The sequence below is a fragment of the Mchenga conophoros genome, linkage group LG2 (genome assembly GCF_057382185.1).
Source record: "Mchenga conophoros isolate Kocher_MC1m ecotype Shallow Benthic linkage group LG2, M_conophoros_male_GT1.1, whole genome shotgun sequence".
Taxonomy (NCBI): Eukaryota; Metazoa; Chordata; class Actinopteri; order Cichliformes; family Cichlidae; genus Mchenga; species Mchenga conophoros.
Genome location: NC_140527.1, coordinates 35,622,855 through 35,764,702, shown reverse-complemented (window position 1 = coordinate 35,764,702; position 141,848 = coordinate 35,622,855). Strand labels below are relative to the sequence as shown.

The following is a 141,848-nucleotide window of genomic DNA, read 5'->3' as shown; positions in this document are numbered from 1 at the left end:
AGCTGGTGAAGACTGCCAGGTATGGTTGATTCCTACGACTCAAATTGTTATGTAACGTAGTAAATGTGATGATGAATTGGTATTTAGCGTTTTCTATATCAGTCTCCTAATCTTACCTACTCATGCTAGTTGGACAGCCCTCTCCTAGGCCTCGGCTATTGCCTGGAACAGGAGCGTAGGCAAATATTCTGGCGCATTGTTAATTGTTTTTTTTTTTATTTGCGCTGACTGCTAGTGCCAACTAAATAAAATTCTTTCTGACTGGAATTACTGTTTTTACCAGTCTAGCATGAGACTTAGCACAATCGGGCTGGTTCAATTACTGAATGATAACCTGACGATGTCCAGTTGCGATGAAATAAAAGCCGTTATACACCTGAATTACAGGAAGTACCTGAACGTTTGACCCTCTTAGTCAGAGGGGGCTGGTGGCTCTGTTATGCATTTACAGGCATTTTACAAGCGCAATTTCGGGCAACTAGTGTGTTAAGGAAGGGTGAGTGTAAATCAATACATACATGTACATAGAACGCCTTCAACTTGTAGTTTTGTTAGAATAACAGTGCCAATATCCATAGGGATTACAAGGCTTCGGGTATTACTGAATGGAAAAACTTTATAGAAGATTGACGTCCTCCAGTAGAGTCCAGATTCTTTTACAATCAATAATAAGTGGCTTTTAACCTGTTCTGACACCCAGTATTGGTCCAACACATTACATTAAGACAGTTTTTTTTCCTCCCACAAATGCTTTGTCATGTACCACAAATTGGTACATATTTATTAAAAACCATGCATGTATTAACTGCCTAACTATTCAGCACTCATAACAAGGACTTTGGTTGTTTTTTGCTCACAAATTGGCTTGTAAGGCAGCTTTGTTAAATTTAAATAAAGAAAAGGAATTAAAGAAGGGTGGCTATGGATTCCCCAGCTCCTCTACTCTGCATATCAGAGTATCCTTGGTCTAGAAACTGGACTCTGAGTTCTCCTCGATGCATCAGTTGGTGTGTGTGGCATAGGCATAGATTAAGTGCGTATGGTGCATGTGTATGATTGGATAAATGAGACTTGTTATAGAAAGCGCTTTGAGTGCTCAAATTCAGTAGAAAGGTGCTATAGAATTACCAATCCACAAGTGTTTCTTTCTTTTTTTTAACAGACAGATATTCAGCTGTTTGTCAATCGCCTAGACTCAGTGGAATCAGTTCTGCCTTATGAGTATGACGTGTAAGTAGCATTTAATGTTTTTTTTTCTCTTAATTGCATTTGACTGGCCTTTTTTGTCTCATTGTGATCCTTTCTATGTGTGTGACAATCTGAAACTTCGTTAAAGGTTTGACTTTTGCAAAGATGTCAAAGAATTAAGGCCTTCTGAGAACCTTGGACAGGTACTGTTTGGTGAACGAATTGAGTCTTCACCATACAAGGTGGGTGTTATCAGGAACAGTGTGAATTAACTCTTGTTTGTTTACTATATCCTGTTGATGTAACATGACCCTGATCTTCTTTTTTTTCTCCCCAGTTTAAATTTAATCAAGGTTTTAAATGCAAGCTGGTGTGCTCCACAAAAACCTACAAGCAAGGAAATAAGGATGATATAGCTAAACTGGACTTTATTAAAATGGGAATGCAGCTGAACTATCAGCACCACTGGTTAGTAGTAGTACCACACTGTAGTACCACGCTTTCTTTTTTGTGTATGCTTTGTGTTTTGCAGTACTTGCTTGTACAATGGATGAAAATGTTAATAAACTGTATGCATCAAGGTTGAAGTTAACCCCATTTTTTTCTTCTTTTTTCTTTCTTTCTTCTTTTTTCTTTTACAGGATCATTGACAACATGCCAGTTACTTGGTGCTATGATGTGGAAGATGGTCAGAAGTACTGCAATCCAGGTTTCCCCATTGGCTGCCTTGTTGCAGGAGATGGCAGGGCTAAGGATGCATGTGTGATCAATGTGAGTTTCTGGCTTTAAATAATTGTGATGTGGATACAGAACATATCACTGGACAAAAACAAGAAGGAATGTAAATTATGGTTATTATCAGTAAAGGAATGTAAGCAAAGGTGTGACAGAACATTTATAATGTAACACACACAACACCCAGTCTATCTTACCTTCTGTCAATCAGCCACTTCATTGATTTGAGCTTCACTCAGACTTACTGGCAACACGAATGGGCGGTAAGGTGCTCATTTTGACAGCAAGTGTTGATTTAGTTTTAGTCACAGACTTTTGACTAAAAATTTATTTTGTTTTTGTCATTCTTTTAGTTTGAGTCTAGTTTTAGTTGGTTAAATATCATAAGATTATAATAGACTAAATCTAAAATTTATTCATTTGGCTAAATAATAAAGTTTAAAAGTTTGTGTTTTTACTGGTGAGTTGCACCACATGGTTTACAAAATGTCTTGTTTTCCTTGACATTGAATGCAACATGTGTCCATATATCTACTCTTCTCCCAAGTGTTGCCATTTTGTTGCATTTTCATGAGAAACATTGAGCAGTTGTAGCAGTTGAGTAGTTGTACTACTGCTATTTTGTTTTTGTGTCAATACATTTCAACATAGTTTTTGTCCTTGTGCATTAGTTTTTATTTAGTTATTGTGTTGTTTTAATCAGGAAACAAAAAAAAAGCCGCTGACAAAAGACAAAAGGGACTCAGATGCTGTTCTGGTTGACTGAATATTTAAGTAAGAAAAGACTTGTTTCACTCAGCACTTATCAGAGAAGTTGTCTTGACCTTTATTCACCTTCCACAAAAGAAGACTAACCAGCTCTGTTTGATTAGCAGGACTTGTAACAGAGAGAAAGAATGACATCCTATGAGTATTAGGTTAGGTATTGTTATTTGGCACCAGTTTACATGTCAAAGTATCCTTAGGCAAGATACTGAACCCTAAGTTGCTTGCGTCCATTGGAGTGTGTATGTGTGTAAATTAGTGCTGTCAGGGTTAATCTTGTTAAAATGACATTAATGCGGCAAATCTCCGTTAGCAAGTTACCGCGGATCACTCCAGGGTTCGTATGGGTGCTTGAAATACTTGAATTCTAATGTTGTCTTTTCAAGGTTTGAAAAGTGCTTGAATTTCAGATGTGGTGCTTAAAAGTACTTGAAAGTGTAACTGTACTTTTAAGCACCACAAACAACTATCTGATTGAATAGTTTTCTTATCAGATAGAGAAATGAAATGAGTCGCAAAATGTAAAAGCAAAATTTCCCCGCCTGGGCTGCCTTGCGCCTCTGTCTGTTTCAACGTGTAACCCCGCCCCTCCCTCGGCCAGTCGGGGATGAGTGCGCTAACATACTGTAGGTTGCTGTTTTAATGTGTTTGATGGAAAACGACAAGAGCGGAGTTTGCGCTCTCCAGTCGCATGATAGGTGAGTCCTATCAAACTCGCTGGAGAAATGATTTAAATATACTGAGTGTGATGCAGTATGGCAGCACTATTATATAAAATGCTGTGAACTTAGCTAACATTACTTAGCAGTGATATTAGTTAATTTACTCGAATGAAAGCTTTAAACATTAGCCTGATACATAACTAGCCAACTTAAGGCTTTCTGATTAACCCTCTGGGGTTGACGGACCCAGAGTCTCCATTTCAACTTGGGTCAAACATGCGGACTTCAAACTATATACCAGTTTTTAAATTGTGTTGATAGGCCACGTAAAACCGATGTTTTTTGTTTTTAATAAAACAGTGGCGTTTACTCTGGGAAGAAACGGTAAAAACTGTGTTTTCTAAGGAGAGCGCAAGCAAACACGCTTTGCTTGTGAGTGAGAAAAGAAAAAACACTCCTATTGGTGGAAAAATGTACCATGTCGACCAATCAAAAAAATTATATGGCAACATGTGGCATCTGGTTGTTTGGGAAGAGGGGGAAGTTTTAGGAGTGAGCGAAAGAGAGAGAGCGAGAGAGTTTTGATACATGAGAAATTTGTGACGTTTACAGTGTTTGGAGTCTCAAGTTAGTGTGTTGTCTTGTGTAGTTAGTGTGTAGTGTAGTCATTGTTTTGTGTGTCAGTTCTACTAGTGAATTTCACAGTTGCTGCAAAAAAGCCACCAAAGGCAGATTGCAGTGTAAACGCTGAGTGACACACCTGCTGTCAGACCTGCAGGTTTATCCCTGTGCTGTTCTCATCTGTGTTATAGTGACACAAACTTTTTTTGGAGCTGCATAAATAATTTTTGTGCCTTCTTATTTGATGCAGAACAACTGATTGTTCTGTAAATAGTTTTAAATGGTTATATAAAAAACGTCTGAGCCTTGGCTGCATTTTTAGGTAAATAGTACCATATAACTTTGTTGTTTGCAAAACTTGTGCGTATTTTTAAAAATGTACAATTTCTATTTGCATTTCAAGTTATGAAAATCATTCGTTAAACATGTGTGTGGTTTTTACAGTCAAAAATATCACTTTCTACTTGTATTTTAAATTTTGTCTGAATTTATATAAATTGTGCTGATGCAGTTTGTCAAAATGAGAAAATAACAGATTGGCAAGATAAACAGTTTTTAAAGGTGAAATATAGAGGCCAAATCAAAAGTAGTCAAAAACGGCCAATTATACCCTGGACACCAGCTTTTTTGAGTATTTGAAATAATGGTAAAATGAGGGACCGATCCATATGGTCACAAAGAATAGCCACTTGTTTCTGTGCTACCAAAGTTCCCCGGCTTTCATTCAAAATGCGTTTATCGTCAGCACCTACACATTAAACTACTTAAACATTATAAATGTCTTCAAGCTCACACTGAGGCCTGTGGGGCACAATCAGCCACTGAGACAGTACACACATTTATATGTGTATTTGCATACGAATATTTCATACTTTAAGGCTGCCTGTTTATTTAAGGGAGATACAAAATACATTGGGATTGTACATAATAATATCACAGATGATAAATTCAATAGATTTTAAGTAGATGCTTGTGCATTCTTAAAGTCTTATGTTGAATTGAACTATGTGATGTGCTGGAAAAGCTTGAAAAGGGACCTTGAAGGTTTATAAAAAGTGCTTGAATTTGACCCTGAAAAAGGCGTATGAACCCTGTCACTCCGTGCGTTCGTCTTTGTAATTGTTAATTTAAGAAAATTACATTTATATTTAATATTAATAAAAAATAATTAATTTGATACATTTGCAGTTATGATCATAATCATATTTATAATCCTATTTATTTCAGTCTGAGTTCAACAAGAAGAACACATTTTACGTCTTCAATCATGTGGACATCAAGATCAAGTACCACAGCGGCAAACAAGAGGGATGGACAGGAGCTCGACTGGTTGCTGCAACTCTGGAGCCAAAGAGGTAAAGCTGCGTTTGTAGTAGATGTGATAGCACCGAATTTTGAGCTAGTCTACATTGACGTTGCAGCTGAATGACAACAAAACCAACCACACTATGTCATGAATGACATTCAGTATTAATCTGACATGATGCTGTTTTGTTTTGTACACAACAGTATCAAACATACAGATGAGAAAAACCTAAATTGTGATGGAGGCAACCCAATGGAGGTCCCTGCAGAGTTTAATGGTGATGTGTCAATTATTTACACCTACGCTGTGACATTTGAGGTAGGCCTCCTAACTTTAATACTGATTACATGTAACTAATATATACAGATTTCTTTGCAACTATGAGTGGGGGAAAAAAAGAAAACTAAAATTGTGATTTAATTTCCCCCCAACAGGAAGACAATACTATCAAATGGGCATCTAGGTGGGACTACATCCTGGTCTCCATGCCTCACACCAACATCCAGTGGTTTAGGTCTGAAGATGTGTTTTACATTGTTTACCCAAAAATATTTCTCTCAGACTCTCCTGCTCGTGATGCCTGTTTGCTAACGTGGGGTATATCTTGTTGTTTTTCCAGTATCATGAACTCCTTGGTCATTGTGCTGTTCCTGTCTGGAATGGTTGCCATGATCATGCTGAGAACTCTGCACAAGGACATTGCCAGATACAACCAGGTGGACCAGGTAAAGACACTAAAGTCTCTGTCTTATTGGTGCAGCATATATGTGAGCTGCAGTTGTTAGTATTAACCTCAAAGAGACCAGATGTTATTTTATTAGGTAATTTAACTATAATCAGTTCTTGTTTTAAAGTAAAAAGTAAACTATATTAAGTGAGAATGAAACTTTAGCAATATCAATGAAAACTTTGTCTTTCTAAGGCAACAGCCTGCTCTAAGGAGCAGCTTTGTTTCTATCTTGGTGTCTGTGCGCTGTTGTGTATATTCTACTCCACAATTTTATTAGCATTTATAAGGTTACTTAATGGTTGTGGTTCTAGTTCATAATGAAATATTTACATTTTATCTAAAACATTTAAGTGACGAGCATTAGACTCTGAAATCTTATGGCTAGTAGTAACACGGTGCCTACAAATCATCTTCATCAAAGTTATATGGCTAATAATTAATTCTGAAATGTAAGCTACCACTCAGTCTAATAAGATAAATCCAGAATTATAAATATTTTGTTACATTTCACAGGGAGACTTGATAAAGGTTCCATCGACCAAGGAAAAATCTACTCTATATGTAAGCTTGTCGAGATCTGTTTTAAACAAAACATTTAGGGTGCTGGGTGTGTGTCATTGCAGAAACATTCGACCAAAATATAAAATGTGGTGTGGGAACTGTACGTTAAAACTTCTATAAAATGCAGGTTTAAAGAAATAGGCAAATAATTTAGAATTTACTGCGCTTTTTTTCCTTCTACACCTCATTTTAAAGCTTTTGGTAAAAACCTTCTTAATCTTTACCTCTTTCACTTTTTTTTTCAGTATTTAGTAGTTGGTAAATCTTAAGCTTTTTATCATTTAAGTTCATTTAAATGAAGTATCAAATACCTAATTAATTGTATATTTTTGCATATTGACCTTCCCAGGAGGATGCACAGGAGGAATCTGGTTGGAAGCAGGTGCATGGGGATGTTTTCCGTCCCCCTAGGAAAGGGATGTTGCTGTCTGTTTTCCTTGGACAGGGAACGCAGATCTTCATCATGACTTTCATTACTCTCTGTAAGGACTATTTCACATTTCACCCTAAATATCCTTAACAAAGACCCCATCAACATATATTTACCTTTAAGCATCCAGCAATAATAATCATAACAAAGACTCTGTCAAGCCAAAGTTGGATTGTAGAGTCTAAAGTAATGGGGCAGCTGATAGAAGTGAAGTTTTCTGATACTTTTGCATTTCAATTACAATTGTGATTCTATGTATGGATGACTGCACTGATGAATGTTTGTTTACTGTAGTCCTCGCCTGTCTGGGTTTCCTGTCACCGGCCAACAGAGGGGCTCTCATGACTTGTGCAGTGGTACTCTGGGTTCTCCTGGGTACACCTGCTGGTTATGTGTCAGCACGTCTTTACAAAAGTAAGAGTCCAGTGATGACTTTCAATCATTAGAGTCCATATATACAGGATAACAAAACTTTGTGATTCTTACCATGAAATTCTCATTCTTTTTTCTTTTCTTTTCAGCTTTCGGAGGTGAAAAGTGGAAGACAAACGTATTGCTAACTGCACTCTTGTGCCCAGGGTATGTTTACTCTTATTTGTTTATCTGCTACTCATTAGTCTCAGTCGCACTTCAGCTCTGTCCTTGAGTGTTGCGGTTAATCTCCTTTTATTTACCTTGTGAACTGCTATTATTCCTCTCATGTGTATCTTTGTCCACTTCCCCTCCCTAGAATTGTATTTGCAGACTTCTTCTTGATGAATCTGATCCTATGGGGGGAGGGCTCCTCAGCTGCAATCCCCTTTGGTACTCTGGTTGCCATTTTGGCCCTGTGGTTTGGAATCTCTGTACCCCTCACCTTTGTTGGTGCCTACTTTGGATTCAAGAAACCAGTGAGTTAACCTGCTTAATTATTCTTATGCAATCAGTTAAAACTGATTGGTAACTAAATGTGTCAATTTGCTTCTGTGCAGGCAATTGAGCAACCAGTGCGAACAAACCAAATCCCCCGTCAAATACCTGAGCAGTCCTTCTTCACCAAACCCATCCCTGGTATAGTGATGGGTGGCATCCTCCCCTTTGGCTGCATCTTCATTCAGCTTTTCTTCATTCTCAACAGCATTTGGTACAAAAACAGGAATTCTCTCTCCGGATTTTGCTTTTGTGCCACAATTTTCCATATATTCATTAATATGTTGTGTTTGTTTCAGGTCTCATCAGATGTACTACATGTTTGGATTCCTGTTCCTGGTTTTCATCATTCTGCTCATCACCTGCTCTGAGGCAACAATTCTGCTCTGCTACTTCCACCTTTGTGCTGAGGTACCTGAATTTTGTGTGTCCCCCAGGTTCTGACTTTAGTTGACGTGTCATTATTACATTATTACTGAATTCTAACAAGTCATTCTTTGTCCTATGTGTTAAGGACTACCACTGGTGGTGGCGATCCTTCCTGACCAGCGGCTTTACAGCAGTCTATCTGTTTATCTATGCTGTACACTACTTCTTCTCAAAGCTGCAAATCATTGGAATGGCCAGTACTATACTCTACTTTGGATACACGATGATTATGGTCCTGATCTTCTTCCTCTTCACAGGTGAGGTCTTTACTTTTTGAAAATGAGCTCTTTTAGGAGCTACTGTTAGTATCTAGTTACCTTGGCATATAGATGATTTTAAAATAAAGGGCTCGCATAATGCTCCAAATACTATGGCCACTGAAGGGGAAAACAGTTGTGTTTACAATGTTTAACTGAGACTTGAAAAACGAACACAATGTCTTTACTTGGTTCATTAGATTCCTCTATGTCAGTGGGTTAATTACTTTAAGCACTTGCACCCTGTTAAAATGCTTTAGCTTAACTTGCAGAAATACAGCCTTTTGTCATATCCAAATTGTCAGGAAAAACTACTACTGGCTGTAAAAGGCTGATAGGATATTGTTGTCATTTTCCCGGGTGGACAGTGTGGACACATGAATTTGTGAAGAGGATAACTCAGCTAGACGACATGGGATTTTATAATTCTATGGGTGCATCGACAATAAATCTTGGACTAATTTAAGTCTCAGTAACCTCAATACAAAGTCTTATCACACTGCAGCTTGTAGTCAGGACTTAATTACAGAGAGAGTTTAGATACTGCTGCACATATGTTAATTGCACTGAACATCCTTTTTCTAAAAAAAAAAAAGCTTATCTGATCTTTATTTCTGACGAATGAAAAAGCTCTGAGAGCTAATCGCACGTCTTTGGTGGAAAGAGGTGTGTCATTTATACATGCGAAGTTCAATGTTTGTTCTCTGGGTCAGAGATTACAATTTGCATCAGTCACCTGTAAAAGGAGGATTCAACATCCTGTTCATATAATATTTATTCCAGGCAGCTGTACTACTACTGTGCAACCTTTGTTTACTTGTCATATATTGAGTGTCGGCTTCTTTCCTTTTATTGTTACTGGCTGTAGAGAAGCACAGTGTTAAATCCTGTTAAATAACAGTTATTTGCAATGGCCCAATCAGAATAATTTTATTTTTAGTCTCTCTGAAGTGTAATGAAAATCAGAGACTGGGAGGAGTCCCTCTTGGTCAGATCTAGTTTTGCAGATTTATTTGGGTCAGTTTTTGTCTCTATGGTTTTCCAGTTTGACAAGATGGAGCCCACTTTTCTCAGGGGGTTTCTTTTATTTTTGTTCTTTTGTTATGCAGATCAAGACCACATTCATGCATTGTCATGGATTGTGATACATTTGTCCACACTCACTGACCTTCTTTGTTAATATAGTTTTCTCTACTCTGGGCTTGTCTAGTTCTATTTAGGGTTTACACAATTTATGTACCGAACCCATGATCACACTGCTAAGATAAATAGAACATTTTTAAGACTTCACATAAAGATTGACGTATGTTGATATAGTAGTAAGTCTTTGATGTCATCAAATTTTCTTGCGCTTTAACTGAAATCAAAGTAAGAGTGTGTGTAGAAAGAGGAACATATTAAATACTAGATAACCAGGAAATACACGCCTAGTCTGTTGGCTGCCTAAAGATATCCGGCTCGCCATGTGTTGAATGATGACATAGTTTTCTGGTGTTATACTGTGTCGGTCAGATAAAAGTAAGACTGCAGCTTTGCTTGTCAGTGCAACACTGTTTGATAATGTTTTAAGGCAGAGCTGTAAGTCCCAAGGGGATAAGATGTCAAGATTATCACCAAGAAGTAATCCAAGGATTCAAGGGGAAAAACAGTTTCCCTCCTTACTTCCAGTTTTGATCCAAATAATGCTAATCCCTACTATATCCCTTTTTAAAAACTTTTTATTTTCTTGTCTGGCTTTCACCTCATCCCAACTTTGATCTCTGCTTAATTCGGGATTGGACTGCGTGGCCCTCATTGAGTAGTCAGATAGGACTTTTATACCCAGTTGATGTGGGATTTTTACCAGTCTGCCTTATCAGCATTTCAGAGCTCATGCAAATATGCTCTTTCGTTGACAAAATTAAGCACTGATGCTGGTTTTGCATTGGAAATTGCAGACCCAATACTGAAAATCTCTTATTTTCTACCTTTTAGTGGATGAAATTTGTTGGGCAGTGACACCAACTGGCTGTCTTGTATGCATTTTTGCATTTGCTAAAATCTTCTAAAAATATTGTTGTCTTTCACTGACTTTGTATTTTATTCATGATGAATGATGCAAGAATTGTAGTTATAGAGGCGGGTAACTATTTATTATTTATTATATTTAAGTTACTATTACAATTGCACCATTGTCTACAGATGGTCTCTGTATAACACTTTGTTCATTCTAACCTGTCTTTTATTCTCAGGTACAATTGGCTTCTTCGCCTGCTTCTGGTTTGTAAATAAGATCTACAGCGTGGTCAAAGTGGACTGACTGAAGAACTCTGTGAAAGGACTAACTCCTAGATGCGACAGCACTGGCCTCCCCAATGCTGGTTTTGTGACAAAGGCCTGAGGTCTGATTCGACCTGAACTGAAAAACCATCACTTATCATAGAAAACCCCCCTGATGAGCAGAGCCCGTCCTCTTTTTGTGCTTTAAACCTCTGTTGCTATTTTCTTTTTAAAAATATATATAATTTCGCATTTACTGTTGACTTGTAATAATTTGAATGGCGCCTTGAAAATCAGCCTGGGTTCCAATGATCTAGCTGTCATAGTGAGCAATGTGTGTGTGGGAATGTTTTTACTTTAATTTTCTAAGGAAGGTAAAATGTTATGTATTTATCTGTTCTATTCCCTTACGGCTAAAATTCTTTTTTTTTTTTTCTTTACCTGTACTTTAATGATTAAAAAAATGTGTGTACATATACTGTATAGAGAGTGAGGGAGAGAATGCAAGTTAAAGATTGTCACCATTATGGAACCTTCTTTGGGAGTTATATTTTTCTTTTCTTTCTTTTCTCTGGTTTGTTTTAAAAGTAAAAATATCAGCCTGTATTGTAGTTTAGAAATTATATAAAACACTCACAGTGCTATGATACATGTTCATCTTCTTGGAGTTTGAGTTTGTATAAATCAGAGGGTACTCTTGGTTACGACGCACATCTGTATCATAGAGCTATGTGCTGCAGTGTGTTGCATATTAGGCTCCCGATTTGTTTCTCAACAGTAGACATGGTCACCTAGTTAATCATAAAGTAGTCCATGACTTTACTGGTCAGGTGCATTATGCACTTTCGAGATGTACCTCTTTAGATTTTAATAGGTGGTTTGCTGAACTGTTAACTACATAAAAACACTGCTGCTTTTTGCTTCAAGCAGTGTGGCACCATCACCCAAGGTGATAACATTTTACAAATAAACGCAGTGAATTCCAAACCAAGGTCACGCTTTTCTCTTTTAGCCTTTAGAACACCTAAAACAATTCCTACCACAAACAGTGTTTCTTACTATTTGTGTATTGATATAAGTCTAGTAATATTTATCGTTCAGCTGATTCGTTTTCTTGGCTGGAGCAAAATCAAAAGGCAAAATAATGTGCTTGGGGGAACGCTGTAAAAGAGATAATTATTGATGCAGTGCAATGTGCTACTCTTAGCCCTGCCCTAGCTCCTCAGTCACAGATAGTGATTGAATATTTTATAAAAAAAAATCAAATCATAAATTTCTTATTTTAAAACAAAATATTGTGCAAAACATATAACCTCAAATTGTGAAACATGTACTTAAGTAAGGGTTTAAAAATTGAACACTTCTTAAGTCCAACAAGGTTTGTAGATTTAGTCTTAAATTCTGTTATTAACCCACTCAAAAGTCAGCAGATTATAAAGAGATCCAGGAAGGAATGCAAATAGCTCAATGTGCTTTTTAAGATCCTTCTCAAACCTAAAGCCAGCCTGATACTCAAGCATTTTTTGGTATGTTGCATGTAAAGTCATGCTTTTGTACGCATTACATATAATGTACTTTTATTAAACAACAGACAATGTTTGATGTTAAATAATGAAAATGAAAATATTACAAAAGCACAATAGAAATCACAAAAATATGCACTTTTCAAAGGCTATTAAACATTTTATCTTATATTTTAGTATACTTAAACACACACTGTCCTTTACAGAGCCTCTAACAAACTCGTTACCCAAGTTTGATTGTCAACTTTTAATACTGTAGTTTGAATTTGCTCAGTAACCTGTTAAATAGTTCAAGGTGAAGTACATTACAGATCTCAGAAACTACGACAGTCTAGTGATAAGAATACACCAGGAGCACATTGTGCCAAATCTTTTTTTTCTTTTCATTTTCTGAGAAGGTACCTAGAAACTTGGCACTAGACACTTAAATAAATGCACATAATATGGTGATGGATCATAGCAAACTTCTAACTTAACTAACTTACCTTTCTCTGAGAGGAGTCGTGGCAAGCATCCGTGGCTTTAGGCACACAGTTTCTTTTCCTTTAGAAATACTTTATCATGAGGTATCATCACAAGTCTACAAGTGCTCAATGGAATATAAGAAATCTGTTAAAGATCTTGCAACATGCATGTTTTTATCACACAAAAATACTCGCCCCTTTCCCCACGCCAACATTTGAAAGGCATCAAACACCGAGTCCAAATATTAAGTGGTATGAAATAAAAGGAAAATTTCCACATCAGTTACGCTGTAGATAAAAGAAACAAAGGACTAAGACAAACGTGAATGTGTGGCCATCCCATGAGAGAAAGGGAATCACCAACACTTGTAAGCTCTCACTGACAGGCACAATAAATCACTTTTCTAATTGTTTTTTCAAAAGGCGCTTTGCGACTAAGAGCAGTCACTGTGATAGGGACTTTAACACATATTCTCCCACCCGAGGTTCAAGGTGGGATCTATTCCTTTTTTTTCCTACAAGCAATACCCTGAGTTGGAAAATTACAAGCAAAATTTGCTTGCAGACAAGGTCCGCTATCCTGCACCTCCAGCAGGACACAAAAAGTTTAAAGGAGACAATTGTGTGGATACAGCAGATTTACACGCCATCAGAGACATCTGATAATTAGAGTGGTCCGAACATAAGAGCAACTTCCTATTTTACACGTGCAGATTGAGAATAATTTGAATTTAGACTGATTTAAATGCCCATTTTAAATAACAGTAGTGAGTTCACTCTCGCAAGCATTATTATGTTTGCAAGAATGATGGATTGCACAAACTTTAACAGCTGCACACAGTCTTTATGTGGCACATGTGGTAACGCTTAAAAATGCATTTACATATGAAACACAATAACTCTTTCCTACAATTTGTTCTTTTACACATTAACACAACAACTACTGTGCCTAGGTTTTTCCCAGTAGCAATAACTTAACAGAGATTTTAACAAAGTGGTAAAATATCATATGTTGGTGATAAATGATGATACTTCTGTTTGTAATTCCAGCGACCTGCTGAGAACTATGAACATGCTGCATGACAGCGTCCTAAAGTAAGAGCAACTATGGTCTGTCTGATGCATGGCAGTTTATGTGCTTTGTTTGCTGTTGACTGTAAGTTCCTTCTCAGAGCTGATACTGGTAGAGGTGGTCTCCTTACGACTGTCTCTCGACTTCCTCTCAAAAGTGGGAGAGGACGATGTTGTGCACTCTTCCCATGTCCGCAGGGGGACGATTCGAGCAGCCAAGCTGGGCAGGTGAGGGTGAGCGGTGGAGCGTCCCTCAGTCGTAGTGAAGCAGCTTTCCACAGCAGAGCTCTGGTTGGGACGGCCCTGCTTGCAGAACAACCCACAGAGTAAAGCCAGAAATTCCTTTCTTACACTACGGTGCATGTAGCCATAAATATAAGGATGTAGGCAGCACTGTAAAAAGAAGAGTACAAGGGCAAGGGAGGATAACCATGAGGGTATAGCTGCTCTGGTGAACATAGATATAGTATTCAGAATGGTGTAAGGACCCATGCTGAAGATGTATGAAGCCATGATCACAAAAACCACACGGGCTGCCTTGCAGTGGTAGTGAAAACGCCTGTGTCTAACTCGAACTGGGTATCTTCTGGCTGAGTAAGGTCCCTCCGGTGAACTGGGCTGCTGGGGCTGGCATCGCTGCTGTGGGCTGCTAGGTGCCTGGAAGTCCTGCGGGCAGGGTTGAGAGTAGGACTGTGTCTGTATGGGGTGTACAAGAGCGTTCTGCCTCCGGGCTGCCCTGAAAACCATCCAGTAACATCCGAGCATGATGAGCACAGGAAGCCAGAAAGAAAAGGTAGACACCACAGCAGAGTAGGACAGACTAGAAGACCACACCACTGAGCAGATATTGTGATGTTGGTCAAAGTCTATGGTCCCCCAGCCATAGAGAGGAGGTGTGCTCTGCAGGAAACTGAGCACCCAGGTGCAGATGATCAAGTTGGTGCCCAAGTGAGGGGTCATGCGAGTGGGATAAGAAAGAGGGTGAATAATTGCCAGGTAGCGATCCACAGACACAACTATAATGGTGTTAACCCCTGCAAATGCAAACAAGTGCATGAGCACCACCAGGGCCTGGCACAGCCGAGCATCCAGAGGCCACACACTTGGCATGGTAGCTGCAATAGCAAAGGGCATGACTAATATAGTCTGAAGTAGGTCTGCCAGGAGGAGGTTGAGGACAAAGCGGTTGGCCACATGAAGGAGCTGAGGCTTCCTTTGGAACACCAGCAGAACAATCACATTCCCAAACAAAGACACGCAGACAATCAGAGATATGAGCACCATCTTCACCACACTGTTAACAATGGAGGACCAGACCGGGCCCTGATTGGAGCTGGTGAAACCAAGCTGCCCAGGAACATCAGTGACATTTGTGCCCACATCAGGCTGCTGAGAACTTGACATTGTTCATGTGACGCCCAGCAGAGTGTTAACATAAAGTCAGGTTAGTCCCATCCTAAACAGGAGAGAAAAGCAGCTGTGGGGTGCTTTGATCTTTAGGGAGTGAGAACAATAAGCTGCTGTAGCAGGTAGTCTTAGTCAGTGATTTTCAGGTGCACACTGTCCTGAAATACATTTCATCTAACGTGACATATCATCCATAACATGTGAAAATAGTCCAGAAGACTCATCCACGAGTAGCTGGAAATGGTCAGCACTGATTTGCTTTTCATCATGATCAGTGATTAATCCCTCAACATTTCACCCATCGAACAGGCCATATTCCTCTTGCAGCGCACATCTGCAGAATGAAAAACAGAAGGGAAAAAAAAGAGATAAATGCCACCGTTCAAACCCTTTGCATCGACGGCGAATTGTCCGGGTAGTGGCAAATATCGCGTTCTGCTAATCTGGAATTGATGTCTAATAACGTGAAATGATCAGTGATGCGATATTTTTGCTCGAGGATGCTCACTCCCCTGCGATCGGTCTTCATCGCTTTGCTCCCATTTCAGCCTGAGCTCCAGTCAATGGCAGCGAGCTTTCACGGCTCAGCTAACATACGCTGCGTGTCTTCACCCAGCGGGGGTCTCTCATCCAGACGAGCATATCTTTCCGTTGCTGCTCTTTTCGGATTTCATGGCAGATCAAACATTTATTATGTTATCAGCTTTGATTCTTCCTCAACAGTCTTAGGCTACTTACGGTCGAGTCCTGTCTCCGAGGTGTCAGAAAATACAAGGACACCTGCACAGAAATCTCCCCCCCCGCTGGAGCCTGTCACCGACCCCCTCCCATCCGTTTTCCCTCTTTTGTTATGAGGGTGCAAATGCGTTTCAGCATTCCCGTGCAACAGTTTTTAATACATGGTAGAATCGCAAATATTATCCTAGTTAAAAAAAAAACAACCAAGTCTTCAGGATGTAAATGCACCCCCTCCGAAATGAAAAAAAAAAAATCAAAAAAAAAAAAAAAAACAAGAATAACTCGTGTATTTGTTGCTTTGTTCTGTTGCAAAAACTGGTTAATGAAAAATATGAATGGTGTAGTTACACGTTATCAAGGTCTCAGTCAGTCCTTCAGATCTCCTAGGTAACAAGTGATTCAATCAGATGGCTGCTTGTGTGAGCTTCACATGATAGGATAGCCTGTCCGAGGAGATAACAGAATAGGACCTCCGCTGCGGGCATTCCTCCAGAGCATTTGGAATTATACTTTTCAAGGGTGTCCATATTTTAACACTCTAGCTATGGCCTGTGGTGAAATACACACTAGGTAGGCTACACACTGTAATTCAGATTCATATTTTGTACCGTCTTTTGGTAATTACAGTGCTGAGTATGGTAAGCACTAGCTTACTTGTTATGCTTTTTGATTATATTACATTCTGCCCCATGACAGCTGTAATAGTCTCCAGCTTCCTGCAACCCTGAATTGGACAAGTGGAAGAAAATGGATGTCTGGCTGGCTGGATACATTGCAGTAAACTGAAGCATTGGCTGGCCCAGTCTGCATGGATAAGCAGACGTGAGACATATTAGTTTTAATTCAGAGCTCCTGTATTTCCTTTGTCTCATTTTAAATGCAGATCACTTGGAGGTTATTGTGGTACTTTCATTCATATAATTCCATCTTCATCTTTAGATAGCTTGACTTATATGCAGATTTCTCCCTGTACCACCTCAGATCAGCTCTCCCACCCATCTTACTTTATGGTTCATACAGTGTGAACTTTAAGACAGTTAAAAACAAAACAAAAACACATGTTTACTGGTTTATCTCATCTGCTGAAGCAGTTCAAAAAAAGAAGAAAAAAAGTCTAGAAATTAGTAAAATAGTTTGGTCTTCTAATGCCAAATTTCTATTCCAGATCTATTTTCTATTAATATTTATATAATAAAAAATGAAACAATAAACATTTTAAAGATTACTTGGTATAATGTATTTGAAAGATAAAATATTAATAGAACTATGTTTATAACTCATTCATGTTTTGCTAATCAATCTCTGACCAGATGAAGCCGAACATGACTAAACATTTAAGTAAAACTCAGCTCCACTGAAAAGACATGGGTTACTTAGCCTTAATGGAACTTCTGATGGTTCTTTTAACACAACAAAGCTTTCACATATGGTGTTAATAATTATGTGGGATAACCCAGTTCTGATCAAATTATCCACAACCTATGAGATGAAGTCTCTTTATATGACTGTTTGAATAATATGCACGTTTGTTAAAGCCGCCATTTTTATCTTTGGAAACACAAAAATTGCTTCTACATTTCAGCCTTTGTAAAGAGGTAAAAAAAAGACTTCATTAAGATGCACAGAAAACAAAAGCACTACTCCATTGTGCAATCCAATTAGTCTGTAGCTTACATGGCCCACTAATCAACACTCGTAATTAGCCATTTTATTTCAAGTCTTTGCTCTATCCTAGCTATCAAAAAGCCCTTTGATGTGACTCTCGAGCACCCTGTGTTTCAGATTTAGATTGCAAATGAAATGCTGGTGACCGCAAAGGGGTGGGGAGATGTTTCGGTGTTCTTGTGTTGAATGGACTATGGTTCAAAGGGAGACCCACAGGCCCTCTGCCTCGTGGGATTATTAGATGTGCAATACAGCCTGAATGCTCACACTGGCCTCAAGTAGTGATGTCTGCGTCTCTGTCATTCTGCTTCCCTCTCATTCGCTGTCACTCACTAACACCTACAGTAAAATCCAACAAAACTGGAAAGAAAAAAAGAAAGAAAGCAAGACACAGAATAGGCAATATGAAGCAGCCCTAAAACCGCACTAAAACTTTGTTGGCATGGCAGAATATGTACATTTAATTTAAATTACAAATTTATAAGCAGCATTGTATAAAGGATTGCAGAATCAAGTAATACATCACCTAATACACTAATACATGCATCAATTAACTGATAAATCAAGACACTAATTGCAGGCCTAACACAGTGGATTATTAAAAACAATCCAATATAACATTCTTCTCAAAATGCACCTTGCAAATTTTTTAATTAGCCTAATTTTATGCTTGCCCAGTAGGAGGCAGAAAAGAACAATACAAGCTGAAGACAGCCCTTAAAAAGGTGTTTTGTATTAAATGTGCAGTTTTTTTTATTGCATTGGTAAGAGTGTGCTGCAAGCTAGCTAAAGCTTTTTTTTTAAATCTTATTCCTTATACCTGGCCTGAATTGTTATCAGTACAGCTATCCAAGGAACCACTTGTTATCAGCAAGTATCAGCAAGTATCACGATACAGTGTAAGCAAGCATTGTCCAGTTTCCCAAAATTTGCTGCTGGAGAATCATGTTTTCCTCTGTAGCCTGGCAGATACTCTTTCTTTCGTTCTCCTTTTCTTAACTGTTCACTCACTGCATGCCTGGAAGCTGCTCAGCTTCAAATGACAGACAAAACAGTGAAACAGTCAGGTATTTTTCTCTCTCAGAAATTGCCTAAAGAAAGAGTTAAAATTCCAAAAACTGTCCAGAAACACAGGAAGTGCAGAATAATGCTTTATATATGAAAGTGTGGGTAATTGTTCAGGCAGTCTGAATATTTTCATTTTATTGTTTTGGTAGCATAAGACCTACAAAACAGGGAATATTTGCACAGCCTTAGCATATTTTCTTATGAAGCTTTTATAGCTTTTTATAACTCATGTGCTTACAGACTATATGCAAATATGTATAGGCTATATATACAAGAATACACTGAATTTGCTTTTCCCTGTAAATTATTTATTGAACGTTGTGATGCAATGAAAATGTGTCTGTTGTTGTATTTTAACCCAGCAGGGAATAAATGCTCTCTTCAGAGCTCAGTATGACAGTGCTACATTTTCATTTTTAATATCATAGTTTAGATTTTCTTTGATTAATTCTTACTTCATTTTCAACATATTTAATTTTAGTTTATAAAAAAAAACCTAACTAGTAGCACGATTGTAGAATACTCAGATAAATTATAAGTAGCTCAAAGTGGTAATGCAGGACCAAGTAAAAGGACACTCCATGTCCACAAAAAGGAACGATATTTAAAAAAACACAAGGTTTTACATATTTCTTTTCTGCTGGCAGCCATTTGCTTTTACTTCTGGTTAGAAAAGTTTAAAAGTCTAACTCATATCTTATTCTAGTAAAACTGAAAGCTTTGCTTGCCTTTCCCCTCAGACCCCACACACGTGTGTCAAGCAGACAAGATGAGCTTATGGTGCAGCAGAGGTAAGTCGAAGGAGTCTTGCGAGAGTCTTGCGCTCTGGAATTTTCTTGTCTGCATTTATTATTAATCCGTGCACATAAAAAATGTATACAGTGTAAACTCAGTTTTGATATTTGATATTAAAGACGTTACAAAGAAAACTGGTGTCAGAGCGCCTTTCTTGCTTTTTCAGATTCAAATAATTTCATTTTAGCGTCTTAATCATAGTAATCTTGACTTAATTCTATCTAGTTTGTGAGAGCAACAACTAACAATTCATACTTGTAACTTATAAAGTCACAATTGATCAGTAAGTTCTCACCTCAGAGGAAACCCTGAGGAAAATTATGGCTAAACATCATTACACCTAATAACTGTACTAAATAAGGATCCACAAAAAGATGTTATCTCATTAGAAAGGCTCAGAAATAATTATAGCCTCTTATTAACAGCCTAAAGGATGAATACAGGTGTGGCTGAATGTAGGAGCTTAATTAAAATACTCTTTAGGAATGGAAGCTGTATTTGACTTGTTTAATTGTCTGAAACTAAGAAACTTATATAAACTTATATAATGTAAAGTGTCTTGTGAGTATGCATGGAGAATGTGGTTATGGTGTTTGTCCAGCACATAAACTAAAACACATGAAGACAAATGCATATAGGATAAAAAGGACGGTTGCAGTGAGGAAACTGAAAAGAAAAATGTCTGTAAACAAATAGATGACAAACATATTGAGATCGACCATCACAGCACTGCTCTCTAAAGGGACCTTTTCATTTTATTGCACAATATCAGTTGTCTCTGAAGCCCAAACAGTTTAGAAGTAATTACTAGTGTTTTCCCCAGAAGGTGATTACTTTGCCACACTTGGCAGCCATTGTCACCAGCCACGCACCACACTCATCAACCCTACAAAGGGGAGAAGTGCTCGATTGATGATGAGCCCTCTGTGGCTAGGGGAGAATTTAAAAGTACTTGTATGAGGCTCTTTCAAGAGATTAACTTGCAATAAGGGCTACCTGCCATGGACACATTCCCTGTATTCATGGTGCCTGCACAAAGACTTTTTAAGAGGGGCACAGCTGCATGAAAGCAATTGGTGAATGGGGATAATAGTCACAAAAGACAACAAACCTCAAGTGTAAAGAAATAAAGTGTTTTTTAAGATTGGAGGCTTCTATTCAATGCGCCACCATTCCTTCTTTTGACCACTGAGGATCCGGCCACTCCATTACCCAAAGCCTCAATCTAATTATTTTAGGACAAGACATGTTATGGTGGAAAGTGGCAAAGAGAGAGCACTCCGGACCAAAGTGCACTTTAATTCAATCACTCTATTTGACAGATTCCTCCTTCAAATGGACGTCACACACCAGTTGACTGGCACAATTGGGAGGCTCCTGGCAATGTCCTGGGCCCTTTTTGGCTCTGGCCAATAACATAGAAATCGAACGCACTTGTGGACTAGTAAATGTAAAAGTAGATAGGTGTATATATCCTATTTACAAAAAGCAAACAAAACGACAACAACAAAAAACCCAAACCAAACAACTGTTCAGTGGTATGTAATTATTTATTTCTGTAAATTGTAGAAATCTTCAAAGGCAGATTAGACCGCAGCCACGGGGGCCCAGATCTGATTCCATTCATTAAGTGAGAGAGTGGAAGAGAGAGACTGCATGTGTCCTTGCTTACTTAAATGTGAAAATTGCTCATGCCATTATTTCAGATAAGAAAGTGGGAACTGAATAGATTTGCTTTAATATAACAGACATGGGATACCACATACAGAGAGACGGAGGGGGGGCCGGACTTCTTTGCTTTTGCTCACACAGTGGAAAGGCCCTGACAGGTGTGCTTTTGTATGCGCATGTCTATGTGAGGGTGAGGCAGATTGTGTGCGTGTGTGTTTGTGTGTGCGCACACGCACATGTGTCTGCACGTGCTTTGCCGATGTGAATAAACAGACATGAGGTGTGTGTGTGTGTGTGTGTGTGTTAAGCCTTTCCACGTTGCGCTGCCACTCCCTGTTGAAGAGAGGGGCCTTCTCACTTCATCTTGGTCTGGTCTTACAGCAGGCCAGAATTCAGAATAACTGCTCCTGCAGTGGAGAAAAAGAAGTAAAGTGTGAACATGTGTGCTGGGAAAACCCGCTGTAGCTGATGGAGAAAATAATATTATTAAAGGAAGCACATTGGCTAATTAGAACTATTACTTTGGCGATCGTTTGTCCGGATTTGTTCCAAACTGCAAGGAAAGTCATCAAACCTGGCTTGGTCCTCGGCTGTTTGGTAAGAAAAATTTTCCTTTTTACTTTCATGTTTGGGATCGCTTAGGATTTTATGTCATTGTTTTTTTTTGACTGAGCAAACTGTAACAGAATTATAAGATAGATGTTTTTAAAATGTTGCGATGCCAAGCTTGCCCGCCACTCTGACCCTCGCCCATGTGCCAGCTCTTGCCTCCTTAAAACTTAGGTGTGAAAAATGGTCAGCTCCTCAACTTTGAGGTCAGTGACATGGCCAGTGAGGTGAATGACACTTAAAGGTCAGAGGTCATCTCAGCTAATTTAGCGATCAAGGATCAGCGATCAGAGAGCATTCCCAAAGTCAAATCTGGATAACACTTTTGTTGTAGGTAATTGTTGGGAATGTTGGGCAAAAGGAATATTTTTTTTTGTAACATATTTTGATAATAAATTAAATTAAAGAAAAAAAAGTTTCTGCCTAAATCTAGTTCTTACTGCTGTTGGAAATTGGCAAAGTTTTATATTTGACCACTAGATGTCAGGATTTGACTAGTTACAGTGCACTTACCCCCCCCCAACTCCCCTCCACCGGCACCTGAGGGGGAAACTTGTGAGTAGCCTACACATGGTGTGACAGCTTCCCCAGGAAGCTCGGGTGACATTTGCCTCACTTAATGACACAAGCTAATTAATCATTAGCTGTCCCAGAGGTATTGCTGTTAGAGAGGCTTTGTCGTGCCTCTCCCCAGTAGGGGGTCCCAGCCTCAACATGTTATGTATGCATAACTGCCTCATCCCACGCTACAACATCTTAATTCTCACCCGTTTAGCTAGTTTGACTGAACTACACTCGTTCTTTTTCAGCCCTTCATCTCAGCTATAGTATAATCTGCTGAGAGCTAGAACACCTTCATTTCCCTGAGTCGGTTTAATGTAAGATTGGGTTATGGGGCCTCTTTCCCTATGTAGGTTAGGGATTGGCTCGTGTTCTAATTGTCAGCAGTAGTGAAGAGGAGAGATTTTATTGATGGTTGATTGAGCAGACAAGGGGATGGGGGGGGGGGGGGGGGGGGGGAGTCTAGATTTGCTGCATCAGTGGTTTTAACCACATCTCTTGATCAAGACCCAATGAACACTTTCACGTGTTCACAAATGAATCCAAGATTAGTGCAAGTACTATTGCCCTCGTTTAAATGATTGTCCTTCGTTGTCCTTGTTTTTTCTAAGCAGGTGATGGTAAAATATTTGCTTTATTCTATGTTGCTGTCTGTCTGTAGTTAAAAATTAAATAGGGACGCTCACTCTATACCTCAGTGCAAACTTAAACGTATATATACCACTCTCACAGAGCCATGTGGGTCATGAGTAATTATATCTCACGGGGTGAAACCTTGTCTATATAGTCTGTGAGCCCAACAAGAATTTGAGAAAGGCTTTTGTGAAATATGGAGAAAATAAAATCTGCTCCCTGTACCTGTTAGTGCCCCCTGCATCATTACCACCCCCCCTACTGGGTCTCAGGCTTGTTTTGAGTAGGCCAAGCCTGTTCCGTCACGTAATGGGGGCTGCAGGTGATGCACTCAGGCCCCCCCTTCACCCACCAGAGAGGTAGTGCATATGTGCACAAGGCCATTGGGGGCACGCGCTGATGAGGGCCTGGGCTGCAGGAGGGCTTTGAAAAATGCTAGAGGTTTTGGGATGAGACTCAAGGTACCCTTGGGTTACCATGATCTTTGACATCTCCTTGCTGACCCTTGTGCTTTGTTCTATGACCTGAGAATGGTGCCTACATGTGAAGAGTTACAGGTTAGCTTCTAGCTAATCCAAAAGTTTGGACACGTATTTTAGTGATGAGTCACAAAAAGAGTGCTGCAAATTTTAGCATTTGCATGCAGCATTTGCCTTTGCTTGCCTGCAACTGTTTATTTACTATACAGATTGTTGACACTTTTTAAAACTTGAAGACGATGCCCTGTATTTAATTTATGCTGGCTTTGAAAAATGTTTGTTCTTTTAGTCCAGCACTTTAACATTTTTTTTAAATACTAATGTCAGTTTATTGATATGCAAAGAAGTATTGCATCGGGTTTTAATGCCCTTGCTCTTCTAGGAGGCATTTAATATTACTTGGTTATTCATAAGATACCTTATTTCCACACTAATCATGGGCAAGATTTCTTTCTGTCGTGAACAGCCATTGTAATTGGGCTGGTATAGAACCTGCACTGGCCCTTTTTACGGTAAGATATAAAGTAAACTTGAGCTCTGATCCATAACGTGACGAAAGAAGGCTGTCAAAGACACCGATTCCTGAGCTAACTCATTTTATTAGTTAGGTTAGGTACATTTACATGCTATTATTGTCGTCACACCATGTCACCTTGATGAGACACTACTTGATTTAATTGTAGCTGTTAAATTTAAAATTTGTTTGTGCATGACATCTAAGCCTTGACCTTGTGGATACACACACCATAGTTTCTACATTCCTAGCAGGAGGCCTTTAGACTTCCCACATGAAGAGATAACAAAAAGTTACTGTTCTCTGGCTATAGAAGTATTTGTGAAACCTTTAAGATGCAAAGATGGATCTGCTTCATGTTTGCCTTCGTCTCTGTCTTGGAAAACACCGGGGCGTGTCCCTCCTGTGGGAATGGCATCTCAAGTCTAAAGTGACTGCACCACCCTTTCCTCCACACCCATCACTGTTCACTGTCAGCATCACACATGCACATACCCACCTGCACTGTCGTGCGTGAGCGCACGCGCGCACACGCACACACATAAGGAGCAGCCTGTGCAAATGTACCTGACAGTGGCAGCATTTTTGCCCGGGAACATATTTAACAATGCACACTCGACACCAGTCCCATCTCAGCAGGAGGCCACAGGAAACAGATGAGGACTAGTCAGGTTGATCTGGAAAACTACAGTCTACCTATATTTGCCACGCACTGTGCTCACACTGGCAACCTCTGGGCTTATTAACAATGAATCAACATAATTTTCTGTAGAAAGGAGTCAGGCAGACTTGAAAGAGCCTATACTACGAAGATGAGGGCAGAGTGAAAAAGGGGAGGAAACTCGCTTGTCACTCAGTGTAGTTTTCCCCCCTCCCTATTTATAATGGGCTCAGCCCATCTTCCTGCATCTGTAAAGCTTGATGTGCACTGTTACTGTTTTCAAGACAGCAAATTCATCCTGAAACCTATAAAATAACTGTTAATTATTTATTGTGCACCAAAGTGAAACAAACTTTTCTGTTCGTGCAGCTGAAGCTTCTTAGCCACAGCTCTTTCATAAGTATCATGGGTGGGGCTAAGAATTGCATGTGATTCTTTATCTCCAGGAACCCCGCAATTACATCTGGCACAACTCTGCATGAAGTAACGCTTTATAAGCCTTTGTGCATCGCGGCTTTGAAGCGCTCCGGCCTTCTATAAGTTTGCTTTTTGTGCCCCCTCTGTTGTACACCCCACCCCACAATCTCCCCATCCCCCAGCTTGGGACAGAAGACAGAATGTGATGTGTCGTCTCCCTCTCCACACAAAGCAACAGTGCATTGGACACACCTTGGACAGCACAAAGGATGAAAAGCACGACGAGGCTTGGACACGCAAGACTACGCTGCCAAGCCCGATAAAGACGCTTCAAAAGTCGAGCAGCAAAGAGTGGCCTTCTTCTCTTCTGCTCTCTTCTTTTTTTCTTTCCAAGGCCTTGCAACGAGAGAAAAAAAATAAGCAACCGAAAGCGAGGCTGTCTGAGTAAAAATATATTTTGTCGGTGTTTTTACCTCCTTCTTACATGAGACCGAGGAATGTGATTTTGGGTAATGTTGTGTCTGCAGCAAAGTAGACAGCCCAAATTTGCATGTAAACTCCCAGATTAACATTTGTATGTCTGCTTTTGGTATGAGCATGGGATTAACCAAAAACATTCTGGCTTTGAAGCAGGCGGCCCATAAATAAACTGCGGCCCTATCTCCAATCCCCTTGTCTCATCAGCCATCCGCTCATAGCCTGGTGAAAATGAGGCCTGCCATTCAGACTCAAAATGGACTGATTACATTTGACCACTTTGCAGTTTTTGCACAAAGTTTGGTCACATGTAAATATTTTCTTGTGCCCACCCATTAATTTACATTATGGACTGAATTATATTTTTGTACATGGAAAGTCATTTCTGTGTTCGATTTAAGACGAAACAATGGACAGTGCAGCTTTATATTTTTATTCTATATGTTTTTGTCCCGTTGTTAGTACACAAAATTTTCGAGACATCACAAAACACGACTTTTCACCGGTAGCTCCCTCCTCCTTCGTCTTGCTTCAATCTCTCTCTCTCTCTCTCTCCTTCATTGCCTCATTGAAACAGATGGCGTTTTATGCTGGGCACAATCAAGACTATTCAGCGTCAGGCTGGGCAGCCCTCCCCACCTGCGTTCAGCCCAATCACAACCTAATGAACACACTGGGAGCAGTCTGTTCCAAATTACTCCCAGTTGGAGCCAAGGCCACAGGTAAACCCCCCCAACAATCACACTTTCCCCCTTCCTCTCCACCTCACCTCCTTTGCAACAGTTACCTTGCCCACCCGCCCGAACTGATATTGGTTCCAGCATTTAGACCCCAACTCTTACCTTTTAATCAAATCAAGATTCATATCTGTGGGCTGTCAGCATTCCAACACAGCTCAAAGGCTACGTATGTCGCAACAAGCATATAGGTTACATGTGGGGAGATGTAGATTGACAGCTAACGTGTTTATATGTTGGAGATGAATTGGTTCTATTTGATATATCTCTGAGAGCTGTTTTTCCAGATGTGTATAGTGATCTTTGCATCTACCATTAGCCTTCTCTCCCACCTGGGCATACGAGTACACGCATACACACTCTGCATATACACGTATAAAGAAGCATTCAAAGGCCTTTGTGAATGCTGTGGTGTTAACCACAATAGATCTAGATCAGCATATTTCTATCACTTCAAAGGGCCCAATTTATGCACTTTTTGGTTCAGATCACTTGGTCCGTTATTTCAATTCAAGCAGTGTTTGCAGTATTCATAGGCTATATATGCTAATGTTTTATTCATGTAATTGGGTTGAAGAAAAACAGAGAAAGTTACCATTATTTTTAAAAGGCATTGTATTTTTGTATGAAACAGCTACCTGAATTACTTGTTAATACATGTCAGGGTAAGTGTGGGGCATTGGTAGGCAGCTGACACCAAAAGTGTGCTGAAGCCAAGATCCTCTGACATTCTGATACACATTCCAACATCCCAAGGGACAAAGGAATGAAACCAGGAAGCCTGCCTCGTCATGTCCCATCAGTTGCTATAGGACCTCAGAAACCCCAGGCCAACTACCAGCTGCCATGTGGGTGTCCATCACTGAGCTTGACAGGAGTGCTGCCCTGCTGGCTGCCCTTCTTCACTGTCCCTCTGGTCAATCTACACCTCAATTGGCCCTGCACTGGTGGGTGAAGCCTGGTCCTTCTGCTGCATGTCAAAAAGAGCCAGGATCCACAGAGGAAGTGCAAATATCCTCTAATGGCCTTGATCCAGATGGATGCATCCATGACAATAGGCCCCCGTGCCTGTGGTTTGGGTTTTTTTGTCAGTGAGCAACACAGAGGCCACCACAATAACACAGCAAAATTATGCATGCAAGCCAAGTACCATTGACATGTTAAAGAGTACTGGCAGTTGCTATGATAATTAAGTTACCTCATTCCAAGGCAGAGAGCTCTTTTCTCTTAACATGTCTTTAAAGGCATTTTGGGGACATTAGGCAGGCTTTAAGACAATACATACAGAATGAGAAATAATGGATTCAGTAGCTCACCATTTCTCAGCTCATTTGCCTAACACAGGGCTATACATCTCGAAGTGAATGCTGCTTGATGGGATTGCCTTCAGAGATGTGCTTTGTAGGTTTTCCATTCTATCACTCAAGAGACTGACATATTCTATGAAGTCCATATGGACATCTTAAGGATAGGCAGAGTATGAAATATTAAGATGGCTGATCTATTTCATGACAGCGACAAACAACGAATTCTCTTTGTTGGGACCTGTAGGCTTGAAGCATTGCTCACAAGTATGATATTACCGTCTGTAATGTCACACTTGCCATGAGTGAAGACTGACCCGTTTAAGCAAGCAATAACATCAATGGCAAACCCTCTGTTCACATTGCTTTTAACAGAGATGTTTGGTTACGTCAAGGGGTGTCTGATCTCCCTCTGCCTCCATAGGGTCTCACTGAGAGTGACCACTTTGTGTACAGCTGGGGTATGTTTGGCTAGTAAAGTAAAACCAGGAAGCCTTTGAAACTTAACCAAAGCCTCTTCAGGAAAAGGTTGGAAGTTCACTCTTATTTGGAGACTGCAAAGCTTTCTCCGTGGACACACTGAGCTGGGTCAGGAACATCAGAAGCCAGGTTTCTTCCTACATCAACGCAGCTGCACACTGCAACTTAAAGTCAGTGAAAATATCTGTGCCTAGATGTTACTTGACTGACTTGGACATGTTTCCTTTATTATATTTTAGCCAACACATCAAGAACAGGTCGTCACAATTATTTTTAATGTCTAGTTCAATTAAAGCAGATGTCTCGTGTGTAGGGCTTGCATGTACTGCCACGTTCTTTCTGTTTTTGCTAAATAGTGAAAATCTGACATTGCAGACAGGCGCTGAGTGAAAAGATTTCAAAATGCGACTCTAGCACTTTCAAGGCAGGTCCTCTGTGTTAACAAGATGGTAGTTAATGGTTCTGCTTTTATGGTGGTGGTCGCATGTATAATTAAGCTGCTGTTGTATTTGTCATAAAAATCACCGGGGTGCAGGAAATGTTGCAGGAGCCATTTTTACTTTGAGCAGTGGAAAATTAAAACCGTCAAACCCCACAATGTTGTTTTGACATCATTCCAATGTTTATGGATTTTCCTGTGTGTGGTTGAGGTTTTCGTATTAAAAACACTTTAGTGCCTCACCTTGTGTTTGTTGGGGGAACAAAGGTTGCAATGTTTGCACAATGCAGATTGTCCCTTCTGGGAGGTCTTGCCTCTGGTGCTACTTGTTGAGAAACATGTGGCATGTCTGCCATTAATGAATGTCTCACTGTTACCTGCTTTGTTCCTGAATCATACAGTTCATGCAACAATATTTTTATCCATTATGATGGCATAACTATTTAATACTCCATTGTAGTGGAGGATTTGTGCCACTCACGTGCCATGCGTGTAACACCAGGCCAGCTTTTCGAAACGAGAGGAAAATCCCGTTGAAACAGGTGTTGCCAAGCCACACTGATGACCTCTTAGCCTACATGTCACCATATCCCCAGAGCAGTTTGGTGTTTGCATACACGTAGAAATGGCATGAACAGTGATCTCTAAGTATTTTTTTTTCTGTAGAAGAAGCAGTTTCTGGAAGCAAACATTTTCCCAAAACAAACACACAGAAAGGGCAAATTTTCTAAGCCGTGCTTCATTTCTTCATTTTGTCGACAAGCGAAACAGTATTAAGAATTAGTTACTTACAAGGATTACTGAAATTTAAGGTGGCAGCTCGTTGGCAGATTTTCACGCACTACAGACGCCTAGATAAGCCTTATGTTTGATTAACCTGCATGGCCCCAGTGATATCTATGGAGATGAGTTTGGGTGTCATGGCCCTGATGTCACCTCCACAGCAAAAGCTCCCTGCCATGCTTATGACTCTGTATCTATGCTAATATGGGGATCAGCAGGGTAGAAAGCTCATCTGACTCGTGCTTTTGCCTTATCTTATCATCCTCCTTGCCCTGCTCCTTTCTGCACTGCTTCGCTACGTAAAAAAAAGTTTAGCCTCTTCTTACTCATCTTTCTTCCTCGATCTCTCACGTTCACATCTTCTTGCCTTTTCCTCTCTTTTACATGTCTATTTCTCATCTTTGCTTTGGCCGTGTCAACTTCTGTAATGCTTTATTGAATTATCAACCAGTCATACCTAATGTTATGCACTGAGTTACTCAGATCTATGTAGTTTATTTCAGATCAAACAGACTTTGTTAGCTCCTTGGCGAAAGCATAATTGGTATGAGTCATCGAATGAAATAGTCCAATTAAAAGAGCATCTAAAAAAGTTATCTCACGTAGGTTTGTGATCAAGAATGGGTCAGTCCAGACAACAAATCCTGTCTGACTGAACTAACACCCCCGCTTTGCCCCTCTTAGCCTCTTTGTCTCTATCACGCCCTGCCTCCCTGGCATGATTATTCCTTATCATGTATTTATTTGTTTAATCCACCCCTTCCCCCACAACACTTGGCGGCCCCATGCACGAGCTGCCTGTCTGGCAGCAAGGCCCCCACATCCCCCACCTCCTCCTACTTTTCCATATCCACTCCCCATGCCATCTCCACCCAGCCCCAGCCCAGCCACAATGGCTGGATGTTGCTTCCAGAGCCTCAGTGCTTCATTCAGGGGGAAGAGACCCCCACCTCCTCATTTCATCTTTACATCCCTCCCACTTGCATGTGGCCACCACTAGCCAGCCTCTATGCGCACTATAAATAATGGATGCATTAACATGCATGAATATCTTTTTAGAAGGGGGGTGGGAGTGCTTTAATTCATTATTAATCCCCTTCAAGACAAAATGGGCCGCAGCTCCAGTAGAACTAGGCCCCTGCTAAACCCTGCTTTTTGGGACTTCACTTGTCTATGCTGTATTCCCCTTTTTTTCCCGACTTGGTTACTAACTCCACCCACCCATGTCTACATAACCCCCTCTTTTTTAAAGCTCCTCCTTCTGTCCCCTCAATCTCTACTAAAACACATCTGGATAGTGGGTAATCTTTAATGCTTTTGTGGATTTGGGGAGGTTGGGGGGGGGGGGGGGGGGGGTTAAATTGCGATCCTAGGCCGATCATCTCAAAACACAGCCTGGTTAAGTGTCACTTGGTTGATATGGGAAAAGTCAGACACCACTGCTATGCCAGATGGTCTATTTTTTTTCATTTTCAAATATTCCATAGCAGGGAAAGGGGATGTAGGTAGTTCTGGCTTTGAAGTTACCACTCGTGCCATTTGGTTCAAGAGCAGATTTAGCAATGGGAGAACGGAAGTAAAAGCAGGGGGTGTAAGGTGGAGGGGATAGAAGGGAAGCATGGGCTGATAGAAAACACTGGTACAAACCTGGTTAGAGAGCGTTACGTTACATATGTGGGTGGTTGGTGGGGAATTATGTTATTTTAAAACTTGGAACACTACATTAGGTATTTGGGACATTAGATCAAATACATGGGTTAGAGTTTATCAGCATGTGTTTCAAGGAGATAAATTGCTATACAGTGAATTAACAAAGGCATGTTGGGTTGACTGTATGTGTTAGCACGCTCGTGTGGATTTATTAACAAGATAAATAATGTGCATATTTTTTAGTGTATCGGTGTGATTCATAGTGCACACCCCTCTTCCACCACACACCCCTCTTCCACCACTAGGTCGCACTGCCTGCTTCGCTGCCTCTTTCGTGCCTGCCACAGTCCTCTGACTGATCCAACCAATCGCACACAGACAACAGAACCACATGAGCACGTCATCCTATCGCAAAATACTACACTAAACACATGCATTTATATTTGGGCACAGGCTCAGTGCATTCACACAGTCCTACACATACTGGATATGTGCCCACCTTACTCACCACATTGATAAAATGTACGTAATCCTGTTTGTTTGAATTGCCATGGTATATAAATATAACAAATCCAAACAACAAAGTCAAACACATCTTCATTATTCCAGTATTTGTTATACATCAATATGTATTTTTTCCAGAATATTGGTACAGTAGCCTATAGAAAAATGGATTAAAATTTAAAAGAACATTCAATTTTTTAGGATTTTATAAAGGAGTTGGAGTGTGCCAGGACTTTTTGTCGGGCCAAAGTTAGAAAAGAGATATGGAGTTAAGCTGTAGTTGTGACTGAGACAGTAAAACCTCATGTTTAACAAATACTTGCCTGAGGGTTCAGGTTCTGAGATAGACACTGGTGTAAACATCCAGACAGACTACTTGTTGTTGAGTAAAATAAATAATAATTTTGGTTCTGGAAAGTTTCACTCACAGGCTGTTGGATCTGCTGTCGTTTGCTCGTCTTTGCTCCCGTCTCTCAGTCTGGATGGTGGCAGCAGGGGCTGTTTTGTTGACACATACAGGACCTGGTCTCAAGAATTTTCTCAGCTGAATGTTTGGATCTCAGGTTCTCGGCACGAGGCTGGGGACAGGTTGTGAGCTTTAGGCACCACGCTGTTACTCTGAACTTCGCTCAACCCCTTGAATTCCTTTTCCTGAGCAGGATATTGAAATACAGTGAAGTATTGGCACATCGATGCCCGTCTATCACTAGGGCCTACAAGGGGATTGGGGTAAAAGGAGACCCTGTGTAGATCAGAAATGGGCTGCCAGGCCTAGGTTCAAAGGTAAAGAAAAGAGACCTGGGTGTGGAAAGAACGAAGACCAGCTTCTGCCACATCACATTGACTAAACACAGACCAGTATAGGTACTTATATTAAATTGTGCAACCTCATTATTCTTCTTCCAAGCTGTCTTAAAGGATTGCTGGATTTAAATATTAAATATAGAAATGTGTAACAAAAGTCGTAGTTTGTCAGCTACCTCCTTTTAAGACAAACTAAAAAAGGTAAAACTGTATTTAGCTGTCTGAGCTTTGCTTTTTCAATTGGATGATATTATTTTATCAACAGGTGTCCCACAAATTGGTGCAATACTGTAGCTTTCGCAGTCCTGTATATCCTGAAACATTTTCTTACCAGCTGCGTTGTATAGCATTTGTGAAAGAGTGATGATGCCGCCTTCATTGCATAATCGTGGCCGTAAATGCGCACAGCGTACCAGGAAATGAACCTTGCCGGCGTATCGCAGGGGGGTAGGATGATGTGGATGTGGCTGGTTATGTAAAACTATAGGGCACAGTTCGAATGAGCCAGATGGGATGATAGTTGTCATTTTAAAGAGTAACGAGCTTGTTGTCGGCTTTGGGACATGTCGCTACTGCATGACCTTGTGAACTTGTCTGCTGCGTGACCTCAAAAAATGGCTCCCCGAGCACCCCTTCACATCCCTGGGTTTATTTGCACAGGCATTTGCCCAAGCAGGAAGTGACATCAACGGGTCCAAAGTAAAAATATGTCGCAGGACGGGCTGTCTAGGATGTCCAGGACCGGTGTTTGTAAGGGAGGATGCCTCGCACCGGCTCCACAGAGAGTGATGCTCACTGAGGGATGCAGGAGAGCGCCACACAGGCGAGACAGACACCGGAGGCTGAGTGAGTCGCCTGCTGACTGAGTGCTTTATGCCGTCACTTTCATTCATGCAAGTTCAGATATGGTGCCATACTTTGCCCCTGTCTAAAGCCGGTGACGCAGCGCATAACGGGCGATAAGTCTTCACTGTGTGTTGAATTAAGGGATTTTGTCGGTGTCGCTCCTTTGAGAGGAGGGTTGAGATGTGTACCGCGATAGAAGAGGAAAAAAAAAACCTGTTATGAATTCAAGTGGAGGAGAGCAGTAAAATCCGTGCGAGGCTTTCGGTGCGCTTTTGCACATTTTGATACACTAAACTGTGCAGATTGTTAAAAAAAACATGACTGACAGCGTTAAAAGTAATAAAAACAAACGGCACATATTAAGTTTAACAAGTTGGACGCGTAGCACATAGCTTTTCAAGCGGCTTCTCAACACATAAATGGCGTCTATTTTTATCCGTCCTGCGTGTGTGTGTACGTCGTCCTCACCAGGGAGGCTCTGACAGACCCTGCCGTGCGTCCAGACTGCAAGTACTGCAGTCACGTGGTGTCTGCTATTATCCAGCCTCGCGTCAGGTACAGCCTACCTACTGTTGTTTCGAAACCGTTTCCGGGATTATATCCCTCCAGTTGAAGATGGGGAAGATATGCTTGGAAGTTGAGAAAAGTAAATTGTAGGGGAAAATTAAAATAACTCATTATTTGTATATTCTCCCTTTCAGTTAGTAACAATTTAAAGCTTTAATATGTTAACATTTAATATTCCCAGGGAAAATCCAAATCCATTCTAACAAACAGACTAACAAATAAAAAATGAACACCAGAAAGCTCACATTACTACGCTTCATAACTTAGTTTTGATAAAATAAAGCCCATAAAGTGCACCTGTACAGATCTACAAGTGCCGATTATTTATTATGTTATGCAGACACAAATTTAAATGTAATAAATTTATTATTATTTCTTTTACTGCTCCTGCCAGGTAAAAGTTCATACTGCGAGATGTTATCTACATATTGTACATTTAAAAAAATGTACAATATGCATTATATATATAATTCATGCTTCAGCTGTATTAGTCTTATGATTAAGACACTAAATCAAAAATAGATCTTAACCACACTTGTGCATTTTAAAATAATTTATGAACTGCACAGTGGTGCTGCTATTTCATACATTGGGCACTTGTGTGCAGTAGCATCTGAGATTACTGGTGTATATAACTCACACTGCTTTTGCCTGCCTGTCTGGAATGATAGCTTCATTATTCATGGTTGCGTGTAGACAGCAGTGCTTAATCTCTGGCTTGAATGGGACAGCCTGTTACTCTGGAAATAAATGCCTTTGCGTGGTCAGCCTTATCTGGAACACGTTGAGGAATAGAGAGGCACCAAATAACAGGGAGGACTGCTGTGCTGAGCCTCAGGGTGGCAACAGCAGCTAAAAACCCTACCCTACTGTGGCATTTGGGGGCGATTTGAGGCCAGTGGTAATTAGCCAGGCTGGACCCAGGAGCACGGCCATATATTCTCAGTGGTGAAAAGGTCTGGGCAGGGGGTCTATTGGCGTTCGACAGGTGCAGCGGGAGGAAGGCGTCAGGAGTTTAGGCAATCAAAACCAGAGATGAGGCCAAATGACAGCATCATTTGGCTTCTAGGGTCACATGCTCTCACCAAGAGCCTCTTCCTTCCATGATACTGAATATTTGTAGATGTGTGTGCATTAGCGCATGCATTTTTGTATGTGGTCAGACTGCATGTGTGTGTGCATGAGATGGTTACTGGTGTGCGACACTGGGGTGGGGAGGTCAGTGGGTCATGTTTTGAGTTGCAGTAATCATCTGTCTCACTTTATCTGGCTCACACTTTCACAAAAAAGATCACTTCTTGTCTAATCACATTTGTGTCCACTAGTATTATACAGCAGTCCCTGAGAAGGTTGGATCGTTTGGCTCTTATAATAGTGGTTTTAAAAAAACAAACAGTTTATGGCTGTTTTGTTATGTTTTGATGCCAAGAGGGTGACTAAGTTGAGGAATAATCTGGAATCCATCTCTACTGTTAGTGGGACACACAACTCATTGTACTGGCTGTTAGAGGGAGGAAAAGCAGTGGTGCTGACCATGCTATGTTTTTTCTTGCTTCCTGGCTGTTCTGCTTGAACTCAATAATCCTGGTTACAGCCATTACAAATCCTGCTGTCTTGACTTGAGACCCCAGACAGGAGACAGGCTCTGCAACTTGGTTTCATTTAGCATTCCTCCGGGCTTTACGGGCAGGTGTTTGACATTACTGGCAGGATATTTATTGGAAACTTTAAAGGCAACTTTTTTGCTTACCTCTCAATTAGGCACAGACACACACACACACACACACACACACACACACACACACACACACACACACACACACACACACACACACACACACACACAATGTGTACTGTGGGTGCAAGCAAATAGACAAGGGCACTGACATGCTTTAACACATAAGGGGATGATCCATATAGAACATTCTGAGATTGGCAGTATGGATGATTTGCAGAACGTGTTATCACTTCTTTCTCCAGCTCTGTCAAACACTTTTTGGCTTTTAAAGCACACATCAACACCATGCAATCCACCCATGACCCATGACTATCCCTATCTCTCTACATGCAGCCCCTCTCCCCTTCACCCATTATGTCAGGTCAGTCTATGGAGTGGGGTAGAAATAGAGTTGGTGGGAAGATGGCATGTGTGGCCAATAATTACCGAAGCTTAGCAAGGCCAGTGGCTGTGATGTGCAATTCTCAAATCAAGGTGCAGCCTGAAGACTCAGCCGGTGCCGCTGCTGCCCTCTGCTACTTGATTGCTGGCAACTGGTTGAGCCATGTCAAGTGGCAGTCAGGGAAATGTGAAATCCCAGATAAAGCACAGAGCCCTAAAAAGCCATGAAGCTCAAGTAATGAGGAAAGTGATGGGGTTTGGGGTTTGGGCATGCTTAGCAGGCAGGCAGGAGCCAATGCTAACGCTTTCAACCTCTCCCTCTTCTTGGTATGTCTGTATGTGAGAAAAAGAGGAGGGGTGAAGGTGTTTGTATATTTGACTTTCCTAATCCTGGATTTAGGAGGATCCACCAAACTTCAACAATGCAGAACTGGTGGGTAGGTCAGCACAGTTCTAGATATACCCAACCTAAATCCTTCCAGGTCATCCTCAGCCATAAATCATGTACCTACAGTACATTCTGCCTATGCTTTCATTTTTCCCAGGGCCAGTTTCTTTAAAAATCAAGTTAAAAATCCCCGTAAAATCCCCCTCTCAAGATCTGCAGAATCATTTCTGATATTAATGGCAACCTGATTTGGAACAATTGTACCAGTTAAACGCATTCCTAGTTTTGTGGAGGCCATTATTCCTGGTTTTTAATCACCCCTTCAGTTTTTATAACCTCTCCAAGCCTTGTGCGGGGCTGAGGGGACCATATGTGGGCACAGAACAGGGGCCTGTATGTATGAAACAGATACAAATCAAATTTCACACTGAAGTGGAAGATAAAACTGAAATTCTAATTAAACCTACTTTTTTTAATATTAAAAATGCTTTCAATAAGGCTAAAGCACAGAAAACTCAAACAATCCTGCAAATGTCAATACTGCTGCTTATAGGATCACATTAGCTAAAGCTGTAGAGTTTTAGTGTGTCTAATTATATGCTTGTAATCATTTGTTTGTCTAATTTTACACATATTTCCCTCTTTTGTCAGCATTGTAAACAAACAAGAGGAATAAATGTGGTATTTGAAAACCATTGAAACCATTCTCTAAGCAGCTTCATTTTATGCACTTAAAAGTTTAACAATAAATCCTCATTGTTTCTTTAATGGACTTGATTTACCAAAAAACATTTTGGAGGCAAATTTGGTTTCCGCTTGATTTAATTTGTCGATATTTTCTTATGTGTGTGCATGTGAGGGGGGAAATATTTATCCCTTTTAAAAGTGCAAACACTTGCATTTATTTGTCTTTTTTTAATTTATGCAGTGTTTCTGACACATTTCTATCTATTAACCTCCTAGAACATGGCGTCCACATATGTGGACATCATATTTTGGGTTATTTAGACCAAAATACTAAATCTTGCTGTACAGGGGCCTGATATCCACTTACGAGGACATTATACTGCCTCTGTTCTATTGAAATTTTAAATGAATATCCTCATATGTGGCTCTCATTTTTCTTAAAAACAAAAATCAGATTAAAAAAATCTGGTAATTCTTTGTTTTTACATTCATTGGGTCCCAATCATCCCAAATATCAAAGAGAAATTAAAAATGCATGCCGTGAAAGAGTTTCGGGTCTTAGGAGGTTAAGATAATTAGTTACAATTCTCAATAAAATATCGACAAATTAAATAAATTAGAAACCAAGTGTGTGTCTTGTGTTGTCGAATAATACACAATATTGAAGTAGTTGTTTTAGGCACATGTTATTTGGAAGTCCAGACGTGCAACACTGCTGCCAGTGTTCACTACAATGATGTAGCGTGAAACCCAATGCAGTGGCTCACTTTGAGCAACAATAGCTTCACAATGTTTGTTAGTATAGCAGAAATTTCATTTGGGGATTTAGGGTTGTTGACAAAACAAATAGCTGCAAGCGGCCGTGGCATAATTGCTGGAATATAGTGAACTCGGTGAGGTCAAGTGCTCGTTTTTTCACGTGCTTGTTCATAATGAGCACTTGACAACATACCACATGCATAAATTGTGGTAAAAAGTAAGACTTCCACCACCCGGGTGTATGAACTTTGGACCTTTGGATCCCCAGATGACTTCCTGACTGCCCCACTGGGGAAACATATCTTTTCCACCCACCATCTCAAATGTTGGGATGTTCTATAAAACTGGGATGTTTTTGGCCATATAAATAAATAATCCAGTCATTTTGCTGATTAAATTAGGTAAAACTGTTGTGGAAAAGTTATTTAAAATATCGAACATCTAGTCACCAAAATGTCTGTCAGTTTTAGTAGATTTGGATGAGGGCTTGTGGCGCAGTGTGCTAACTGATTTCACATATTTCTTTAAAATATAGAGTCAGATTTTTGAATAGACTGAAGATTGCAGTCTGTCAAACTCACAAATCAGATTTGCAGAATGTATGAGTGAGTTGTTTGATTTTTAAAGTGACATTTAGGGTTTTGGCTTTAGTTTAATATTGTACTAAGCTGTTTTAATCCATCACTGCCTCATGTTATGCATCAGTGGAATTTAGCAAATTGAATTTTGTCAGTATCCGTGGAGCCAGTTATGCAATGCAAACTTTTAAAGACTGTGGTGCCCTCTTGTGAAGTACAATGCACTTTGGTTAGTAAGCTCAGTGAGCCAGGCATTCTTAAATATGTGTTTTGATTTAGAAGTCCATATCTTAAAGCATTAATGATGTATTGTTAATTTTGGGAATTGATTTGTTTTTGACAAAAAAGGCAGAAGCTGAATGAAATGTTGAAATTTCCTAAATATATATAAAATCAAGATAGTAAGCGAATAGGCTGAAAAAAGAAAATATAAAATAGCTGCAACATTAATCACATTTAATGCAGAAGATGAAGACAAATTAATTAAGCCAATCAATTTTCAGCATCAGACTTTGGTTCAACTTAAACTCACACACACAGAAATTATATATGAAAAATCTAATGAAGCCCCGATGCAACAGAGGGCCAGAGAGGGACAAGACCTGAACTGAAATGTGGGACAGAATAGAGCTCGCTGTCTTCCTACTTATATTCATCCCTTCTCCCACCTGTTTCTAGGTCTGCACAGCTGGTGTAATTTGTTACTGAGTTATTGTTCTTTATGATTTCTAAGCTTAGCTTAATCTTTAGTTAATTTAATGCAGCTAGTCTTTAGCCTCTAGGTTTCACAGTATTTGATAAAATGTGTGAAGTCTTGTCTTGCTGATGGTTTACTTATAGTTCACCGAAACACCTGGCTGCTCAGACACCAAATAGACTCACTCCACGCTGTCACGCCTGGCTTGATGGCATAATTTACCCAAGTCACAGTCATGCATGCTGTTTAGCCAGGACGGCATGGAGTGGTTCATAGAGTCTTATTGCTTGTTTACCCTGCGCTTCATGGCCCCCCGCCAGCAGCTACAGCAATTATCACCTTGGAGGAATGTAGGACTCTCGTGTTAAATACTCTTTGACCCCCCTGTTGGAAGAGGGCAGGGGGTGGCTGCTCCTCCCAGTGGACATCAGGGGGTTGGTGATATAGTCAGTGGGTGCAGGTTTGAGTACATGTGTGTATATGTATTTGTAGCGGTGCAGGAGACACAAGAGGTCTCCTTCCTCAAACACATGTGCTTGCAACTCCCAATAGTGTAAACAAGATTTGGGTGGTGTGTTTACAAAGTAAATTAGTTTCTACAGATCTATATTTCACTTAAAAAACATAGAAGGTGGTCTTGGAGCAGAGGGTTATCCAGGGGCAACTATTAGATTTCACCTTCAAGCTGAAGTCCATTATGTTAAAACAAATACTGCAACTTTTTGTCTCATGACTAGTAAATTAGCCCAACCACAATCACAATTTTACAAGCAACTGTAGTGCACTGTAAAAAGTGGCTTTTAATGCACATCTGTGTAAGAGAAAGTGCGAGGAAAAACTAGATCGCGGAGGGTGTCTAGACATGAGAGTTGTATTATATATGATGCTCTTTGCTCTAGAAGGCAATTCCATTTGAACATATGACATGTTTAGGGACAGGAATGTAGCCAGACACACATACCTTTCTTCCTCTTCCATCTTTCTGTGGCCCATATCAAATGACTTTATGAGTGCGAAGAAAATAGTATTGCATGTGCTGTAGGGAGTAAAGATACCATGGAAATCAATTGTGTATGGAATCACTATTTTCTGACCATGATTGATGCTTTGAGCTAATGCATTTTTATCTTCACTTTTACAGGCTCTGTATCATGGCTGTCTGTTTGAACAGATGCTGTCTGCTATCCAGTTATGGCTGAGGTAAGAAAACAACATATTGTGAGTATGCCTAGTGCTCTCTCTGCTTTAGATGACAGTGCTGACATAGTATCAGCATAGTTTCTTGTGTGATATATTGCTGAAGGTACAGTGTTGGTGTTGTAATTGCTTCAAAGTCAGCACAGTAAGTGAGCATCTTCTTGAAATAGCTCGCTAATTTTGACCTCAGTTACCCCGAGACCAGCAACTGTGCTCTGTCCTGTCTAGTCTGCGTTAAGCTGTGCATTGATTAACCCCTCCTTGAAGGCAGCCACCCTTAAAAAGCAAGGGCCTTTACACGTTGTGACAAACCAAAGTATCCCCGCAGTGTCATCAGATCACTTCGCCACTTTCAATTAGCGATCATCTTTTGCCACATACTGGTAGGGCAGAAGTGCTCTGTTGAGCCAGATGAGCAGCTCAGTCCTGTCCCAAAGGTCCAAAGCTCTTATAATTTATTCATGCATGCACAGGCAGACAAAACAAAACACACCCATCCTGTAGCAGGACAAACAGCTGCCAGCTAGAAGAGAGTGTAGCAGAGTTAGGGTGGTTTAAGGTGCAGAAAGCAGAGGCCATTGTAACTACACAAGGCACAATCAGCACATCATCTGCACTTACTTGTCAGGACTTAAACTTCTTCGTGTTGTCATGGCAACATACTTTACTCTGCCACAGGGGATGTTCTTCTCTATTTCAAATTGGACTGTAACGTTGGAGTTGGTTCAAGGGAAGCACTTCACTGTACTCAGACATAGATTTCTTTGAAGATGAGGACTATGGTGTACTTGATGAAATGTTTTGATCTTGATTTGTATGGTAATGAATCTGGTGTTATATATGCATGCTTTTTGCTTTGTTTTGTTTTTTTATGTGGAGCCTTTAACCTTCAGACATTATTGTGTTGTTCGTCTTAGCCTCATTTCAACAACAATTGCAGCAGTTGCAGGGTTTCTTTTTTTGTCTTATTTGTGCTGGGCCACCCTAATCAGTAGTGTGGTTGTAAGCAAGCTCCTCTCGCTTTGCAGACTTCTGCTTCCCTCAGCACGCTCACTGCTGCAGCACTCATCCACGAGCAACACACTCATTCACACGCGCTTTCGCATGACTACACTAATGCACAAACAGGACTTTGGCCTCGGTTGGCTCACGCACACTCAGTTACTCACTCAGGAATTATCGTTGTAGTAAAACCAGAGAAGAAGAGTGAGAGAGACATCAAGACAGAAAGCGGGACTGAGACCGGGGAAACGGAGGGAGGGAAAGGGACAGTGATTGCTCAAACAGAAGCATTTTATCCCCAAGCGGTTTTTAAATGCTGCCACGTCCGTGACCCCCAGTTCCCTCCAGTAGATGTTGTGGCCACAAACTTTTTTTACATGTATTTTTCCACCAACAAGAGTAACATTTGAGAATTGTTATTTGTGCTGCAGGTGTTCAGTGTCAGTGTTTTTGTCTTTAAGTGTCTGGTTAAAGGTTGTACTGCTCAGCAGCTTACTCATAGTGTGTTTTGAAGGATGTGACAGACGTGTTCTGGAGTGTGTTGTTCTGCTGTTCTCACATTTTTCTCTCTCTGTCAGTTCCTCACTTACTCTGGCTGTGTGTTTGTGTGTGTGTGTGTGTTCCTTCTCTGGTCCGCTGCTTTGGCACAAAAAGAAATACTGGGCCGCCCCATTCTTTGTTCTGCTTCCTGTAGGAAACTAGCAGCAAATTGTGGCTCAATGAGGCGTTGCTGTTTTGTGTGGTCTGATAAAGTGCAAACGAAACCGTCTGGGCTACACTGGCCTGCTGCAGTGCTTTCCATTGTAGATTGGACTATGAATGTAGGTCTGTGTGATGGTTGGTTAGTGTTGAACATTAGGTGATGTAGGGAGGGGGTGGGGGGGGGGGAGGGGGTGCTGGGTCTAGGGTCCATTCACGCAGTTTTAAGATGTCACCCAGTGTTTGGAGCTGCTGTCCACTGTGTTTAATTGTGACGATGGGTCATTAGAACTCTGCTTAAGACTAGAAAGAGTCTGATGACTTGCTCGCTTTCAAGGGTTTCAAAATCCAAATACTGTAGAGTTCTCATATAAAGTCAGCATGACACACTTGTCAAAGTGATCAGAGCAGGGCATATGTGTGTGGGTGTGTTGATGTGAGTGTGGGAAGTATCCCAGTTTTTACTTCAATGCATTCATCCAACACCTGCAGTAAGTACTTAGCTTAGAAATGTAAGGGGTGACTCACAGAATATGAAATAATTTCATGAAGAGTTTGTAGTCCTAGATTTTGAGCAAAGTAAAGCTGGAAGCAAACAAACTACTTCAACATCATCTTAATAGTTTATTTGATCAACCATTTAAACGTTTCCAAGGAGTGAAGTACAGAAATATTTTTAAATATAGTGTACCTTTCAAAGAAAGGTTTTGTACATTGCAGAAGTGCGCAAGTCTACTTAATGTTTCTGTTATGATACTTATCACAGCAAAGGGTGAATTTCAGTCCACTGGAATAAAGTTAAGTAAAAATTTAATACATTTTTCCAGCAGTTTGAAAATCACACAGTTCATAGGGGTGCCAGATTTTACTTCTCAGGTTTGTTTCATGACTTCATGTAGCATACTTTATTCCAACACCACAAGGATGCACATGGGACAAAATACGGTTAGGATCCACAGATCAAGTTCTTTGAATCAAGTAAAACAAACACACGTCTTGGGAGACAGACAAAGAAGGAGGGTCTTGGGTGTGCCATGGCCCTTGTCTAAAGTGGTTATGGGGCCCACATGGGCATTCTGCTCTCCAGAGGCTGTTGGGGTAATTATCTGCCAGGGTGCACGTGTGGGAGTGTGTGTCAGATTGAAGGTGCACATGCAGTTGTTTGCAAGCATCCTAGTCTCATGTTTTGGTGCGTCTCCCTTAAATAGGATGAAATGCATCGACCCTACATACCTTTAACGCTTGTGCAATCTATTCACATATAGACCCTTTATGCTCTGCTCATCTTTTCCTTACCCCCGAGAATTCAGAAAGAGGATCTGGAAGTCTCAGAGGACGAGTGTGGCTGGGGTAAGAGGGTGAGGAGCCATCTTTGACAAGGGGCATGGGGCCCAACGGCACAAAGCCCCATTCCCTGCTCCTCCATGTGGAAAATGGCAGGAGAGCAAGAGGAGGAGGGGAAGGAGGCAAAAAAAAGTGGAGCAAAGAGGAGGAGGGAGGGACAATTAGTGAGATCTGTTAATCACCAGGGCAACACTCATTTAATTGACATGTGAAATTTGGATTCGTCTAACAAGTCGATGAGCAGTACAACAATGTACCGGTCGTCTGAGATCTGCTGGTGGAAGTCAGAGAGGGGAAGCAACTACTGAGACCTGAGGCCAAGGTCTTTGTTAGAAGTAGCAGTGTTGTTGGGTGGGAAGACTCTCCACAAGGAGATTATTACCCATTATGTGTTTGACCCCTTTAGATTTCTTCCCAGCTGCTCTTAGCTGGGACTAACACAGACCAGAGACACAGCAACACAGCAAAGGTTTTCTGTGTGTCTTTGTATGTTTTTGTCTTTAGCATAAATCTGAGTGTGTAAACAAAAACGTTTTTAATATCACAATAAACCTGACCTGGATCATTGTAATAACTTGGAACAGGGAAATCACAAAAGGAGGTGGGCAGAGGAAAAAAACATGAAGTCTTTACAGAGTTTATACAGAAATCAATAAGCTATTCAAGGTCATCAGAAAGAAGCACCACTGTCAAGCAGCTGCTACACTGAAAGCACACTAAGGGCCTTTCTCAAACCACCCCCCAATCCCTCTCCCCACACACTTCTATTCTGTTTCTACGTGGAGTGTGACATCCCAAACCAATTAGTCTTAAGTAGGAGTGGATAATCAAATCAAATCAACAAATCAGCATTGATGCTGAGTTGCCAATCATGTGCAGTGATTCATTTGTGTTTGCTATAGAAGCTCTGTAAGTTCTATGCACCTATTTTTTGGGGGGGCAAAACGTTCAAACAAAGATATCTAATTATGCACACTTCAAGTTCTCTTGTCTAGAAAAAAGTGAGTGTAGTCCTTTGATTTGCAGAGATCTTTGCAAAAATATTAGGCATGTTCTATCCAAGTTAAAAATTAGTTAAAAATTTACTCATATTTTCAAGTAAAACTAAAAAAGCCAGACCTGCAGCCCTAGTTTATTTATGCCGTTTAGCCAGAAGCAGTACAAATATCACCGAGTTTCAGTGGACCATTTTTCTACAACCTGAAGCAATATGTACACATATTTTCTGCTGGATTTCTGTGAAATTTGGCAGTTGGGTCTTAATATTTAAAACTTTATTTACCTGCCAAACTTTTATTTAGTCAAAACTGTAATTTTACCATCTTATAATTTACAGTTGCACACCAACAGAAAGGTTTAAGTTTTAGTGTGAAGCTGGCCATTCCTTTTGGAGGTATTGTACATCATAAACTTTTTTCATAGTTCTGATAACTTTTGGAGGAAGTTCCACTTTCTCTTTTTTATGCGTCCACACTACAGGAACTGGAGAGTATTGTAGATCTTAGAACCTTGGTTTAGTTGTGTTTTTCTTTTTGGCTCCTGCTGTGGGGTGTGGTGTTGTCTCAGTACAGGAGGAACTTTGCAGTATACAATAGTTGGTTGAACACATCTCTGCAGCACCAGAAACTTCTCTAAGATGAAAAAAGGACTTCTTAAAATTGGGGAAAACAATAGGTTTGTATGCAGCAGCTCTTTAGGTTAGCTTTAAAAATGAAAAAACAAAAAACACAAACACAAACAAAACTTTAACCAAACATGGTTGGAGTTTGTTGAGCTTATATGGGATGGGTTGAATATCATGTTCTTTTATCGAATCAAAGTAAACTAGAGATATTTTTAATAGCCTTTCTCATTTACTAGGCATCCAAAAGTGCAGAGTACAATACAGTGAAGAAATTGTAGTAGAATATAAAGAAAAAGACGGTAAAGAAAATAGTTTCCAACTGCAGACTGGCTTTTACATCACTTCAGAGTTCCTGTTGGCACTATGAATGACCTTTATGATGACCTGCTAAAGTATGTAATATGTAGTTAATAAATAGCAGTTAATCAATTAATCAACAAAAGCAATTTATCAGTTTTTTATTGATCCATCCATCCACTTATCTTCCACTTATTCAATTTAAAGTTGCAGGGGGTGCTGCAGTGTATCCCAGCTGTCAAAGGGCAAGAGGCAGGGCATGCCCCGGGCTAATACAGAGAGACAAATTTTTGCAAACTAAAAACGAAACTCCAGCTTTTTCTCATGAAGCATTTTGATGCCCCCTACAACAGCTCTCACAAATGAGTTGGAAAGGACTTGGTCTGAGTTCACTCGTTCTACAACAGCGTGATTAAGTGTAGCATCAGGGTGATGTGGGAAGTCTAAACTCACGAGTGGAAAATGTTAGGAAAAAGCTAAACACTGTTTACACACTTTGACAAAATACATGACATGAAAAGAGGCTGAAGTGAAGTTTATTCAGATTAGAGATTGAGTGTTGAACAGCCTGATCTCACCTGTTTTGTATTAGTTGCAGCCATAAGACACTCAAGCTGCCATCAGATAGTTTAAAAAATACATAAAGCCAAAATTGAAATAAAATTGTGTCTGTTGTAAATTCCTGTTGTTTTGTGCTTAAGTGTAATAGATACTGCCTATGTCCAAAGTAGCTTTCCCAGTCTGGATAGAGCTGACTGACCTTTGCCGTCTGCATTAAACCACTGGTGCACTCATAACACTACACAAAACACAACATCTTAGAGAAATGATTCTCCTGACTCTCTTTTTCCTTCTTGTTTTTTAATTAATAGACTATTTTCAGATATTGTATTTGTTATATTGCTGACTTCAAATAACAACATTTTGTCATTCGGAATTTATTTATTCAAGATTTTAAAGCAATTAGAAAGACATGTCCTAAATATACTTATTGGACAGGCACTTTATTAAAGTTTCATGAACTAACTGGACACTTACCTCCTTCAGCTAATCTTGGCGAAGTGTAGATAAGTAGCATTTGCTGTTAGTCTAATCAGTTGTGTCTCAATGTCAGAGATTAAAAGTGAAATAGTGTCAGAAATGTATGCATCTCACTTACTTTAAAAATGCCCATGAATGCATTGTGCAGCTGGATGTTGTTAAAGGCATGTGATAAACTCTGAGGAAGGACTTACATGAATAGCTGGAAGCAACAAACACATGCCAGCTTCTGTTCAAGTTTTGTCAAAACACAGATTATAGTCACAGATGCTTGGTGTAAACACTTTATCATAAATGTGTCTTTTTTTGTAAACATTTCAATTTATAATGGATAGGGAATATTTGTGCAAAGTTAATGAGAAAACACTTGAAAGATGAAACCTGTTTGGTAGTTTTGGGGAGGTCTGTGTGGACCTTTAGCAATGTGAGAAAATACTTGACCTGTTCAATAGTGAAATGCCTCTTTAACGCATATAAAACTGTTTTTATGAATAAAGACATGGCTCTGAGCCTCTTATAGCCATGGGAATAATTGAGTAGTGGTAGACCATGAGACAGATCCTGAAAGAGGGTGTCCCATGTGCTTGGCAGCACTGTTTTTTCTCATGTTATTGCTGTTTCTCCAAAACAATTAGTGAACTGAACAACTCACAAAGACACACGAAAGATACGCTCAGTCATCTTGCAAACACTGATCCCTCAGTGTGATGGCATGCATTCAGACTTGTTCCATGCTGAAAGTGGTACAGATATGTGAGGAGTCGTGGCCGAGTAAGATTACCACTGTGACTTTAGAGAAGAAGTAATAAGGGTGCACATTCAGACAGAAGACTGACATGTTCAGGTACCGTCAGATTAATGGAAAGAAGTGCATGTCTAAAAGGGGCTTATGCAAGCAGATTCATTGTCCAGGGTGACTTTGTAGGAATGGCAGAGAGTCAAAAGAGACTCAGGATACTTCCAAGTCTTTCAGCCAGAGTGTAATCCTCTTCCTTTATCTCTCTGGCTGATCTGGGCCAAAGCGCTGTGTGTGAGAATGATTCAGTGACTGCCTGCTTTTCTGTAGCTCTGTCACGTTTCCTCTCACGCACTGTTCTCTAATTCTCACTTGTATGTCTGTTATTGTGTCACTCTCTTGCCCAGTGACCAGCACTTTTTCAGTGTTCACCTCATCTATGTTTTGTGTGTGCCACTGATGCTGCTCCCTTTTCATGTTAGAAGATTTTCTCTTACACACATCAATGCCACCTTGCTCTGCGCACCAGACAGGCAACTTGGATAACTTCCAGGAATCACAGCTGGATTGGTGTGTGTGTCCATTGTAGATATGTTTGTGGGTTTCTGGGGGGGGGGGGGTCTGCATCTGGGACATCGGATTGGTGCACTGGCATGGGAGCCAGGCCGATTGGCTAGATGTACAGAGACTAACGTGCAGGTTTTTGTGTGTTGTGTAGCTTTGCCACCCAGAGTATTGGCCAATAGCTCTACATATTGGATGAATTACAGATTAGAGCCACTGCACGTAGACGTGTGTGTGTGTGTGTGTGTGTGTGTGTGTGTGTGTGTGTGAGTTTGTGCCTGCACTGTCTACACAGCTCATCTATGCAAGAGCACTTTTATCCTCTATGAAATGAACAAATCTGCACTGTCTCCACTCACTGAAGTGATCATAAAAAGCATTTTCCTCCCTGAGACTAATCATTAATTATTAATGGCAGATTTGGCTCAGCATCCCGGATCAATGCATTAGCCATCCATTGTTGAGGCTGCTTTGGCATTTATATTTTTGCTTTTACGTTTTCAAACCATCAAAATTTGAGAGTTTATTGAGAATTGCTTATGATAATATAGTAGGCTGTTAGTATATACGTTGTTGTAGAGCTCAAACTGAACTGGGAAAAAGAGGAAAATAGTGCAATCAGGTGAGTAAAGATACTCTGAGGCCATTTTTACTTTTAGTCAGCTTGGAATGTATGCAAGTTAATCTGGTCAGTCTGGCTTGAACCTATATTTTATGGTTGTGGTGGGCAGCAAGTTTGGGCTTTGAGGGAGGGGCCAAAGCCACAGCTGTAAGGCAAAGGTGCTGTGCTGGATTTATAACACAAAACAAAATGAGCACATCATTGCAAAACAGAATTATGCATAATAATTACTTTATCTTGATTAAAATAATATTTGATTAATTACTTTCACCAAATGAATTTTCATTTTATCTCCAGAGCCACCAAAGAAACTTAACATCAGTTTGAATTAGTGCCTTTTCACCTGCTATGTGGATGACTACATTGCTGCATAAAGATTAGTGGGAAACAAGTTTGTCTTTAACCTTGATATTGGGACAAAGACTTTTTTGGGTACAAAGAATATGTGGGAACAGCTTTGACAAACTCATCATCACCTTTCATAACCTTAAGAAAGGAAGAAAAATGGAAAAGTAAGAATAGAACACATAGAGGGAGAAAGAAAGGAGATTTGAAGAGTGCTGGAAACAGTAGCTTACTTGTCTCTGTGACAGTCTTGCCTATTAGAGGTCCTAACTCTGTCATTACCCCTGTCAGCGTCACTGTAATTGATGCAAGTGCTGTGCTACAACACTAAGGCTTACCACACATGAGTTATCCGCACATGCATTAAAAAAAATAAACAAAATGCCACCATACACGCACACATACTGCCCATACGGACACGCAGAAACAGAATAACAGACACACATACATATTCACACACAAAAAACAGTCGCACCATCAGCATGGCTGCACATGCCACGCAGTAGCTGCTTATTGAAAACATGGCAGCACTGTCAACCCCAGATGGCTCTCCTCTACCCACCTGTCAAAAAAATGACAGTAAAATTCACCTGGCTGGTATCTCAGTCTTCTTCAGCTTAGCTTAAACCAGCCATCTGGCTCAGCAGCTCTGCTTACCTCCCTCTCTCTCTCTTCACTAACTCTCACTCTCTCTTGGTCTTTTTAAAGCATGTCAGCAGTTACCCAGCACAGCGGTCTTAGTAAGGCTGCTAACGTAGCTAAGTGTCCCTCTGCCTCTTATTCACTTGGTGCTCTGTGTATGTGTGTGTATGTGTGTGTGTATGTGTGTGTGCTTCACAGATGGCAATGGGAGGGGAGGGAGAATTGGAGGGGGTGATGGAGAGAGCTGTCTGAGGCTCCGGCAGCTCTCAGGCAAGGCGGTCTGTCTGCGGGCATCTGCACTGGCAACCCCCCATGCCTCCCCCATTTTCCCATCCACCGTCACCACGGCCACCTCACCATCCAGTGCCACAATTTGGCACCAACCCACGGTGGAGAGCAGTTGCTGAAGGATGATTCCCCTTGACCTCAGATGTGTTACTTCACCACAAAACTTCTCCGTTTGCCCCAGTGGACAATTATTTTGATAAATGATATGGCTGAATAATGTATTGTGGTTACATTGGGGGAAGAACATACTGTGGGGAGAGAGAGGCTAAAAGTTGCTTAGGCAGAGAGTGTGTGCGTGCGCGCGCGTGTGGGTGTGCACATCTGCATGCGTGTATGGATGCATAGATTCGTATGTGCTGTGCTGTATCTGTATTGTAGAGTTTAAATGCAGCAGTTGTAGCAGTGCATCACAATAAAGAATGGTTGACCTTTTCATCCAGAGGTCACATCTGCACACAAGGTAAAAACTCATATAATGCAGAGTGGAGTTGTTCATTTTCATTTTAGATTTCGAAGAAAGCAACTTTTGGTTCTGACAGGATTTCTGAATACATTAAAATATACTGAAGCCCACTAGCAAACATGCAGCCACAGATACAATATTTCCTGCAGAGATAGCCTTTGAAGAATTCAGTTTTGACTGGCTTAGACACTGCGACAGCACAGAGTAGGGGCTGACACATCTGTTCCTGAGAAATTCATGGAGGTTTGGGCACTGTAGGTGTTGGTATGCACTGATTAGCACAAGGCTGTCTTTACCCAACCACCGGGTTTCCTACTGGGCTTCCATAAACTGTTTACTAAGGAGTCTGTTGCCATGGTTTTCAGCCATGTTCCAATCAGTCTTTTTTGACCACTCAGCTTTATTTATTCCTCTAAAAATCCATGCCTTCTGTATCAACCAACTGTTGTAGCCTTCAAACCAATTGTTCTAAATTATGTATATACCGAATTTCATTTATCTGCAGAATAACAGGCTTGGATGATGATTTGAGCCTGATTGAGCGAGCAATGGAGAGAGAGCCTTTACAAGCTGACACCATTGGCTCAGGGGTGGTTTTGAAACAGAGGCTTTGATGAAAGAAAGATATAACTATGATAATAACCTAACAACAGAATGTCCTTAATGCTTGTGCGTGCTGGATTTCTAGTTAGAAACACATGCAAGCCATATTTTTTGATCTCCCTTGAACAGGAATTTTCAGTCATCTTACCCTAATGTCCCCCCTGGGCAATATGTGATAAAAGTGAGATAATATACCATTTTTTAAAAAACAACTAAAGTAGTATTTTTCCTGGCCCCGGGTGTGCTTTCTCTTTCATTCTTTTAGCCACTCAATCCACCCCCTTTTTGTGACTTTCTTCCTCCTTTCCCTGATTTAATAAACAGCAATACCCAGTAGAAAAAACTCTTTTATAGATCTGTCAAAGCTAAAGTATCATAAAGCAGCTCCTGTTACTCATGTCACACTTGAAAAGCTGAGAGATGCTTATTAAGATTAGAGGTTCGCCCTCCTATACGATATAGGCTGCATCTTCAGTGTTTAACATTCTTGTAATCTGTTTATTTAGACTCTTTGCACCTCTCGTGACAGGAAGCCACACCCCTTAATTGGATTACAGCTGATTAAATGTTACACACATGTAGGGTCAACAGACAATATAGCCTAGATGTCTTCCACAAGTAGCAAAGTTACAATTTGAGTTTATTTAATTTAAAACGTTTTAAACAAGCTATGATTATTCAAACCTTCACTCAAATTTTTGCTGTAATAGCCTCTGCCAACGAGGATAAATATGCATATCTCATGTTCTCTCTACCTTATGAACATATTCATATGAAGTGATCAGTTTAGTTTTCTTCTGGTGAACAACAGTCAGTGTGCAGGTTTATGTCATGTTAGACATCACTGTGTTACAGACTCAAGTAATTTTGCTCAAAGAATCCAGCAATCACTGCAGCTGGTTTACTGCCATCAAGAAATACTTACAGTAAGAACTTGTTTATAATGCCATAATTTAGTGTTTTTATATTTCTCTTTACATATGGATTGAAAAAAACTCCCCATAAGCAACTCAGTAATTTGTGAGCTTTAGAGATTGTTAGGCAAGTATGTAGCTCTATCTCCATAGTTGAAGTGCAGACATGAGTGTGACTTGGAATTTAATGGATTTAAAAAAACAACAACAACCTTTTTCACATAATTTCAGTCTTCTTGATCTCACCCCTGCCTCGCAGTTGCCAGTGTTGGGGTGACACAAGGTGACGTGTTACTGTTTGCAGAGTGTGAAGACTGGGCAATTAATTGACACCAAAAGGGAACCATTAGTGAAGTGCAAGCTTGAAATTCCAGCTTGGTGTTTGATGGCAGCTCAGAGGAGGAGAACTCAGAAGATAAACAAACTAGGAATTTAAATTGCATCATGTAAATGCAATGCATTAAGACATGATGTTCATTCGTCTCTGAGGAATGTTTATTTTGATGACTGTATTTATCTCCTGGATGAGAGCAGCTGTCGAAGGTTTCTTGTATATGCTGTGCCGCCAGCTGTTGGACTTCTTTGACCTACTGTTTGTGTTGCATTTGGGCCTTCAACATTTGTAAGGTTGAATGTGTGTTTAATTAATCCTGTAATGCAGGTCATAATGAAACGCAATTTATGCTTACATTCGACGTTTTCTTTCTACGGATGCATCTGCTCTCACTTGCTCTCTGTTGCTTTCAAATAATGCACAAGTGTCAGTTTTCAGTCTGTCAGTTAGTCAGCTAACTCATGTTTACTTCTTCTAATCTTACATCTTGTAGAAATAAAACTGAAAATTCACAGGAAAGATGTGTAACCTTGTAACAGACAGTTGCCACCTGTTAATTGCCAGCGGCATCAACTGATTGCTCTTTGTTCTCCAAAAGACCCATATAGGGTGTACTCTCAAGGGAATGACAGCAAACCCACCCAGAGCTCAGAGCTGAGACTGAACAACACTAAAAGAGCATTGAAGAGACAGAGGTGTCACACAAAACTAATGCCGAGTGGGTAGTGGACCATAGAGCAGACCACAACAATCTCCCAGGACAAGAACCAGTCAACATCACAAAGAAAGACATTTAATTTCAGTCTCATGAATGAAGAGCTGGACATGATCAGGAGCTGACTGATTCATGCCCACTGGCTGAAGAACCTAACAAAACGTCATGAGTACCTGGCACCACAAATACAGTGCCATGAAAGAATGTTTGCCCTTTTTTGATTTCTTAGGGTTTTTTTTGCAAATTTATCAGACTTATAAATTTCATATCACCAAACAAATTTTAGTATTCAATTTTAATATTAAATAAACATAAGATGATGATTTAATTTATTAAGGGGGAAAACAACTATCCAAACCTACCTGGCCCTGTCTCATTAAATTATGAATCAGCTGTGATTAACCACATTTTTTGGAAAGCTTCATTCAGTTTCACAAGCTACACCCAAGCATGATTATTTCCAGACATGTTGAACCAAGTAATCTCTTAAGAAGCTGTCTAACATCCTCTATTGTTGTTTTGATTGTGTCTCATACGAATGACTTTGGGAATTTCTGCCATGTTGCTATAAATACCCCAAGCACATTGAAGTGGTACTGAATTGTAATAGAAAACAATAGAGTTGAGTTGAATCAACTTGAGTTGGTACTAGTGGAAAAGACACTTTAGACATTCTAGCAACCAAGGTGAGTTGACACGTGAGTCAATGCATTAGCACTGCTCAAAACCGCATAGGAAATAACACCAGACGGTCAAAATACCAGCTACTCTTTGATAGAGCTTTACACCCCAGTGTAACACTAACACTAGACAGACCAACCTGACCACCACCTTGGTTGTTTACAAGAAAGCCAGTACCCCATACATGGATACTGGAGTGCTGAGCACTGTGGAAGAGTAATAGTGTGCTAATGACATTCATCAGGAAATCAGTGGGACTGTGGACACTGCACAATTGCACAAGTGACCATCATGTGCAGAATATACCAAGAGGATGCATTGTCCCTAGTGCTGCTCTGCATAGGCCTTAACCTCCTAAGCTAGACCACTGCAAAGTGTGGATAGGAATATAGATTCTAGAGTGGAGTAACAATTAGTCATCTCCTGTATGGTAACATAAAGCAAGACGTAGATGCTGGTGGTATATTGACCACCACAATCCAACTCACCAGCTTCTATATTGGGATGTAATTTGGACTGGATAAGTGTGGCCAAATGGTTGCAAGGAAAGATAATGCAGAATAGTCGATAAAGCCTATAATGCGGTCAAACAAATCTATTCTATCCTGGCAAAGAGAAACTGCCAGTTGTAGTCAATCATGATCACTAACAAGAAGCTATTAGGCCTTGGCCTAATCAAATTAAAAGATACTGTGGAACCTTCAGCACTATTATTAAAAGACTTATTTGAGCGTATGTATACTTTTAATCTTATGTGGATTAGAAAAAAAATCCAAAATGATTTCAAACTTGTGCATCCAGTTTTTTAAAGTCATTAAAGATGACTGTACAATCATCCTGCCCTGAAAAAAATGATTTCAAAGAAATCATTAAACTTCCCAAAATTTCCATGGCCTTCATGCCCATGATGAGTGTCTGTAAACTTTTGAACACAGCTGTACATATCTGCTCATGTGGTTTTCCAAACGTTTTAACACACATGTGTGTATATGTGTAAAAAGGTTTTCACACAAAGCCTTTGAAAGACTCAGGAGAGTTATTTTCTTTTATAAGTCTCTCGAGCTTTTTATTCCACAGCTTTTTCTGTATATTGTTCCTGTGTGTAATGACGCGTGTGTGCACTGCCTTACCTATCAGAGCTGAGGCTGAGATCCATCAAGGGAAATGTTATAATTAACAATGCTGAGACACCTATCTTTGGCAATATCTCCTCACCTTCCAGCATTTTCAACTCCAAAGAATTTACTCAACAGGGACAGCACATTACACACTTAGGGTTATGTCTGTTCACTGCTACAAGAAATATACTGAACAGTAATCTAGACAGGAGGCGTTTTGGTGCAAATAAGACAGCAAAGGGAGAGGAATGCAATAAGACAGGTTGCACTCAAAGCTGCTGATGATATCTTTTGCTCCCAGAGCTTAGTTTCACTGACTAAATTTTGAAGTTGTATGTATATGAAAAAAAATCTGACATTTAATGATTACAGTGTTTAAAAGATGATATTATTATAATATGTTCCTGTTAATTTAAATATCTATGGGTTTGGTATCATTGGTCAGTCAGTTTGAAATGGCCCATCTTTAAAATACATTTACCAGTGCTCTGTGAAACTGTAGTGGGACTTTTAAAAATTGGAAACTGATTAAATAAATAGCTCTCAGTTTTTCAAGTGTAAAAATGTATGTAGAATGTTTTTCTTTTCAGTCCATCTCCCAAAAATGCATAGAGTACACACTTACAATAGCAAACAGATTTAGAAGAAATGCTGCCTCATATTTTTTGTCTGTCGGTTTACAACGTTTTGTGTGAATGTGTCTAAAACATTTTAACAACATGAATATAACTGCCTGTGTCAAGCAAAGTGCCATTAATAGCTTATATGGTTACCTTTAAGATTTTGAAGGTCGTTGTTAGGGTTTAGCAAAGATCATAGCCCTGGATGATTCCTGAAGAAGTGAACAGTAAATTGAAATGTGAGACAGGGCTCATTAATGTCATTTTACTTTGTAAATGTGACAAATATTTTCTGCCAATATTTTACTCCATAATCAAAGCAGCAAGTACATTTACTTAGTAATCTGAAAATATGATGCAACGATACAGTAAATATAACTTCAAGACATAATTGTCCCACGGCACAATCTCTATAATAGCTGAGCAAATTTCAGTGGAATGAATTTATTTTTAAAAAAGCTGCAGAGAAACTTTCCAGTTAAGGCATTTTCAAACACGCACTACAGCTCTTAATTTTTTTTGGACATTACAGAATTCACTCTCCCAATTTGGTGACCTATTTATGTCACTGCTGCTGCCCTGCTTCACACTCTGCAGTTTTATACCCTTCACCACCCTAACATCCACCTAGCTTGAGAGGCTGTTTAGTCAGCAGATGCCAAACACTTACTTCATTATGCTGCTGTAATAAATCACATAACTTTCACAAGTGTCCTGTTGTGCGCTGCATGTGTGGTAAGAGCAATATCCCTACCTGATTCTCCTGACATTGTTCAGAGTTCATGTGTGAAAATAGCTATTGTGAATATGCATTCTTTTAAAGATTCGTGCCAGTCGATCAACTGGCCATCTTGGTTTAAAGTTGCTGAATTTAGACAAAAACAGCATTTTCTGTTCAGCCACAGTGATCGTGTTGAGCATGTCACATGTGGACATCTTTAGATTGTCTGACATGAACATAAACATATTGAATACTGACCTAAACAGCAGTGCTCAACAGCTTCAATTAGACCAAGGTTGGTGGCAGCAGTTGGGCCCCTGCTTGTAGTGGCTGATGTTCTGTCAGTGTTGGGGGATGCCGGGCTGAATCCTGCTGGGTCTTTTGTCACACCTGCTAACTGAGTGATCCTAGTGACCTTGTCCTTGCTGCCTGGTAACAAGTCAGCAGGAGCTGGTGTTGGTGGCCTCCGCTTTAAGTCGTAACTTGGAGTCTGTCTCCATGATGGGTGGGGTATTGTGATGAAAATTATGATGAGATGAGTGGTGGATATATTGGGTATATCATAATTAGGATGCAAGTTCAATAGCAGTTTAGTGTCTTAGCACTGATGCTCTTAATGTTTTTGCCTTGTAAAGCTCAATGATTGAAATTGCTGCCTTTTATGAGTTACTCAATAAAAGCAACTATGTACTGGTGTGTGACTGTATGAAGATGTGGGTGGATATATGGGGAGAGATGGCAGGGAGAACTAAAAGGTTTAATGGACCTTCAGGATTTAATTTCTTTACTTTTTGCTTTTTTTTTTTGGCTTCATATATAAGATGGAAGGACTGAGGGACAGTTAGACAGTTCTGAAATTAGTATGCTGCAAACATATGAGAATAACATTTGACAGATGCTCACAGGGTGACATCATGCCCCATCTTTTGATTTTTCATTAAGTATGCTATAACAGCTGCACTTGTACATTGCACTCATTGGCAACAGTCGAAGCATGCCAAGTCTTCAAAAGAAAAATCATCACTCATATTTCAATGCTTGCCTTCGGAATCTTTCAGTGAACATGTGACACTTTTCAGATAAGTGTTTTTGTGTTAACAAAATGGAAATCTTAATTTTGCTAAGTTAATTATAGCCTGTAGCCCGTTGCTAAGCAACCTAATGATAGGAGACAGCAGGGATTCAAGAATCTAACCTTTGGCTGGATCGAGCCAAGAGGTGACATTTGGATTTCCTTCATATCACCTTCCATTGATGCTCTGTGTTCTGACTGTGACTGAAATGCACTTTACCGTTTAAATGTTTTAAAGCGAGTGAAATTTGTTAATATAGTAAAATGGGAAAGTGTTTAAACTTCTCTGAGCAAATTTGAAGCATTCAATCAACGTCAGTCAGTCATCTTTAACAGCGCTTATGAAAATGACAGTCCCTGTATATGGAGGGTTATGAGTCATTTTGCACTATAATAATGTGTTTTGGCTTTATTATATCTCCTCACACTTTGTTCTTGTGAAATATGTCATGGTTATTCCCATGATGTCGAAATGAAAAGGACTAGTGTGTTTAGTTTTAGAGCCTGAGAGATGTCTGTTATTCTATTATGGCATGCTATTAAATGAAATTCACATGCTGTTCCATATGTTGTAGTAGGCACTGTGGGACATGATTTGCATGGATTGTGTGTTAGATTAAAAAAAACAACAACACCCTTTTAAAAATCCTTTCTTAAGAAGAACTGTATCTACAATGCACAGAATGAGCAAATATGGATGTTTGTTGTAGCTTCATACATATCACATTTAATCAGATTATGTCAGATTAAACAGTATATCGATGATGCGTGATGTAAGCCCATGCACAAGACCTGGATGCTGTAGAAATGTCTTTGTGGGTGTCTGATTTTTGTCGAGGGGGAGAATTGTTGGGGTGTTGGAGAAGGTGGGTGTGTGTGGGGGGGATCCATGGCTCAGCGCCAAAATAGTTTTGAAGTATCTGTGAAAAGACTCCTCTTAATCCGTTTTATTTGCTCTGCTACCTCCAAACCATTTGTCCACGCAGAGCTCCAAACCTTCCACTCCACCCAGCCATCTCAGGGATTTAGTGTGGTAGAGCAGAGGTGCAAGAGCCCACAGACAGTTAAAAAAAAAAAAAAAAAAAAAAAAAAAGCCATCTGGCTGGGGGGATGTTGCAATGTGGGGGTGCTGGGAGGTTTGGGGTAGAGGAGTCATGCTGGGCAATCAAAATGACGGACAGCAGTGAGAAGTGTTTTGCGGGCTCCCACATACATGCAAAGTAGCCGACTTGTGAGCATTCACAGCTCCCTCTGGTCTTCAGGTAAACATTGACCAGCCGAGGTATGCGTGGTCTTTCCACACCTCGGTGTGTGTGATTTTGTTTGTGTATGGTAATAATGTGTTTGTTGGCTTCCTTGTGAGAAGAAAGAGTGGACTCTCTTGTGTTTACATCCATGTCATCGGTTTGTGTATTTGTATGTTCTACAAAAACGACTGCTAGATTTATTTCTGTAGTTTTCCTTCTTTTTGGCCAGTAATAGTCTTTGCCAGTAGAAGGTGTCTGACCGCAGAAGGCAGGGTTGGCAGGTGAAATAAACAGCATCCATATTTCATGAAGCATCAAAAACCTCAGATTCGACACAGGCTCCGTTCTAAGGACACTGTGAAAGAGGCGCACAATTGTTCCTCTTCGCTCTGAGCAAATATTATAATCCTATTCTCTTATGCTTTCCATCTTGCCCTCTCTCTCTAATGTTCACCCCAATCGCGGCCCCTTTCCGTGAGTGAAAACCCCTTCGAATGTGTTGAGGCTTCATTTTTCACTCTCCCTTTGGGGCTCTGTTGTCAGAGAGCAGCCCTTAGGAAGTCTTTATTTCTGCCAGGCAGGGCCTCTTGCGTTCCTCCACCCTCTCCCTCCGTTCTCATGGCTGTCCCCCCCACCTGCTGGGATCCTGATCCCAGCCGGGGCACGGCTTCAGCGGGGGACAATTACTGCTGCTCCCCAGCTTTGATCATCTGACCACATGGAAGCATAACAGCTGACCACATGTTTCAACAGACAAGAAGAAGAAGTAAAGGAAGAAAAGAGGAAGAGTTAGAATAGAGTGAGAAGAAGAAAAGAAACCCCCTTTTCATTTAGGTTGAGACCCAAACTTCTATTCCACTTTGGGAGCTTTACGGAGACTTAGCCAGAATGGTCAAATCTGTGTTTTAGACGGCTTCCTTTGATGGTGATTATTTATTTGGATCAGGGCAGCCATACTTATCACGGACTATGTCTGGCTACAGCCTCAAATAAAGTTCAGTTTCAATTTGCCACTCACTCTTTTGTGAGTGCCGCTGAGAGAGAAAGAGAGAAGCAATTTGAGGCAGCCCTTGTAAAAAGTGAGTGCTAAGTCTGCTGGTATTGTCAGCCAGATTGTCAGGAGGCCAACTGGGCTGTGCTGTCGTGTTCTGGGCACTGTCTGGCTTTTTCTCAACCTAGGCCTCTGTTTCATTCAAACAGCTTCTCCAGTCAGAAGTTTTTCATGTGGGCCAACAGGGGTTACCGTGGTAAACTGGCCCAATCACAAAGTCACCTCCATATCCAGAACATAATAATACAGGGGAAATATCTGCTCAGATGGTAATGGGAGGTATAAAGGTTAGAGAAATATGTTGTCAGCAAGCCAAAAATGAATTCATCTGCATTCAAAATAACAGTTAATGCAGGCTGTTCTACCAGAAGGTATATACGTGATGCATGGTAATAGATGCATACATAAATGGGGTAATGTTAGATAGTAGTATGTGCACATAAATAAAAGCAGCTTTGTAACATTTATGGTAATACGATGATTATTAGTTTTTGCTCTATGTGCATCTACATCCCTCATGTTGTGGGATGTTTTCTTATAACATCCATGCCAAATGGGTTAGCTGCAAAGTGACAAGGCTGAGTGAAAGGGGAGGGAGTTTGCTTTGCTCTGGTTGTCAGGGATGGCCTCTTGGAGTGTCCCAATTGTGGAGGAGATCACTTTACCACATTAAGGGTGCCTCAAAAGAACCTCTTCAGCAGCACTTTGGCCCTGCCTGAAAGAACAAGACTTGTTTTGACTGGTCTGCCACCTATCATTGTCACTGCTCTGCAGACCAGCAGCTTGCTCCTGCTCTAGCTATGCTGGCGCTGCGGCTCTCTGAGATACACCCGCACTACTGTTCGTGCACACACGAGTTTACAAATATAAACGTGGAATATAAATGTGCACACATAAACATATATACATATTTCAACCACCACTTGTGGGAAGCAGCCACGAAAATCCAAGGGAACACTGGAGGGACTGGAAATAGTGTAATTGGCTTTGATCGTAGCATTAGTCAAATAAAGCATACAAGTATTAAAAATGCACTGGAGGGTGTGAGAGAGACGGAGAAGAAGCTGCGCTTCTGGGACTCATCTGGAAGTTCATATATTATCATATATGTATATAACCCTCAGGGCTGAGCTGATGTGTCAGCAAAATTACATTTTCAATATAATGTGGCCCAACACTTTCATATAAATGAGTACGTGCAATTTTAATGACTTGAAAATGGTCAGAGTTGTGAAAGCTGCTATTTCAAACCGTCTATGAATTCTGCACTTATGCAAGAAAAAAAATCAATAACAAGGAAGCCGGGCAACACACACACACACACACACACACACACACACACACACACACACACACACACACACACACTGATATATCTCTGAAAGTCGTTGTGTATGGCTGCATGAGAGAATCACTTAATTAAAAGCTCGTTCATTAAATTGAAAAGACAACCGGGATTAATGTCTTCCTTTAATTAATATAGCATGTCAGAAAAATACAGCTTGTGTGAACTGAATGTATTGCATGTGGTATCATAATTTAATATGCTCTTTTGAATTTTATGAGGGACCAATTTTTTATTTATGCAATTTTATTTTCATTTTATGTTCCGATAATAACAAACAGACGCGGAAATCAGTGGTGCCTTTTTGACTGCAAAACACATTTGCTTTACTTCATCTAATTAAAGAGCAAATCATGGCAAATTATTCATTGTTTGTGTTCAGTGTTATTTAATTGTTTTTAGATAGCTTAAGATGAATTTTATAAGTGGACACAATGGTCTGTTTTTCTGCTTGGTGCATGCTCACATTTCCCCTCTAAAACTAAGGTTAGTGTTTCTCCAGAGACAGGGAGCCGCTTTATGATGTGGCCTTAGCCATTTGTGTATCCTGCCTTACTTCATAATCATTTTTATCCGGCAGTTAAAAATAATTAACAAGTCATGCTCTTTTGTCGTCCACCATTTTAGGTCCTGGCTTTAGCAATGAAAGGCCTTTCTATCAACATGGTCACGTAATAGTGTCAGGATACATTTTAAAGTGCAGTAATTCAGTGGTTTACACGGCCTCATAAAATACAGACATGCCCTGATAATGAGAAGCATGAATGGAAACTTGGAGTTCCCTGTGGCCCCTGCTTGAGTGAGTGGGGAGACGTAGCTCAAAGGAAGACAGGAAGCGAGCAAGAAAGAAAGAACAAGCGGGAAAAAAGAGAAAAGACACCAAGAAAAGGTATTTTCAGGCTGCATAGCTGCTTAAATGGATTCCTTCTTTGTAGCGCTAAAAAAAAACCCAGGGCGACTAATCAAATATACTCTTTGGGTAGATGCATGTGTTCCTAAAATGCAGATAATCTGAGAGCAGTATGCACTTTCAGAGTAGCAGGATTGAGACTGAAGCTTTCCATGGTTCCCTCCCTGCTGAGTGATATCATATGGACAGAGCAGCAAAGGTCACAGACTGCTCAGGCACATAACTCATCTTAACTTCATCTTTCAGCCTGCTCTGACACTCTTTATGGTGTCTTGACCTACTGACAGAAAGACTGTGTGCGCGCCGGTATGTGCGTATATGCACTGTACAAAGCTGAAATGTAACCAAATCTGAGGATGTAAAAACGGAGCAGGAAAACTTACACATGTCTACATGTTTTCCTCCTGCATCTTGCTGAATGCATCTTAATCTTACAGTCTCAACATCCTGTTGTTGTGGAATAAATCATAATGTAGCGTGGAGGTGGTGGCAGGGAGCGTTGAGTCAGAGAAGCAGTCTGCTTGACTTCACACTCGCTGGGGATCTGGTAACTCAGCAGGTAGTCCGAGTACAGATTGAAACTAACTCTGCCTTTCCGTGCTCGAGACACCCTGAGAGCTCTATTCAGGAGCATGACTGTTCCTTTCTTGTAGAATAAAGTGCAGGAGTTCTCTCTTCTTTTTTTTGTACTTTGTACAGATGGGATGGGCTCAGTTTGCTCATCTTTCAAGGTACACATTCTGGTAGAGATTTGATGTAAGATTGTACTGTTTTAATAACCTATTATTTTTAATAACCTGCGAGACTGCAGCGTTATGCTTAATTAATGTGTGCGTTCAAGTGATACTTGTTTGAAGAAATCAAGATGGAGAGCTGAGGTCATAGCTGGTCCAGTGATTTGTTAGTTTCAGATGGCCACCGAGCATTAGTGAGTTAAATCCTGGAATCAGTCTGTGACCTTTCAGTAAGGTTACCACCACAAGGACTGTTTTTCATCTCCCTGGTGTTTTTGTTAGCACTAACAAGATTGACTTATAGCAGATTTGCACTACTGTGCATGTTGTAACCACTGCCTAACTAGCAGTTATTCATCTGCCCAGCAGCATAGTACTGGCATGAATGGGAATGTCTGATTTGTATTAACAGCTCAGCAGTCACATCTGTGTTTTTCAGGCAACAGCTTTGAACATGACTCAGCCAATCAAAACTGTCTGTTTTCTAACATCTTCTATTACCGAGGTAGTGAGTAAATCAGTATTTCTGTATAGCAGGCAGTTGCTGGGTGCGGTGCCAATGCGTGTGTGAATTACACCCATGCATAAAGCTGTCCTTGTGTCCTGCTGGCCAAGAGCTGCAGGGAAACTGGAAATGATCGTAAATTAAGCAGCACTTGGCTGAAGAAATCATACAAAATCTGGGATTGAAAGGAACATTTGGAATTATTACTAGAGACCATAAAAGGAGTTCCCATGAAGCGAGGAAGGCCAACAAAAGCGGGGTACAGGATATACAGTAGAGCAGTGCTAGACTACATAACAGACTGGTGGAAGAGGCAGAGGAAAGGTCAGATTTGCGATATGTCTCTTCTAGTAACAGTAGTGGTCATAAACTATTGTTCCAGCTGATGCCTGCCACTAGAGATGAATTATTCACTCACTTGTCAAATCAATAACGACCGGGTCTTTAGTGGCCTACTCTCCCCATGCCCTACTTATCGGTTTTGGGGGGAGAGGACACATCATTTGGAAAAAAAAAAGCTTGTGTAGAAAAGATTTTTTTAGTGGTTGGAATTCATTGAAGTGGACATATGGCCCCTCGCCGAGGGAAATTGGCTGTCAATTGTTGCCATTTTAAGGATTGTTTCTGGAAAATTGGGATTTTGAATGAAGAAGCACGAGTTACTAAAAAGTAAAGAAAAAAAAATCACCAAAGCTGGATTGAAATGAGCACACACGATTAATGTGGCAGTTTTGTTGAAATGCAATGTAGCAAATGGAGGTGGAGAGAAGGAGAGGAGGGGGGTTGCAGGATATGAAGTGAGTGGGTGGGTGGGGGGTTCTGGCAGGATCAGGGGATGTTGCCATGGCTTTAAGGGCATGGGCATGTTTAGATGGCACAGCCCACCCCCTGCACCTCTGCCTCTGTTCATGTGTCACTCACTGTCTTCCAGGCTGTAATTTTCCATCTACTGTAACAGTCTGGGCACATCGCCACCCAGGGAACTTTTAAAATAAATAAAGAATTCATTAAATAATTAGTATCCCCACAACAATCTCTTTTGTTCTGTCAATCTGAGTGCTCAAAAGTCACCCTGAGAGATGTAGAGAGAAAGAGGGTGAGCCAGCGAGAAAGAGAGGGGGAGCAAGAAATTAGTGGAAAAATCAATTTAAAAAAATTAAAAGCATTGAATTTTTTGAAATGCTTTTTACTTATCCGCCATTGATTACATCTAATTGGACCTCATTTCCTGAAAAACTAGTGTGTGTGCTTGCACGCAGATGCGCGTACTTGCATGTATGTGTGTGCATGTGTGTGTTTGTGACACTTGCTAATGGTTGGGTGCATAGATGATAACAACTTGGCTTAGAGACAGACAGATATGAAAGGCTGTCACTCTGAGCAGAGACAGCTATAATGGCCCCATGAATGTCTGTGTGTGCGTCTGCATATAAGTGAATGTGCATGTGTGTGTAATCATGAAAGGGTGATGATAGGGGCCACCACTTGGGGCCCAGCCATGCTTCCCAATCAAAAACTATCTGCTTGCTGGGTGCGCGTGCATTTGTGTGCTTGCTGTGTAGTGATTGCATAGGGTGAGACGGAGCAGAACTACCTCTTTGTCCCCTCCAAGATTTGACATTGTTGTCCCCCTTCCTTAGCCCAGCCCCTCCTGCCTCCTTGTTGTATGTGAGGTTAGCCGCCTGGAACATCATTGTATTTATGAACAGCTTGCAAAAGGACAAGACAAAATGTGAACCAGTTATTGACAAAAGATATAAACTCTTGAAGTAACTTAATCACAAAGACCCCTTCAAGGTGAGTCATAACGGGTAGATTTTTATTTATTTCATGAACATAATGTCGACTGCAAATAAAGTCTGGCTATTAGCGAGATTTCAAGCCAATAAAAGATAACTTAAAAACTTATGAAGGATGGTTTGGAGACAAACGGAGAAGTTAGTATTTGAAGCCTATAAAACGAACTACAAACGGCATTGAAAACTAAGTTTAGAGCTGATTTCAAACACTAACAAGAATTTCAGTAGCCTTTACTTTCAGTAAATGATAAATGAGGTATCTTTAAAATAATTGTACTTTTATTTCACAGCACAAAATATAATATACACACCTCTGCCTTACTGTGTGTTTTTACGTGCCTTTTTCTGAAAAATTGATTTAAATTTGAAGGTTGTTTCATTAAAATGAACTAAAAACTCTACTAAAACACTAAAAGAACTTTTATAAAGTACGGCAGGCAAATTGTGCTCTGTGCGCATTGATATGACTTTTACAGACTGTAGTTTTAAGTGCTGGTTACACTGAAGGGATTGTTAAACATCACATTAAACTGTTTTTTCCCCTGTTTATGTAAAGTTTTGGAATGTCACCTTTCAGCACTTCTTGGGCAACCAGAGGCACTTGTCGCTTCTGTCACTCCCATCTTTTTCTTTTCTCTAAGGGACTACATTGAGTCGACATTTCGTTTTTTCTGAAATTAATGGGGAATTAATGATTCCGTTATTCCCCCGCTGTGCGAGGAAGGGGGGGCTGGGATTCTTTTTTTAATCGCCCAACCTCTAGAAACTGATTGGAGCAGAAAAAATACGCCCAGTCCCCTTCTGCCAGGCCTCACAATGGAGGCGCTGATTTTTTTTGATAGGGTTCTGTGCTGTCAGGGGGCCAGCTGGAATTAGAAGTGGATTAATAATTTTAAACAAGGCTAAACCGCTTGGACTGTCTGCTCTTTCCAATGCTTAGCCAATGGTCCGTCTGCTCCCTGACCACATCAAAACAATCTAAAAACACTATATCTTCCTAATGAAGAGGGGTGGGTTTAGTTTATGGGCTTGAGAGAACATGAAAACATGCTTATTTAGACAGATTTCATGAGGTTCTAAGTCTTAGAACAAGCTGGGATTATTGTGAACACTCTGACATCACCAGAACAACATCCTTAAAAAAGAAGCATTGCTCTAACATTATGAGTAAAGTCAGAATTCAGTAGCCTGAACAATCTCCAGTTTATCTTCTGCTTTTCTTCTTTTTGATTAAGCAAATAAGTTTTTTTTGTATTGAGAGTTTATATTAAATGTGTGATGAAACTACATAAACTCTGCAAGTTACCTCCTAATACCATATGAAATAACAGTTGCTGCTAGGAGTTGAGATCCAGTGGCCAGAAAGCTTAGACCACCAGAATGGTGACCTCGGTCCGAGGAAAGATTAGGTTTAGCACCTGTGGGAGTTTTAAATGGTGAGACGCAAGGATTTGGGGGGTATTTGGAATGATCTCAAAGCAGACGTATTACCAGCTGATTTTGGGTATAGCAAAGCCTGGCAAATCAGACCCTGTTGGTGACATCTCTGAACCATGTCTCAGTAATCCCCATGTAATTTATGTGTGTGCTCAAGTATAAGTTTGTGTGTCTGTGCATCTGTTTGAGGGACCAACAGGAAAGGTTTGGCTTTGGCCATGTATGTGGGACTGGGAGTATCTTCTGGTGGCATGATTGGGCAGAAAGGGCACTCAGTAATGATATTTTTCCTCCAACTGGTACTCCCCTCTCAAAGGAAGCTGAGAAAAAGGTATTCTAAGAGGCCCAGACAGGAGAAGACAGACTGCGGTGCACTGCACAAGTCGATTCCTTTTTACGGTTTTGGATCTAAATTAATTTACACTGCTTAATTTTAATAGGACAAATGCGCCTACGGAAAGATAAAGCACAGAGCAAAACAGGAATAAACTGGGAAAACTGAATATAGCATAAATCCATACTTTTTTCTTTTTAACTCGGTCATTATAAAAATGTTCTGTGAATGTAGCAGGAACATTAGCCCCCTTCTGAGCTATTATCTTGGCTGTCTGGTGTTGCAATTTTACACTCCACTGATTCTGACAAGCAGTACAGAGTCTGCCTGCCCCAGATTTCACCTTATTTAGGTAATACAGGAAAAAAATCATTCCCAAGACAAGGTAAATTAAACTGGGTATTCGACTGGCACACTGTTGCCAGTTTCAATTTAAAAAAAAAAATCTAAACAAAACACCATATAAAGTTTACTGTATATGCTTGAAACAAAATTAACCTTAACGCAGATTTTACTCTATTTCATAAAACTGCACATTTTGCATCAAACTCTTACCTAAAAATGCCACTTATATATTCATAGGTCAGCTTTCCTAAAAAAATGTTTGAAGTTGAAAAAAAATGAAGTTTGCTCACTAATTTGTTCAGATTCTTTTCTGTTAAGATTTTATTTTTTAAACCTCTTTTCAAGGTGTGAACTTGGTCGTTGAAGTCTGAGTTAGTGTCACGTCTTATAATATCATCTTTTACAACAGCTTCCATCAGCCTTATTTCCAGTGTATGCACGGCTGCGCTGTAAGTGTAACTGACAGACAGGAGAGGTTCTTACATTATTTATGCTTCGGAAGAATGAAAACAAAACGCCTGCGTAGTAAGGTTTGGCAGTATTAAACTTCTTGCTGACCTGCGGCGCAGCTTGAGTTACAGCACCACACCCTTTTGTTTTATTCAGAGGAGAAATCTATCTAAATTACGTTAGCTTTATTTTACGCTTTAAAAAGAAAGAAAGAAAAGAAATAATCGCGTTTAAACAACGAATTACTGACGAAAAACACCACAAAGTACACCAATGGATTTAAAAAGTCTCGATTCGATTCTTGAAATGTTGTTGTTGTTTCTTTTTTTTTTTTTTTTAAATCGCGCCGTTTTAACCCTTTAACGACGAAATTTGTCTGTTATTTAAGTTTCAGTAGCGATTAATTAAAATGGAAAGAATTTTCTTGAAGTGTTCCCCTCTTCTGACTTTGACCCCGTTTTAAATGAACTCGGTTTCTCTGCCTTCATCGCTCCCAAATCTCTCAAGAACAAGACAAGTGGGTCGTTAATAATTTGACTGCGTACATTTTCTTTTTCTGTTATTTGGAGTTGCGCAATGGGGGAAGAGGAAGGTCACTGCAGCTGGAAAACACGGGCCTTGTAGTTTCTTTTGTTTTAAATGCGCTCAGTCCGACCGTTTAAGTTAGCAGAGAAACATATGATTTAAAATTATAATCAGCTCATAATAATATTGATATATTATTATTATTATTATTATTGTTGTTATTATTATTAATAGTGATATTGATAATAATAACAGTAGTAGTAATCGGATAATGGACAAATTGCTGTTGTTTATGCTGTTGTTTGTATCATTAATAGAAGATGAATCTAATAATATTATATTAACACTGGCACAGTTGGCTTATTACTCTAATTAAAATATGTTGCATTGTAAGGCCTGTTAAATATATTTAGCTTCATGCATATTTATATACCTATGTTTTTGCAAGTTGGGCAGATGATAAAAATAACAAAATTGGGAAGAAATTGTTTATTTAGTATAACAAAGAAAGGAACAACTTAAAAAAGTACTGTTGTTGTTGGAGCAACAAGTCATTTTCCACTTGTTTAGGGCCTGTGCAGAAGAACTGTGGAGAAAAGTTCACTAAGCCTGCTAAGCCTCACTCTCTCCATTAGGAGACAAATGTCACAGAGATGGAGAGTTTATTTCAAAGATACTAATAAAATAGGTATTTACCGTTGTTATATTTGAGTATCTTGCAAGCTCTCATCGTTTATAGCAGATAATGCACAATATAGTTGACCTGTCACTCACATGACCACAAATCTCTCTGGGTCTTGAATTTTTTAATGATTTTTTTAAAGCTGAAACTCAAAACCACTACCATACTGGTTTACATACAAGGATAAATTGGCCTGTTTAGAACTATAAGGTAACTACAAATGGCTCCAAGTGCAGTGCAGCACGCACTTTTGCAATGCTTGTGGAAAACAAAGTCCCCTCTCTTTTGTTACTGGTCTTCAGACAACAATTGAAACAGGAAAAGCAATTATTGAAGAGATTGTCCCACAGGCTCTGAAAAGCTATCAGCATGAGGGTTGGGATTGGCTTGGGGGACACCTATGGCCCCATGCATTATCCTGGCATGAGGTCGCTTTGGCAATCGCCTGCCAATTTCCACCAGCACCTGGCTTTCCCATCCCTCCCCCCTTCATCATGCCCTCCTACCTGGTTCCCTTTTCTCCTCCTACACCTCCTCCTCTCTCAAAAAAAACCAAAAAAAAAAAAACCCCTGTGTGCCTGTTATTGTCCCAGGATGGAGACCATTAATAGAACAACAAAAAGAAGAATAAAATCTGTACTGTTCGCTGAGTATGCCACAAAGTTGAAGGCATGTAATCACACTGCATTGTTTCCCATCATGATGGAATTGATTGTTGATACTTCTTGGGGAGAAAATCTCTTTGACTCAGCTTTGATAGAGTAGTTAAACACAGAAATGTGAAAATACCTGCAAACCAAAAAACTGCAGAGTGTATATCTTATGTTGCGAAAATATGAGCCAGTGGTGTACTGTTTGGCCAAAAGGCACAGTTGGAAAGCAGAGCCTAGATTAGTGGAAAAGTGGGAAATAACTGGTGCTATGTCTAACACTTTTTATTATGGCTGTTGAAAACCTGTATAACACAGCTGTTGAATATAACTCTCTTTTAGCACCAGAATCCCCGCCACCCACACAAAAACCTGGTCTTTCTCTGTTAGCCAAACACATCTTATTACAATAAGATCACCTCTGATCATGGGCTTACAAGAGCTAACAAGGGCCAGGGCATTACATATGAAAATCCAGATTGCATTGTTGTTGCCTTATGCTTGCCATTGTGTGTCATGCTTCCTCTCTTTACTTATATTAATCATTACAGCAGTCTCTGCTGCTGGCATAGCACAGATGTTAGCGCATACTAAAACACCGGTTCCTATCCTTAACCCTCTTGAATGACTGCTGCAAATGCAAGAAATGACACCTATTGTTTCCTTCAAAATATAATATTTTTCATATTTTTTATGTTTTTCTTTCCTTGACTCTCACAGAACCTCAAACATATTTCGTGTATATATTTATGCTATATATACCTTGGTCCCTTTTCATTGTTATTCTCTTTGCAGGAATGTGACTGCAATTGTGTGTGCACATTTGGAAACCTGCTTTAAAAGATGCATGCGTGGAGGGTGAAGATTATTTTTGTTTCACAGAAGGCACATTATAGCACCATGGTAGTCATAACCACAACAGGTCTGTTCATCTCACGCAGTTAGGCCCAGTCTTTAAGGAAATAGACTCAATCAGTGTTTTTGGTTACTAGTAACTGGCAATGTTGACTGTCAGTCCTGATCATATTTGAAGCATATAACAAATATAAAAGAAAAAGTAAAGCAAAGTCAAGTTGGGTTAAAAAAAACACGTAAAATAATCCTAATATAAACCCTTTCACAAAAAGCAGAATTCCCCCCTGAACAACATATTGCCTACATCCTTCTTCAAATGCAATCAATTTGTCATCATGGTGACACTAGTTATCATGTTATGTTTCCTGAATTTAAATTACAAAGATTGTTTTCAGTCTTTAAAGGTGAATATACTCTATTTCTAAAAATAAAAAAGCAGGTCAACCCCCACCGCCTGCCTGAATGGGAAGTTGCGGGAAAAAAGTAGTTATCGTTCATTGTTTCTTCCTTTGTTTTTCTGATGCCAGAAATCACGTAAACACGTGCTGAGGCTGTGGCGGGATGTTGTTCATGGTGCTATCCCTGCCTCATGCATATCCATAACGGATTAAAGATTGCGCAGACATTATGCAACTAGATCTCCCCCCTTTATGCCTTGATTGGCATTTCTGGGACACAATTGGTATTGTTGTTTGTTTTTATTTACTTCTTCATCCATCTATCTATCTATCTATCTATCTATCTATCTATCTATCTATCTATCTATCTATCTATCTATCTATCTATCTATCTATCTATCTATCTATCTATCTATCTATCTATCTATCTATCTATCTATCTATCTATCTATCTATCTACCTACCTACCTACCTACCTACCTACCTACCTACCTACCTACCTACCAACCTTCAACATGTGGATGTTCACACTAAACCCATGTGCGCCCTCTGATTGCTCTGATGTTCCAGCAAACTTAAGAGCGTGCAGCCGCTCAGGGCATTGCGCACGCGCGAACAAAATCGCCGTGACAGGCAATGAACGAGCTCTTTAAATAATGGAAAGACGCTCTCCAATTCTAATTCATTGTCTTAAGAAGGGGGCTAAATTAACGACATTGTCATTTTTATTTGAAGAGAGCAATGAATATGTGAGCGCAGCTGTCCGTCCCCTCGGGGGAGAACCCGTCCTGTGAGCTTGAGTCTGTCTTGTGCTCTCAAGTTGAAAAACAAAAAAAAGTTTGTTGGAGATGCTGAATCACGCGTTTAATGCGATCTGAACTAATTGTAGCTTTTTGTTGACTCTGCAGGTGATGTAAAGGCCAAATATAATGGCCGCTTTGGCTGTAATTAACGATTTAATTGCAGGTGGTGAGAGTTAAGGGCACACACTGTTTAACGGTTTAAGTGCACGTCAGCATTACACCTTTTTTCAATAATATGCATCTCAGCGATTCATAAAACTGCTTTCGCTTCCTCAAGGGAGAGCAGTTAGGGAGAGGCTTGTTATTGCTCCTGTTTGGGAGGAAGCATCACAACCGCAGCGTTCAGGGCAGAGCAACGGGTCATTAAATGGATGTCAATTGCTCATTTACCCATTTGCCACCTCTCAAAAGTGTTGAAAATATATCTGTCAAAAGACAAACGCAAGGCACAATTGCTGAACATCTGCTTTTCTGAATGAACGTTTGCCAGAGACCTTACTCCAGGGACCTATTAGCTTTGATTCCTGCGCCCGCTCTGATAAGGAATTCATCAAGTTTCTGACACCCTGCCAGATGTTGGGGAATTGCCGCTGTCTCCTGTTGGACATCCTGCTAATGGATTGTCTTTCAGCTCACAGCATAATAGAAATGTTTTTGGAAAGAATGCTTTGTTTATCTTGGAGGGAGGTGGCTAAGAAGCCTCGAAGTAAATTTTATTTCGAATTATAATCCCCAGGTGCATTTTTTTAGGCAATTTGTTGCTGCTGTCAAAGTGTGAGACGCTTTAGAAACTGAACTTGGTGAGTAACTTATTTTATTTTGCGATGTTTTGTTGTTCTTTTGTGGAAATGACAGGCCAACAACTTCCACTCATCACCTCGTGCGACACAGTGTTAGGGGCAAATAAATCGTCACGAAATGTGCATTAGGTGAGCGTCCAACCTAGCCTAGTGTGAGTGAGTTGAAGGATAATTGAAGGCAAACACAATGCCATTGTGTTCAACAGTTTCCATCACAAAAGCCACAAAACACCTTAACATATAAAGAAACACGTGGACTAAGGCACCTTGCGGATGCATATTCAGCACCCTGCCGAAGGTGAAACAACCTTCGATTAACTTCAGCACAAAAGGAGGCTTTTAATTATCAGATGTATGCAACTGATTGTTTATGAAGCTATATGCAGCCGCGTGCTGTTACAAATCCGTTTCATTTCAATCTCTAATTGTCACGCTGAGTTTAGAGGCACTATTCTGGTTAACCGTGTAGTTTTAATGCCTTCATTAAAAAATATATAAATATCAGCAGTGTCAGATTTTTCGTTTCTGTATGCGGAGATGGAAACCCTCTTATTTCACTCACATTCATATCCTCACACAGAGAAACAGTACACACTCCCATGCTCGGTGCAGTTATTCCATGATGCTTCAGTTTTGGCAGCATCCCATTAATTAAAGAGTGATGGGATAAAACCTGAACGTGTATCAGCAAAGCGGTCATGTGCAGATGTGCAGGCGCTGTCTCCGATACAGAGTATCCCAACTGCCGTGCTGCTGTGCCTTTGAGCAAAATAGAATACACCCTAAGTTATTAAACAGCCTTGTGTCAGATAACCCCTTGCTTAAAGTGTCGAATAAAAGCTAATAATAGCCTTGCATCTCCAGCTCTATCTTTTAACCTACTAACCGAGTTACTTGTGAATTGATCGAAATTTATCTTTGCACTTTGTGTCCAATAATGACTTAATTTTCAGTTAGCGATGAATTAGCTGCTTTTTTTTTTCTTTTTTTTTTCTTTTAAAGATCACAGCCTCCGTTGCGTGACAAAAGGCGTTTGGGACCTGCTTGTGTCAGTTTATCCTCTTAGAGCGAGCTCTCCCGCTTAGCCAGCGAATACTCTGCTACTGAGAAAACCGAGGAAGGTAAAGGGGTTGGGGTTGACCAATCAATCCGATATAAAACTTCAGCGGCGTGCGCAAGCGAGACGTACGTCTCAGTCCATTTTTTCCCCTGCAAAATGCACCCCCCCCCCTCTCTCCGCACCCAGCCCCCCCGCTCCCCTCCGCCTCCGATCCCTTCCTCCCCCACCACCACAAGAAGACTATATAAGAGGAGAGATTATAGGCTGCTGCACGCTGCCAACAGTCAGCTGCCATCCTCCGAGTGCACACACTGGAGCCCAGTACGGCAATCCATAAGATAACCCAAGATGAATGAGCAGGCTAATTGAGAGCCAGTTGTTGTCTGCTACAGTGGGACATTGTTGTTATACAGCCGCTTGTCTTTACACAACTGCATCCACGTGACCATCACTGCTTTCTAATCCATTGAGAACCCACTAGAAAAGAGCCTTTCATGTTTTTTCCTCCGTCTGGGTTGAATCATCGGTACCGAGTTCTCATATAGTGTGGAAATGATGGCTTGTTTTAGGAAACAGCTTGAATGCACCTTATTGGCAAGCTGCATTTTAATTGCAGAGTTAAACGCACCCCTACATTAATGACCCAAATTCACATGAATGTGCTTTTTAATGACACGTAAACTGAGGTGTGATTAACTCTTAAATGTAGGTATATTAGAGTTGTGTTTATTTCCTCGTAGTATGCTTTCTTTACTCTTATCACGGTCACCTGCTGCGGGTCAGAGCGCAGCCACGTCTGTGCTTAGGACATCTCAAATCCGCGCGTAAAAATGCAACCTTCGTGCGAGCCGCCGTGCTTCGGAGAAAGCCGGGTCTCGGTTATTTGACGTCACGGTGTGTGAGAGGAGCAACTTGAAATGTGCGACTAGACTAGCTGGGAAGGGAGGGAGGAAAAGGGTAGGAGGGGGAGGCAAGGAGGGAAGGGGTGAAAAGAAATGAAATCAAACCAAATGCGAAGGGTGCGCTTGCGCAAAAGTAGAACAAAACAGAATTAGAATCAGTTTTTCTCAATAACTGTTTATAGCTGAAGAATACTGTGTGGTGGGGGTTTAAAGTAACCCTCTGTGTCAGACTTACCGGGAAGTAAAGTCGTCAGATTACACCAGTCTCCCAGACAGAGCAATAGGAAATGTGCATTTGTTGTTGTTTCTTTTATTTTAAAGCACTGAATAAATTCCTATTTATTACACGGGGCTTTCCCGATGTGTGCATGTGCACTTGTTGTAATTCAGACAGATTTTTTTCGCCGTTTAAATGCTTATTATGGCGCCTATTGATGTGTGTTAACTCCTTTGGTTGTTTTTTATGTAGCTGTGCCTTGTTCGGGTAGTGGGAGACGCTGAGGCACTGCCACTTTTGGCAACGATTCCTGCTCCACTTTCACGGTCACACAGTGTCCTCAGTTGCCCGTCTTCCACTCTGCATGACAGGATTATTATATATTTTTTTCAATCACTGTAAGCAGTCATTGAAGAAGAAGAAAATAAACTTTACATTTGCAGCTTTCATAGTCATAAACAGATGCCTTACCGGCCTTTCTAAAGTCCCTACACACTGCCAAGAAGTGGTCCTTCAACTTCCTCCCCCTAGGATTTCCATTGAACACACACACACACACACACACACACACACACACACACACACACACACACACACACACACACACACACACACACACACACACAAGGCCAAGATACTAAGATGGCGCCTTAATCAGTGTCAAGTTCAAGTGACTCCTACTAAATAGCATGGCAAGCAGTGTCGGTTATATGCGTTAACATGCAGGGTGCAGAACAACATGCTGATAATAATCAACGGCGCAGTCTGACAGTCGCTTTTCATAATGTTTTGTTTAATTTCAGTCAAAATTTCCGTTCACATTTCTTCATAAATAGTTGATAAAATAAATCAACCAACATACAGTAGCCTAAAAAGTACAAGGAACGTTTGACTCTGGTAGCTATAGGCTAACGCATAGGCCTGCTGTTGTAACATGGTTTGCCTCGATGTGGCACAGTGACACAGTTCATCAGTAAAACATTTTTGCTCTTCAGGAATAACTTGGATTGTGACCCATTTCTCCCAGAAAGTGTTACAACATCACATTCTAGCTGTGTTTATACATCAGATATTATTCTCTGACCTCTGGACATGGGGCAGAAAGGTGGTGGGAATAAGAAAAAGTACTTCTTTTAAATTAAGGTATAGAAAATAGCATATAAAACATATATTCCTTAAATTATTTAAATAAACTTATTTCATATATCACTGTCAAGAGGTACCGTTTTTACATTTTATTTTAAAAGTAGTGCTGGTGGTCTGAAATTGTTCTCATATGAGTACAATATACTTTGTGTATGCATAATATTTAATTCTTGAGAATAGGTTACAATGCAATGCTGTAACTCTTTTTGCCACTGAACGTGTTCTCCCCAACCCACATAGATCTAGAATTCCTTCCACTAAATTTTGTTAAACACAAAAATGTCATCTTGACAAGTTATTCACACAAAACAAGCAAATGTGTAATCAAACTGCTCTATATGCAACACCACAACAAATAACACGCTTAGTTTCACAGAATTACATTTAAAACAATGCAAGCTGACAGACAAAAAAAACTTTTTTATTTTTGAAGATACTGTGTTGTGACAGTTCCATTGTTGCCGATGCACACATTTAAACATACTTGCACAAAGACACTGCTGGAACTAGAAAGGTTGCCATACTGGCGCATATAGTTCGGGTCTTGACCTCAATTTGAAATACTCAAAATGCTGTCACCTTGATTTGGAAATCATGACTTCGCACACTCTAAGACCTGTAGTATAGGAGTGCAATAGGCTGATGGGTTCATTCTTTTCTCTCTTTTTTTTCTTCTTCCCCCAATACTGAGTTTATGCTAAGATTGACATCTAGTTCTGATTCTATAAAAGTAAAATACACAAAAAGTTTAAATTTAACCAAAAATAAAGATAACAACAGAACCGTTTTATAGCTTCTCAGCTCAACTGAACTCAGCTCTACAAAGTCAATGATTTTACATGTCAATGGTCTCATAAACAAAATAAAAGTGACGGAAATATCTGCATTATATATAGACAAATCCATAATATTCATATAAATGATTTAATTAATCCAAATAAGACACATGTAGGCCTATTGGTTAAAAAGGAAAAAATAAAACAACAACAAAAAACAGAAGGATACAATCGCGATGTTGGAGCTTTAGTTTATCATTTGTTCCATGTTAAGCTGGTTATGACCGAAACTGTACAGTTCTTGTTAGAAAACATTTCCATAAATATCATTTAAGTTTCAGAACTTATACCCATAATTAAATTACAAATTGATAAATATGGCATCATGGATATGTATTTACAACGGTATTAACAAAAGGCAACGTTATATTCAACGGTAACAATCGTAACCTAATACCACATTTCTCCACCTGAAAACGGACGTTGACAACAGATTCGACCCCATCAAACAAGGAAATACATTCACGAGATAATATTTAGTTATGATTTTTTTTTCTGTGTTCAAGTTCATGACAAAGACTTTGGCACGTTTCTTAAGACTGTTTGAAGTTTCAACAATCAATTGAAGAGGCGACAATAGAGTGTCACCGTTATATAAAACAGCGTGAAATAATTTTCCTTTTTTATTCTTTTTTTTTAAATAAAAATTTGAGAAAATACATAAAATGAAAAATAAAACATTTTTTTCTGAAAACTTTAACTAAAGGATAAAAAAACATTTATTTATATTGAGAAAGTATAGCGTTTATTTATTCGTGATTTATTTGATTTCCTCAAAACTGCGGAATAAAAGTCAAATTTCGTGATCCTGAGAACGGACGTGGCCTGCTTGGTGCTGGCTTTTGCTCTCATCTCCTGCTGTTGTTCTTGTTCCAATCCCATTCGCGTGTGTTTGCGTGTGTATCTGATGATGATGTGTGCGTGTATGTGTGTGTGTATGTGTGTGGAGTGAAAATGAATAGTTTTTTTTAATGTTTTTTTTCCTGCTCATCCTCTTGGTCCACATTGAGAGGGAATTTGTTCTTCTGACTTCAAACGTACCATTCATTAAAGTTGGGTGCCAGTCCTTCGCTGTGACCAGACGTGTTTTGTACGGCTGACGGCGGCGTTTTTGTCGGGTCCTCAGTGCTGGCTGAGACCAGGACTGGCGGTGTGGACGACTCGTATCCGGAGCTTGCTGCTGGAGACGATTCAGATCCTTGAGACTCATGAACCTGCAAAACATGGGGACACGAGCACTGAGTTACTGAGGCAGTCATTGTAAACGGTGACCTTTAAGTGTCTTTATGGAAGGAGGCTGAACTTAAATGCGGATTAGCTCTGAGTTTTATGGGGCAACTGTAATGGTAAACAGGCGAGCTTCTGGACTGCATAGAAATATCCGCATCAACACACTGTTAAAGTTTATATAAAAATAGGTTTTCTCAAAGTACTAGATGGTTAAAATATATTTAAAAAAATTGCTTATTGCTAGCGGATATTTATAGAAGACGGCTATTTTAAAGAAAAATACAAATCAAAATCCATCATCAGAGAACAACAACAAAGGGGGAGTTTTTTTTTTAAAACTATTAATCGTTTAATCTTTTAGCTATTTAAAATCAAGAGCCGCTAACACACTAATTGTGATTGCACACCATTTTTGTACCTTTTTTTGCAGTGTGACTGGGCTAGCCTATAACATCTTAAAAAAAAAAGCCTAAAGTTGTGATGGTCTCTGTCTGTGGTAAAGGAGGTGGAGTGGCGTGTGTGTGAGTGTGTTAATGTGTTTAAGGAGTAATGAAGACGTTAATTACCTTCATGTGTTTCCTGAGAGAGCTAGGGTGTGTGTATGACTTGTCGCACACTTTGCAGATGTATGGCTTGTCTGATGTGTGCACATGCATGTGCTTTTTCCTGTCGCTGCTGTTGGCGAAGCGTCTGTCACAGCCATCAAATTCACACTTAAACGGCTTCTCACCTGGAGGATTAAATAAACATCGTGAATTACCCCTCAATGGCCCGCACAAACAAACCCCCATTGTAACACCGACTGTAAATCCGAAGACACAAGATGTAAATTGTCTGCAGCCTATTATATAACAGAGTAACCTACATTCTCGTGGCGACATGGATACTGCTCCACTACTACACACTGCTCTGTCAGGCTTTATTTATTCAAGAGGCCTGCTCCTTCATGCTACTACTGGCCTCCTCAGTGCGTGTGCTCTTGTATAGTAAATACTGAATCAACAGGGCATTCTGTACCGTGCACTGACTGAACTAGAGCGACAATTATGAACGCAGCCAGAAATTGCTTACTTGTAATGTGTTCAAAAAGCACACGAGCCCCGTGTCTGCCCTAAGCACCAATACAGCAAATGCACCGAAAGTTTGGCGTAAAGTAAATGAAGTATCTTTTGGACTGGCACAAAACTTCTCAGGACAAAAGCTGCAAGAATTAACGAGGCTGAACACTACAGCAAAGTTGCAGAGCAATGTGGTTTATACTCTACTGTGGAAACATTATCCAATCTGTATATTTTCATATAATTTCGAAAAAAGGAAACTGGGAGCTTATCGCCATTAGAAAAGTTGGTCCAATTTCTGAAAAGGACCTCGTAAACAATAACACAACAACATGCACGTTTATATCTGGAACACTGAAGCATGGGGTCTATTTAAAAATAGGTTCTCTTTCTATATTTTTTACATGATGCTAAGATGCTGTTGGTGCCTACCTGTATGTGTTCTTTTGTGTATTTTCAGGTTTTCCGATCTGGCGAATATTTTCCCGCATCCGGGGAACGGGCATGGGAACGGTTTCTCGCCCGTGTGCACACGGATGTGATTGACGAGTTTGTACTTGGCCTTAAAAGATTTCCCTTCTCTCGGGCAGTCCTCCCAGTAGCAGACGTGGTTGCTCTGCTCGGGGCCGCCGACGTGCTCCATGGACACATGAGTGACCATCTCGTGCATGGTGCTGAAAGTCCTGTCGCAAGTCTTTTTGGGTCTGTTCATCTGGTTCTCGTCTATCCATTTGCATGATAATTCTTGCTTGATCGGTTGCCTCATGTATCTAAAGAAGGCTCCCGGACCGTGGTGTGTCGGCACATTCATCCCCATATTCATGTTGATGGGGTGGTTGTAGTTGTGGAGCTGAGCCCCGTAGTGGTCTGTCCGAGGGCTCGCTACAGGACGATACGGATCAGGTCTGCCGAAAATGTCCCCGCGCAAGCCAAGATGCATTTGGCTGTTAACAACATGTCCACTGGATGAAGTGTGGCTCACTCCCTGGTCATGAAGTCCTGGAAACAACAAATGTCCTGGGTTATCGGTGATCCCGGGCGGCCCGTGGAGGCTCCCCGCCGAAGCTGCAAAGATCCCATGCTGGGTGCTCGGAGCTGTGGACTCTCCAACGCTCCGGTTCCGGAAGAGAAAGTCTCGTGTTGAATTGAAAGCTCCCCCGCCGTACGAGCCCACCTGCCCGCCGTGAGAGTGTCCCAGTGCAGCTGCATATCCACTGGCTTGCGGTGTGAAAGCTGATGTCTGGCTGGAAGCGATATCGTGAGCCACGGGGCTGATTTTAAAAGCAGCGGAGTGGGAGGAATCACTGAAGGGATTCAGTCCCAGACTAGGGTCTCTGTTCCCGATTTCGTGGTGCCGCGGCGTCCCGAAGCCCCCCACTCCTAACGATGCAAACTGCGGACCGCTATCAAGAAGCATAGTCATGAGCTTGAAGCAAACTCAGGAGCTGGGAAGAAAAAAACTGAAAATAAAATTAAAATCCAGTTTAGCGGAGCGCGCAAGCTGCACACTGCGTCGAGATGTACCACGTTGCGCGGAAAAATCCAAAAACAACAAAAACAAACCAAGCCAAAATGGGGAAAAATCCTATGCAAAGAGTTGGGAGAAAAAACTCCCGTTGACTGCAATCCGTGAGAAAGAGGATCAAACTTCCCCCCCTTACCAAGCGGATGATGTCCTTGGACTGATAAAGTCAATCACTCACTCCCAGAACATAAATGAACTCGGGAGGCAGTGCTACGACGGCCAATCGGCGTTCTGCTACCCCTGTAACACGTGACTGCGACGAAGGGTGGTAATTGGCTTGATTTCTGGTGATTGGCACAGTTTGTTATTGAAGATGGCAGTTCGTCTCAATTGCTTTCATTTGATTGGTTGTTGCAGGCATTATTTTGCAGGTATAACAACGCTCTAGCGCAGATCCTGCATGTGTTATGTGGAGCGCATGTCAAATGCAGCCGTACACGAGTCGTACTCCTGATGAAACTCCCAAACAATTTTAAAGATTCAGAGAAATATATAATCTACAATCTGTAGAGGATATACTAGAAAGTTAACTTTTCGAGCAACCACTTATGGCACTTTTGAACTGAAATTTGTAGTATTGAACTTAGAAAAACTAAAATGTGTTGTAGGTTTTATATAGTATCTATCTATCTATCTATCTATCTATCTATCTATCTATCTATCTATCTATCTATCTATCTATCTATCTATCTATCTATCTATCTATCTATCTATCTATCTATCTATCTATCTATCATTATCCTTTATTTTTTCTCTTTCATGTGACCAGTTTGGCTCTTATTAACTGAAAACTTGAATGTACTTGGCGCAGTTCCAAAATGTGGCTTTCTTGAAGCCGCTTGAAAGGGGAGGGGGTATTTTTTTTTATTTTTTTTTTGCAAAAGCTCTATAGGGTGTAAGACGGAGGAATAAAAGACAGAAAGAAAGATGGCAGTAATTGTAATATCCTGAGATTTTTTCGCTCAGCCAAAAAATTCGTGCCATTGAGCAAGTTTCACAGGGCTGCCGCTGACTCGCTGCAGGACACATGAAATCTGATCAAGTTCAGAGACGCGCTGAGTGCTTCAAGCGGCGCTTTTTAACTCCAAGCCTTTCACATCCTTTCCCCCTCAATCTGTCCCAGGAAGGAGCTCACATTCTTTATTTTAGGGGATCTGGGCTAAAAAAAAAAAAAGCGAGAGAAAAAAAGAGAGAAAAAAATCAAATCAGTCCTTCATTCTGTTCTCGCCCTCATCCTACCGCATTCACTCCCAGAACATTTCGTCGAGAAAGAGTTATAGATTGAAAAGGTGAGTTTTCCTACTTATCCGTCGTCTTTCTGTGCTAGAGAGAGAAGAAGAGGCCTGTGTGAACTGCATGCTGTGGAAGTGCTAAACTCTACACTTTATTTAGCCCGTGGAGGTTACACGGGATTTAGTTTTGTTGAAGTGAACCTCGGCTGCTTAGTGTTTAGGCCTGTTACTCATATGTTGATTCAGTTGTTGCAAGAACCCGCAAACCTCTGTTTTTTCTTTTTCTTTTTCTAACCAGCTCGCATACTAATATAACATTTACGCTTTTTTTTACATAACGACTCGACAACATAACTCAATAACTTATTTTGAAGGGGGGAAAGGGAAAAATGAGATTCACTTCATCGTTTTCCTCCATAAGCCGCTCTCTCTCCCTTTCCCTCTCCCTCTCTCTCGCTCAGCCTCTCTCCCTCCCTCTCTCTACTTTTCTTCATCTCTCTCCCTTTCTCTCTCTCTCTCACGACGAAGGGATAGCCTCTCACAGTTTACTCCCCCCTTCATTCTCACACACTCGTCTTCTCATACTGCAACACAGTAAGCGCGTACACACACACACACACACACACACACACACACACACACACACACACACACAGTGTAAGACGAACACATACACACAGAGAAAAAAAAAACTCATCGGGATTTATTGCGACCTTTGTGAACTTTCGCAAGCGACAAGCAGCCTGTTAAGTTTTCCTAAACTCCCTCCATATTTTATTGGCTCGTTGAAACGTGAATGCTCCATACACCACTTAAGGTTATGTGCCGTGTATTCGCAAGCCATATTACCGCTATGAAATAATTAAGTGACATGGTTAAGATGAGTCACAAATGTTTGTGAGCCACAGAGCAACAGCGTAGGCACCGAGCTCTTGCTGAGAAAAAGGGGGGGGGGGGGGGGGGGAGCTGTCATCAGCCAGGCCTAATGTAAAGCAACTGTTGCTTGAGAGTTAAATTTAAAACTACCGCTGATCTCTTCTTGTATCCTGGCATTTGTTGAATATTTTTTATTCAATTCACTGCACGAATGTGGAATTTGACAACTGGGGACATCAAACACTCATTTACTAATTATTCATGCTCTCATCAAAACAAACATAAAGAGAGTCAGGATTACAAGAGTATTAGGTAGCATTTTTATTTATTTTTTTATTTTAAAATTTCTGTTTTGTTCTGTATTTTATCCACGACTTCTTGCCAGGAAGGGGAGCATTTCCCGGGAACGTTAACATTATTATTATTATTATTATTTATTATTGAACAATAGAAAATGTGGGAACTTTCAAATAGTGGGGAAATAAACTTTCCAAAACTAACGTGACTGTGGTTTTGCGTATTGTTTGTCTCATGCACACCAGCTTTTTTTTTTTACCCCAAAATATTTAACATCGAGCTCTGCGCTGAGTGGCGTTTTCCTCTCACGTTTGGACGTATCTATTTAATTTAATGTAGGTAAAGCTGCAAATCCATTTTACAATCATACTGATTTGTATATTTAATTTAATATTTTTATATGTTCTTTTTAATGGCCAATTGCATTAAATTCTTGCAGGAATATGCATATATATCATTACTTTGTATTTGGGTGTGTGTGTTTTTATTCATTCTGTAGCTAGCTTTTTAAGTATCCGTAATGAAACGTGCCAATTTATTGAAGGCTCTTCTGCAGGACTGCGGTATTTATAATTTGCTTATTTAGTTATCTTTCCTGGGATTACCTCACTGGGCGTTGGAATAGCCTATTGGTTATAACATAATCTTCTTCCAACTGAGCATGCGCGTTACCTAAAAAATATCAGAATATTTTAGTGTGCATACCTCTGTGACAGTAGGCCCACTGCTGCTGGAAAAGAGCAGAACATAATCATCACCCTAAATGGTAAACATCTCACATTTATATGTTTATTCTAACTAGATGTGTTAGAGTCAGTAATTATAAAGGATTTTTCCATTGTGTAATTTCGTAAATGACCTAGATGCATGGTAATTCTATTCTTATATAAACCAGTAGACATATCACAGCCCAGTCTTTTTTCTCTCTCTGTGTATGTGCGTGTAGCAAAGTTGAGTGATTTTTTTTAGTCCATGATGTCTGGCCTGTGGCCCACACTATATGTTTGGCCGGCTTAGGCCGCTAGTGCTATAGACAAGTTTGTGGACTTGAAATTAACTCAGTAGTGACCAGACAGAAGTATAACCTTAATCTCTCCTAAAATGGAAAAGCTGCAACCGAATGCCACTGTATGTGATCCTGTTTTCAGTATTTACATTTTAAAATGTAAAGTAAAGTGATCAATGTATCCCAGAGGCACAATTACATGGATGATTCTGTGATTCACTGTTTTGGATAAATAGACAATGTGAAGATTGAACTTCCACATTTTGCTGTGGTTTAAATGTGTCATGTCTGTTGCTTGATTTATTAAGAAAATGAATTGTGGTGCTTTGTGTGTTGAATAAGGGTGCATTCTCTATCACTTTTCCCACTTCTCTTATATTCGATGGAGCTTAAAACACTACAGTGGCTCAGGTTCGCATTCACTCGAACATCCAGTAAATTTAATAGAGTCTGAGAATAATAGAGGTTCTTTTATTTGTTCCAGCTCTGCTATTTGTCTTCATAACATGTGCATCCACTTATTTTCAGAATGCATAGTGCTTTCACAAAGCAAAAATTTACATTATGCTTTGTGGTTTCAAAACACATGGAGCTGCAACAAATGCTGTTTTAGTTTTTCCTGCACATGTAGCAGCTGATAATGAGAAGGATTTTCTCATCATATTGCTTTACAATACAAACGGTAATTTAACTGTCTTGTAATATAGAATTTCACAGTGCCTGTATTACGTTGATACTAGGCATGTTTTTGTGCTATGCATGTGTTTAGTTTTTTTCAATTCTCATGTTTTTCAGTGGCGAAATGTTTCCGCAGTTCCATATTTTCGTCATTTATTTCATTACAGGCTCATAACTGTATGTAATACAATAATAACTGTGCAGATCGTTGTATGTGTTTCATAGATTATATGGTCAGTTGGGCCTTGACTGACTACAGCACATGGAGTTTGCCTTTATATGGCTGATGGAGAGGGCTAAATGACTTCTTGCTGTGATTTGCTCGAGCATCTGTCTCCAAATGGACTCATCCCAAACCTGTTAATTCATCTAAATTTCATAAAGTCATGGCAAGACTGTGCACTGCCATCACTCATCAATTATAATATTTCAGCGCACTCCACACTAATGCATGCAGTTGTTTAAACAGCCACACAAACCCACATACACACGTTCTTATTACTACAAGAAAACACAAACACAGCTCACACAATCACAAATGAATATGGATACTTGAAATCATTTTGTTTTTGGTTTCCATTTGAAGTTTTTTATTATTATTATTATTATTATTATTTATATCTTGTGTTACATTACAGCATTCACCATGTGTAACGCTAGTGATTTGTATACGGATAGTGACTAGATTATTATAGAAAAGCAGCCATATTATTATAATATAGCCTACAACAGGCTACATTTCATTTTAATATGTGTGTGTTTATGTGTGTGTGTGTGTGTGTGTGGTGGTGCTTGTTTTTCCCTTTTGTGTGCAAATAGTTTTCCCCAAAAAGGGTCTTATTTAATAAAAAAAAAATAGACTTCTTCTCATCACCATCCAAGGTTAAATTAACTGAACTTGCTGAATTTTCAGTCCAGTCTATAACATTGCTTCGTATTCAGTAAGCCTTGAATTTAAACTGGCATTTGACTTGTCTTCCATTTTTTCTCTGCATTGCGCCTTTATAATATATTTGATTCATATTGACTAAGAGCGTCTTGGAGCGACATGGACCTTGTGGCTGTAAAAACTATGCCCTGACATGAATGTTTTGATTGTTGCAAGTGATATTTCACATGCAGCAGTCACCAGAATTTCATCTGCCTTGTCAAACAGCCAGCATAAACCAGACTTATAAGGCTGCAGGGCTGGAGGAGATTTCAGATGTCAAAATGCTTACATTTCTTACAAAGTAGATATTTGACCTGAAGTTTTGTACATTGACGTGCAATTTTCAAATTAGTTGTTTGTCATAATAACATTGCATGTGCGTAAAGCAACATTGCAAACCCCTAACCAAATAAACACTGTTTACTGTTGTTGCCATTGCTTCCAATTTTATGATTTATTGTTTGAAGGTAACCTCTCACAATATTTATCTCATGAAATTAAAAAATTGTTACATTTATGTAATATTTAAAGCAGGTACACTAACTAACTGAAGAGCTCACATTTCCTTGCTATAGCACAAAAATGGGGCAAATATTAAAAAGGCCTATTAATTGTTAGATATGTGTAAGCCTTTGTCTCAAACTTAACTTGCTGAAAGGGTATACCTGAACAGCCTCAAAATCAGCATATGAATTTAAGTCCTTAAAGTGCAGCTACTCTAAACAGTTTTCCTTTGTTTCCTGTAAATGAGGAACAGGGGTTATTTGAGGTCTCTCAGGCTTTTATGCCATCTGAATATATGATTGGAAACTTTCAGTTTATTGGCCATTAAACCTCGATTTTTTTCGGAAATGCATCAGGTTAAAGGTTGATAAACATGAGCGTCCATTACAATCCTCACGGAATTAGGCCAGTTCTGGGAATGTCTACTATTTTCCAGCATTTAATGTCAAGTGGGCCCCTTGCTTTGTCTCTGCATAGGACCCACTGCAGGTGACGTCAGAAAGTTTTTTTTTTCTTTTTGCACGTTGATTATACCACCAGCTCAAGTCTTTGGAAATAAGAGGGGTTTTCACCTTAAACCTGCAAGCTGCAGTTCGGATCTTACGCCGAGTTGTGTAGATTGAAATAAAAGTAACAGATAAAAGAATCAGGCTAAAGTGGTTAGGGTGGAAACCCCCCCCCCCAAAAAAGCTGCGTGTTTATCGAACCAGAGCCACGTCAAAGCTCGAAAACGTGCAGAAATATGTGTTGCAGTTCAGCAGCTTGGGGAGCTTGAAGCTCGCTGTCCTCACAGCACCCCAAAGTAAGAAAGTTTATCTGAGTTTCCTAGGAACAGTGGAGACTATCCACTGCTGTTCGTCACGTTTCATAATCTGCATTTTACGTAACCATTTTCACATTTGTGCCAGCCTGCACGACGGTGCGTGATGAACTTTTGAAAATTATTAATTTATTTAGGCTTAATAAGAACAGCGTTATATACAGGCGTGATTTACAATAAGCACATGGATAAAATAGTACATCTTGTTCTGCTGTACTCCCCAGTGACACTACTAGAAATGTATGTTTGAAACAACTTTTATTTCCAACAAGATGATTATCGTGCCTCGTAGGACTACTTGTTGCTTTATCAAAGTTGTATTTTCCATATTACACGAGCCCAATAGATTACTGCGTCCGTACGGAAATGTACTCTAAAATAAAAATGTACCACAATGATCTTACCACGGAGAGAGAACAGTAGCCTTCTATTACTATTAGAAAAAATGTGGATCTAAACGTGGTGCTCATATAGGTTAATGAGTGCCGAAGCAATTATGTTTTTGTTTGTTTGTTTGTTTGTTTGTTTGTTTGAATCAAACAACTGCTGCATTTGTGAGGAATAATATTCTGTAACTCTGACTATTTTCAAACGAGGTGCTCTACTCAAAATGAAAGTCTTGACAATAATTGGCCTGGACACGCAAGGACCAGTCTCTCTATTATACTTGCCAGGCAGGAGCAGGACATTTGCTGAAATAAAAGGCATGAAGGCTGGGAACTGATTGTGTTGTGTTTTTGCTCACATCGGTTTTTAATCACTCGATTTCTACTAGAAGATTAGTATTATGCATTAACCTGTGCGTTTTTCCTACGCAGAGATTTAGAGAAGGGGAATTATAAGACGTCGCCTGACGTTAAAGAGGCTGCAATATTTGGGAGTATCGCGGCACATTTCAAAGCATTTTCTCTGCGATATTTGAAAACGGAGTCGTGCAGTGAACGCCTGCGTGTCCCTTTTAAAACAAACCCAGCGCCTGTCAATCACAGCGCATTCCAACCAATCCCAAAGCTCCCTTTTTAAAAGCAGGTTGGCCTGCTGTGCTTTTATATTGCACCATGGCCTGTTTCGAAGCATTTTTACTACCACGGTTATTGCCACAAATCAAGAGGGCAAAGTGAACGGCATGGGACTCACACCAACTTTAACGAAATTGAGTCTGGTTCCTACTTCTGCGAAGTTCACGGCCAAGAATTTCACATGCAGATGATATACAACAAGGAAAATGGAAACAGAATTTCTAGGTGTATCCTGAGTGCTGAATTGGTTGATTTTGCAAACTCATAGCCAAACTCACAACAAAACATGACAAGCCTTTCGAGGTTTAGTGGCTGCCCTCTCTCTTGCGTCAACCCCGGGGAGAGCAATACTGAACCCAGCGTGGTGCTGCCACCTTTGGCAGGAGAGCACATGGGACACCCCACTGGCAGTTCCTTAAAACTCTGCCCCTCGCACAATTTGCGAGACTACCCAGAGACGAGGTCCAGTGCATATGTTGACCATTCGGTTCCCAATTTTTCAGACTCTGGATACCCCAGTCACCGGTTAGAGCACAGCCCTAGGGGCATTATCATTGGAGCCAATCTTTCTGGAGCCGGCATGCCACCCGTCACTGATCAACTGGCATCAAGACCTAACCAACATGGAGGGATTGGACGCTATCGTGACTTTCATGGCTACAGAGACAACAGAAACCATACTTTTTTCACAAGTTATCAGGAGCAGGCCCATGCGTCCTCGGACGCATCTCGAGATCTCGGCAGCCAGATGATGCTGGGTCTGCCTGGCGACCTCCTCACCCGGACTCACCCGTACGGCCAAACTATCAGCCCCAAGGGAAACAGCCAGCAACTTGTCACTCAGTTCCTGGGTCTGTACAAACCCCTGAACATGGCAATTCAGCGTGGAGGAGGAGACGCTTTCCTCAGGTGCTCAAAACAAACAGTAAAGCATGAGCTGGTGTGCAAGTGGAGTGACGGCCAAGAGGGGGCTGGAAAGCTGCCTTGCTCCAGAGCCTTCGGGACCATGTATGAACTTGTCACCCATGTGACAGTGGAGCATGTCGGAGGACCTGAGCACTCTGAATATGTGTGTCACTGGGAGAATTGTGTGAGAGACAGGAAGCCTTTCAAAGCCAAATACAAGCTGGTGAACCACGTCAGAGTCCACACAGGGGAAAAGCCATTTCCCTGCCCATTTCACGGCTGTGAGAAAGTTTTTGCAAGATCAGAAAATCTAAAGATCCACAAGAGGACTCACACAGGTCAGTTAATGATAAGACAACAACACAAATAGTGATAATGATAATAATAATAATATTAATAACGTTTTAGTAGTTTTCATTTTTTACCAATGTGAACATATTTTTCATGTTTTCAATATTCAGTTTTTTTTCTTAAAAACATTTATTATTATTATTATTATTATTATTATTATTATTATTATTATTATTATTATTATTATTATTACTACTACTATTATTATTATTATTATTATTATTATTATTATTATTATATCTGCACAGCACAATGTAAAGTGTTATTGAAATGTTACGCAAAGCTTTTTGTGACACTTGTCGCCTTCTCCGTTACTGCCTGACAGAGAAGTAGTAAGACAGTTGCAAACTATGTGTAGTATAGGCAGCAGGCCTAGTGGTTTGGGTGCCTCTCCCACTTCATTCAGTGAAATTATTAAATAAATCCCGGGACACCGGAGAGTCGTGACGTAGCCGTTACGCTGCCTCTGCCTCCCAGGGACTCATCTCCTGTACTCAGGAACACTAACAGAGCACATCACACTGTGATGTAGCAGTAGTTGGTAAGTACAGAGATGACCTCATTCAGTGTAAACAAAATGAGTTATATTTGAATGATTTCCTTATGCCCTGTTGACTCTAATAGACATCTTACTTGAGGCAGTGTGAACCTTTTATAAAAAGAAAACTCACATCACTCTACAGACTAACTTTTGCCCTTTTTTCTGCACAACTAAAATAAGCACAGAATTATATATATATAATATTTCTGCTTGTGTTGTATATAAAATATTTCAAAATTTGCGGAACAAGATTTAATTACAATGAAATACAGCCAAATTGTACTGAATAGCCTCTTTAGAAATAAGAGAAGCTGGACCGAAAGGCGTTTATTAAGCAGCCCTTTTTCTTGTGCTGTAAATTATTTTACTAATGAAAGCAAAGAGACAGAGGCAGAACAGAGAGGCTTAATGGAATTTAAGCTATTACACAACTGCACACTCTGTTCAGCTTATCAATTTATGTAAAAATATATATTGAGATATTAGCTTTTTCTTTTTAATTCTGTTTTTAAATTTAGATAAATATGCACACGCAAGGATTACGATTCAGACTCTTTTCTTTTCTTTTTTTCCCTTCAGTCCGGCAGGAGGACGAGGGCTAGCAGCTATAGGCAGCTTTGTGCTAGAAGAACAATTAGTATCCTGATGGCCATAATTCACTCTAAGCATGGTAACTGAATTTAAACAAATCAACTGCGGTCGCAGGTTAATCTAATGCATGTTTAACTAGGCCCTGGAGCCTTTTTGATTTAGTCTGCAGATACACTGCCTCATTTGTTGCAATTAGCACCGCACCAAAGTTTCAGCAACTATTATTTGTAAATTGTTAGCAATTTACCTTTTAAGTGTCACATTCTTAAAGAATTCTAACCGATGCCTATGGGCGACTCTGTGTTTTGCTGAGCGAGTGATTAAAAGTAATTTCACACTGTTGGGCGAAACATGGCTGTGCACTTTTAAAAAAAACCCAAACTTTTAGATTCCCATTTCATATGACATGGCCCACCCACTGACCCAGCCCACATAAACATTAGTTTACATGGTCAGGCAGAACATGCGGAGACCTGCAAACCTTTTCGTAACTCGCCGTCACTTTTCTCTTTGCACGTTTAGGTGAAAAACCTTTTAAATGTGAGTTCGAGGGCTGCAACCGGAGGTTTGCGAACAGCAGCGACAGAAAGAAGCATTCACATGTGCACTCCAGTGATAAACCCTACATGTGCAAGGTCAGGGGCTGCGACAAGTGTTACACCCACCCAAGCTCCCTGCGAAAACATATGAAACTCCACTGCAACAAGACCCAAGTCGCCAAAGACGGCGACGCGCGTCCTGGTGGTGGGGGTCACATTGCGGAGGGCAGGTCAAGCCGAGTCTCGGATGGAACCCAGATCAGCCCCACTCATCCACCCACCTCATCTCAAGATGTCCCCTTGTCCCCAGAGAGTCGAGACGAGCCGACCCCGAGGTCACGTTTCCATCACACATTTGACAGCAGTTTGGACTACTCAACACACAGGTCACAGCCCCTCTTGGACCCTTTGTTGTTACAGAGAGGCAGCTACAGGCCTCAGTCCTCCCAGTACCCCTGCAGCCAGACAGGTCACGCTTTTGCCCAGAGCTCAAGGACTTTCTCCCCTGCTTCTTCCTTTCAGAAAAGTATTGTTAATGGATGGTACACATGCCACAGCGGCGTGGACTCTTTCCCACCAAAGCAATGCAATAACATCCCGTCTCTCTGAGGTGTTGTTGGGACACACACAGGCGGCTTAATATGTTGGGCCTATTTTTTCATGTGGTAGCTCAAACCTACAGCTGTTGTTCTCTGTACTTTCGTAAATGTTGTATTACATATTTTGCGTGACGTCCTCAGTTATCCTATTGAGTATTCAATGGAAATGTGGCAAGCTTTATTTGTTGTCGTGAGGTCTGTTCGGTTGGGTTTGGTTTAAAGCCCATACATCTCCCAAAAGTGGATTATAGGAACCGTTATGTGTATTTCTAGTTTTCGTTGTGTTGCATAAGTATTGAAGATATCTATCTTTAAGTGGGGAAAAAATGACTAAGGATTTAATGGAAATCTGCGTGTTGATTAGTCTATTCTGAACTTTGAATCTTTTAAGTAAAAGGAAGTGTCTTGCTGAATGTAGCCCTGACTGTAGGGGTCTTTCTTGAATGTAAACTAGTCTAATGTATGTCTGGATGAATAGAAATATTATTCATGACTTATGTACGTCGCAAGATAAAATAAATATCTAATTTTTTTTCGCCCCCCTCAAGTTAAATGTTGAGGTTTAACAACCCTGCGTGACGGGCCTGGAGCATGAGCTGTAATTAAAATACCGCAAGGCTCACTAGTTTTTTTTCCTGCCCTTGATTATGTTTCACTTTTTGCCCCATTTTTTTTAATTATTTTTATTACACACTGTGTATTATATGTATATTTCACATTTCTGTGCAGAGTAAGAGTGTGAGTATAAACCAGTGGTCGTGTTACTATTCAAACGTTTAATTAGCATACAGTTCAACTGTACATAAGCTCACTGTATAATTAATTATCCTATATTTTATTAAAGTGTCTATATTCTCTTTGATCAGGAGTGTGTGGTTAAACCCAATCAATGCATGATGCCAAACCTTGTTCTTCCCCTTAAAACACATCCAGTGCTATTCGCCATATTTGCAAGTTTGCATTCTTGTGCAAGCCAGACCTACCGATGAGTCTGCATAATCTATATGTACATACATGCAGAGTCTATATTCTAGACTAGATGTGGAAGTGATTTGATTGAGGTAAAATCAAAGGTAACTGTAACGTGGTAAGATAAACTCTTCTTAATACAAAAAGGAAATTGCAGTCTACTCAACGAATTTAATTTTCTTAACTGCGCAATGATTTTTTTTTGTTGTTGTTGTTTTTTTGGAGAGGCTGGAGATGTGTTTTTGTTGCGGGGTTTCGCGCGTGTTTTCATTTAGTGATATCAAATCTGATTTTTCTTCATGTTTAAATCAGTTTATAAATTTTATCTCCTTATATTATTTCTGTGTCTTATTTAGACGCACATATACACCATGGAGCGTTTTATTTTGAAGGTGAACAAGCTGTAAAGATAAAAAAGAAAAGACCCAGATTATAAGTTAAACATACTTTAAAGATATTTACATTCTAAGAATTTTGACACTTTTTACATTCTAAACTGTTTTGCTAGACATATGTGCCGTTCTGTTTGATTTGGGTATTGGTATAAGTTAGAAAGTTTTTTTGTTTGTTTGGTTTTTGTGGGGAAAAAAAGCTCAAAATGATTCACTTGATTGCTCTTTATGGATGCACATATTATTAATAGTTAAATGTTTTACTTCGCCTATAGCACATTTTGGGAGAAACATATGATCACATTTATTTGTTTTTTGTTCCTTCAAATACAACCCTTCAATTAAAACTCTCTTTAAAATAAAAAACGTGGTATTGGGATTTCAGTTTGAAGCCTGTATTTGTCTGTACAGAGCTTTTAGTCCGTTTTGCTACTAATCCTGGTGCAGACAATAGCTCATTTTTAGTGAACTATTGTTCCTATCCAGTCTATTCTGAGATAACACTTCCTGTTTCCTGTCCAAGAAGCAACACCCCCTCTCTAACAATACCAAAAGAAAAAGTAACTGGAAATTAAGTGATCAGGTTCAGGTATGTTCTGTAGCTAAAGACTATGTACACAAGTATGTATGGTATAGCAAATACTGTATGTCCTTGTCCTGCTCAGGAAAGTATAGTGCTTGGTCATTGTGAAGGTGGCAATAATCACAAATAAAGTAAAAGAAAAAGAAATTCCACTCTACTACTATTAGAAAATGTTATTCATTGCACCTGTATGGATGTCAGCATATTCTACCATTAAACACGTCAATGACTAGTGCCATCTAACCTCATATACCAGTTTGTGTAATCAGGTCTCATGTGCACCAATTTTATGTTTCCTTGGAATATTTTATTATGTTGATCTGACAGGCTTTGATATATATATATTGTTCTTTATTGCAGTGAAATAATTTTACTTATAGGTGAGTTTGCTCTGATCATAGAATATATGGGAAAAATAGGCTGAAACTACATCTGATTATGCACCCCTTACTCATGTTACTTTATACACATTCTGTGATGTTACATAAGAGTTTGCAATTTTAGTTACATTTGCTTTTATTTTTACGTTATTTGTAAAACAATTTCAAGCGACATAAGTTTACTTCTACGCTTATAAAACTGTGGAAAAAAATCCAAAAAACATCTTCTTTAATCTTCTCATCTTTTTTGACTAAAACACACATTCTTCATGTATTTCCACAATGTAATTGTTATCGAGATGGTGATACTTGCAATCTGTGATGCACTTGTTTATGCATTCTGGTTCTAGTGTTCGTTGCTCATGATGCTCATGGGAATAGATCTTTTGGGAGAGTCAGATATTTTTGATGATGCACTTTACAAATCCCTCTTGAATCTGACCGCAGCTAATTTTTGTTTTTAACTTTTCAGTGTGAGACTTTGTGAGAAGCGTCAACATGTTTTATTTCTATTTCAATAAGAGAAAAAACAGTTTTAACCTGTGTTAATGATTTCATTGTTGACTTTAGCGAATTGGTGCCGCTGCATCAGTACTGTTTAGGTTGATAACAATAACATTCATAGGGTTGAAGTTCTGTGTGGTAAGTACTGTGATATGGCCTAACATGAAGATTTCAAGTGGCTGATATTGTAAAATATTTATATTGTGAAGTGTTTCCTTTTTGAGGAAATTTAAGCCAACCTAGTGTGCTTTGATCAGTATGCTTTAATGATGAGATGACTGAAATTATGAGGCCACTTTGTCCTGAAATGCAACAATATCAATACCTTTCATCAAATGCTTTATGTACTACAGTTATCTTTAAAAAAATCTTGAGATATTCTGTAACTCATTCTTCTTCTACTGAACCCCAAACTGTCGCATTCTGCCCTTTTCTGCTCTGTTTCTAAAAATAATACATCTCTCCACAGAAAGCATAATAGAGGTGATCAAAAATAATTTTGAGCTCAAAGAAGCCTCTGTGTTTGTATAAGCAAAATAGTTCTTCTGTAGTGTTAGGAGTCAAAAGGTAACAAGCTAAACACTGATATTCTCAGCCTCCAGCACGTAACCCTTTCTTCATATATTCTGACCATGCTATGGTCTGAACCTTGCCACACCCTTCCCCCAAGTAATCACAACTGATTAGACCTCCACTTCTCAGTTTGCCACTTGTCTGCCGCCATCTTTACTTTTGTACTCTCTGCCTAGCAACAAGCATAGGCGCCATTTTGGACAAGGTATACATCATTTTAATGTAAATAAATCAATTTCACCCTGGGATCTGGTAAATTACTATCTTACCCCCTGGGCTGCTGTTGTGCCATACTTAGGTTGAGCGCCAACTGTGTAACGTGGTCTTTGGTTTTATGCATTATCATAACCACATATGGCATCTAGCACAACTTACACTGTGTAGCTGGCGTACTTTTCTGGGTGCGGCTTAGGGACTGAGCTTGGTCTGAAGAGGCAGGAGAATCTGTGTCAATGTTCATTCTGACTGACCAAATGTGTTTTTAATTGGATCTCTGGCTCCTCCCCCCCTCCTTCCTAGGTCAAGCCAGTGGTTCTTTTGCTTCCCATCTTGGTTTCTTTTCATCCACCCCTCTGTGACCCTTCCCATTTTAAATTTTTTCCCCAGATCCTCTTGTTCCTCTGCCTCATCTATGTCTATCCCTGCAGCTCCTGCCCATCTTCACCTTCCATGACTTCTTCGCGATGGCACCCTAATCTCTGCCAGAGTGGTCTGATGGTAAGTAGGTATCCTCTGCTAGATCCCCCCCCCTGACATGCATGGAACTTGACTCACATATCTGCTTTTTCTTTACACTGCCACTCCATGGAAAATTGCAACACCACATGGAAAAATGAATGCAGCTGCACTGACTGCTGCTTTATTTTCTTTTGCTTGCCCTTTCCAGCTAAAGAATGGTTGCCACAGAGGGGTGATGTCAACACTGTATAATAAGGACAGTTAAAAAAAATGAACAAATTTTAACTCTGAAGTAAATTACTGGACAATATACTGTACAACTATTAAAAAAGACCGAATAGAAGAGTGAAATTTATGGGTCACTTGTTTCTATCTGAGAACATTTGTAAGGCAATCTGTTTCATGTCTAAGCATGTGCAGGTTGACAATTAATAAGCTCATAAAACACTCAGAAACTGTGCTCTTATGGTCGATATTGCAATCATCGCACTTACATGCACATGTTTTGTGTGGTTACGAGCCATGAAATGGTGAATAGCAATGCCGAATCCCAGTGCTATGCTCTTATGATTTAACCAAACTGATCCTTTAGTTTTCTCTCTCATCTTCATCTGCACTGTAGTTTTCTGATTTCAGTGGTGCCAACCCCCTGTGTAGTCCAGCTTGTACCAGGTCTTATTAAACTAGGCTCGTGTCACTCTTCCCTATGGCTGTTGTACTGTCAGCTTAATCCCAAGTCCCTGAAATACTCAGCTTTCTGACTGTTGTTAGAGAATTTACGAATAATTAGTGTCACTAAATAGAGCATCACTTAATAGCCAATATATAGCAGCATAGAGAGAAAGGTCCCGTCTATCCTTATATTTGCTGCATATTTGTCTTTTGATGCATTGCAATTTACCCCTGTGGTTGGTTCTTAAAAGATGCCCCTTTTTCCTTTTTCATTTATTATCTATGCCTTACATAACTGAGATTTTGACAGTTTTTGATGAGCCAGTTTTTGAGATTTCATGGTCTCTGGGTAAGCTGGGAAGCTCAGGAGGTAATCATATGACTGACAATGATCATTTCACATGGAGAATAAACAACAACCTAAAAGCAAAAGTTTTTTTTTTTTCAGATGTGGCCTGCAGCACTTGTTGTGGCCTGTTGCAATGCAAAAGGAAAATAAATAATATTTTAGAAGTCCACATCTCTCAAAATTCATGCTTTCAAGGTTTTTATTTTTTTTTAATATATTTTTTTATTTTGGGGGAGTTAGAGTAGGTTGTGTTGGGTGAGCCGACCTTTGAAGGTCTTTCAACTCCTGCAAGCTCCAGGCCTATGAGATGCACTGCCATCCTTTTAAGGGAATGACCATAACTTTGGTCCCCTTGCTTCTAATCCCTCCTCCAGACCCTTGTCATCACAGATCAACCAGTCTGAGCCTTAATGTCCTCCACTTGCTGGCAAGGGCAGCTGGTAGCTTTCATGTATGCGAAGAGTCACATCAATATGCTTCAATCTGCACTTGGACCAGAAATTGATGCCTTTATCTTCATCTGTCTTTCTGAACAGTATATGATCTTTGACATACATCTTAGAGCTTCTGCATAATGATTCACGTTTTACAGAATGCATTTGAAGCATTATTAGAAAATCGCTTTGATTTGGACTCCTAAAGAGCACATTGCCTTAGATTTTACAAAAACAATGCAAAGAGATCCTAAATGGCTGTTGTCTTTGCTGTCTCTCAAAACTGTCACCTTTCATTAGAAACAGTTCAGTTCTGTTGCGAGATACAGACTTTTTGTACGATTTCTCAAATCTCTGCTGTTTGAGGTTGAACTTAAAAAAGAAATTACATTGATCACGGTCCAGGGTGTTTCAAAGTGGTGAGTAATCGTCAGTGTTTAATTTTATCTGTTGCAGTATGCATTGCAAGGCAGCTGCATGATCAAGCCTGTGAACTCTACATCTGAAGGAAGGATTCTGTTTCTGATCATATCCCTATTGAAGTCCATCCATTTGTCGAACATGGAGGTGTTGACGCACTCGCGCTTGCACTCACTGGTATGTGGTGGTTACATTTCTATGTACTGGACGTGACTGTGTGCCGATATTTAGTGTTTGTAGCAGTAGTGGGAGCGCATTTTAGAACGCTGTAAGGGAGGATGCATGGCAATCTCGCTGTTAACCTTCAGCCTTACGAGTTCACCCCAGGGCCTAAATCTACAATGATGGATATAAGGTGACGGGGAATAGGGGGTCTTCACACAACCTAGGAATTTCTCCTGATGTTTTTTACTTACATTTAGACCAAGATTTGCACTGCGATGATATTTTATATTAGGGGTGTATCATTAATGGAGGGGACAAATGTGATTTGTTGACCCTAAAGTGGATGGCACAGACAAAAACAGAGTAATGGCATTGAGGCAACAAGAGGGAATGCAAGGTAACCGGTTGATGATATATGTATTTACACTCATCAACAATATAATGTCCCCAGGGGACCAAGGTTTCATTTATATCCCTTTGAAATTAAAGCCCTAATGATGGAAATTATTAGCCACTTGCTAAAGAGAGCACAGGGGCATGCGAGAGAGTAATTAGTGACCAGTGAAGCTTTGAGGAGATGAAGTAATGTATTTAAAGGCAAAAATAATCATCAGTAAGGAAGCCTGGCCTTCTATTAGGTGCAGTCTATGATATGGTAATTTGATATGCATCGAGTGAGGATTCGTGCATACAGCATCACATTAAATCAAAAACAGCTGCATTAATTTTTGTCTTACGATCAGTGGCATACCACCTTCACTGCTGACTGACTCAGACCTGTGACGTGTTCACCTTTTCATGGATGACTTTCAAAAAGAACAAGGAAGAACTGATGGTATTTATTTCAGTCAGCAGGGAATAATCCTAGTTTTAAGATATCTGAAAGAGAAGAGGGATCAAAACTCCATCTCTTATGTAACAGGAGAGTGTGTCACATTGTTTTTTTTAGGTAATTAGCAATTTTCCTCAGCTCAACTCCAGTACCTTATGTTATCTGTTTGGTTGCTGTTGTGAATGCCATAGCATTCCTTTCAGTTATGTAAGTGACGAAATTATGCAATCTCTATAAGTATGTTTCAGAAAAAATAATCTGCAACAAAAAGGAAAATATACTTATGGAAATGCTATGCCTACAGTATAACAAATACAAAATCCCCACCGTTTTGACATGCATCAGGTCAGTAATACCCAAAGAAAAGCTGAGTGTGCAACAGAAGAAAGAAGAGAGGGAGTTTGTTTACTGTAGACACAATGATATTTGTATTTAAAAGTGTACGCTTCTTGACTTTCAAGACCAAAGAAACAGCTACAAATGAATCAGTAAAGCTATGTGTGTAATATATTTGACTCGTAATATCACTTCCTGTTTGAAAACATCATTAACTTTGCTATATGCATTAATTTCATTCAAAATATCCCACAAAAGGGACCATGAATAATTCCAAGGAACCAATGGAAGAGAGGGAAAAAAAGACACAGCCATCACTCATATCACGCAGCTTCAGTTTAAGTACCCTTTTCTGCCTGTGTTTTAAAATGGTGTAAATGTCCTTGTATTGATCAACACATTACGGTAATGTGCCAAACAGGTACAGTGGAAACAGCTTAGAAGTCAGCATGCGCTGTTGATAATATAAATTGTAACATGTGAACAAGAGATTATTGCAAAATGGCTGACTTGACTGCCTACACATCTTTTTTTTACTGATCTCTAATATAAAACAGCTTTTACTGTTGTTGCATGTTGCATGTAAATCCATACGTATAATATCATAACAATATCAATTTATGTTTTTTCCATTTTAGTTTAATTTGGGGATCCCAAGTAAGAAGATAATTTCTTTTTCTTTTTTACTGTCTGCTAAGAAAGACAGATTGTGCGACTGGAAGGTGGTGTGTGTGTGTGTGTGTGTGTGTGTCTGCGTATGTGTGTGGGCATGTGTGCATTATGCGTGTGTTAAACAGGACCTAGGCCACAGGAGCGTGGAGGACTGAAGTCTCCGTGTATTCTAGCTCAGAGATCACAGAACTTATGAAAGACTGCTCTTTGATCATTTCCATTTCTAAAATAATTTGCTTTGAACATTTCAAGTCACTTGTGCTTTTATTTATGGAGCCTGTAGACAATCAAGGAGTTGAAAATAATTAGGCTCACGCGCACATGAGTGTGGACACGTATTCCCTTTCGATCAGTTAAAACCAGCTCTGTTAATTAAAGTTCTAAGCTGTGACTCTGCCCAAATAATTTTCTTGTAAGCTACTGCATTCCTCAGATCTGTTGTCAGTAGTGCATATTTTCTTTTGGTTGTTCCTTTCTATGTTTTTTTCTTACAGAAATCCCACTGACCCATATAGTTGATCTCATTCTTGAAGCATATAATATAGATTCCAAGTTAAGAGAATAGGGGCTCTATTATTAGTCCCATTTGAGGTGCGCAGCCTCCATCTAGGTACTGCTGTGTATTTCTGAATTCCCTGAGTGAAGGCATTACCATCTCATTTGGGTGAGGGTGAGATTACCTCATGCAACCGAGCTGTTTTATCACAGAATATCTAGGGGAGCTGAGCTGTAGCTGCTGACTGTGTATTCAGGCAGCTGAAGGAAGAGACATTCCAGACGCATTTCACAAATATCACACATGACAACTTGTGATGCCACCTTACTGATGTTTCCCATGAAAGGTCTCTCACTAACAACAACATCCTATTGATCTTCAGCACCATTTTAACAACCTCCTCTCATCCTCTCACACATACACACCTGAGTGGGTATGGATTGAAAATGTTAGCGGTTAGCGGCTAACTTTGCCAACACATCCTTTGGTACGTCTGTCAATTAAGCCCAGTCATTGTAGGAGTGGCACAAGAGCAGATCTGGGCAGAGAGAGAGTGATGATAATCAAAGGTGTAAATAACGGCTCATTTCGTGGTGCAGAATTAATATGCAGGACTAACATTTTTGTCCTTATTAAAAGGATGAGAACTCAAAACAAGAAATAAACTTCTTGGATTAAAATTTTGTGTTTAATTGGATAGATGAAAGGAGCAATTAGTTGCAGTTGAGTTAAGTTCTTTTTTTCCCCAAGTCAGCTCATCTTAATTTATTTAAAACAAAAAAGGGAAATAGTAATAATGCATTCATTCACTTCTTTCATATTTATTTCACATTTTTATAGAACGCCACTGCAATTCATTCAACAGTTCGGCTATCAAATATCTTTCATTTTTCTATTACGTTTGAGATCATAGTTCAAACGAACTATATTCTCTTACTATGTTTTCCTTTTTTTCTATTCACACCTGTCTGGCCTTTTAAACAAAACAATAGCTAACATATTTGCCACAAACTTTATAACAGTTTTTACTGAGTTGCTTTAAATGTTAGTTATATTTCATAAACTGCATGCATTTCAGTTTTTTTTTTACATGAAGATTTATGGTACTACTGTTGCTTTATACTGAGCGTTTTTTTTATCTACTGAAATGTGATGAGCAAAATACACTTTCAGTGTAATGCAGTACAGCTCAAATGCACATAAGACTACAGCCTGCTAAGCTGCTGTTAATACTCATGCCGTTTAAAAGAAATTAAAACAACATTAGTATCAAAACACTGAATTATATCCTTGCTGCCAGTAGATTTAAATTCAAGGCCATTGTATTAGGCTACAATATAGTTAGGTAGTTAATAGTATAGTATTTTATCCCAGTGTAAACAATAAACTCCTAAATAAGTAGGCCAACATTGTTTGAGTTTATTTTGCTTCTCTGAAATATTACAAAAAAAAGCCCAGACTACAGGTTAATGAGAAGTTCTAATTTCCCAAAGATCATAGGAGAGATAAACGCCCACCTTTTTAGTTCCTCTCTGGTTATTTCCTCTTTGCTGGCTCTACATTTGTAGGCATGAGATGCTCGTTTTGTAGATATACAATTTCAACCGAGTGATGCTGGTGCTGTTGTAACGTTAAAGGATATGTTTCTTGTTGTGGAAAATGGGTGAGATGACTGGTAGTGTCGTTCCGTTATTGCACCGACCTTACTCATCAGTCAGAAATCAAAGCTTTGACAGTTGCCAACATTAAAGGGCTGCTTCTGGCACGTCTTGTGCCAAGAGGCTTCTTTATGCTGAGCATATTAATATACTGTAGGTCATGAGCAGGCTCATCTGCTGCTCATGTATGAGAAGATGGATACTCTCGAGCCACACCAGGCACAGATCCAGCCAATATTCTTGCTGGAATATAAACTCATCCACTACAAGTGCACTAGCTGGCTACTGAAATGACTGAAGTATTATGACACAGTTTTTTAATCAACCAGGAATTTAAAGTAGAGTTCCTGAAAAGTAAAAAGCAAACCTGAGTTTAACTGAAAGATCCATCGCTGCAAAAAAATAAATACAATCACTTCTTCCTGGTGTCACATCTGTTTGTAGAAAAGAAAGTGATTCAACAGTACAAGCTGTTCTTATTGTTAGTTGCATGTTGTGTACAGGCCATAAGCTCATATTGTTATTACAGGCTACTTTTGGGTTTTGATTTCAGACATTAAAAATTAATAATTAAAATGTAAACGCTTCGAGTTTCAGACCTTGTCACAAAATAACCTTTCATTTTTAGTCCATGTATCCACATTGAGGTATTTTGTCGCTATGTTTTTTCTCCACGCGGTTTGGAATTTTGACTTGGGCAAGCTATCTGTTTATCTGCACACGCAACAGAACTTGAACCGACTCTTTTTAGCATTAAAATAGTGTCTTAAAATCTCAAGGAAGTCAGAGTTAGCAGCGAAGCTAACAGCTGTAACTCTTTGATTTGCCGCTTCAGCCACACATTTATGATCATTAAGGCAAATGTAACTTGTGCCCACTTATTACCTGTAATTAATTCTTGCTGACTCTCAAGTAACTACTCATCATTTTTAATTTTAGTCCAGTTTGGAGTAAGTTTAGACATTAGATGTAAAAATGTTGAATTCTTAGATTTTTGCGGATAATTTGGCCTGTTTTGAGATTTAAAGTGTGTATTATTAGAATTTATATTGACACATTTTTACTTCTACAATGAGCCTGTCTGTCTAGGCGAACAGAAAAAGCAAAGCCCATTCATCCTTCTGAAACCGCGTGCACAACTTCTACCGCTGACTGCTGCTTCACAAAATCACCAGCGACGAGTGCTGTTTTGCAAGGGGCGGTGTCTCTCAAAATTGAGATGGATGGTTTACAAAAAATATGTGAAACATAACATGCATGTTTCATGATGTCAGTGACAAGACATGGCACCATGTCTCCTGCAATGTAGTTTGTGCCTTTACCAGAGTATCTTAATTCCTGTGCAGAGACTGTGATTTAGTCTTTTTTGTGTGTACCGGGACATGTTTATGGGCTAATAGGCCTTTGTTAGTAGTACTCTATTTATTTAATACAATTGTAGTGTGAACAGGAGGAATAATAAACAGGCTGACTAAACATACGATTCTTCTTTTGGGCTGAGAAAACCCTGTGTAAGGACACAAAAGGGGGACGTTTCCACAGCGGAAAGTAAATTCTTTTGAAGTGGAACTAATCATCTGAGGGATGGTTTTCGTTGTCCTAACAACGCAGCTGAATTGGAATGAGCCTTCTTTTTTGTGGAAGATATGTTTTCTTTTTTTCATTCAGAACTGATGATGATAGCAGTTTCACGCCCTGTCCACCCACATTGTCCGTCCAAACCTCTTTGCAGATAAGTCTTTACTCGGAGACGCCGAACACACGGCGGGTGACTCTTGGACTGTGACGTCAGCCTCAGTCTTTCTCTTTTTTAAATACCATTAGAATGAAAGGGGAATCTCACAGCAAATCCTTGTCAATAACAATTCTTTCATAGTGCGAATGGATCAAGACTTAAAAAATACCCCATATCATAATATATCATCTTTTATATTATGATATGGATAATATGATGCATTCCTCTTTAGGTTAAGGTTATTTAAGTCAGGTTTTATCAAAATAAACATTTATGTTTTATAGAAATTAAAAAATATGAAGGTAAAAAAATTAACTAAAGTTACATTTCCTTCTTATGTTTTTTTCTTGTTTTGCAGTATTGAAGGCTCTTTTCAAGATGAGAAAAAATACTTCAGGCATCTTGTTGAAGTTTTGTGTGTGAACATCTTGAATGCTGTCATAAAAGCTTCAATTAAAGATCTTTACTCAGACGTTTTGTCTTTATTTACATTTCTGTTGTGACAACAAAGTCTGAAACAGTGGATTGCACATGAAATAATAGTTAAAAAAGATTTTGATTATTTATTGTTGTTGTTTATTTTATGAGCTAAACTTGGCCTAAAGTAAAATAAAAAAAATTTCCTATATCACTATGATGAAAAAACAAGAAAGGAGAGTAGAGAAACTTAAATCATCGACCTGGTAACATTTGCATGCTTTGAAAGTCAGTCAAATGATAAAGGTCTTAATTAAATCTATACAGAGAAAATTAAATGTCTCTTTACAAAGGCTTTGATAGACAATTATGATAAATACTGTGAACTGTTATTCCTATAATTGTCCATGCTACTCATTCTATTAGGTAGTAAAAGGTTGGATTAAAGTGGACTGTTCTTTCTAAAGATAGCACATGTCCTTTACAAACTAAGTAAGCAATTATTGACTGGAAAGATGAGATCTGGCAATGATTCACTGTGATATAATCTTTTGTCTAAAGCTGGAGGGGTGTAGCTGTATGTTTCAGCTTGTGTCCAGCGTCTTCTCATTTGCTATCCAGGAACTGAAAAGGGTAACTTTGGCCTTATGACCTCAGCCTGAGAACTGTAAATCTTTCTTCTTCACACAAGCTGTATTGCTTTGCCTCTCCTGAGTTGTAAACTACTGGCCTTTCTGCTAGTCCTATAGCCATCCAGCCGTTTTATTGTCTCAGTAGGGATAGTGAGTTCAGGCAGTAGTCATCGACCAAAACAGAGGTGAACTGTTTGGGGAAGCCTCTCGGTGCTGTGCTAACTTTTCAGTCAGACCTGTCGAGTTTGAGGGGAACAAAGCAAATGCAGACTTGTAGATTTGAGTATATATTAGGCAAAGCAATAAACAAAAGCTCCCGTTATGTTTGTTGCATATTAAAAAATAGTGAATTTTATGTGAAATGTGCACGATTAAAGATTTTGACTGAATTAAAACATCAATTATCTGTAAAATGTGAATGGACCACAAATTAGGATTTAACAGTCATCAGATGTCTTTGCTGGACTCCAAAACTTATGAGTCTTATTTTTAACATTTAGACTTTTTCAAACCTTCTCTACTGTGTTTTCATGTTGATTTCAAACCCTCCCTACTGTGGTTTTTTTTCATGTTGATTATATGCAAACTTTTGATGGTGATTTAAATCTACATTATTTAAAACTTTCCCCATGGATGATTTATTGATTGCAATGTTGCACTTTACAAAGAGGAACATCCAAAGAACAACTGGAGCCTGATTTAAGTCACAGTATGTTGTAAAATTGTTAAAAATGTAATAAATCAAACTGCTTTTCATTACTCCAAAAAAGCAGCCTGTTGGCGGTAAAGCCATGAATGTAGCCACAGATTTGGCAAACAAATTAAACCCAGTGTGAGTATGTGTTGATAACTGCAGTGAAGTATTTGTATTAGTGAGAAGCAGGTGGCAGCCAAATGAGCAAAGTTGTTCTCAGTCAAAAACTATTTCAAGCTCAGCACAGATTTGTACTGAGAAATCATAAATCTACATGATGTTCAGTTAATGCCAGCTAGTCACACACCAATTAATGCGAATTTAGGTGGCTTTTACAAGATTTGGCAGCGATGTGATGTCACACAGGGGTGGATCCCTGGTTGCAGTGACAAGAGAAGACAACTCTTTCTTCCATAGGAACACAGAAACAGCAGGATGAGTCATGATTCTTTTTTGTAAGCGGTACAACAAATTTTCAGAAGATGAATCATTTTTGTCTCCACACTGTTTGCCTGCTGTATGCTGCATATTCTCTGCTAAAGCCTCACCAGCACACTCTAGTACTGACTGGAGCAGGTTAAGGCAGGACACAGTAGATAAGCACGTGACACACTTGAATGTAGGCCACTTTTAGTTCTTGTTGGGTAGAAGAGAAATTCAGCTCTTTAGAGGATACAAACTTAGAATCCTCAAGGAGCCTCATTTCTTCTCCTTCCAGCTCGAAATTGGCTCTTTTTAATGCAACTGAAAGCTCGCTGTTTTACAGGCACGAATAAAGAAGCGGATGTCCTAGAAATTCAAATGTTGTTTGCAATGGCCGTGCCCAGGAATACATTTTCTTGTCAGAGTGATTGATCAGCTATATTATAGTATCTTCGCATCCTCCAACTGTCCATTGGCTTGCTGGTATTTTTGTCATTTTTACATGCCATGCGGTAACTGGTTGCCATTGTCATCACGGCAGACTGGGAGCCGGGGAGAGGACGCCAGTGCTGTGCCAGTTGGCGCAAGTAGTGAAAACACAAGGCAGACACAGCACAATTCTAATTTTCATCGTTCCAGACACGAAGGTCACTGCTTTGGCACCTGTAGTTTTTACATGTTTGGCTAGTTATTGACTGAGTCCATGTACTTTGGATGTATGTGTAAATTGAACTGATTTATTCCTGTATAAATTATGAAAGTGTTGATTTTCTTCTCATTAAAAAAAAAAAAAAAAAAAGAGGTCAGGTTATCCATGCACAGTTATGTAACACAGGGTGATTTAGGGCCACTCTAGTGATCAACTACAATAGTACAAGTCTATTAATAGGACACACTAGTAAATAGATAATTACAAATCTTGTGATATACATTTATTTTTCTGAATTATATAACACCGTGTGTAAAGAAAGAAAAATTGTTTGTTCACAAGAGGCTCATCGTGATTGTTATTTAATGAGTTAGCTCTTATGCCCCAGTTCTGTTAAAGAAAAAAAAATATCAAAGAAATGCAGCTTTCTTCTTTGCTATGCTGCACACACAACACAGGAAAATGTGTGTACCTTAGGTTATTGTATGGCTTTATCAGTTTTCTTGTAGCTCTTAAGCCTGTAGATATATTCTCCTGGTGGTGCTTTGCTTAGCACACAATAGTTCTGCAAATATCAGGGGCCAAGTCATTATCTTCTGCTCAGCAGGTCACATTATTGGAGTGTTGAACTAATGATATGTAATGAGCTCTCTGTGACACATGTCTAGCCACCCTTACTATCGTGGGGCCCATTAATAGATAACAGCATCATAATTAGCTTCGTTGGGAAGCCAAACCTAAGCTTATAAATATATCAAACAACAGTTAAGTTGCGTAACTGCAATGTATGCAGTTCTTATATTTTGTTTTCTTGTGTGTATGGTATTTTGATGAAAGTATTGTGTTCATCGGCACAGCTAAAAATTGCTAAGTACTATGACAGGCACTGATACCGTGTACTGTATAGTATACACAATACCGACAAGAGCGTTTTCAAAGTGTGGACATGTATAATTGTCTACAACTACTTTTTCTTTTTAAACAAACAATAATCTATGGCTAACAGAGCGTCGAATCATTATTGTCAGTGTTTTCACTGTGCTCAGTAAATTGAAAGCCCGGGACACAAATACATGGCTGTCTTAAAAATGTATATTGGAAATGGTTTTGATGTTGTACCCCACTGCAAACACTTTCAGCCTTCTGCAGGTCTCCTAGCAACAGCAAACAAAGGCAGGACCCATCTCAAGTTTCCCGTGGAGCGGCCAGTCCGGCGTGCCTTTGATCTTGACTGGGAAAATAGCTGAGTGGGCACTACTCGCATTTGTCTTTCATTTACTCCAGCACCCCCACCCCCTCCCAAAATGTTCACTCAAACAGCCAAATCTTTATCTGTCCGCAGCAACCAATACCCCTCTTGGATAATCAACCATAGCAAGAGAAGTCATTGATGCACTGTTTAGTCAAAATTGGACGTTTTTGTTTTGGAGCACAGCTGCTGCAGCTATCATTTGTGGTTCCATTGCAAGAAAACAAAAGTGTAAACCCAGATAGTTTAATCCAAGACGGTTTAACCCTTGTTTCCATTGTGTCAAAAGTGTCAAAAAAGACTTACCTCAAAATTTATGAACCTATGCCTTGGTACTTTTGAATGAAGCCGTTTATCTTCCATTGCAAGAAAATACAAGTGAAACCCAAGATTGCTTAAACCAAGATAGTTTAGCTGTTTTTGCAGCATGTAAAAAAGGACTCACCTCAGAATTTATCTGTCCATGTCCTTGGACTTTGGGACAAGGAACACATGAAGCATCTAAAACATTTTCATTCTTTTCAACTTTATAAACTCAAAGCACTTGTCTCAATGCCAAAAGGATACTAAGCAACCAGCGTGGATTTTGCAAGTCTCTGGGCTGACACAGTGCAGGAGAGTGCTCCCATTTAAATTCAACATTACAAGTCTAGGCTGCACATGGGAAAAAATATTTAGGAAGTTTAATAATGCTTTCGAAGTAAGTCTTTGGAATCAAAAATACATAACTCATGACCAAGTAAATGCAACACATCTTAAGGCTATTTAATGTTATCTTACTCTGCTCTGCTTTCATCCAAAACAGCTCAGACAGCTCGAGAGATTAAACAAATTGAAGTGTTACACACTGTTTTGGTGTAATTTACTGTAATTGATGTTTCTATCTAGTGCTGAGGCCTTCTGAAGCAATTGCTTGTGTTTGTAGGAAGGCATACAACCCAGTGGGATGTATTGACTGAGGCTGTTGACTAATACTGCTATATTGGCATGTTTTAATGCTCTCCCATTGTTTGACTAACAGACTCCGCTCTAAAGTTAAAGCACACCTTGCACACTGCAGAAAAAAAAAAAAAAAAAAAAAGGATATCAGTGTGTGTTTTATCACTTTTCTTTATCAGAGATGACATAGAAACAAATTTCTTTTTCGTTTGGTATCTTAATAGGTTAGCATCTAGCTATAATATATGCTATAATAACCTAGCTATAATATATGTTTGGGGTGTATCTTAGAGTCAGAATACTAACATTTTTTGTTATAAAAGTGCTGAAAGAGGTTTTGTTAAAAAAAAACAAAAACAATATTTGCTCACATACCTTTTGTGATTTCATCCTTCTGTGATGGATACCCCATGGTGCTCCCATTGCCATATTTGCCACATTTTCGAGTGTTATCTTCAGGTATAGTTACACTAACATTGTCTGTACGAACAAAAAGGCTTCTGGTCTTATTTTTTGATGTAGTTTTCTTCCTCTGGAGCAATTTCCACAACCAAACTTCTGTTTCCTGTTTGAACATCCACACGTCTTCGCACAATACGGACAGAGATCACTCCTGAAACTGTGGTAACACTGTCCTTGTATGGACAGAAATTGTTTCAGTATTAAAACAGTTTTAAAATGTGTTGCATATGTGGTCCATAAATGTACCACAAACTAACACCCAACAACAAGCAAGTGATCAAAATTGGGACTTGATGAAGAACACAGTAGAGATCACGAATGAAGCTATACAGCTATAAGATACAGTTCTGTAACAGTACGATAATGTAACTCCACATCATAGTTTCCCCAGGACTGCTGAGTTTGGTAAATAACCACGTGTTTACTGACATATTAGCTAATGTGAGTGATATGCTTTGAAAAAAGTAAAAATGAATACATTTGCAATTTAAATTCATACATTTAATACAACTGTAACAAGACGTGCAACAAAACTTGCTTAATGTACCGAAAGTGAAAGTGCAGAAATGGTTATATATGATGTTAACTGATCATATAGTGATGTATTAATCGATACAACAGCTTGAATGTTGTAGATTTTTGGATATGATTTGGATCAGATAGGTGATTAGTTCAAGAACATCACATGTTTTATTTGTAAAACTTAATTTGTTAAGTAACAACAAACCATAGATTAAAAAAAATGCAATGTAATAAAAATACAATTTTAAATTGAAACGTGATGGAGTAAATATCAATAAAGAGAAATAAAAGTACCTGAAAATTGTCTAAGGAGAAACAAATTAAATGTAGAGTCATGCAATATAAGGCTTATCTTCAGAAATGGTGATTACATTATGTGGTGAAATAGGGAAATAGTTTTGATTGACAGTGCAGATGCCTTTGTAATTTCAAGACTAAAAGCAAACATGAGAACTTTGATTTAAGTATATTTGGTAAATATACTGATGCCAATAGTTTCACACTCAAAAGTCTAAACAAACACTGCAGGTTGTTTGGATTTATTATTCCATTTAGACATTATCACAACAATGTCAGCTCAAATTTTGTAGATATAGTTCTTCTCATAGTGCAAAGGTGCACTATTTCCAATTAACCTAAAAATGGGAAATAAATATTTTCCCTAGTACTGTTTTGTTAGTTGTATTATCTGTCATTCCTGTTGGTGAGTTTTTCAGTGTCTTTAGCAACTGAAAAAAAAACTCCCAACAAAAAACCATTTCATCTGTTATAGATGGTTGTTTTCAGGGAATACTTGTTCTAGCTGGTTCCTATTTTGAGTCGTCAAAGCAAAGGTTCTGTAGGAGTGCAGTTTTTTTTTTTCCATTCCTTCAAGATCCTATTATGGAAGCATGGAAGTTTTTTTTTTATATCTTGGAATTGTAGGGAAAAAAATGCCCCACCCTTGCCTTCAGCTGCCTGTATTCTTCTCTACAAACATGTTACACACTGAGAAAGAAGTCACAATATTTAATATATAGTCACATTTTTTTCCAGGTTGAATAACAAAACAACAACAACAAAAGAGGTTGTGATCTAATACAGAAAATTTGAAGTGCTAAGACAAGGAGACCTTTACCTTTCAAGCTACCTTCTGACCTGGAAAAGCCAGAGTAACGTTTCGTTTTGCATCTCACCTTCAAGAACTCTTTACTAGCTAAAATAGTTCTTCTGGGAAGAAAAGGAAAACATTTGAAGTAGATCTCTCTTCTCCCTCTTTCTCTTCCCCCAAAACCCATTTGAAGCCATTTTAGCATTTATATATAGTATATTTATGATTCAGAATCCTGTGCAAAAAGACTGTTATGGCATCAAGTATCATCACATTACCACTGACAAAAAATAAAGCATGTCTTCATGCTTGTCTGCACCAAACCCCACTTGGAGTACCCTTCTGATGACTGCTTGTGCCAACTGACAACAATGTTGGGGTGGAAAGAATGTATTAATATCCTCTTGAGCCCTAAGCATGAACATTTACTGTCACCGTTATTTATCCACTTATATGCTTACCAAATATAGGTGTCCTAAGTAGTAGTTTAGTTACTGGAAGCATTTCAGTATTTTTACCTTAATGTAGCAACGAGGTGGGACTCTCTCTGTAAAAAAAGAATCATTTCTGTTTTCATTTAATAAAATTATCAGTTGAATTGCTTTTTTATTAACAGCAGCTTAGGGTGCAAGTTCATTGTGCTGGAGGACATTAATGTATGAAAATAAGTTGCGATGTCTTTAAATGTAAAAACACACACTCTTATACACACCATCCTCAAAATTGCTTTCTTAGAAGCTGCAACTCACTTTTTGTGCACTTAACTTTTCAGATTTGAATCCAGATAAATTCTTAAACTAGTTTTTGGTACTTTTTATTATTTTCTTTTTGTATTACAGTTTTAAGCATTTCTTGAGGACACGTGTTAATTGTTAACCTGCTTTAGATGACAGTGTTGGTTGTCTAGCTGGATTTCTGTTATCTACTTTACTACAACAAAAGGTAGATATGTTTTCCACCACACTGTTAAAATTGCCAACTTCAGTTGTACATCTGTCAGTAGAAACAGGATGGTGTTGTTTATGGTTCATCAGCTGATTGGATCTTGGGTCTTTCTGGCTTAAAGGATAGTATTTCTATCCTTTTCAGGATTTCAAGTGCCATGTCTTTCTTAAATAGTCAGAGTTATTGCTCCCCCTCTGCCAGTCATGAATACTCTACTTGCCTGCTACCTAATAGCCTACTCCACCACCCTGTGCCCAGGAGATTTCATATGTTTTGTGGTTTCACACAATCTAACAAGTGCCCCATCTTGCCTGATCCTTGTTAATATAACACATGGCAGAATACAGTGAAATTCGCATGTGAAGAAAATTAATGAATCTTCTCAACAAACCAGTTTTGATCTTTCAAACCCAACTAGAGCCAAAACAGAAGCCCTCTTACTCTCAGAGGCCCAACGTGATGCTTTCAGTCCCTGTGGAATTTAAAAAGGGAATGGAAGCTGGCAAAGAAATTTCTCAGCAAAGTTGTCTTCTCTCTCCTAAATTTGCCAGTTTTCAAGAGCTCATCAGTGTGGGCAACAGGCTTGGGAAATAGAACCCTTAGATACAGATTAATTTCATCCTATAGTTCCCCCACAACCTGTCTCCTTACAAAATATGATGATGGACAGACCTAGAGAAGGTCTTTGCAGCCAGCCACCTTACTTGATGTATTCTCCATAGCAATCCTTAACTCCCCCCCCCCCAAAATGACAAAGGGATGAATGGTCTAATGATAAGTGCAGAAAAAGGCATGTAAAACCTTTCTCAACATACTGCTCTACTGGCTGCAACAGTGGAAGCCTCCAGTTTGGTTAACAAATACTGACTCAGCTTAGTATGGAAAACAAAACCTGGAGAGTTTTGTTCAAATGCTTAATCACTGACTTCAGTCAAATAGAGGTATTTAACAAGTTAAATTAGAAATATTTGAAATATTTCTAATATCTCCACTTCATCTAATTGCCCATAGAGAGTGATGTGTGTTACTTTACATAAAAGTGCAGGAACACAACAATATGCTTTCTGACCTGTTTTGGCTTACAGCCTTCAATCCCTGGCTTCTCCAGTCTACATCTCACATATCCTTGGGCGAGATACTAACCCCCATCGGATTACGGATGTGTGTCGTGTTAGATAGAAAGCTCTTACGTAGAAAAAGAAGAGAAAAAAGTGCTTGTGTGAATGGGTAAATAAGGCAAGTTGTATAAAGTGCTTTGAGTGCTCAGGTAGAGTAGAAAACCACTACGTATTTTCACGACCATAAGACGCACTGTGCTAAAAGGCGCAGTCTCAGTTATGTGTGCCATTACTGTATTTAACACACACATAAGGCGCACTGGATCATAGGGCGCATACAAGTACCGTGTGCGTATTTAAAAATAAAGCGGGAGCAAACCTGAGTTCGGTACCTTACTCACATTTTTATTACCAGTAATCGTCATCATCAACAACACACAAGCATACAAGTGTGCGTATTTAAAAATAAAGCAGGAGCAAAACAAAGTTTGGTACTCACATTTTTATCATCAATCAAACCCATCGAAGTCCTCATCCTCTGTGTCTGAATTGAACAGCTGCGCTAAATCTCCATCAAACATGCCAGGTTCACTTTCTTCACTGTCAGAGTCACTTTCCGTGCCGTGCGGCTCCTCGGAAATGATGCCGGCTTTTGCGAAAGCTCGAACAACAGTGCCAGCAGACATGTTAGCCCAAGCATCTACAATCCATTGGCAAATTGTGGCGTAACTCGCCCGGCGCTGCCTTCCACTCTTGGTTAAACTGTGGTCTCCATCGGTCATCCATCGCTGGATGTGTTTGTCGCCGATGTGTTTGCTGCAGTAGGAGCGGAAGATGGCCAGCTTTTCCTTATAATCCGCTGGAAGTTGCTGCGCTACCGTAGTCCTGGTCCGGATGGAAAAATGGCACCGTTTCATAAAAAGTGAAAGTGAAACTGCTTTTAGCCGAATGGTGACCGTCGAAACGCTTCTCCCGCTCGTTCTTTGCTCGATGATCGCCTTATGTCCGCGGAAACTCAGCTGCGTCTTCTTGACCTGCCGGAGCTTGTTTTCCAGCTTCCTCCACTTGCGAACCATCGATTCATTAATCTTAAATTCTCTCGCCGCTGCTCGATTTCCATGTTCCTCCGCGTAGCTGATTGCCTTCAGTTTAAACTGTGCTTCGTAAGCGTGTCTCTTTGCCATTTTCAGGGTTGTTAAAACAACGATGTCCTGCATAACGCACATACCTGTTCTTTTATACAGGTATGTGCAATAAAGTCAACGCACACCCTTTAGCGTTCTCATGGTGTTCTCTACTACGTCCTCCTTACAACACACAGGGCGCACTGCGCTATAGGGCGCGCCGCACTTTTTGAAGAAAATCTAAGACTTTTAAGTGCGCCTTATGGTTGTGAAAATACGGTATATAAGAACCAGTCCATTTACCATAACTATCTTTCCAACCTCCATATTTTCTGTAAATAGCATAAAGGCATCTATAAAATATGATTGTTATGATCTTGGCTCACAGGTCTTTGTCTCGTGAAAGAAAAAAAAGAGCAAAAAAAGAAAAAAAAACCCAAAGAAAAACATAAGTGAGCAAATATGGAACATAGAGATCGAGACCTAGAATCATTAGTGGTAAGCATGATATTGCTTTTCTGGCCCAATTTGTAATCTTAAGACATTAGCTTGTGAACACCTAATTTATAATTATCTGGAAAGTAAATGTCTTTTCAAATAATTCCTTTTAGAAGGGACAGCTATTCAAGATTCTCAGTGTCAAGAGCAGGGACAAAGCACCTGTCAGGGCACAAGGGTAGAGTGTAGAGAAGGGAAGGTTAAGGGCTGGGTGTATTTCTTTCAAGCCCTTTACTTGAACCCACGCTTTAATTTCAATCAGCAGTAGATTCTAAAAACTTCATATATAAAATCATGAATAAAACCTGCCAAAGAAGCTCAAATTTTGCTGACTTTCTCCATAACCTCCATAAGTTTTTTTTTCTCTTTCCCCTAGAAGTTGTACTTCTACCACCATCTTTGCTCTTGGGGAATTTTTCTACAGACTCCAACTTAGGTTTCTTTCAGTGTCATGTCTGTTCCTTAAGATTTCTTTGGTTGGTGTACTTGTACCTTGTCTGGAAGCAGATCACGCACTGTGTTGCCGCCACTTTGCATACTTACTCATGAAATAAAGCGGGAACCTTAAAGAAGAGTGCAATGTTTAAGTTAAGAGAACAAAATCATTTTTACACTTAATTAACTTTTGTTTTCTTTAGATAGGATCCAGATTAACACTCAAAAGACCCTCATAAGATTAGTGGATGTATTAATCATGTAAGCTGAAGTTATGTACTTTTAATGTATTATTACTGTTTAAGGCATACATGGTAATAGTTGTCGTTAGTATATAAATTATTAAATGGTTCTTGGATACAGGCTTGGGAAATAGAACCCTTAGACACAGATTAATTTCATCCTATAGTTCCCCCACAACCTGTCTCCTTACGAAATATGATGATGGACAGACCTAGAGAAGGTCTTTGCAGCCAGCCACCTTACTTGATGTATTCTCCATGGCAATCCTTAACCCCCCCCCCCAAAATGACAAAGGGATGAATGGTCTAATGATAAGTGCAGAAAAAGGCATGTAAAACCTTTCTCAACATACCGCTGGCTGCAACAGTGGAAGCCTCCAGTTTGGTTAACAAATACTGACTCAGCTTAGTACTTTTAATGTATTATTACTGTTTAAGGCATACATGGTAATAGTTGTCGTAGTATATAAATTATTAAATGGTTCTTGGATACTTCAGATATACATGTTGATAAATGTTATAGATACATAAATGATTAAACGGATTCTTGTTTTTCAGCGTACACACTACCTCAGATGCTATGGTCCAGGCATCCTTAAATTTACCTATAATAAGCCCCTAATAATCTAATTTACTTTAAATATCAAGTTCAGAGCAAACAGTATTTTTACATGATATTAAATGTTTTATTTTGTGTTATATGGTAAACAACTTATTGGAGGTGAGTGGCCAACCACAGATGGTCACATTCCCACTCAATCATTGTACCTGCATAATGTACCACTGTTGAGAGCTAAGGGTGTCGGAGTGGGAAAGGGTGATTCAAACCATTGTAAAGCAAGAGTGAGTTGGTGTCAATCATTTGAAAACTAAAGAAATTTAATAAATGTAATCAATACAAGTGCATTTATTAATTTTTTCTTATTAATATTTCTAAAATAGCACAGTGGCTATAAGGGACATTTTATACCTATTTTAAATGCAGGTACACCAATAGAATCAAGGTGTTACAAACAGGAAAATCTGGCAAAAATGTAAGGGTTGAACATTTGTAAATATATGTTTATTGAAAATATTATTGAATAAGTGGATCGGTGTACATAGACCCTCTAAGGTAAATACTTTGTTACCTTACCACATCACTCTAAAATGTCGAACTTGCTTTTGACCTCAAAAAAACAACAAGTTTTACTAAGGTACTTTAAGGTATTTTCACTATGTGTGGCAGAATGTTATTAGGAAAAATAAAAAGTATTTAAAAATCTTACTACTGAAAATTCTTGGGCCCTCTTTTGAAATAGATTGACTGGACTAAAAGGCCCCCCTACTGGGTATATAAAGAACGCTTAAAGCTTTCGTGCCTATTTAGAGTAATGCGCAGACATTTTACACCATCTCAATCTGTCATCCTATATGTTGTGTACACATGGAAGAAATCAGTGTCTGTTTGTGCCATATAGAATCTTTAATATATGACATTTCTAGAGAGGGAAAAAAAACCCAACAACAACAATCATGGCACAGACGGAGTGGGGGTGGGGTGGCTCTCATTGGGGTTCAAAAGTAGAATGTAAGATGTCTGTCTTTGTCTAATCCAACACATTTTATTTTTATAACTGAGAAATCTGTTCAGGGACCCCAACATTTTTTTTTCCAACTGTCAGGGTGTCATTTGTCAGAAAAAAACAAAAAACAAAAACGTGAAACTGTATTCCCACCCCCATTCCTTCTGTATGTTATGGGGTTTTAGCTCTTTCAAAAATGCAAGGTGGGTGTTTGTATCAGATGGACACGTAGACACAGCGACCTTCCACGTACTCTCCACACTCTGCGTGGACGATCTCCTGATTTCCTCTTTTTTTAACGGTGTTATGCACTTTAGCTTCATCCTCAGTCAGTAAAATATGCCTTTAAGATGACGAAGCATTTGGACTATAGTGAGCATTGTCCCTCATGATTGAGATGTTAACCTTCAGGGCAACCCTTGCTCTTCAGTACCTCATTTTTTCCTTCCCTCTTTTCTCTGTTCTCCTCCTCCTGCGTCTTCTTCGTTCCCCTTTACCCTGGTTTCTCTTCTCTAGCAGCCTGCACAGTGATGCTCTAAAGCCATTAGTGAGTCCTAGCACCGATAATGAAGCCACAGAGGTGATCTGAGCCAGTATGGCATTGGCGCTGGAACACGGGAGGAGGGTAGATTAGGATAATTACCTAGCCATGGTGGAGCAATGGAAAAAAAAATCTCTGACTTCCTGCAGGCCTTGAACAGCAAAGGAACACAGTTCAATCAGGTGCGACACCAATTGCTCAAAAAAGAAAGAATAAAGCAAATTGAAAAATTAGTTCCAAGTATTTTTAGTGAACATCGTGTGTATATTAGACTTTTTAAAATTTTCATTTTTTGTTTTTGCAGGTGTTCTCCTCATCCCGCTCTTATGTATATATGTGTTTATTTGTTGTTTGCGAGGCTGTGATTTAGGTCTGTCACACATACTGTAAGGACATCCTAAATATCCACGCTCACAGAGACTTTGAAGAGCCTATGAGGTCACGTTTTAAATTATGGTCTGAACCCACACCAAGCTTTCTCCCTCCACTCCTGTAAATCCATTTTCCACACAATGCATTTCAAATCAAAGCGACGTCACCATAACATGCCTTAGGAAACATTAAGCCATAGTGCGTTACTTTCATGTATGATAGCACAGCCCCTGTATGCTTTGATGTGCTCGCGTTTTTTTTTTAATGCTTTATTAATAATAACACATTGGCTCCTTCTCACACCACCATCAGCTTCTGATGCACCTTTCTCTCCTCCTGAACAACATCCCTCACTCTTTCCATGCCTCAGCTGCGTCATCCCTCCCCAGCCCCTGAGCCGTGTCTCAGGATTGGCCCGTTTGTGTTTGGGAAGGAGATTAGAAGGAATGACATGGGCCTTGAGATGAAGAGAGTTACAAAGACCTATCAGAGGGCAGAGAGTACAGAGAGCAGAAACACCATTGGCTACTGAGGAAATCAGACATGTCTTCATTTCTCCCAGCCATCCTCGCTGAGTGTCATTTCCTCACCCGAGGAGGGAAGCATAGGGGGGTGGGTGAGGATCAGGATTTGAGTTTCTGTTTGTGAGTGTAAGTGTGCGTGGAAATGTGTGTTTGCTTGCGTGTTGTGTGCAGTAAACATAGAAATACAGAGGGATGAGCATATAGATACTGATAGCACTCACCTCCTCCAAAGCTGGCCAAAATACAAAGCAGCCTGCGCATTCCTAGTGTTGTCCTAGCTGAACACTATGAATGGGATGCCTGATTCATAGACATGCAAGCTTATCTCCTAATAAACTGCTGCAGCTTTATCACTGGATGTTTTACATCTGTGTTTTAATGGCAAAAGTATCCCAAATCACACAACTGCTGTTGAGTATTTGCTGATATTTTCCTTCTGGCAAATTCAATATAATGCCTGCAGTTTACTGGATCACTTAGCAGTTTGTCACAATAACATGTGTACTCCTGCACACAAACACAAATTTAATTTTCTTCTTTTGTGATATTGTTGTGTTTGTATACCTCTTTGATCATGCTCCAATCTTCCTGTTATGTAGTATGATTGAATCTTGTGTATTTTATTTTCTGATTTTGATTGATCCTTTCTTCCCTACACCTTCTAGAGTACATTTTTTTCCCCAGCTCATTCATCTCTGTTTATATTCAGTGAAAAATAAATAAATATGTATTAACATGCTGAAATAACTCGTTTCTGTCTTTATTGCTTTCAACATTTACTCTGTCATTTCCAAAAGCTTTCTGCTGATCTACATTTATTCCATTTATCAGGTGTGCACACGTGCCAATTGTGCAGCGTTTTACATACTGATTTGACAGAATTTCACAGTGGAAAATCTTCCTAAAACACACAGTTTTGATGATGATACGAGACGTTACTCAGTATGTTTCTGCTTGTTGTTGCTTGACTCTGGCTGTCTTCACAGTGATATGACTGGGAGCAATGGGGCTGAGCCCCAGCCTAATCTCTCCGCCTCGACCATAATAGATCTGTGTGGTCTAAAGGCCCTCTGGGGGCACCTGGCTCCCCTCCCTGCCATCTCTGGCTGAATCGAGTGTTGAGGCCATCCCAGCGCAGAGACCAAGGGTCAGCTTCAAAGGCCTCCTGCCCCCTTCCTGCCACCTGGTGTTCCATTTCGGTCGAAGGGTGCATTTCCTTTCCAGTCCCTCCACCCTCTGTTGCCCTTCTCAGAACAGGTTAAGGACATCGAGCTGGTACAGCTCCTCCCTGTGATCTCCTTCAGCCTCCTCCCTAGCCGCCCACATGCGGAGACAGGGTGAGAGATCAGTCCCACCCAAACATCACAGAGACACCATCATTTGAAATATGTCTGCTTTTGATTTAATCGAAGCCCAACAATATATATGTCTATACATTGAAGTAATTTGGTAGTATATAGTGAAGGATCTGCTACATTTTTATGAACTTGAAGGTGTGTAAGGAACTTCAAATCTGTAATCCACAGTTTGATTGTGTAAAGTGCATCATTAAAAAGTCCTGAGTTTAGTCATAGAGAAAATAATTACTTCCACACAAAGAATGAATATTTATAGCATACCTTTTAATCATATTATAACACAATATGTGTACATTGTTCCAACAGTTTTTTCAAAGGCAAGAGCTTGTTTATAAAGGAGCATTAAATAAGTAAACTTTTTGGCGGTCACTTGAAACACATTTTATTATTAACTGAGCACCATATCATCTATGGTATGAATAACTCTCTCTCTTTCCCTGTTGGTCAAGTAAAAAATGGCAGGACTATAAAACACACATTTTTATCTTCGTCAGGGCTGCTGGACAATAAGCTCCAAGAATACATATTAATCAATTGAGATTTTGAATCTTTTTATAATGCTGGACCATTTTTTCCCTCCAATACATTAGCAGATCTCAGTATGTCCGCTACTCTTGTGAACAGGGATGAGAAGGAGAAAGAGGGAGAGGAAATAAAGGTCTGATGAGTTTGGCAAAGAGAAGATGGAGGCTGAGACAGATGGCATGAAGTCTGCAGCACTCTGGCGTGGCTCGCCTGGTGCTAAAATCCTCCTCTCTCACATTCCAACAAATCCTACCAGGAGGCTGGGGAGTCTGTCACACCACTCCAAGTATCCACACAGCTCGCTTCACCCTCCTCCCCCACCCACTGTTGCCCCCCTCGTGCAGCCGAGCCTCTGGCCACTCTGTATCACATTTCTACTATTTTATTCTCACGTACGTATAGATTCACATATTTGCATATTTGCGGTAGGTCATGTGGACCTTTACAGACCTGGTAAGATAAGCAGCTCCAGGGGTGCAGATAAGAAGAGAGGCCAAGTGCACAATGAAGAGATGCGGCCTTGCTGTCACTGCAGTAGAAAAACCTTATTCTGTAAACACTGGTGCAAATCATAAGGGAAAGACTGTACCATCCATTTATATCAGAGGAGACTTAAGAAGCTTTTTGATTAGTTTCACCGCAGTCAGCATCAACCAATGGTCTTGAAGAACAGCTGTGTTACCCAATCTCAGTCCGAACATGCTCCTCAGACCCTTATTTTAAGGCTTCCCTTGGGCCTTACAGTCCAAAATGGACAGTAGTTTGACTGATTACACATAGCACAAACTAACAACTGGATCACGGGCTCCACATGACATCTTCATCTCCAAATACAGTACTATTGGATTGCCTTTGAATTTCTGAAGCATGCTTTCTTTCACCATCTCAAAGTGGTTCATCTAACAAGAACAGTCTAATTTATTTTACACTATGCTCGCTCCCCATGTCTCTTCCTCGCTGTCTTTCTGCCTGCCTTCTGTTTGTTCTAATGAATGACTTCTGAAATGAGGTGCTGCTGTGAGGAGGTCACAGAGGGCTTCAAAATCACATTACTGTTAATGATAATAAAAAGAACAATCTGTGTTAAACCTCTTGGATGTTTTCTTTTCTCTCTCCATATGGAGAGAATGTTTCATCTGCTACTATTTTGAACATCGTCATGTTTGGAAGTCTCTGCAATTAAAATGCACACTAAATATTTTCATTTTCATTTTTGGTTTTTTTGGTGTTTTTATGCAAATGTTGTCTCTTTGCAGAAGAGTGTGTTCTGATAAAAAGGTATGCAGTGGTGTGCCATCTGGATTACAAAGTACATCACCAAGCACAAAAACATAGTGTGGCATAAAAGGTTTACCAACAACACCTAAATTTCAAATGCGACTGTACCGTTTTATAAACAAATGCAATAAAAGTAAAGTAAAGGTGACTTTACCTCTTTGTGTGTACAGACGCTACACTGCAGATCTAACAACTACGACTGATTTGCATCTTATCATATGTATAGTTGTAATTTGTATAATAGCAGTCAAATAATAACAATAATAACAATTTGAACAGCTTCTGAATAAGTTTTAAGATAAAACTCACAACTTCAGGCAGATTCAAATAAGTTTTATCTTTCATGTAGGTTTTCAACACTAATGCATCATATGAGAATCTGACACCAACGTGTTTGCTGGGGTTGTTTACGTGGATGTCATCTTCACAAACAGATCACCATCACCACAGAGACAGAGTTTCTGGCTGTCCTTCCTACGTGGCAGGGCAGCATGGCGTCCCCAGGCTCATTGGCACTGCAGCTGTCACCCACAGGATGGAAAAGTGGCGGGGTCGATGACTGCACGGCGTGGCTTCTGGCAGCATCCCTCCCTTCCTGGCCCGGTGAAAGGGCAAGGATAGGGAGCCCAGTCTCTCAGTGCATTGATCGAGGGCCAGCCCTCCATTAGCCACCGTTAGAGCTAAAGGTCAGCTAAGGCCAACGGATGGGTCCTGCATCCGCATCCTATGGAGTGACTCATTCTCACATCCAGGGATTGAGTCCTTGTCACTTTGGTCTGCATTACCCCCTACTTCTGGTGGCCACATGAGGATGCCCATTCCTCTCAGAATAGCCCCCTCCCCGATGAGCGGATGCACCCTACTCAGTGACATTTTTTTGGGTTTGGTGTCAACCACATTCTCCATTATTTTTGCTTTTACAGATATTACTATCTCCTGCCAAATTAAAACAGCCTTCCATCTCATTTTCTCCAGCAGAAATTGCTTAATAAATGAGCAGGGCCTGATTTGCACTGATGATCACAGAGCAACACAATTGCATCAAATTGCTCACCCAGAGATGGTGCACCACATCGTGCTGATCACTGAGTGGCAACTACTGCCTGGTGTGGTTTACATTAATGCCGCCAGGCTGTGAAAGGGGATAATTGTGGTGCTAAATGCTGTAGAGGCTGACAGGATCCATTTCTTGACTTGTCAAGGGCAACAGCAAAAGAGTGGGTCATGCCGGGGTCTATCCACACAGAGGAAGATGAACTTGTTCGCACAAACATGCATGCACACACGTGGGCACATGGACACACACATAGCCAGACAAAATCAGCCGCACTCCACATAGAGATGATTGTCTCTTTCTCCTGTCAGGTTGGGCTTTTTTCCTAGCCATAGAGACCTCATCCTGGGAAATTGAGCAATTTCTGATTGAAAATAGTGCCGGTAATTAGAGCACTCACTATTTGTAACCACTTGGCAATACATTAGTATGCAAAGCTGGCAGCCAGCTTATCTTGGGGAAAACGTTTGTTTCCTTAATTGCCCTCTTAGGACAAAAGTGAACGGGGTGGGTGGGGAGGGAAGAGAGTAAAATGTTAACGTGCTGCAAGCTCAGAATAAGAATGGAGCCTGTGTGTTGAGGGGATGTGACTCCCTGAACACAGGGGTTAAACTCCACTAATAGGCTGCATACAGCACACATGGGTGCACACACACAGATACAGAGTAGTGGAGCATGCATACACTCACATATGGGCACACACTGACACTGGCACACAGGCACATGGAGGCACAGACAACAAGACAACTATGATGAGCCCATACATTCCAGAACACACACAATTAGGCACAATTAGCTCCACAGACATACTGTATTGTGTAAAATTAGACACGTGAATACAAGTGTTCAGCACGCCAGTGAATTAAATGGGTCTGTCTTTAAATCCATTAAGATGTGAAACACAGAATGGCTTTAGTTCCCTCATTTAGTTTGATAACTCTTTCTCAAACACTCACTTCTCAGTCTGGAACACTCATCTTTATCAGGAGACCTGATATAAAATTGTGCTCATACTTGTCATCTAAAAAGTGTCAAGGTTTGACTGCAATCTATGTGATATATTACAGTTAAACATATGGAATTTCTTAATAGTTAAGTCCTATAATGCCTCAGTTATTATTCACACCGCACTTCTTTAAGGACTCTTTTACATTGGAAGCAGAGGTGAGTCTAACATGTGAAATTCTCCATTATTTTTCTTGCCATTTTAGGCACAGTAAGCTGGACCCTAATATCTATATATTTGCACACAGAAAAAAAGTTTCGTTTTTAATTAGAAAATGTGATGCAAATTAATTCTTTCTTTGCTTAGTGACTCCAGAGGCATTTTACTTTGAAGTAGTTGCTGAATTACTGTGATTTCCCCTGATTGTTGGACAAGAGTATCTATAACTTAGAGGACCAGACACATTCTACATTTTCTAAAAACACAGACCAAATAAAACTTTGTACCTCATGGAAAAACAAGGTAGAATTATTAAATAACCCTTTGCTCATAGATTAAATTGGTTTCCATGATACATGCGACAACTGTATGACTGAAGGCCTACGTTTAACTAATAAATATCCAGGCATAGATATTGATATCCAGAAAACGTGATTTTAAAAGTAATGGATCTTGTTCCTACATATAAACAGGCTAACCTCAATCATAAAACTTTATTCCTTCTGATACACTAATGGCGCAGTCAGACCTCAGATGTGGTTTGTATATGTGTATCCTGAAGACTATTAGCCCTTAACTCAGTTCAAATCTTGTAAGCTGGCGCTTGATATTTTTTGGGCCCTTTAAAAAACACATGAATGAAGTAAATGAAATATAAGAAACTGTACTGTTCTCCTCTTTGAAGAGGTTATCACCACATGTTGAAACTCATCTTTCCAAGTCTAATCCGCTTACTCACAAGCAAGCACAAAGACGCAAAATCATTTCATATTAAGCACAATCAAAGTCAGTCAGCGCGGGCTTCTAAATTGCAATAGAAAACGTACTTTTTTCAAACAGCTACATTTGAGTGATGAAAAATCAAAACCACTGCAAGCGCCAATAATGGAAAATGTTTTTTTTTTTTTTATGACAAATAGACTGTGGGTCGAATATCAGTAGCTTACTCCGTAATACCCTCTGCTGTAAAAAAAAAAAGAAAGAAAGAAAAGAAAAAGAAAAAGAAAAAAAAGAAAAAAGACGATTTTCTATAAATTAAAATACAACAAACATAGCTTTGGTTAAGTTTAGATTTCATTTACATTAACTTTTTTTCCGTCGGTTTTATCGGTCCTCAGCCAAACTAAAAAGTACAGTAATGCATAAAATTAAATATTTAAGAAGCTGAGTGTCAAAATTAGTACTCTGAAAGCACTTTTTTTGTCCTCGTTTTAAAGTTTTTAATCTATTCTCCAACAGCACGGCTTTAATGACTTTCACCAAATACCAGCACAAAAAAACAACAAACTCAAATGATGGGAGTAGAGTAGTTTGCGAAAACAATCATTATTAATTTCAAAATCAACAGAAGCCTTGAAGCTACAGGTGGATGAATACTGATGAAAACGTCACGCAGAGAGGGGGCCTATACGGGCCTTCTGATGTACTCTTATTACAAAATCCGCATTAAAACTGTTTTCCAATTAGTTTTTCTTTGGCCACTAAAATCATGAATCGTAAAGAGGCCATGGCGTTGCATATCGGCCAGTTTGACTTTTATCGGTATCCCATTAAATTTCCCTCTTTTGTCTCCGACATCTGTTGCATTTCATATTTTTAGTGAGGACACATGAAACGAGGTGGACTAAGCAAAAGTTTATGGGAGCAGAACAGATCGGAAAAAAACAAACTATGTTTCTATTCAAAAGGCAAAGATTACGAAAAAATAAAAGCACGGACTCTAAAATATCATCTAAGTCACATCTGTTGGATCGCACCTGACAGACGTGAGGGACGAAACCCGCTCGCAACGATTTTGAAAATATTTGGAAGAAATCGTGGTAGGACAGCTGATATGAAGACAAATTGGTTCTGGGGGATGTTTTAATTGGGCGGCGTTAATAAACCAGTCCTTAAATTGTTTGTCTTAATTGTTCAAAAACTGGAAATATGAAGAAATACGTGCAAATGTTTATTTACACCTCAAAATCACGTGCACGCGCGGCGGGTGGTCGATGAGACTGTATGGGTGGGTGTTCCACATGCTCCAATTTCATGTCACCAATAATATCAGTCAATCAAAACTAATAATTATAGATTCGATAGGTCTAATTAAAGGTATTTATCTCTGCCTGTGTTCACTGGGTTATTACTCGAATTCGGGGCTTCGTTTGACGAGTTTAAGACACCAACAGGATGTTTTCCATTCGTCTTTGCAGGCTAAACTATAATGGAGGCTCCGACTGAATTCAATGTTTTTGCATTTTGCCAAACAAAACCTGAACCAACACAATAATGAATGCCGTGTTGCTTCAAAAGGAATCCCCCATTTAGACCATCTCCTAAGAATGTAAGGCTTCCTTAAAGTTGTGAGGGCCAAAATGGCTTTTGGAGAGCTGAATCAGTGTCCGTGTGTACACACCATGTCCAACAAAAGCAGGGGCTAATCCACCTAATTCACACAATGCACAGGGCCCTGTTTACATGGGATATACTCACACAGGGGCCCTCTGTCTCGTCTTCTCTGTAGAACAGACCGAACAAGGTATCCTACAGATGTTTTCGTCTCTCTCATGTGATGAAAGGCAATATGAAAGATCACCGACAGAATCTGCGTCAAATCCAAATCAGAGAATGTGACGCTAAGCGGAGAGCATAAATATGACTCCGTCCCCATCTTTCATCTTATTTTTTAGTCTGTCTGCATTCCTTTCATGCTTTCATAGGAACCATTCCACTTTATTTAAGCATTTATTTTGCAGTGAAGGAAAATATTACTCAACAAAATGTGTAAAGTTATCATATCAAAGAGCTAAATGTATTTATATTTGAACATGAAGGCCTTTTGTTTGTATATTTGGTCATAACTGGTCAGTGAAATAAATCATAAAAACAGACAACACCTAATTGTATTCAGGCCTTTTTTCTTTCTTTCTTTCATTTTTTAACTAAAGCAAATGAGCTGGCGCAGTTCTCCATACAGCACCTAAACACATCACACAGATGAATAAAAGCTTTAATCTGAAGAAGCTTGCACCTAGGGACTCCACTAATTACATTTGAGCGCAACAAACTTAAGTCAACATGTTATGAGTCAAAAAAGAATAAATTACAAAAAACATCACATTCCGTCTATTTTGTAGCAGGACGGTAAACGTACAAATAATTCAACTTTAGCTTACAGCAACAACCTCAGTTTAATGTATTGTAATATTAAAATTATGATTTCAAACTCGGCCTTTAAGTTTAAAAATGTCTTTTACAGGATATAACAAATATTAAAGTTTAACATCTATATTTTCCTTTGCGATTTTCTTACACGCATACACTGAAACTACACCAGGTTTCCCACAATTATAATTTTCTATCCAATATGAATATTTCCTTTTATACTCAGTGAAATTTCCAAATGATATCTCGCCTCTATATCTATTTAACCTCATAATGTTAAAAAATGTTTTAAACAAAATAATAATAATAATAATAATAATAATAATAATAATAATAATAATAATAATAATAATAATAATAATAATAATAAAATAGCGTTTCCGTTTTAAGGAGTCTTCGACAGACTATGCTCCCAGTCCAGACTGAAAAATGATGTTATAATAATGTTCCAGAACATAAAGGGTTAACACAATATGCTACCTAACGAACAGGACTAACACCGAATGGCACGTTGTTTTATTTTACACTATTAACTATTTATTATATAATGAAGAGATTTGGCAACCGACACGGGTTTTTTAATTACTTTCATTAACGTCCCAGATTTCCTCTTTATTCGACTTAGAGCCATTCACGTCGTTCCCGTCTGTAGGTGTGTTTCACTGTTTCCATAACTGCATTTTTTCCAGAAGGGGTAGGTAATTACTTTGGCACAGCCAGGTAAATTCCGGCGCTAAATTGAAATATTCTGCTTTAATCCTCACTAAATCCCCATTCTCAGGACACGGTGATGTGAGCAGCAGAGGAGTCATGTGGTGCTCCGGTAGCTTCTTCAGGTGAGCGTCGCGTCGCAGGGGGCGGAGGATCTTCTCTCGACGCCATAAGCATAAAACAAGATTACTAGATCTTTATCGTCGTTTCAGCGTTTCTACCCCCCCTCGCAGAGCTACTACTTCACAGTCTCAGGTTCAGACGGGGGAACGTTGCATAATGTGCAGGAAATGAATTGTAAGTTGTTTGGGAGAGGGGTATTTTAAACTTAAATTAATAAGTCATAAATAAACTTCCCTGCGTGTTTTCCGGGTGTTTATAAGCAGGTGAGCTTGTTTATGTAAATTAATCTGGAGATGCATTACAAAAACAGGGCTTGATAGCTTTGCTTTTCTTGCCATTTGAAGCAGGAGAAGCTCTTCACGATCACTAGACATTAAAAATAACATTTTTGTCGTCTTATAAACAAAACGGGGAAAAAAACATCTACGACTGAGCCAGACTATATTTCAGGTTTTTAGGTATAGTGTCTCTCGCAGGAGTAAATACTGGCAGAAGTTTGTACCTTCTGCTTGTCATGGTGCTGCCTGAATTTACCTTCCCCATATCTTTAATTTGTAGTCACCAGGAATAAAAGGCTGAATCTCAGCTCTGGCAGCTCCCACGTCAGTCTTTGCAGGAGTGGGTGACAGAGAACAGCAGAGGCAGATAGCATGCTAAAATCGCATCACTAGAGACCCCACATCAAAGTAGACCAAACCTCATATTGAGTGAACTTTTAAGCCAGAAAGACTGTGTGACATCAGAGCACCTAAAATGTGACTGTCATGTTTTTCAAACTTCGCTGAACACAAGCTCAAAGACTTGAGAAGTATTCAATGGCAAGCGCCGTTCAAACGCTCACACTAAGATTAGCAATCTTTGTCTTACAGGAACCTCAAAGACCAATTAGATTGAGAGATGTGTGTGACGAATTTGTCAAAAATAAGATGATAGATACCACTTTGGCAGTGAGCAAACATGGCTGGGGATTTCAGTCAAGCTCAGTCATTGACAAGACACTGTCAGACAGTGTGTCAACTTCAGGAGACCTGCCAGTTGAGAAAGATACAGCTTGGAATTGAGACTGATCAATTCCCAAACTGCCAACAAGACGTGGCTATGATAGCTGCACTTTATTTTGTGAAGTAAAAAAGTAAGGATTGCTTGGATATATTGTCAAGTTTTTATGCATCTTAAGCCTTCACCATCCCAAGATACAGAAGACAGAAAAAAAGCCTAGTGCATAATATTTATCTGCAGTTTCAAAACTTTAACACCAGAGTTTTAACCTTTCCGTATTTCTTTTTGGACACACGGAAGTGGCATATAGTGTACGTGGTTTTGTTGTTTAATGTACACCAATTCAACACGTCTGGTAGCTGAGCTTGTCTTTGGCCACTATTTCTGAAGTGAAATCCAATACTCAAAGCATTTTCCTCTTCAAAGTAGTCTCCTGTTGTGCTTTGTGACCACAATAGTGTCAATCTCATACTTTCAAAGCCTCATCTTTGTGTCAGCTTTGAGTAGCTGTCTATACATGCCTCCGAATAGACTTGAGGCTTTGATGGCTGGTTTGAAAACAGTTTGCAACAAATTCTAAATTGGAAAAAATAAATAAATCATTGATTTGGCTGTGCATTTAATTTGATCCATAAGCACAAACTATATTTCTACCTCAACTTTGTAATAAATGTTAGTAAGCTTAGATATAGCCAGCCGCAGAAAGAAACATCCAAGTCAGCTGTAAATTGCAATCCAGCACTAGAACTCCAGCAGTAGTATGTGGTGATGATTAAAAAATCTATCAGCACAAGACAGGAAGAAAAAAATCAGTTTCAAAATGGACATTACCCCTTTTAGACCATTGTGTTTATAATAAATGTACCAATACTTTATTAATCCAAGAGGAAATTATGTGAGAATTTCCATTCATTTTATCACATAAGATGAATGTTAGTCAATAGTTCCAGCCCTAGCGTTACATTTGTACAAGCACAAATGATCTTGTTTTTACTGGTTTAGTAGTTAACAATGTAAGGTTGGTGGGCATGAAAACTTATCCCAAACAATTGCCGTTTGAAAGGCTGCATTTAAAGGCATGCTAAGTGATTGGGATGATCAAATGACAATCAGAAGAAAAGAGAGGCAATCTCAATAAACTTTGTCATTCATCCATTCAAGGTTCAATCATATCACAGGCGTTTTGCATAACTATGAGACACTGGTTCTAATCCTCAAAGGGTTTTGGGGCTACTTGGCTTTGCACTGTAGTCATTCAAGGTCGCAACCCGGTAGGAAATATGGGCTGCCATAGCAACACAAAGATGGCCTCTAAAGGCTTAGCATAATTCTTCCCTAATAGAAAAATAACAGCGGCAAATCCCATCCTTAGTGAACTACCTCATTTGACAGAGGCAGACTCCCACCTGTGAAGCACATAGTCACCACACCAATGCTCTAAGACTACGATAAGATGAAAAAAAGCCCATCTCTGGATGGGGAAGGGTGCCCTAAGCTCAAGCTAAATTCTTTCTCTTCTCTGAAGCTGAAAACGGCCCACAGTGTGTCTTTGGCTAGCTTTAGGTTTTTGAAGCTGGACAATACAAGCTGCCAAATGAATCGTGCTCTCTATATAGTAGCCTACATAACTTTGAAGTGCTTAAGCCAGACTCTGAGAAAAACTTCTGGCATCAGAAGATGGCTTATATGTGCTCAAATCTGGGAACTGTTCTTTACCTTTGCTCTTGAAAATATTTAAACTCAGTCAGACCTGTTGAACGAGTGATCATGTCTATGATAAATCAGACCAGTTTTACTCTTCACAAGGTGTTCTAGTGGGAGTTTTATGACACTGGGACGTTTTAAACCTTCCTAGTAACTGTCCCCACGCCTCTGATTGTGATCACAAAATATGTGATCCCCCTCCTTTGTCCCCCTCCCCCCCCTCCGGTTTGTTGCCAGGTACTACGAGATGGATTCTTGTCACTGTGTGAGTTGCATCAGGATGATGAGCACTGGGGAGAGAATAAATTACCGCCACACTTTAGAGTGGGAGGCATGTAAGTATCAGCAGCTACAACAGAGCATCACTCTCTGCTTATGGAATCGCTAATGAGGTGAGGTATCCAGCAATGTTGCAGCCATTGTGATTGAGCTAAAATCAAAGGCTTTATGAAATCATTACTGTCAAAGCTAGCTATGAAAATCAATGATTGCCCAACATGGTTTCCTGTAAGAAGTATATGGTGCTGTTTTGTCGTATGCAAAAGGGAGAGGGAGAGATTATAGCAGGAGATGTGATGCTATCTCTACTGTGTGTCTGAGTCAGCCATTTTTAGTTCAACTGGATTTCTGTTTATTCGCTATGTGCAACAGCTAGAGGCTCATTGTCTGGCTCATGCATTGCATCTTCTCTGTCAGTGTGCTTCTATAGATGCTTGCCTTATTCAGCTGGGTTTAAAATAGTTTTTTTTCCCCCAGCCCATCTGGATGAGTCTCGCTACCTCACACTGGACTGTGTAATCACATCATTGTCAGTGATGTTTCTGTTCAATAGTGTGCAGCCAAGATGACAGAGCAGAAAAGAGAGGAAGATTATAATTTTATCAAAATATCCTTAGAGCTCAGCAAAAAGCTACATGGTTTGGGCCTTACTAGAACACCAATATTGAAATAATTAAATCATAAATGATTCTCCAGCCTAATATCTTCATTTCACTGAGGTAGATTTGCTCTATCTTAACATCTGGTACTTGTGGTTCCAACAGTCACGAGGGTACTCTAAAGGGACTTTTTTTATCATGCAAATTAGAGTTCAACAGCTTTCTTGTCTTATCAATTCATCTTTTTGCTGTCAGGGAAATATGCAAAATTCATGTATTAATATTCTATTTCTCCCATTATTTTAAGGCATTCACTGTGACACAGTAATGTATTTAAAACAATATACTTTTCTTTGCTGTTCTTATCTTTATTTAAACTCCTTTGGCTTGCCTAGATTATGGAGCGATTGATAGTGGTGTCTTCACATTAAATGGACAGTGACATTCGTAATGGCCATTTGCCGGACGGAATTTCATTCCTGTGCCTCAAGTGCTTGGATGGATAGCAGAATAGACTAATTAAATCAACGCTCCACGAATGTCCAACGAGAGCCCAGATTCTCCTCCCTGAAGGGGAATCCCACTGAATACTGGCCTGTAAGCCTCCTGTTTCAGAGTCTTACACTGAGCACCGTTCTACATCAAAGCTTTCTCAGCACCATGTCTCAAAGATTCACATCTCCAGGAAAGAATGGCTTCTGCTGAGATATGGACACCTCTGGTCTCATTTAATGTGCAAGGTCCCCTCCCCCTCTCCAGGCCTGAATCCGAGGATAGAGTGGCTATCTGACGAGATCACACAGAGAGGTGCGGGAACTTAAAGGCAAAGAGTTACTGAGCATCCTACCAGGACTCTCAAAAGGGTTCTAATAAAGCATGTTCAATATGCCGGTCAGGGCTTTCAAAGTGCTGCACACCCTCTAGCCCCGGCAAACTCAAAGGGCATCAGTGCACATTCAGTAAGAGGAATCTGGCCCCCATTAATTTAATGAGTCCAGGGTATTAGTATGCCATAGCCAGCTATGAAGTCTCCTTTTTTCATCTCTAGTGGAGTTTTAAGGAAAGATCCCCCAACTTGGGAGTGACAAAGAAGAGCAGGGAACAAGGTGCAATCATCTAATCTGAGATAAATTTTTAGCTGTCAGTCCTCAGAGGGCAATTTCCAGTGGTTAAGATGTCTTGTGCAAGCTGGAAATCCACATAAAGAATGCAGAGTGGCACTTTTACTGTCACCAGGAGAACTTCGCTATCTCTTTGTCATGATTGCATCCTCGGAAACCAGACACGAAACTTGTAAAAAATAATGGGCAGGAATTGGCACTTGGAGACGTATTTGCATAACATATTTGGAAACATGCTGTGGTCATTACAGCAGCGCGAGCACTTCTTTTTCTTTTTTACTACTCTTGTCTACTGTCACTTCACGGTTAATTAGACTTAAAGGAGAACACACATCCCAGCAACTATACAACATCTGACACGTAACTGACAGTCACCTGTAAGAGATTACAGAGACAGTGGAGTTTGCCAGGGCCTGTCAACCAGGAAGTAGCAGCTGCTGGAGCTAATTAAAGGCATAGTAACATGGTAACACATCCCAGCTAAGGGACACATCAAACACTCCTCTTCATGCAAGTGTGGAGTCTCATCTCTGGGATGTTGAGGCCTTCTGTGACCTGTGCTGGGAACCTGCTGGGCCCAAGGCTTGACCTGAGAGCTGCGGGGTGAACCAGAGTGGGTCAGGATCACTGTGGGGTGCACCTGGACCAGACTTACCTGTGTCTGTGTATCTGCATACCAAAACGTGGCCATGTGGCTGTGTTGGCGCGAGTACATGGACTCTGACCTGAACAACAAAGAAAAGGAGAGAGCTTGGGTGAGAGGTCACAGAGGCAGAGGAGGATTAGGAAAAACACACATAAGACACACTGACTACATATGATCAGACAGTCACATATGGCTAAAAAGAGGTAGAACCAGACACCTCAGATGTGGTGATGAAATCCAAACCTATTGTAAACAAGTCCTTTTACAATGGATTGTGCTAAATTATGCATAAATACTGCATAAACATCGACTTAAAGTCAACATCGCTGTGTACATTTAGTTATGTCCAGATTTAAAAGAAAATACATTTGCCCTGTAGCAAATTGAGAAGCCGTTTCAGATTTCTGTCTTTCAAAATAACACTGAGCTCAGTCATAATGAGCACTCGCGCTGAACAATAGTACCTGAAGCCCACTGAGGAAAGGTAGTTCCAGCCAATATTTATAGACATTTGATAAAAGGAAAAAGATAAAAGAACACATAGTTGACTCTCTCTCCGGTCCGTCTGTTCTTTTCTCTCTGAATCTGTACGTCAGTTTTAGAGCCTGTGTGTAACTAACCAGAGAAATCGATCCAAACAAATCTCTCATGAAACTTTTTCTCAGATGCAGTTACACTGATAACATGCTTAATATAACTGTGGAAATATTTGCCTATTACTTAGTGCGCAACTTAATTAATTCCGATCTGAATGTTTATGCATAAATAAGAAATGCATTTAGATTTTCATCAATTTCTGAACCAAATGTTTTCCTGTTTGCTTACATCAAAGTCACCCTGACAATACGTTACTGCATGACAGGTCTGATGAACAAATCACACAGGTTATAGCTCCTGGTGATTCAATATTGACTCTAAAAGGAGCATAACAGAAGGATGTAGACGTCACTTGTGTGGAGTGATTTGGCCCTGTTGGGTGAAAGGCTGTGAATGCTGTGATATAGCTCTCAAGCCGGTCTTGTTGCCACATGTAGGAAGACATCTGCAGTACGTCACCATGGCACTTCTCTCTGGGGAGCCATGCTGCAGCACATGGGCCACCTGAAGCAGGTCTATGTCTCCACCTGCCACATAGAGCGCTGACATGTGCTCATGCAGGGATGCATGTTGGTGGACCTGTCTACAGGCATGTAACTGTCAGCGCCGACAGACACCAATTTGCCACCATCTTGGGAAGGCGAACATGGCACATGTGATGCATGCAGAGAGCAAGTTCAAGAGAGGACTGTAAAATAGAGATTTTTTGACATTTTATTTACTTATTTATTTTTACTAATACTCCACAACAGCAGTGAAAAAACTCAGTCTAGCCTGTGCCGGGTATTTTCTGTGCCTGCCAAGTAGCAGACCTAAACAAAATGAGAAAGCCCTTGACTCAATTTTGGCGGCCTAATATTATTCTGCCACCCTAGGAAGCCAGGGTTCTCTTGTTGTGTAAAATAGAGGGAAGGCAACTTTCCCCCTCACATCTTTATGGCTTCATGCTCGGAGTTACTGGCTGTGAGGGCCTGAGTGCTGTGTGCTTTTAAGCAGTTGTCGTATGGTCTCAATCTCTTTACACTTTTCTCTGCCAGTCTCCTCTCTACCAGGCCTCCCCAAACTGTGTAATCAGCAGATGTCTTTACAGAACAGCCGTTTGCCACGTGCACACCGTGCATTCTTTTCCAGTTTCATTTTGGAAATATATAATTTCTTCATTTAGATTATTATTATTCTTTCAAGCCCAGGAGCCATGTTGATTTGGTTCTTAATGTGGCCAGAGGCTGAAAATACCGCTTCACTCAGCAGTTCAGATTCAAATGCTTCAATGATATATCTTAAGTCTACTTACGTTAGTCCATTCTATTATACTGCAGACCTGCTGAGTTAAACAAACCTACACAGACTAATTCATCAGAACCCTTTGGCCTTCATCAAGACAAAGTCAAACTACTTGACACCAGAAAAGAGACCAAGAACTCTGTTCTCACGCTAACATTTCAGGGACAAATTTCTCAAATTTCTTAAAAAAAAAAAAAGCATCATAAACAGCGAACTCTGTCACATTTTTTAGAATAAACACCGGAAGCTATATATTTTTGAAAATGACTAATACACGCTTCACGTATCTTATATTAGTCTTTGTTGCATCACACTGCCTCAAAACTATGAAAGACTTACAACAATCTGAAGTTTTATAATGAAGAAATGTGTGGCATTGCCCTGAAATACATAAATGCTTATATTAAATTGACAGATCTAAGACGATATCGACTGGAATACCCGGTTGTAATGCTTACTTTCACCGACATGAAATAGACATCATGATCGCAGACAAACATGTTATGAAATATAAGTTGCAATATCATTACAGTAATTACGTCAGTAACTCAACTTGCGTATTTCCATGCCATATTACTATACTTCAGCCATGCATTTCAAATGGAAACATTTTGTGGCACGTGGCTGCTTACAGTGTAAGTATTTTACACGTCTCACCCAGAAGGATTAAGTTAAATTTAGCTCTGTATAACATTAAATGCTGTTTAAGTGTTACTAGTAATAATGAGCTGATAGGATAGTAGGTATAGCAATGCAAGCAAGCAAAATGTACACATGTATTCCTACTTTTTCTGCTATTACTATTAGTACTTTCACTTGAAAAATAAGTAATGCCCATATGAAAGTCAAGAACTGTTGATAAAACTAACTTTTTATGGATTAAAGCTAGCAGACGTCCACCCATTATGGGCATGTGGCAACAAGCATTTTCAGAGCACCACTTGGGCACCATCAGGGCACCACCATGCCAGTGTTTCTTGTCTGTCACCAACTTCAATATTGCTGCAGAAGGTGGCAGACTCGTGAAGGGCTGGGTATCCGTGAATTGAGCTGTCAAAATTAGCAAAAGGCAAAGTGGGTCACGCACTGAGGCAACAACTAAGACCCTAGGGGGATGCCATAATATCCCTCGCTAAAAAGTGATTCATTACTGTAAGTTAGCACATCAACAAAATATTTTCAAATGTTTCCTCATTACCATCTAAAATAACCCAACAGTTACAGGGGCTAATTATTTCACATAATTGTGTCATATTAAGTCACATAATAGTGTTGATACTTCTGTCACTTACTTAATGCCTAACCTGACCTTCGATAGCGATTGTGTTAATGATAACTCCACGAATTCACTTTTTTCTATTAATTGCCGATTTTGCTTGTATAATGACATGAAGATAGGGAGGTGTATGAGTGTTGTGTGTGTGGGAGTGTGTGTCTCATAAGTGGTAATGTTAGACTTGTGCACTTGGCAAGCATTTTTTTCGCTCCATTTGGTGACAGATTGGGTTTAAATAACATTATATCTTCACAGTTGTGACTCACAAGCCTCAGTGTTACAAAGTCAGGGTGAGGTTTAGCACTTCAGATGAGGATGAAGGAGGATCGGGTCGCCTCACTTCGTCTTTTAGTTTGTCACTTTATGCTGGGCCTAATCTGGGACTTTATGAATAACCTTTTACTGTTTTACTGACACAATCAATCCACTTTCCCCCCAACTAAACCCATGGTTTTTCCTTCATAGCTAGCATTCCCAGTGGTAAAATGGGCAGAAACACGAACTAAGAACGACTGAAACTGCTTGTAAACCTCTGCTTGAGACATTTTACGAAAATGTTCTAAATTCGTTCAACAGATAAATGTAATCAAGTGGCCTATATTTCATTGGAAAAAAAGCATTTGGAAAAGTTGTGACATAAATTCAATAACACCAGTGTCCAGTAGTTTAAAGAAAAAGATGCAACTTTACATTGATTGTGACACGTTGCATGGCGGGGTGCTAAGCATTGCTGAATACTTCCTAGTCAACACAGCACTACATTTTTCGACATGACTTTGAATATTTAAGCAGAGGTCATAGCAGGGTGCATCTCCTCTTGCCTCTCTGAGCCCCAGGTAGAAGGGCATGAAGAGGGGTCTTAATATTGATGCTCCGGGCCCAGAGTGCTCCACAAACGTTAATGTTGCACTGACTCTCTGAACCAGTATACATTACTGTCAGCCCTGACCCCCTCATCAGCCATGTTTGTTTTTGGTGGTGTTATGATATCAAAGACTAACTGCTTTACAGCACCTCCTGGTGCTCCCCGGGAGAAAACTTCTCCTTTTGGAATGAAGAATTCACTCTACAGATTTAAAGGTAGTAACATCGCCTGTTTCGCCATGTGTGAATTTGATATTATTTTGGTCTTTCATAATTTAACAAAATGTTGTAAACTTGTAGTGACTTTATTGAAGGGAGTCGGTATCCATGTTATTATGAAGACTTTAAGCCAACACGTGCGGATTTGGGCTGATGGATTCTTTTTTGTGCTGTTTGTTCAAAGATTGACTTCAGACGCTCCACAGGTAACTTTCTGTTTTAACTTTTTAAACTTTCTTTTAAAGTGAATCCTGGCTGTGTGGCAGATGAAGCATAAACTGTGATGTCTTTTTCAAGAAGTGAGTGTGGTTTATTTGTTGTCTCTGAAAGACACACAGGAGTGTGGCCTCATGCTTTAGAGCTTTGTTTACGTGCTGCTTTGGCCCGCTCGTTCTGTCCTGAGCTGCCTGTCCCTCAAATCCAAGGCTTACTATGAGGTGGAGCACAGAGGAGGGATAAGGGCTGTCCCTGCTGCTACTAGGGAGTGCACGCCAGCAGTGCATAGAAACTAATAAAGATGCACACTGGCAGAACCCATTGACCAAGCAATGAGATGTCACCATAAACAAGCGGCAGGACGTTGGCAGTTAAACGGCTGGTTTCATAACACTAGATGAATTTTAATTTTTAATTAAAAGACATGCCTGTTATTTAAGATCTCAGAATATACATACTACTAATATGATTAATATCAGTTTGTTTGGAAGTGTTATTTTGCAATTTTTCCATTCACTTTTGACTAGACGTGGCTATTGCTGTTTTTAAATACTAGCTATATGTTAGTAAATCTCCTCAGTTCAAACTTGCACATCAGAGTCCTTAAAACGGGCATCAGCTCTGGCAGTAACATCTGCACAGGACACATCTCATGTATGTCATTTTTGCAAATACAAAATAACATCCTTGAATCAAAAGTGATGTCTGGCAGTGCTCAGACGACTCTTCAGATTTATCATGTAGTCATGAAACTTTTAAGACCATAATAATACATTTGTTATAGAGCCTTAGAAGGTGCAGAAAACTCAAGGCCCAACTCCCAATTCCCTGATCTCCAATTAAAAATGTTGATTAAATTTCTGATTATTAGTCTTAAATGATTTATTAACAGTTAATTATGTATTTGCCTTAACAAAATAAGAACGCCACAATATATCAGATTTCCTAAATTATATCTTTGGAAAAGAAAAAGCCTAAAGTCCAGAGAGCAGGAATAGCACTTGTGGGCCTAAAATATGAGTGCTTTAATTTGATTGTGTTAAATTGAAGCTTCTTTGAAGAACACCCACAACTCTCTTTAGCTATTTATTTCTCATCAGTGGTTTGACTCTGACATGTCTCTTTTGTACACCTGAATTATGGTAGGGCTAATTTAAAGTACATGATGCATTTAAAGAAATATTTGACCACAACCTTCAGGCGAATCAATTTAACCTGAAGAAATGAAAATGAGGCTGATGTGGCATGAGCAGGCCACCTACCTGAATGCATTCTGTTCAGAGATAATGATGGGGTGTTTACTTTATTTTTGGTCACATTGTCGTTATTATTGTGATTATCATTTTTGTTTCACACGATACACAGCATACTCATATCACAAGATAATAAAGAAATACAAATAAAGATGCCCTTTTTAGAAAACCTATTAGCGGTACACTCTAACTGTTGATTAATCTAATTCCAAGACTGTGTTTTCTGTTGACGGAAATGTTCCTTTTGCTAAAAGAACAGTGATTTGAATTTTTCTGTCCCCGTGAAATTTTCAAATTCCTGGCATTTCACTAGTGCTGAAAAACACTAAAGTAATATCAATAAAAAGAAGAACTTCAAAAATTTGCACATTATACAGCATTGGTAAAATGTTGTTCAATGTTAATATTCAGTCGCGGATTTTCGCTGAGTGAAATTAAATTAGGACAAATAAATTTTATTTGAAATTACTGTTGCGATTTAAAGTTAAGGGTGGAGAGCATGCCTTTTTAAAAATAAAAAAAAATGTTTAATGAAAAAAATGAAATAAATCAAAATAATAATGCGCAAAAATGTATTCACAGAGACATTAAGAACAAAAACCCATCAAGAACTATTTTAAGGTTAATTGAAAAAACGTATTTTCGGTGTTTTGTTCTGATTTAAAAAAAAATAAATGTGTAAAATCGACATAAAGCATAAGGAGGCAATGCACATTTTTGAAAAGGTAATTAAAACAAAAATAACTTTTTTCATTACATATATAAGAGCTTTGTTTTGTCCTTTCATACACATCCGAATACTCTCTGTAAAAAGAAAAAGCTTTAACAAACTCTATGAGTTTCATTGTAATTTCAGCAGATGGAGATATCAAAGTTCGCAAGAATTAATAAAAAAGTTTTCCTGCTAATGTCAGACAGAGAACAATCAGAAAGTAATTATGCATACATTTTGTTAGTTTAGCTGCTTGTTGAAAAAGCCATCTGTTTATAAGATTCTTTGTAATTCTTTTCCATTGTTTTTTTACATCTGCAAAACTTATTGTGCAGCATCAAAAGACAATGAAATTCATTAACTCTCCGTGTCTAATTGGCAAGATTCTCTTATTTCAAGTCTTTTTATTTCTTCAAGGGACATTGTCTTGAATGGGAGGCTCTCATCTCAATCAAATAATATGCAATGATAAACAAGAACTAGAGTTTTTGATCAAAAAGTGCAACTCAAATCAGATGCTTCTGCTGGACTGAAATGTGAAACTTCTCCCAGTTTGTAAAAGGAAAGACGCCATCTGTTTTTTTATGATTGTCTGTAAAGAGGACATTAAACTGTCAGTGGTGTTCCTTGTATTTTTGCAGACAGTGACATACTCCCACAAATCATCAGTTCTTTACCAATCTTACTACATTGTATTTAAACCAGTAGGTCAATTGTAGTTAAAGTACAGACAATAACTATTTGCTTTTCATAGCAGTTCTTTTATTTAGGTTAGTGTAATGGCATTGTAAAATCAGTTAATTTAGATAACGCCTGATTAATTTGATAGATTACCATGATTTTAACAGATAAAATTCCCAGTTTAATTTTTCATTATAGTTTCAAAGACTTTGTTCTTTCTTTCTTTTATCTGTTTGTCTGTCTAAGAAACATTGAAAACGATGGCAAAAACTGTAAAACCCAATTTTTCTCCTCCACATTCTAAACTTGAAAAGCCGTGATCAGTGTGAAACTATAGTTGAGGAAAAACTTAGCAGTCTTATCCTTTAGATTTCAAGAAAACTATCTCTCCCATGATTCCTCAAAGTTTTAAATGCATAGGGAGAAAAAAAGGGGGGAAAAAACTGAAGGCTTTCATTCTGTCATACAATGAAGGCTTTCAACTGTTTATGCGCTCACTCAATCCAATATTCAAGTTTGTTAAAAAAGAATAGTTATTTTGTTTACTAAATTTTTGTCGACGTCTTATTAATTGTAAGTAATCCAATGCCAAGCAAACTAAACTGCACGTGTGTTGAGTCAGTGTGAAGCTGTGGTGTAACGAAACCTTTGACAAAGTGATTCGCTTGTGTAATGCAATAATACTGTATATTTGAAATAAAAGGTATTACAGCGATATCTAGCTTATAAAACAAACTTGACAAATGTAGCATTTTACACTCCAGAGTCCTCGTAATGTCGCTATTTGCAGAAGTCAACCATCTAGTCGCTGATTTCATGTAGAAGCATAAGCATCAGCTCCATCTTCTTCCTCCCCAGTTAGCTTAGCAGCAGCGGCCATTTTGTCTGATTTTGCATTGGTCTAAATGTGTATTGAAGGTCACGAGAAATTTCTGGCAATTTCTGCTAAGGAGATGGTAACACCAGCTTCTTGAAATTTTTTTACAGAACAGGTTCTCTTACTTTGAGCCATCAACTAAGATGGCGAGCAGAAAATGCGAATTATATCAGGCATGCGCTGAGCATGTTCCAAGAAATAATGCTTTCATTTCCTGTTCACTGTTCATTATTAACCACATGGCTGTCAAATGTACATGCATACAAGACATTCATGTGCAGGCACATCAAATACTAGTGTGCGCGCACACCCACACCAACACACACACACACGCATAAAATAAGATGAGCTGATCCCATTCTTAGAGACTGCGTCAACCACCCGCTGATTTCACTGCCACACCATGTAGACAACCAACCACAGGATGTATACACCCAGCTGTCCAGAGGTCACCTTGGCTTGTTTACTTGACTGGAGTGGATGCACAGTGGCAGAGTGGACCACCGCTATCCACAACAGCTCATCTAACAACATGTGTTCATGCTCTCACCTCTTTTAGGAACCTGCGTCATCTTCGGGGTAAGTAGCACAATCTGTACTTTACCCAAGTCCGCTGCACCAAGGAGTAAAAACTGTGATGGACAGACCTACTTTACGACCGCTCTTTCTTTATGTGTTTAACTCTTTGAAAGTCTGTCATTTACACTCACGTCATCAATTAGTTATTATTCTACCAATTACTATCTTCCTTTTTAACTTTGACAGAATATTTTACTTGAAATTAATACATTTTTAATCTAGTTTTTCAAAGTAGCAGTGGGCTACTGGGAGATTACTGTAAAACACTTTCCTCTAACACTTTTCTGAGCCTGAAGTAGTAGTGAGCATACTGTATATCATTGCAATGGAAAATTACACTGCACCATTATGACACAGGAGCAGCAGCCATGCAATTGCACAAAGATCAATAAATGCATTTTTACAACAGCAACAAAAAAAATCATGGTTAAGTGTAATCGGTCTGTGCGTTTCAGCGTTGGCCCATTGTCACTTCACAGGCCAAATTACCAAATCTTAGTGCTATGATACATTTGTAAATAGTACGTACTAAATACACAAACACTCACCTCTGCACTGCTTAAACACCCCACTTTGGAAACACTGGAGCTCCAAAATCTCCATGTTATTGGCACAGAGGGGTAAAACGACTGTGCGGGAGTGAGGCCCGGAGACTGGGCTTTCTGTGTTTCCAGAGAGCTGCCCTGACCACCCTGGTAAATATAGGAGAGCAAATCCTTTTCAGGTTGAGAGTATGACACGGGACTACCACATAAATCAGTGTAGGCCCAGCCCGGCACAGGCTGGGAACGCCATGGGAGTGGTAGGCGGCTCTACGGTGAGGTTTTTGGGGAAGGATTATGGATTGAGACGTACAGCTGGGAGGCTAAAGTTACACTTTTCATTACCACTTCGAGGGGGTCTTGGCTGCCTGGAAGCCAGTCAGATTTGTGAAGACCTCTTTCTCCCCCTGGAATGGTTGTAATTCTGCAGGCACATTCTTCACCTGAGGATAATTGTTTTTGATATGGCAAGAACAATTTGGCCAAATGCGATGGGAAGTGCTGTTTTTCTTTTCTTTTTTCCTTTTTTTTTTTTTTTTTGCAGTGGAAGAAATAAAAAAAGAAAAAGGAGAGGGTATTGTGAAATGTCCTCATTCACCAAAAGACCAGAGTAAAGAGAGAGCAGTATGCCCCCTTCTGGCTCTTTTCTTCTCTCCCTCTTTTCTTCTTCTTTTTTCCCTGGCGTCTGGAGATGTGAAGAAATGTCTTTTGATCAGCTCTGACAGAGCCTGGGCCATGTGAAGAGGGTGGCTAGCAGGACTCTGCCAATCCATGCAAGGCAAAAATGTTCCTAATAAGAGAGTAATAAGCTAACGAGTGCTGGGTGTCTGTCTGATCCACATTCTGGTTACCGTTTGTGCCAGCACACCCAGTGGCTTCTGACGTGTACCCGACTCTCATCAGTCTTTGGACTATTTGCCAGGTCACTGCGTTTCACCTGCCCAGTCCCATATGCTCTCAGCAATGGTGCAATAGTCTGAAATTTAGGGACCTTGTGGGCACAACTAAATTGAAATTGGGAGCATTCTATTTCAAATTTTTACACACAGCGTTTGGAATTGACAACATGTGTTACGTTTGCTGTGCTGGAAATATACAGGGGCAGAAAAATAAAGTACGGGGATGATTCTGAGCAAAGAAAATTTGTCTCACCTTGCCCACACAACATCAACTTAGGCTATTTCCACAACTGACTGCTTCCATTGTATTTGTGGGTTTGAAGTGGTCACATATCAAAGGGCTCTGTCTCTGCAGGGTGGATTCTCTGGTACTCTGTACAGCACAACAAGGAGATAGTTACCTCTCACAGCTTCTCACTGCAGCCCAAATAAACACATCACCTCCACTGCAGGGGGAGGAGGACAACAGCACAGCTGCCAACTCTCCCTCTCCCTCTCTCTTTATCCTACCCTAGCAGCAGCACCAGCCAAGTCCACAGTGCTGCGGGGCATCTCAGGCATGAACAGGTGCACTGTTGGTGGACT

At 39.7% G+C, this 141,848-nt stretch overlaps 4 protein-coding genes and 3 long non-coding RNA genes across 14 annotated transcripts in view; 3 read left to right on the top strand and 4 right to left on the bottom strand.

Annotated features, from left to right (window-relative positions):
- tm9sf5 (transmembrane 9 superfamily protein member 5) overlaps positions 1–11,839 on the top strand; it is a 12,176-nt gene extending 337 nt beyond the window's left edge. The window contains exons 1-18 of one of the 2 annotated variants that reach the window (XM_085243574.1): positions 1–19; positions 1,163–1,230; positions 1,337–1,430; positions 1,526–1,656; positions 1,830–1,959; positions 5,199–5,326; positions 5,481–5,595; positions 5,712–5,791; positions 5,897–6,002; positions 6,521–6,568; positions 6,918–7,050; positions 7,293–7,412; positions 7,520–7,577; positions 7,729–7,888; positions 7,970–8,121; positions 8,207–8,318; positions 8,422–8,593; positions 10,825–11,839. The exon at positions 1–19 is cut by the window's left edge and continues 337 nt beyond it. In XM_085243574.1, coding sequence (XP_085099700.1) covers positions 1–19; positions 1,163–1,230; positions 1,337–1,430; positions 1,526–1,656; positions 1,830–1,959; positions 5,199–5,326; positions 5,481–5,595; positions 5,712–5,791; positions 5,897–6,002; positions 6,521–6,568; positions 6,918–7,050; positions 7,293–7,412; positions 7,520–7,577; positions 7,729–7,888; positions 7,970–8,121; positions 8,207–8,318; positions 8,422–8,593; positions 10,825–10,892 — 1,894 coding nt within the window. In that variant the 3' untranslated portion in view covers positions 10,893–11,839. The remainder of the gene's footprint in view (positions 20–1,162; positions 1,231–1,336; positions 1,431–1,525; positions 1,657–1,829; positions 1,960–5,198; positions 5,327–5,480; positions 5,596–5,711; positions 5,792–5,896; positions 6,003–6,520; positions 6,569–6,917; positions 7,051–7,292; positions 7,413–7,519; positions 7,578–7,728; positions 7,889–7,969; positions 8,122–8,206; positions 8,319–8,421; positions 8,594–10,824) is intronic. The other variant, XM_085243583.1, reaches the window with a different exon arrangement.
- Positions 11,840–12,392: 553 nt separating this feature from the next.
- gpr101 (G protein-coupled receptor 101) lies at positions 12,393–16,136 on the bottom strand. The gene has a single exon (XM_085243593.1). The coding sequence runs from the start codon at positions 15,312–15,314 to the stop codon at positions 13,971–13,973; it is 1,344 nt and encodes a 447-aa protein (XP_085099719.1). The 5' UTR covers positions 15,315–16,136; the 3' UTR covers positions 12,393–13,970.
- Positions 16,137–21,169: 5,033 nt separating this feature from the next.
- On the bottom strand, positions 21,170–33,610 carry LOC146582511 (uncharacterized). Its single transcript, XR_014888183.1, has 3 exons — positions 32,638–33,610; positions 31,931–32,153; positions 21,170–21,661 (listed from the first exon to the last, which is right to left on the bottom strand). It is a non-coding gene; the product is annotated as an uncharacterized LOC146582511 (long non-coding RNA).
- Positions 32,675–119,570, top strand: LOC146582508 (uncharacterized). Of its 6 annotated transcripts, XR_014888179.1 has the most exons (6): positions 32,710–33,152; positions 40,089–40,147; positions 94,372–94,441; positions 96,314–96,454; positions 102,530–115,838; positions 115,961–119,567. It is a non-coding gene; the product is annotated as an uncharacterized LOC146582508 (long non-coding RNA). The 6 variants fall into 6 exon arrangements; XR_014888176.1 differs by having other exon boundaries at positions 32,681–33,152; positions 94,331–94,441; positions 115,632–119,570; XR_014888177.1 differs by lacking the exon at positions 115,961–119,567 and having other exon boundaries at positions 32,684–33,152; positions 94,331–94,441; positions 102,530–112,774.
- Positions 74,411–79,607, bottom strand: zic3 (zic family member 3 heterotaxy 1 (odd-paired homolog, Drosophila)). Its single transcript, XM_085243468.1, has 3 exons — positions 78,341–79,607; positions 77,417–77,580; positions 74,411–76,834 (listed from the first exon to the last, which is right to left on the bottom strand). Exons 1-3 carry the CDS (start codon positions 79,329–79,331, stop codon positions 76,652–76,654), a joined length of 1,338 nt encoding a protein of 445 aa, XP_085099594.1. The 5' UTR covers positions 79,332–79,607; the 3' UTR covers positions 74,411–76,651.
- Positions 81,663–92,050, top strand: zic6 (zic family member 6). Of its 2 annotated transcripts, XM_085243457.1 has the most exons (3): positions 81,663–82,604; positions 87,300–88,040; positions 89,708–92,050. In XM_085243457.1, exons 2-3 carry the CDS (start codon positions 87,377–87,379, stop codon positions 90,331–90,333), a joined length of 1,290 nt encoding a protein of 429 aa, XP_085099583.1. In that variant the 5' UTR covers positions 81,663–82,604; positions 87,300–87,376; the 3' UTR covers positions 90,334–92,050. The 2 variants fall into 2 exon arrangements, with proteins under 2 accessions (XP_085099583.1, XP_085099574.1); XM_085243448.1 differs by lacking the exon at positions 81,663–82,604 and having other exon boundaries at positions 86,761–88,040.
- A 1,658-nt stretch (positions 119,571–121,228) lies between the features above and the next one.
- LOC146582507 (uncharacterized) lies at positions 121,229–140,487 on the bottom strand. The gene is made up of 3 exons (XR_014888184.1): positions 140,371–140,487; positions 131,274–131,343; positions 121,229–124,522 (listed from the first exon to the last, which is right to left on the bottom strand). It is a non-coding gene; the product is annotated as an uncharacterized LOC146582507 (long non-coding RNA).
- Between the last annotated feature and the right edge of the window lie 1,361 nt (positions 140,488–141,848).

Excerpts from the sequence above, each read along its gene's own strand:
- gpr101 (XM_085243593.1), bottom strand. The coding sequence starts at position 15,314 with ATGTCAAGTTCTCAGCAGCCTGATGTGGGCACAAATGTCACTGATGTT.
- zic3 (XM_085243468.1), bottom strand. The coding sequence starts at position 79,331 with ATGACTATGCTTCTTGATAGCGGTCCGCAGTTTGCATCGTTAGGAGTG. Across the intron at positions 77,581-78,340 it reads ACACAAAAGAACACATACAG|GTGAGAAGCCGTTTAAGTGT; the intron begins GTAGGCACCAAC and ends TTAATCCTCCAG. Across the intron at positions 76,835-77,416 it reads CTCTCAGGAAACACATGAAG|GTTCATGAGTCTCAAGGATC; the intron begins GTAATTAACGTC and ends CATGTTTTGCAG.
- zic6 (XM_085243448.1), top strand. The coding sequence starts at position 87,083 with ATGACAAGCCTTTCGAGGTTTAGTGGCTGCCCTCTCTCTTGCGTCAAC. Across the intron at positions 88,041-89,707 it reads CCACAAGAGGACTCACACAG|GTGAAAAACCTTTTAAATGT; the intron begins GTCAGTTAATGA and ends TTGCACGTTTAG.